This window comes from Phyllostomus hastatus, unplaced genomic scaffold (assembly GCF_019186645.2).
Source record: "Phyllostomus hastatus isolate PE091 unplaced genomic scaffold, TTU_PhHast_1.1 phas_contig_148, whole genome shotgun sequence".
NCBI lineage: Eukaryota > Metazoa > Chordata > Mammalia > Chiroptera > Phyllostomidae > Phyllostomus > Phyllostomus hastatus.
The window spans coordinates 12420715-12542610 of record NW_025333607.1 but is presented as its reverse complement, the minus strand read 5'-3'; the positions used below and the strand labels follow the sequence as shown (position 1 = coordinate 12542610).

At 55.6% G+C, this 121896-nt stretch overlaps 6 protein-coding genes and 1 long non-coding RNA gene across 17 annotated transcripts; 1 reads left to right on the top strand and 6 right to left on the bottom strand.

The window, feature by feature from the left end:
- The first annotated feature begins 798 nt into the window (after positions 1-798).
- Positions 799-31079, top strand: EPHX1 (epoxide hydrolase 1). Of its 3 annotated transcripts, none has more exons than XM_045860699.1 (9): positions 799-995; positions 19047-19231; positions 21063-21243; positions 24513-24740; positions 25328-25457; positions 25972-26180; positions 28513-28621; positions 29936-30061; positions 30615-31079. In XM_045860699.1, exons 2-9 carry the CDS (start codon positions 19052-19054, stop codon positions 30814-30816), a joined length of 1365 nt encoding a protein of 454 aa, XP_045716655.1. In that variant the 5' UTR covers positions 799-995; positions 19047-19051; the 3' UTR covers positions 30817-31079. The 3 variants fall into 3 exon arrangements, with proteins under 3 accessions (XP_045716655.1, XP_045716646.1, XP_045716661.1); XM_045860690.1 differs by lacking the exon at positions 799-995 and adding an exon at positions 1039-1191; XM_045860705.1 differs by lacking the exon at positions 799-995 and adding an exon at positions 16714-16732.
- LOC123832860 lies at positions 1244-16443 on the bottom strand. 4 transcript variants are annotated; one of them, XR_006788134.1, is made up of 4 exons: positions 16281-16443; positions 15297-15544; positions 6986-9815; positions 1244-5384 (listed from the first exon to the last, which is right to left on the bottom strand). It is a non-coding gene; the product is annotated as an uncharacterized LOC123832860 (long non-coding RNA). The 4 variants fall into 4 exon arrangements; XR_006788133.1 differs by having other exon boundaries at positions 1244-9534; positions 9626-9815; XR_006788124.1 differs by having other exon boundaries at positions 1244-9815.
- Positions 31048-58897, bottom strand: TMEM63A (transmembrane protein 63A). 4 transcript variants are annotated; one of them, XM_045860658.1, is made up of 24 exons: positions 58707-58895; positions 55368-55548; positions 53606-53805; positions 51797-51876; positions 51003-51069; positions 50073-50110; positions 47257-47399; positions 46490-46541; positions 46000-46108; positions 45302-45372; positions 44877-44957; positions 44508-44631; positions 44281-44414; positions 43263-43400; positions 42653-42806; positions 40634-40740; positions 40430-40516; positions 39689-39751; positions 37480-37642; positions 36472-36577; positions 34921-35088; positions 34035-34150; positions 33639-33701; positions 31048-32384 (listed from the first exon to the last, which is right to left on the bottom strand). In XM_045860658.1, exons 2-24 carry the CDS (start codon positions 55489-55491, stop codon positions 32217-32219), a joined length of 2556 nt encoding a protein of 851 aa, XP_045716614.1. In that variant the 5' UTR covers positions 55492-55548; positions 58707-58895; the 3' UTR covers positions 31048-32216. The 4 variants fall into 4 exon arrangements, with proteins under 4 accessions (XP_045716614.1, XP_045716619.1, XP_045716624.1 ...); XM_045860663.1 differs by lacking the exon at positions 58707-58895 and adding an exon at positions 55793-55928; XM_045860668.1 differs by lacking the exon at positions 33639-33701 and having other exon boundaries at positions 58707-58897.
- Positions 58898-61282: 2385 nt separating this feature from the next.
- Positions 61283-64435, bottom strand: LOC123804968 (left-right determination factor 1-like). Of its 2 annotated transcripts, XM_045817423.1 has the most exons (5): positions 64186-64435; positions 62581-62609; positions 62363-62478; positions 61967-62209; positions 61283-61646 (listed from the first exon to the last, which is right to left on the bottom strand). In XM_045817423.1, exons 1-5 carry the CDS (start codon positions 64433-64435, stop codon positions 61283-61285), a joined length of 1002 nt encoding a protein of 333 aa, XP_045673379.1. The 2 variants fall into 2 exon arrangements, with proteins under 2 accessions (XP_045673379.1, XP_045673374.1); XM_045817418.1 differs by having other exon boundaries at positions 62363-62609.
- A 15761-nt stretch (positions 64436-80196) lies between these two features.
- PYCR2 (pyrroline-5-carboxylate reductase 2) lies at positions 80197-84040 on the bottom strand. Its single transcript, XM_045861088.1, has 7 exons — positions 83840-84040; positions 83575-83645; positions 82392-82571; positions 82072-82293; positions 81764-81856; positions 81433-81596; positions 80197-80860 (listed from the first exon to the last, which is right to left on the bottom strand). The coding sequence occupies exons 1-7, from the start codon at positions 83904-83906 to the stop codon at positions 80695-80697; spliced, it is 963 nt and encodes a 320-aa protein (XP_045717044.1). The 5' UTR covers positions 83907-84040; the 3' UTR covers positions 80197-80694.
- Positions 84041-84394: 354 nt separating this feature from the next.
- On the bottom strand, positions 84395-87498 carry LOC123804582 (left-right determination factor 1-like). Of its 2 annotated transcripts, XM_045816952.1 has the most exons (5): positions 87249-87498; positions 86846-86874; positions 86628-86743; positions 86206-86448; positions 84395-85453 (listed from the first exon to the last, which is right to left on the bottom strand). In XM_045816952.1, exons 1-5 carry the CDS (start codon positions 87496-87498, stop codon positions 85090-85092), a joined length of 1002 nt encoding a protein of 333 aa, XP_045672908.1. In that variant the 3' UTR covers positions 84395-85089. The 2 variants fall into 2 exon arrangements, with proteins under 2 accessions (XP_045672908.1, XP_045672904.1); XM_045816948.1 differs by having other exon boundaries at positions 86628-86874.
- Positions 87499-106080: 18582 nt separating this feature from the next.
- SDE2 (SDE2 telomere maintenance homolog) lies at positions 106081-117016 on the bottom strand. The gene is made up of 7 exons (XM_045860891.1): positions 116863-117016; positions 113065-113182; positions 111736-111847; positions 111018-111187; positions 110128-110242; positions 108460-108967; positions 106081-106633 (listed from the first exon to the last, which is right to left on the bottom strand). Exons 1-7 carry the CDS (start codon positions 116980-116982, stop codon positions 106412-106414), a joined length of 1365 nt encoding a protein of 454 aa, XP_045716847.1. The 5' UTR covers positions 116983-117016; the 3' UTR covers positions 106081-106411.
- Between the last annotated feature and the right edge of the window lie 4880 nt (positions 117017-121896).

The window sequence follows — 121896 nt, the reverse complement described above, 5'->3', positions numbered from 1 at the left end:
GACATATTAAATACTTCACTGTGTATTTTTTAAGATCAAGGATATTCACTTAGGAAAATTCAATTCTCACAATCAAGATATGAAACATTAATATAATCTATTATTTAATCTACAAACCTTCTTCAAATGTCAGCAATCGTCCCAATAACACTCCTTACAGGGACTTTCTGGTCCAGCGTCAGCCCGAACAGAGCATTGCAATCCGTGTCCGTGCTTCACGCCCCGTCCTTCCTGACACGGACACTTCTTGACCTCGGCATTTTTGAAGGGTACAGGCCAGTTATTTTTCGGAATGCGGTTTAATCTGGGGCTTGTCTGATGTTTCCGCATGATTGATTCCTAGTGTTCGTTTTCAGCACAAAGAATTGCTGTTTCCTTCCCAGCGAATCAGGAATTGATCTAGTTTTTAATCCAGGGTTGTCCCCTTCACACATCATTTTTCATTCTACTTGATGTTCCTGAAAACTCCCCAGAAGCTTGTCCAGAGGAACAGCTCTGGTTCTTAAAATTTTTAAAATACAACGTACTCCAGAGAGCACCTTATACCCATTCTTTTGCTCTGTGCCAATGGCTTTTGGCCCCGAGGAAGCAGCATCTGCCCCACGTTTGCCCTGCTGAGCTGGACTCTGTAACTTAGTTGTTTATCAGCTGCATGTGTGCGCACTGTACTTTGAGATATTTTACGGTGTCTTAGATTTCATATTCTAAGGAGTCAGCTTACAATCTCGCCGCCACTATCTTACATAAAAGCAGCTTTACTGAGATATGATTCGCATGCGCCCAAACTCCCCCTTTCAAAGAAGTGTCCGTTCAGTGGTGGTTTTGCATATGCGGGGTCCTGCAGCCGTCACCACCAGATCGGAGTTGCGGAGGGAAGTCACCGCACGGGATCGCGGAGGAGTCCGCGGACGTGGCGCCACGCCTGCACTTTGAGTCGCCCGCTCCAGGGCAGACGCGGAGCCTTCGAGAGCCTTAGACTGCCCCGGGTCCCTCAGGTAAGGACTGAACCGGGAGGTCCCCGCCGCCCTGGGCCCAGCTAGGACCGCCCCACGGAGGGGGATGAGCCTGGGCGGGGTCAGCGGTGGGGGTCGGGAGACCAGCCGCGGAAGTCTGGGAGCCAGGAGCCGGGAGCGGAGGGACAGTGCGCAGGTCCCCGCAGGAGCCTGGGAGCCGGGGAACCAACTACCGAACGTAAGATCCCGGAGCGCGGGACGCGCAGCTTCGGGGGCGGAGGCGGGGGGGGGGGGCCCTGCGGCCAGGGAGCCCTCGCCAGGGGGGCTCAGCAGGGCGGGATCGGGCGGTGCCAGAGGGTGACCGAGCCTGGTGGCCGCGGGCGGGGGGCTCTGTGGGGCCGCGCCGCCCCGCGGGCTGGGGCTCCAGTAAGACTTGCGGACCCGCCTCCGCACCCACTGGTGTCGGGCGCCGCCTGCGCTCCCCACCCTCAGCTGCGTCCTAGATGCTGGGCCCTCGCGTGCCCGCGCCTGGCACCCAGCCCCCCTTTCGGCTCCAAGGCCAGGCAGCGACTTCCGTGGCCCTGACCCGCTGGACACGGTCCCTCGTCGGGCTGTCCCGGGGAGTAGCGATTCCAGGGTTGCGTCTGAACTCCGCAGTGCCACGCACGTGCTTGCCCCCAAATCCTACCGCCTATCTCGCGTCTTCTAGTTGCGATGAGCTCTCTTGCCATCTCTGCCCGCTGCCGGGTTTTTCCCTCTCCTGCCTCTTGCTCTCCTCTCGGGAGGACCCGCCAGCCCACTCGGCCCTGCCAGCCCAGCCCCCCGCCCTGGCAGGGGGGCACTGACCCCGAAGCTGTGGAACTTGGCTCCGGCCCCTCGTGTGCCCCGCCCCTTCTGAAGCCGCCTCGGGGAGTTGGACGGTGGGGGCTCTAGCAATGCTGAAACCCTAATCGTGACGACTTTTTGCTTCAAGCTGCGTCCCCTCTTCCACCGCCCTCCCCTCCCCTCCAGTGCATAAACTTCAGACTCCCCCAAACCTCTACCTACCCCTGGCGCCAGGATGGACAGACACCCTCTCCCATCCCTGACCCTCCGGCTCCGCCCTGGCAGCTCTGGGGGAGGGCAGGAGGCAAGGAAGCCTAGGTCCTTGGCATCTCAGCTCCCAGGGAGGCGCCTTTGCCCAGATTTATGAGCTGTTATGGGGAGCGGTTGAGGACACTGGGATTTATGCCTGATTCTGGGCCACTGCAGCCTCCTCTGAACTCAGTGTGGTTTAAAACAAACATTTTTTCGAGAAACCCCCCTGACGCTGCCCCAGAAAGTACCATCCTCTTCGGTGCCCTGGTCACTTCCTTTAGGGACTCTGGGCTTGGGGGAACTTGTGGGGAGCTTTCCCTGGCCCCACGGGGCCTGATTCAGCAAAGGGCTCCGGGACAATCAGCATACGGTGTTTCTTCCCCAAATGTCCACACCTGGGAGGGCCACGGCGTAGCCAGGGGAACCTCGAAGCCATCTGCTCCAGTCCCGCCCGTCGGTGTGATCCCACCTGGCGCTCGCTGTACCTCGAGCACCCTGGTTGGACAGACTTACGGGAGTGGATGTCGTTTATGGGACGTGACTGTCCTCGGGTAGAAGGACCTTTAGAGAAAGGGCACCTGGCCACTGGAGGAGGCGGAGCGCCGCTCCCCACCTCCTCCTGCGGCGTCCTGGTGCGTGTCTGACGTCTAAACCCAGCACCAATCGGAGCGCACAGGGAGCCCCCACGTGACCAGGGCCCCCTCCCACCCACACGCCTGCACTTAGAGACTCTCCCCTCCCAGCACCCTGGCCAGCCCGAGGTGGGCAGGCAGGAGCTACCCAGAATCCATTTCTTCAAAACGCACAGACATGGACCATGGCCCAGTTAACAAAATATGGAGGAGCTAAACGTGAGCTGGTGGCCACCGCTGAATAGCCCAGAGCGCACCCACGGCGGCAGGAGCGGGCACAGAGCAGGCGCGTGGTGACCGCGGGGCTCGTGGGACCTCGTGCTCACACCCACCTCTGACAGGGCCCAGACCCCATCGTTAGGGACTCCTCCCTTGGAGAGGTGATACAATGGTGCGGAAGGAGAACTGGCAGAGAAGGCGGACGCGGCTCACGTCCCAGCTCTGCCCTTCACGTCACCCTCCCGGGCTCTCACCCACCCACACAAGGACGAGCTCGGGCTCTCCGATCTGCGGGACTCTCTGCAGCTCTGATGTGTGATGGTTCTGTGCTTGAGAAGCCCAACGGGGTCTTCGGGGAGGGCATTTTGTAGGCGGGGAGCGGTCCGTCGATGGGGCCCGGGTGGGCCTGCAGCGTGTCCAGGTCCACCGCAGGCAGCTGAAATAGAGCCCAGGCCCTGGCCCCAGGGTGCAGGGGGCAAACCTCAGACAGAGAGCCCGGGCCCAGCTGGCCTCCTGGGGTCACTGGTGGGTGGGCTGCCTGTGGGTGTTCTGGGCCTAGGCCCCACGCTTTAGGCTGAGGTGGAGCAGGCACCCCAGTAGTTACCCCAAGAGGGAACCCAGGCTTTGCCAAGTATCCAGCCACCCCTTTCCCTGAGAAGGGGGGAGTGGTGGGTGCCAGGAGGAGCTCCTGGTCACAAGGGTAGAATGGCGCGGTCCTAGCCCCGGTTACACAGTTGACCCTTGAACAACACGGGGTTGAACTGGGCAGGTCCACTTATCCATGAGTCTGTTTCCATAAATATACTGGAAAAATTGGGGGAGACCTGTGACAATTTGAGAAGACTCGCAGACGAACTTTTAGATTTTCTGAATAACATTTTCTTTTCTCTGGCTTACTTTAGTGTAAGAATGCAGTAGATAACACATAAAAAACAAAATATGCGTTCTTCAACCGTTTGTTTCCACAAGGCTTCCGGTCAGCCGTAGGCGTGAGAGGCTAGGAGGAGTCAGAGTTGTGTGTGGATTTTCAGCTGCGCGAGGTGTCGCTGCCCCCGTCCCACCTGGTCCAAGGGTCGGCGGCATACCTAAACACACGGTTGTGCAAACCCAGTTCAAAGGGAAGCGGCCTCCACGACCGTGGAGGTCTGTTTGTCTTTCTGGGGGGCGGGTCATAGTTCATCCTTTCTCGCCCCACCGCGCCACTTTCACTCTCTGGAGTCCCCCCTACAGCCGTCCCCCAGACGGCCCGGCGTGCAGTCTTCATGCCCATCGGTCCCCTGTCTGCCTTCGACCTTTGTTGCCCGGCGGGCAGGCACAGTTCTCACGAGGAGCCCACTTCGTGCACGGTCCGGGCGCCGCAAAGCCTCGCCTGCTGGGCTCTCCGAGGCCCAAGGGCAAGTGCTTGCATGGGGGGAAAAGCATTATCTCTGAGGAGCTCAGAGACTTCCCAGAAGATTCTCTAGCCAACCCAAAGAGGAGGGCCACAGGCCTCACCCCCAGACAGGAACACAGAAGTTTTTCCGAAGTTTTCTTGGCTTTTACGAGGCGGGTGAACTCGAGCAAACTCCTTAGCCTCTCGGAACTTCGTTTTTAAATCTCTCCAGATGGGAAAAACACTCCCTCCTCCTCGGGGTTATGGTGGCGCACACACGAGAAGATGTGTTCAGTGTCATCAGCCTCGTGTCACAGTCCAAGGATTCCTCTGGTTCCCCTCAGGGGAGGCTGTGGTGCCAGACACATGTGACGCCCTGGAAGGTGTTGAGTGTCCCCGCCATGGGCCCGCCTGGCTGGCCTGAGCCCGGCTCCGGCCCACTGTGAGCCTGTGAGGGTGGCAGGGAGCTGATGACCTGGGCAGGAGGCCGAAGTGCCTCTGGGGCATCAGAGAGCCAGGCAGAGGGCTCTCCACCCTGCCCCAAGGGCCAGCACCTCAGGGTGCCCCCGGCATCTCAGCCTGGGACTTGCCTTTCCCTGTGGAATGAGTGACCTTCATTACACAAAGTGATGACTTTTTGGTGCATTCCTCTTCTGTTACAACTGGAAACTCGTGGGCCTTTTGGAAAGTAAGAGAAACAGTTTGGTGCGTGCTTAACCCCGTGAAGTCTCTAGCCGAGATGGATAGATCCTTTCCTGCTTTCTGGTTTTTCTGCCTGTGGACACCGTGGTCCTGGGAGGCAGCCAGAGAGGCAGGCCCACACACCAGGTGGGGGAAGCCCCACCCCCAGCCCGTTGCGTGGTCTGTGCCTCCTGCCCTTGGGCGGGGCTCCTCCCAAGGTCACGGTCATACTCTGTCAAGAGGGCGCATCTTCATTTCAGAGCCGCTCCAGGACCTTTGGTTGAACTCCACAAGCACCTCAGCCTTTCGTGACTTCCTCCTTTTCGCAGCATAGACCTTGCTGCAAGCCGGTCAGCCTCGCCAGGTTACCAGCCACCCAGAACATTCCTCAAAATGCCGGCCCTTGTCTTCAGGGTCGTTCCCGTGAAGCACCGGCCCTTCCACAGTGTCCTAGACAAGAAAGCGGCTCAGGTTACTCAGCCAGGGCCCGCCAAACAGTGATCCTGTTACACACTATTGAGGAAGCTTCCAGATGGGGAGCTCGCTGCTGAGGACTAGCCCACCTGGGCGGAGGGGGGCGGGGCAGTGTGGTTAATGGTGTGAAAGGAATCAAGTAGGCGTATTACATGGCCCGCTCCTATTCTCCCCTGAAACCGGAGTCTCTCTCTACTCAAATAGAGAGTTGGCAAGCGCTGAAATTCTGCAGAAGGTCATGCGTTTTTCTCATAGGTAGTGAACTGTGTTCCACTTGGGTTTTTTTCCTCCGGTAACTTAGAACCAGTGGAAAACTTGCCAGCTCTTATTTTAATTGGCTGAAGGTGCGCTGGAATAGGACTTCCCATGGAACTCCCCGACCAGGGGCACACGGCCGCTTCTGCGTGGGGAGAGCCTGGTCCCTCCTTGTGATACATAACGCAAGGCTGGCAGGTCGTGCAAATGGGCGTGGAGGGGGCCCCAGCTCAGGGGTGTCTCTCTTTATCCCAGGCCATGCTCCCTTCCTCACACTTCTCCTACCAGCCACACTGGGACCCTCTGCCCTGCGCTCTCACGAGGATCACCATGTATCTTCCCATCTTGGGGCAGATGGCACTTCCTCAGGGAAGGTCCCATCAGCTTCAGACTAGGTCCCCTGCCCCCTTTAGTGTGCCATGTGCTGGCCACTGTACCTGAGTTAACTCGTCAAATCCTCCCAGCTCTCTAAGGGAGGTCCTTCATTCTCCCATCTTACAGATGGGGAGACTGATGCCTAGGGGAGGGCAGTGAGTCGCTGCCCTGAGGTTACGTGGCCAGCAAGGGGCAGCGCCACGGTTCAAAGTAGCCGGTTAGTGCCTGACCACCCAGCAGCCTGGCTCCTGACTCCCTGAATGGTCTCATCAGGCCAGCAGGCCCAGATTCCATCCTTTCTGTCAATACAGCATATGGAGGGTCGGGGGGACAGGGCGGAGTCCCTCCGAGGCAGGTGGTGATGTCCCTTCACGCAGGCCCCAGAACAGGGCTCCCCCAAGAAGGCTGCCCCCTCACACTGCTTTTACTTCTTTTACTCCCCTGCCTCTTTGCCTTTAAACCACATTTTCCCTTTGCCCTGGTGCTGGTGCCAGCCAGGGCTCCCAGGGCTGGGCTCCAGGTCCCGCAGGGCGATAAACAAGGCCCCCGTTGGTGCAGAGCCTTCTGCTCAGCCCAGCTCCCCTGCATGCAGCCTCGCCCCACGGCGCATCCCGGATGGGCCACTGGGGTGCGGGGGAAGTGGCTGTGCGTGCAGAGGCTGGCAGAGGGCTGAGCTGCGCAGGTCAGGGAGTGCCCCCACCCAGAGTTCCCCGCCCCCCATCCGTGGTGGGCCAGCCTGCCACCCAGAGTGGGCTCTGCTCCAGTGCGTGGGCCTGAGACTTTGAGGACTCACTTCTGGGAAGCCCCGGGAGCCCCAGGGCCTCAGTGGCTGTCAACAGTGCCAAAGCACTGGTGGCAGAAACGTCCCTTTCTGCGTTGCCCTGGCAGGCTGGCCCCGGGATGGATGGGAGCCATCTGTTTGTCCCTTTGCTGGATGTTCATTTTACCTTCCCCAGCAAGGGCGAGGAGGGGTCCGAGCCGGAGGAAGCACACAGACCCCCTGCGCCCACCTTTCTCTCCGACCAACCCAGCAGTGCCACGGCTTCCCTCCCTCCCTCTGCCCCCAAGCAGGCTCTCCCCAGAAGGAGCTTGAGGTTCTCACACTCATGTGAGTCTGAGTCACAGTCAGGACTGTGGCAGCCGGCAGGGCAGGGGGCGGGATCCTCCACACTGTCCCGAGCGTGACAGGGCTGTCACGCTCGTGTCTCCTCATTTGGAGACACGAGGAAGAGTGGAGTTGGCAGATGGACATACGGGCCTGCAGCTTGGAGGAGGTCTGGGCTAGAGACACACACGGCTGCTGCCTGCACACAGCTAGCAGTGGGAGGAGCCACTTTCACAGAAAGGGGGGCCCCACTTGGTCACAGGTCCTCTGGCAGCTCCTATTGCTCTGGCAGCCTCACCAGCTTTGTTTACCCATTGTCACAGTGCCACCAGGCCTCTGGCCCCCAGATGCCCACATGTTCCTCCATTAACCTTTGTCCCAAGCGTTTCTTGGCCACTAGAAAATCACACAGAAGGCGTCCCGGCCGCAGCCGCTCAGGCGTGTTCTGTGCAGCTTGGGGACTGTGAGGGCGGCTGAGCCACCGCTGAAGTGGAATCACAGGGTCTGTCACCATTGTGGTTTCGCCCATTTTTTAAACATGCGTAATTCTGTTTTTGAGCTGATGGTGCATGCATTTGGTAAAAGTGATTTTTTTTTTTAGCTTATTCTGTGAAAGTCTATTCCCTCCTTGCAGGCGGCCACTGTTGTGAGCGTCTGGGTGAACGGCAGGGAAATCCTGTCCTAGGGACGTGGGGCCTCTGGCGGCCACTAATCCCACACACTTCTCTGCACGCCGCTGTTGTCGCTTTACCATGCGTCCCAGAGACGTGTGCACGTCGGCATATAGATCGGCCCCCGTTTTCACCGGTGCAGCATTCCCTGGAGCACTAGGGCACCGCTTATTTCTGCAGTCCCCAGGTGGTGGGCGTGCGGGTTGTTCCGAATCTTCGGCTTTTACAAAAGAAAAACAAAAGCAGGGAATATTCTTATCCCCATAATATTTTATGTAAATGTAAATTCAGGATTTTAAGGAGAGAAATTCCCAGAACTAGAATTGCGTCGAAGGCCATCTGTATTTTCCATTTATGGGTATTACAGAATTGCTTTTCATCCAAGTCTGAGTACTTGCGGCCAAGTGGGACCACCCTCTTTTCTGTCCTCAGTAAGAAAGTGTTCATTTATCATAAAGTGTCTCAGAGATGGAACATTATTATGACGTTGAAAATGTTCAAGACCAAGCATTTATCCTTGAGAGCTGGTCCACTGAGGGATTTGCTATATTTTCTTTTCCCCCAGACTTTCTCAATTAGCTAGGGTTATGTTAAGCTTTCTAGAATAGAAAACTCAAAATGATAGTGGCTTAAACAATATAGAAGGTTATTTTGCTATCATGCAAAGGGAGTTTGAATAGTCCAGGCCTGGGCTGGTGGCTCCACAGTGAACCCAAGCTCCTTCTGTCTTTCTCCATCATCATTCTAGCAAGGACTTCTATCCTCCAGATCACTTCATGGTCCAAAGTGGCTACCGGAGTCCAGCCATCATGTCTGCATCCCAGAAAGCAGGAAGGGGAAGGGCAGAAGGTGCCTGCTCCCCAGCTGAGTCAGCGTTCTTTCATAGTCTTCCACACACATGCAGGGCCCACATGCTGCTGTGCAGGATGCACACTGGATGACGGCAGAGGTTGCCACCGCCAACTTAACAAATAAAAGCACAGGCTGTGATAAAGGATAAAAGGTGTTTATCTGAGCAAAGGAGGAACGGCAATCCAGGGCACAGATTTATGTAACAGCCTAAATTGGGTTCCAAAGGGAAAAAAGAAAGGGTTTATAAAGGGCGAAGTCCTAAGAGCCGTTCTCATTTTGGTCCTCCACGAAACTGAGGGACGTTGGCTAGGCCAGCTGGGATTGGTTAGGCCCATTATGTAAACGGAGGAGGGTGCTGGTTGTGGAAATGGATTCCTTTCGAGGTGAAGAGTGCAGACAGTCTGGAGACCGTGATGAGGAGGAAGTCAAGTCCATACATGTCCGTGGAGCAGTCGTGGATCCAAGATGTATGCTGTCCAGCCTTGAGCTGAGTTTGGCAATAGGTCAGGGTTGAGTTTACAGTAAGGTCAGAACTCAACAATAGTTCCAGGAACTGGACGTCTAGAGGCTCCGTTTCCTCAGTGACCTCCTGACTCCACTTTAGCGACTCCCTTAGCCATGCTTACTCCACTTTACTTTCTCCATCATCACCATTCACGTCGTCAACATCATTGTATTTTTACTTACAGCTACTTTCCAGCAGCTGGCAAGGAGGTGTCTTGTAACAAAGGCAGCATATTAGGCGAATTTTTGGATAGTCTGTTGAGAAATGGCTGTTTTTCCTAAGTCACACAAAGATAACGCCTGGGCTCTGCCTCAAGAACACGTACAGCTCTTTGTCATCACTTAATCACTTTGTCGTACTGAGCTGCAAGGAAGGCAAAGAAACGTAGTGTTTAGCTTGCTTCTCTAACCAAAAAAATTCCATTACTAAGAGCAAAGAGGAAAACACAGCCGACCGACTGCCGTGCGACCTCAGCCCGTTGGAATGCGTGCTGGAGTGGTCAGCTTTGCAAGGGCAGCCGGGGTCGAGTGTGGACTTGCGCAATCCGCAGTCCGGTTCTTCTTTTCCTCACGCAGCCACGAAATCCTCACATCGCCAAGTCCATTTCCTTGGTTTACTCACTCCCCTTGGCGCGCACAGATGACCTGAATTGCAAACACAATTTCTTAGTTAAAACTCCTGGTTCAGCTCCACCACGATGGAGTGATAATTTATAAAAAACATAAGGTGAGGGGACTCCTTTCAACTAATTCAGAAATAAATCGGAAACGGCTGCCCTCCTCCAAGTTCCCAGCTGTCACCTCTGACACCGGACACAGATACGGCTTCACCTACACCACGCACGCACTCACTCTCTTTCTTCCACACCTTTGCACATGCTCTCTTCGCTCTCTGGATTTGCCCACCATTAAATTCTGCCTGGTAAACTCCTATTCATGCTTAAAAACCCCACTCAGTGACCCTCTCCTCTGGGAAAGCTTTGTGGTGTAACTTCTCCTGCCTTTGCACATGCCATGTGCCCCTTAACAATGGAGCTGCATTCAGAGAAATGAGTTGCTAGGCAATTTCATCATTGCACAAGCATCGCAGAGTGTACTTACACAAACCTAGATGGGATAGCCTACTGCTCCAAGGCGACAGGCATGTGACTGTACAAAACAACAAGACATTAAATCAAGCACAGAAAAGTATGCAATCAGGAAGTGCAGCAAACATTAGGTAAGGTGATGAGACGTACAAGGCTGCTGCTGGTGCCCACGGCACACTGTGTTACAGCAAACTTCTTTTTATAAAGCGTACACTCTAGCCCTGGCTGGCATAGCTCAGTGGATTGAGCACGGGCTGCAAACCAAAGCATCACAGGTTCGATTCCCAGTCAGGGCACATGCCTGGGTTGCAGGCCACGGCCCCCAGCAACCGCACATTGATGTTTCTCTCTCTCTTTCTCCCTCCCTTCCCTCTCTAAAAATAAATAAATAAAATCTTTTAAAAAAAAAAGAGTACACTCTAAAATAACAATAAAAAGTACAGTATAGGGAACACATAAACTAGTAACGTGGTCCTTTATAATCAAGTATTATGTACCATACATAATTGCACATGCCATATTGTTATACTACAGGCGGAGCAGTAGAGCTGTTTACACTGGCATCACTGCTAACACCTCAGCCACGCATTGCACTATGAAGACCCTAGGTGACAGAAACTTTTCAGCTACATGATAACAGTGTGGGATCACTGTTGTTTATGTGGTCCTCGACCGAAACGTCATTCTGCGGCACACGACTGTGCATGTGTTGTATCGATCACTAGAAGGGTAGTATTTGCCCCTCTGTTTGTCCTGCCAGGGCAGGAACTCCTGCAGGTACGAGGCCGTACCCTCCTTCCTGTGTCTGCAGGGACCCCCGGCCACAGTCACGCACAGTGCGTGCCGAACCTCCCTCTGGTCCGAAGCCAGATTCATACTTGCTTTTCCAAGGCACAGATCCAAACCTCTTATTTACTTTGGAAAACAAATGACTCCTTGATACTCTAAAGAGCACATTCAGTTGACAGGAAAAGAGTTCACTTGAGCTTAAATGAATCCTATGTGTTAAAACTTGTAGTTTTGCCCGAAGCATAACAAGTTACCATGTTCGATTGTGAAACTGATGTGCCTTTTAACAGTGCCAGAGAACAAAACACCTACTTCATTTGAATGCCTGTATTTAAAACCGTCCTTTGTCAGAGCCGGAGAGACTAAAGTAAACTAATAAATTGCTTTATTTGCATCATTTGTCACTTTCAAATAGTTTACATTTAGTCAGCCTTTTAAGGGTAATGGCTATCCCAGTTGCTTAACTAGCTTTTCAACTTGAACTCATTCCTGACTTTTTTCCCATGTTTTACAATCGCATGCCCAGAACTTGACCTCACTGTAGAACTGGGGGGATTAAACTGTACATCCTCTCATTTCTTATCTGAGTGGTCATCCTTGCTCATCATGTTTCCCTGCAAGCTTAGCCTCCATAACTCCATGACCACCGTCCTCTGGTTAGTGTGTTTTAAAAAAATAGGCTGTTTTACAACAAAAACCACACTTTCCTTACTAGGCAAGCTAATTATTTTTTCTTTTAGGAAGGGTGTTGTGGTTCCAAGAGGGAAAAAAATACTTTCATTCAGAAAGGCTTCCCTCCCCCAGCACCCACTCCCCTCAGCAAACTATTTTTGTCACTGTTCTGGAAAAGTACACTAAAAAACAAAACAACAATCTAACTGGATAAACTGTGTTTCTGGAACTTTTGGGGTGGATCAACTAGGCTGTAATTTTGGGTGCTACTGTAACAAAGCAGGCACTTGCAGTTTGAACTGTATTACCAATACTTGTGGGTGTCTCATAGTGTCTCCTAAGTGGTGATACACTGAAGTGACTGGAATTGTTTGTTACCCCAGCAGGGGTGGACCACGTGGAAGAGATAAATATAGCTCTCCCTGGAAAGGTGGAGGCCTAGCAAACAAAATTGTGCCCCTCGTGCTGAGAATGTAATTCCTATGGGCAGACAGGAAAGAAGAGCTGAGCCTGCTCCCAGGGACACGTCTGGGAAAGGGCTGGTGGCCAAAGACGTGCATGGCCTATGCTGCCCTTCATCCTCCTGTCAGTCCTTGGTGAGGACACCCCTAAAGGACACAGGTGCCCCGGACCACAGGTGTCTGCGCCGTGCACTTTCTTACCTCCAGCTCACCCACGTACAAAAACTGCGATGGGGCTGTGGGGCGTGGGCTACGTAAGCTCACAGGGACCGAGTCTCTCTGGGGTCTCTTCCGGCACAGAGACATCCGCACAGCAGTAAGGGATTGGGCCGGAGCACCCGCTTTGAACCAGGCAATCTTCATAAACAGCCTGTGAAGTTGGCATTATTATCCCCATTTCACAGGCAAGGTCATAGAGGCTCAGTGACTTGGTGACTTGCCCAAAGACCCCCGACTAGTGAATGGTAGAGCTGGGATTCGAACTACTTGAACAAGGCAGCAAGCCGGATGTTCCTTCAGTGTAAACTCCAAGGTGGTCCAGTTTTAAAGTCAAAGGTAGTCAGACTTGCTGTTTGGGGAGGGGGTATCCCTTGGAATGGGGATTGTATATGTGAGACGGGCTGGCTCCTCAGAAGATAACACCCAGGTGGGCCACCCTGCTTCCCCAGGCTCACAAGGTATTTGCATAATACTTGACATATGGTGGACCGGGAGATAAATAACATGTTCCCAAGTGACCCAACGGTTACATCTGTTTGTGGCTGACTTCTGAATCAGTATGTCTCACTGATCAGAGCCCAGGTGGGTTGTCACAGTTGAATAGCAGCTGAGGCGGTAGGGAGGCCTGTCAACCAGGCCCCCCGGGCTCACAACAGAGCATCCCTGCGGAGACGGCTCAGGGCACCTCCGAGCTGTGTCAGTGCACCTGCCCAAGTCTCACCCGTCAGGTCTCTCTTTTCTAGGCTGCACACAGACCTGTCTGTCCCCTTTCTGTATATTGTAATTACTGGGGAACTTTCAGTCATTATTTCTTCAAATAGGTTCTCAATCCCTTGCTCTCTCTCTCTCTGTCTTCTAGTATCCCTATGATGCAGATGTTGTTATGCTTTATGGTGTTTTAGAGGTCCCTTAAACCATTCTCATTGTAAAAATTATTTTTTCTTTTTTGATGTTTTGATTGGGTAATTTTTTTTCTACTTTGTCTCCCAAATCGCTGGTTTGAGCCTCTGCTTCATCTGATCTGCTGTTGATTTCTTCTAGTGTATTCTTCATTTCAGATATTGTATTCTTTACTTCTGACTGGTTCTTTCTTATAGTTTCTATGTCCCTTTTATGCTTACTACCTCTTTGTTGAAGTGTTTCACTGAGTTCGGTTGTAGTTGAGTCTTGATTGCTGCTGGCCCATCTGTGGGTGGGAGGGTTGACCCCCAGGCTGGCTAATTATGATTGACCCTGACCACAGTGTTCAAGCTGCTCTGCGGAAGCTGACCATACAAAGCAGAATTGTCCCCAGCAGTCTGGTGCCCACCACCAGGTGTGTTGATTCTGGGGCTTTTTGGGAGGGGCTCCAGTGCAGGTCAATGTCAGACACTCACTGTGACCAGCCCTGAGCTACTTGTTAGGAACTGCAAAGCAATCCAGTTTGTGGCTGTCTCTGCTGGGCCTGGGTGTGCGTGGGAGGGGTCGGGAACAAGACAGCATTGTCCACTTTCACCACTCGTATTCAACATAGTAGTGGAAGTCCTAGCCATAGCAATGAGACAAGAAGAAGAAAAAGAAATTGGAAAGGAAGAAGTAAAACTGCCATCATTTGTAGATGACGTGATACTGTATGTAGAGAACCCCAAGGATTCCACCAAGAAACTGCAAGAACTGATCAATGAAATCAGAGTAGCAAGATACAAAATATATATTCAGAAACTGGTTGCATTTTTATACACCAATAATGGACTATGAGAAAGGGAAACTGAGAAAACATTCCATTTACGATTGCACCAAAAAAAAAAAAAAGATAAAATACCCAGGAATAAATTTAGCCAAGGAGGTGAAAGAACTGTACTTGGAAAATTATAACACTCTGAAGAAAAAAATTGAAGATGATACAAATAAATGGAAGTATATACCATGTTCATGGGTAGGAAGAATTAACATTAAAATTACAATATCACCCAAAGCAAGTTATAGATTCAATGCAATTCCTATCAAAATACCTATGGCATTTTTCATGGGACTAGAACAAATAATCCAAAAACTTATATGGAACCACAAAAGATCTTGAATAGCCACAGCAATCTTGAGAAAGAAGAACAAAGTTGAAGGTACAACACTACCTGATATGAAACTACTACAAGGCCATAGTAATCAAAACAGCATGGTACTGGCATAAAAACAGGCACACACAGACAACAATGTGGTGATTGCAGGGAGTACAGGGGAAGGGGGGTAGAAGAGGGTATAAGGGGGGTAAATGGTCATTGGAAAATACAATAGAAATAAACTATTAAAAAACAGACACACAGATCAATGGAACAGAGTAGAGAGCCCAGAAATAAACCCACACCTATGTGGTCAATTAAACTATGGCAAAGGGGACAGAACATATAATGGAATAAAGACAGTATTCAATAAGTAGTGTTTGGAATATTGGACAGATACTTGTAAAAAATGAAATGATCTCCTTACACCACGTGAAAGAATAAACTCAAAATGAATTAAAGACTTAAACATATGACTTGAAACCATTAAACTACTTGAAACCATTAAACCTTTAAAACCATAAGGAAACAGGCAGTAAGATCTTGGACATTTCTCTCAGCAATATTTTTTCTGATTTATCTCCTCCATATATATATCCCACTGTTGGTGGGAATGCAGACTGGTGCAGCCACAATGGAAAACAGTATGAACATTTCTCCAAAAATAAAAAGTGGAACTGCCTTACAACCCAGTGATTCCACTTCTGGGTATATATTCAAAGACACCACGGATGCAGAGTCCATAAGTTCACCTTCCCCAGAGGACCGTAACCAGAAGGGCAGCTTGGGGTATCCAGCCTCCCACGCGGAACCAACTCGGAAATCTGCAGGCAGAGAGAGACTCTGGGGTCCTCTGCTCACCTGTTACCTTGGAGATGGAGTGTTCTCTTTGCCTTTCTTGATGCTGCTGAAGAGCCAGGACTCCTCCCACTTCCTCAGGCCCAAGTGTTCATTCAACAACTCTCGGTGGACTCCTTGCATCTGCCAGAACCAGGCTCGGTGCTCGCTGGGATGCCTTGGAGAGCAAGACAGACTGACAGGCCTTCTTAGGGTTTACAGGGCAGTTCTCCGAGTATGGCCCCCAGCCGAGCAGCAGCAGCACCTGGGCACTGTTAGAAATGCAAATTCCCCGTCCCCACCCCCAGACCCCTTGAATCAGAAACTTGACTTAGCGAGCTCCCCAGGTGATTCTAACACATTCTGAAGTTGAACCACTGATATACAGCATGCGCCCTCACCTGAGGGCTGCCACCGCCCCTCTGCCCCCCAGACGTTTTCCTGCTTTTTTGGTTTCACAACTGGGGGAAGAGGGATACTGTTGGCTTCTAGTGGGCAGAGGCCGGGAATGCTGTTAAACACCCTGCAATACACAGGACAGCCCTCGGAGTAAAGAATTATCTGGTTATACCAGTTGTGCTGAAGTTGAGAAACCGTGCCCTAGAGGTGACAGAAGGCAGGGAGGGCGGTGACTCTTTTCTCCCTTTATTCCAGATTTGTCACAACTGGGGGCGGATGCTTCCTCCCACCCCAGCCTCAGCTGTGAAGTGAAGGGGCTGGACTCAAAGCTGCTGAGTTCCTTTTCAGCTTGAGTGTTCATTGGCTCCAACCAAGCGGCTGGGCTGCCCCCTGGAAGCTGAGAGGGGCCTTGGGGAGGGGAGGGCTATGTCACCTGCCTAGTACCACCCCATCCCCAAACCAGATTGCTGCTACCAGAGTCCAGATGGCCTTGAGTTTCCTAATGAACAGTCCCTTCTCCCCATTGTGGGCGGTGTTGCTTCCACCGGCCCAACCCCAGGGAGCCCACGCTGGGGAGGAGAGAGCCCCGAGCTGGCCCCGCACACTCACCTGCTATGTGCAGGGAGTGGGCCGGCGGAGCGGCGCCCTCTCCTGAGCCTCAAAGCTTCGCTTGTGATACTCTAAGTAAAGCAGCAGCTCTGGCTGGGGGTTCCGGGGCCCTGAGGGCAGCCGCAGCACCCCAGACCCCGCAGACTCCGGACGCTGTGCGGCTCAGTTCTCATTCCCAGCGTGGGGAGTGCGAGGGCGGAGTTAACCGAGCGGCCAAGCTCTGATTGGTCGGACTCCAAGGCCCCTCCTCTTCTCGGGGCTCGCCTACCCGCCACCTCCTTACTCATTGGACGAACCTCTGCTCCAACGGGCCAGGAAGGGGAGGTTCTTGTTTATTACCATTTCATTTTTTTTTTTTTTTTTTTTTTTGGAAAAAGGTGTGCGATCCTGGAAGGAACGCTGGGGCAGAAGGCCGCGGGTACCGTGCAGTCGTGGCTAAAAACGTGGCGGAGGTGACACAGGAGGGGGGAGGGGGCGTGCGACCTGCTTGGTGACAGGGAATGAATGCTTTCGCTACAAATTCTAATCTTCGCAATCGCGGTGTGATTTGGGGCAAAACTCTTGCCTGCCCTGATTCTTGCCCTCAACACATGAAAAGGAAAAGTCAATTCTGATGAAATTTAGTTCCCTCCTGGGTGGCTTTGCATGGACCGTGGTTCATGACACCCCTGGAAACCCCACTGGCCAACAGTCGATGCCTGTCACAGTGGGCTAACGTGGAACACCTTACTTCCTTCGCGTGGATGTAACACTCTGTTAAAGAAAGAGCTGTTACTCGGTGCCACGTTAGCACACTGTAGTAAAGCCTGCTTTGTAACCTGAGACCCGTGGCTCTGAAGCACACCACAAGCCAAGTAGTAACCCAAAGGGGGAGATGGGGCTTAATGGTGGATGATGCACTGAGTGTGGTTTCTAACGGGAATGACGCCCTGGAGTCTAAGAAGTACACCAGTGGCTGGAGAGATGAGGCTGGGAAGCTGTCACAGTCATCTAAGTGTGGGTGACAAGGGCTTTGGTTCAGAGGAGGGCACTGTGCACGGAGGGGGCTGGATCTGAGTGGCATCCGGACTTGGTGATGGGGGGTGTGGGAAAGGAATCAGAAGTGGCTGCAGGGACCGAGTGTGGGGGTCTGGGAGGTCAGCAGGGCCACGGGCAGAAAAAGGGCGTTAGATTTCCACTCTGGTGCAGGCAGGGGGAGGCAGCCAGCCCCAGTGGTTTTCTGTTTCTCTGCCACTGTAGATGGGTGTTTCAAGGAACAGCCTCCAGTGGCCAGTGCTCAGTTTAGAGGGGCAGCTCCCAGCAGGAGCAAACTTCAGGGCCTCGGCAAGCCCCCACCAGGTCCTGGGGGGAACTGAGGGCACGCTAGGCTGGGTTTTATCGCGAGGTCCTCCCCTCCTCAGGCTTCCAGGACAGTCCGCTGGAGCTGGGGGCGGCTGTGCTGAGGCCTTGTCTGAGACAGGGTGCTTTGTCCTCCGATTGTCCGGCAGCACCTCCACTGGCTCTGGCATGGGGACCGTGTCCACGTTCATGCACATTTTCCTGAACTTGAACCTTCAGTGGGTTACTTCCCTGGGACTGTGGGAGAGGAGCCAGGAGACAGCAACCATGGCCCTGTCTTCCTGGTACCAGTGGGCAGGGACTAAGCTCTTCTTTCTCCCCTTCTGAGAAAAAAGACGTGGGAGTCAGACGGATGGGATTAAAAACACTCATACGAAATGTAGCCTGGCTGGGTGACTTGGTTGGTTGGAGCATCATCGCATATACCAAGAGGTCGTGGGTTCAATTCCCTGTCAAGGCACATACTTGGGTTGAGGATTCAATACCTGCCCAGGGTATGTACAGGTGGCAACCAATCAGTGTTTCTCTCTCACATTGATGTTTCTCTCTTCCTTGCTCTCTCCCTTCCTTTCTCTCTAAAACCAATAAAAAACATACCCTCAGCTGAGGATTTTCTAAAAAGAAGAAGAAATGTAACAGGCAAATCTATAAACAGAAAGTAAATCAGTGGTTGCTTAGGGTCCGGGTGGGGGGCATTCAGGGGGTGATAGCTAAAGGGTACAGGGTTTCTCTTTGTGGTGATGAAAATATCCTAAAATTGTGCTTATGTTTGCACAAACCTGTCAATAGACTAAAAAGCACTGGATTGTACACTTTAAGTGGGTGGATTACATGTCATTTGAATTATATCCCAATAAAGCTGTTAAAAACCAGCTGAGATGTTTGGGCTGCCTCACACTCTCCCTCCCACCCCCTGAGTTGAACTTCACCTTGCAGCACTGCGGGACTCCCCCCTCTTGCCCTTTACACACATCCCGCAGACAGGACCCTCTGACAGAGACACAAGGGGCTGGGCCCAGCCCCATTCCCTCCCCTGAGCCCGCCACTCAGAGAAATCACTGCCCCTCCCATGGGGGAGGGAGTCACAGGGTGGAAAGAAGCTTCTGGAGCCAAAGGGCCCTCAGAGAAAAGGCACCTCAGAAGTGCAGCCCCCACACCAAGGGCTGGCTGGGTAAGAGCCAACTCGGGTTCACATTTTCTCAGTGTGAGGAATGAATTTCATAGCTCAGAGGGATTATGTGTGATTCTTGTCTCTTTTTCTGTTGTTTTTCCCATTTTTCTAGACCGTACTAGTATCATTTTCTTTAGGCCAAAAGTACAAAAAATCAGGGGTTGGGTGGGAGAGGTTAGGAGTACAGCAGCTCCGGCCCCAGGGTCAGGGCCTGGCTGGGCGGTGCTGTGGCTGGTGAACTTGTCCCCACCCTGCAGGAGCCATGTGGCTGGAGATTCTCCTCTGCTTCGTGCTGGGCCTTGTCGTCTACTGGTTCGTCTCCTGGGACAAAGAGGAAACGCTGCCATTTGAAGACGGGTGGTGGGGGCCCGGGCCCAGGCCCCCCACCGAGGACGAGAGCATTCGCCCTTTCAAGGTGGAAACATCAGAGGAGGAGATCGATGTAAGACCCCTCTTTCCCGGCAGGGTGGAGCAGCGGGGAGGCAGGGACCCCCTTCCGTGGCTACCCTGAGGTTGGGGGCAGGCCTTAGGCTGGGGCTGGGGAGGGGTTGGAACTGGGAAACGGCCCCTCCTTGGGAGGGCCCAGGTGGGAGAGGGGGTGCCAGCTGGACCCAGTTTTGTGCATCAAAGGTCTCAGAAAGCAGCGGTTTCGCCTCCTCTGTCCCCCATCTGAAACCCGGGGACTGAGCATATAGGAGAAAGTGAGCAGGTTGTCGTCAGGTCCCGGCGGCGATCTTAGTGATCATGGTGCACATCCGCGCAGATTGTGGCGACAGGAAATGCTGAAGCACAGAGAACCTGCAGCAGGGCCGGCCTCGGTTAAGCACCTACTGCGTGTCAGCCATCCGTGGTCCTGTTCAGGCCCTGCAGTAACCCTCCAGGGTCAGGTCTATTGCTCTCACCTCCCAGTTGCAGAAACTGAAGCTCGGAGAGTTAAAGCAGTTCATCCGAGGTGACACAGATCTTAAGGCAGATGTGGCTTCAGATCTGTCAGGCTCCAAAGACTGTGTCTTCCTGCGCACAGGGAGGATGTGACCGGGCTGGCGGGCTGATCTGAGAAGCAGGCTTGAGTAGTGCCAGGAGGGTGGGTGGGGCCTGGGGTGCCCCCACCCACTCTTGCTTTCCTCCCGTGGGTATCAGAACGCCTGCTGTGTGCAGACGCTATGCTGGCTGCTTGGAAGACAGAGCTTCTTCCCTCACGTAGCTCAGAGTTCAGTAGTTGAGAAAAGAAACTTGCACCGAGAAACGGTAACAGGTTAACTAGGATAAATGCCGTAAGAAGTGTCCAGAAAAACGTCCTGAGCGTTCTGGAAAGACGGGACTTCTGAAAAGCAGGCCTGGGCTGCACCCAAGAGAAAGCAGATGCGGCTCCCTGGGCGGGACTTACTAAGGCCTCGCTATTTAGAACACAAGCTGAGCCCTGACGACACTCCTTTAGTGGGTTCTGAGACTCAGAGCCTGATGTCCAAAGTATGTTTGGGGGTGACTCAAATGCTCAGGGGGGCACTCTTCCAAGGAGCCATGAGTTGACCTGACCTTTCTCCAGCTAGGGCTGGTCTCTCTCCGCCGGCCAGACGCCCCTTGGACTCGTGCTGTGGTCTGTGATTTGTGTCCTAACTGAGTTACAATGTATCATTCGATGCCGTGTAGCAGAGTCGGCAAACCACACATCCTGGGGCAAATCCATCCTGCCACCTGTTTTCATACAGTCCCCGTGCTAAGCATAGTTTTTGTATCTTTAAACGGTTGGGAAAAATAAAAAGACTGTTTCATGACGTGACAATCATATGACACTCAGCGTCAGCGTCCACGAGTAAAGGTTCGCTGGGACATGGCCATCGTCCATGTGCCGTGTGTCCGTGGCTGCGACCACACCCCAGGGACAGCGTGCAGTGGCCGCAACTCAAAAAGCCTAAAATATTGGCAGTGTGGCCCCTTCTCATAAGGGTGTGTCATCTCCCGTACACAGACGCGTAGATAAATGAGAGGTATGTATTGTTCACACATTTAGAAACCGGAACATGAGAAGTAAACCAGAAGTCAGACTAAAGAGCATATGCTTTGGGAGCAGCCTCTGTGGTGGAGATCACAGAGGTTCTTCTGGGATGAACTTGACGGCCCGGAGCGACAGGCAGCAGACCAGTGGCCTTCTCCAGCTCCGCCTCTGCTGGAGGGCGTGTCTGGCGGCCTCGGGGTTTGCTCTGTCTTCTGGAGACACACTTTGCTCCCCGTGCTCTGCCCCACCCACCCCTCTGTCCTGCGTGTCGCTCCAGGATTTACACCAAAGGCTCAGGAAGGCCCGCTTGACCCCGCCCCTGGAGAACAGCCGCTTCCACTACGGTTTCAACTCCAACCACCTGAAGAAAGTCCTCTCCTACTGGCAGAACGAATTCGACTGGAGGAAGCAGGTGGAGGTTCTCAACAGGTACCCCCACTTCAAGACGAAGATTGAAGGTATGTTTCCAGAACACCGGCTGGGGGGGCAGGTGTCACGGGAATGGCCTTTCCAGACGCTGGATGTGACTTAGACAAAGCTGGGGAGGCCCAGAACCCGGTCATTGGTCGCTGAGGTGTATTTACAAGCACAGCCTCGCTGGAATGCAGAACTAATGTGAAGTCGCAGCAGACGCAACAGCTGGAGCCCAGGGTCACAGGCTGCCTGCCCAGCCCCCGCTGTCCCGGCTGGCTGGCTGCCGCCCAGCCCAGGGACTGGCAGGCCTCCAGCACGACTCTCCCCCGGCTCCCTAGCCTGGGTGGGTCCAAGAAGGCCTCCCTCAGCACCCTGCGAATGCTGCTGTCCTCCCACCTCATGTTCAGAGCTTTCTGAGGCTCCCCCAGCCCCTGCCCTGACCCCTGTGATCTGGGCTGCCAGAGGTTCAACCTCTGGCCCCCACCCCGGTGTCCTGTCTCCGTGCTCACTGGCTTCCTCGCTTGTCCTGTCTGGTCTGGGGTGGGCTTCTGGCTCTAACCCCAGTGACGCCCCCCCCCCACCGCCCCAGCCACAGATCAGTCCCCACAGGGGCCTCCAGGGATGTCCAGCCTGTCCCCTCACAGGGATGGAGCGAGCTGCCCCAGTTACAGGGAGGTGAGGGGTCAGGGCCAGGTCCTGGCTCTCCAGATGTCCATCCTGTCCCAGCTCGGGCCTCAGGCCGTGACCTCACCCCACAGCCCCTCCTCACAGCCCCTCCCTCACCCCCCCGACCGGGCCCAGTGGTGGAAGCGGCGCTGCCCCTGAGCCCACGGGGCTCCTGGCCCAGCCGCCTGGGCAGGGAGCATGCTGAGGGCGCCGCCGCCTGGCAGAGAAGCCCAGAGAACGTGTCCTCCTCCAAAAGCAAGTGAGGAGGAGGAAGGGGCTCCTAGCATTTTTCTTCATTTTAAAAATTCGAATATTTAAAATTCAAAGAGTACAGGATACACAGTGAAAAGGAGTCTCCCCCTCGGCCCCCCAGCCTCCAGCTTCCTCCCCAGGGCCTGCTTCTGCTTCTCTCACGTCTGCTTCCCGGGAGCGTCCATGCACACGCAAGCACACGCATACACACACGCAAGCACGAGTATATATACACATGTAAGCACGTGGATATACACACAAGCATGTGTATACACACACGCAAGCACGAGTATACATACACACAAGCACGTGTATATGCACGGGTTTTGTGTTTTTTTCTAATTTTGTGCCCAAAGGGTAATGGGACAGAACTTGAACTAAAAATAATCGCACATCAGGCGGTGCACTCCCAAGGAGGTAAGATGATCCACTGAAATAGGCTGTAGAATGGGAGCGAATTTAGCAACACAGAAGGACGCCCAGGACACATTGTTAAGTGAAAAAATATATAAGGTTCCAAAATAGAATGCATGTAGGGTTCTATTTTTGTTCAAAGGAAGTTCTGTTCTGTACGCATTTTTGAAGAGTCTGAACCGTCACAGCGAACAGGAGCCTGAGGAGACAGGACAGTTAAATGCACAGTGCCCTGGATGGGGTGCTGGAGCACAAAAAGGACATTAGGTAAAAACTAAGGAAATGGGAGGGATATTCCATGGTACGTATATGCCAGCCACTACCACGGGCGAGCCCCGAGGGCATCACACCAGTCACAGAGGACAAATTCCGTGGGGTTCCATTTCACAGGAATCTGAAAGCGTCAGGCTGGGAGAGGGGAAATGAAGGGTTGCTGATCAATAGATACAAAGTTTCAGTTCCCAGAAGTCTGCTGTACCACCCTGAGACTAGAGATGAGAACAATAGTACACTTAAAGATTTGTGAAGAGGGTTGGTCTTGGGTCAAGTGTTCTTAATACCATCAAGTTTTAAAAATAAAAACGTAATTATGGACTTTAGTTCTTCACGTGTCAGTCCAAGCTCACCGACTGTGACGAATGTATCGTGCTAACATGACATGACATAACGTGACTAGCAGGAAAGCTAGTCACAGGAAACCTGTTAATAGCAGGAAATAGAGGAACTTTCTGTGCTAGCTTTACTATTTTTCTAGAAATCTAAATTGTTCCAAAGTATTACATTTATTTTTTAAAAAGCTTTGACAGACAATCCATTGTTCTCTTCAGATAGTGGGATCACATGTGATTATTTTTTTCACCTTTTGATTTGTATGGTTTTCTGCCACCAATGCGTATTATTGGTGTAGTGAATTAACAACAGACCAAAATTAGCCAGACTGGGCTGTCAACTCCAGCCCTCAAGGTGGAGGGTTCCAGCTGCGACAGCAGCCCTGTCCGTGCTGACCGTGACCCCCCAGGGCCACCCGGGCCCCTGGCTTGGGCCAGAGCTGCCCTCCAGGTGTCTCCGCCTTGGAGGAGCCTGGGACCCATTCACCTGCCCTGGCTAGGGTGGCACTCCACGTGTCCCATACTCTACCTTAAAAAAAAACTTCTCCACTTACAGAAAAAGTTACATGTGCAATATACATCCATCATAGAAAAATTAGAGTGTACACATAACACAAAAAAGAAAATGAGAAAAAAAGGAAAGGAAAGGAAGCTCCTGAAACTCTCCTACTCAGAGAGAATTTTTTTTTACATTTTTGTAATCTATCCTTCCAGGCTTTAGAATTCATATGCACGCACAGTACAAACATGTGCACACCTGTGACTGTTCACCGAAATTGGGCCAGACAATGGGCAGCTTGCTTTCACCACGCAGTGCTACATCGTACTGCACTGCTGTCCGTCAAACAAATACTCATCCACCCAGCTGGCATTTCAGACAGCTGGACTGTATTCCGGGACACTGCTAAACTATAGTCTATTTAATTCTGTCACCACACATGTGGGGATTCCCCCCGCCCTGATTTTTAAATTATTGAAGAAGTGTTTCTGGAGCCCTGCCATGTGCCAGGAACGGTTCTGGGCTCTAGGAAGACACCAGCAAGTGAGCGGCCGTGGCCGTGGCCTCACGGAGCTCACCTTCTCGCATGAACGGGCCATAGGAAAGCACCTCCCTTGCAGGGTGGCGGCGAAGGCTGAACAAAGGCACCCACGGAGCGGGAGTGCAGTCAGCGCAGCCAGGGTGGCTGGTTATGACTGTCACTACTGTGGTGGACACCATGGCGGCAGGGGGCAGAGGCGGTGGCCCCCCGTGTCTGAGCTCCGGAGGGGCAGAGCCTCCCTGGGTACCCTGAGGCCCACGACCACAGCCCCGCCCCCCAGCTGCAGGGCGCCGTCCCCTCTCCCCGCATCCTGACGACACTCCGTCTCCCCAGGACTGGACATCCACTTCATCCACGTGAAGCCCCCCCAGCTACCCTCCGGCTGCACCCCGAAGCCCTTGCTGATGGTGCATGGCTGGCCCGGCTCCTTCTACGAGTTTTATAAGATCATCCCGCTCCTGACCGACCCCAGGAACCACGGCCTGGGCGACAAGCATGTGTTTGAAGTCATCTGCCCTTCCATTCCTGGCTACGGCTTCTCGGAGGCGGCCTCCAAGAAGGGTAGGGAGGCTGCTGGCGGCTGCGGACCCACCCCGCCCCCTCACCTGGTGCAGCCAGGTGGGCCCACGGGGCGCTCCTTCTGGGAGGCCGAGTCCGGGAGTCAGCAGGGGCAGCTTGCTTCAGAGCCCGCGGAGGCGGGGAAGGGGGACAGAGCAGCGAGGAGGCCGTTTCCCTCACGCAGAGGGCCCCCCCACCGTCCTCGCAGGGCCTGAGGCGGGTGGGGGGCCAGGGGCCGGACAGAGTCGAGGTCACGACTGTCCAGGGCTGGCTCGGGGGCCTGGACGAGAATGCCCCAAGGAGCGCCCCTTTCCAGAGCATGTCCGCCTCTGGGCCCTGGACCGGTGCGGGCCAGCAAGGCCGGCCAAGCCCCACACACACCGTGTGGGCCCGCAGGGGCTCAGCTGGGCTGGCCGGAGCCCCTCTGTCCACTCACTCCCTGACCACCCCATTTGGGCCCCACAGTTCCTTCTCTCTGCCTGAACTGCTCTTGCCTAGCCCGGGCAAGGGGGTGTGAACATTTTCGTAGGGCACGGGAGAACCCAAGGAGCGGCCTCGCCACGGTTCTGCTTTCTCGCCCTCGCAACCAGGCCTGAACTCGGTGGCGGTCGCCAGGATCTTTTACAAGTTGATGCTGCGGCTGGGCTTCCAGGAATTCTACACTCAAGGCGGGGACTGGGGCTCCCTGATCTGCACCAACATGGCCCAGCTGGCGCCCAGGTGAGGGCCCCTTCCAGGTGTGTGTGTGCAGGTGCGTGCACAGCACCCACAAGTAGGACATCGGTAAGGAAGCTCGGTCGTTCACGCTGGGCCCGGCCTGGACTGTGTCCGAGCCTCGGAGCAGCCTCTTGCTGGGAGGCCTGTGAGCCCCCGGGGGTGGGGGGGGGGTGGGGAGGAGGGAGGTTCCCCAGCACTGGGCTCTGCCTGGGGCCCTTTGGCACGGACATCCCCTCCATCTGATGTCCCTCCAAGTTGGTGACTCCAGGCCAGTTAGAGGAGGGGGAGGTGAAGGAATAAACCTTTCTGATGGACCAAACCCTGAGCGACCTGATTGGAACTTTCTAGAAACTATTTCCTCCCCAACCTGCCCCTACCCTTTCACCTCATACGGCCTCCCGAGAGGGGCAGATGCTGAGCAGGCCGGCCCTGGTGGCCTCCTCCTCCTCCCGCGTTTCTTCCCTCCCCACCTCCCCCGGCGGCAGCCGAGTCTGACCCGGCCCCTCCCTGCCCTCAGCCACGTGAAAGGCCTGCACGTGAACATGGCGTTCGTTTTAAGAAATTTCTACACCCTGACCCTCTTCCTGGGAGCGCGTCTCCAGACGTTTTTGGGCTACACCGAGCGCGACGTGGAGCTGATGTTCCCTCTGAAGGAGAAGATGTTCTACAGCCTCATGCGGGAGAGCGGCTACATGCACATCCAGAGCACCAAGCCCGACACCGTGGGTGAGCGCGGGCGCGCGGGGCGGGCGGGCGGCCTCCTCCGCGGGGGCGGGGATGGGGGCGTGGCTTACGTCCATTCCACTGGGGAATGCGCCCACCCAGGGGAGCCCTCTCCGACCCCCCAGGAACGGGGCGACCCCCCAGGAACAGGGCGACAGCCTCTTTTGAGGAACTCAGAGCTCTCGGGCCCTTACGCTGCGTTTTTCCGTAGAAGTGAGCGGTCACTAGATTCCCAACGATTGCATTTGCGGCTTTAAACATTCCTAGTGGCTTTGACCCCCGATCCCTCCGCCCCAGGGATGGAGAGGGGTGGGGCGAGGAGGAAGCCTGGGGCCTTGGTCCCTATGGGACTGTGGAGGTGGAGGAGGGGTGCCCCAGGGCCCCAGGGAGACCCCATAACAGCAAGGGAGAGCCCAGCAACCGTTTCTGCCACCAGGGCCCTGTCGAAGGGTCACTTAAAAAAAAAAAGACAAAAACATTTAAAAACTAAAATCATACAAATGTAAAATGTACACATGTCAAAGAGTTTACTTAACTCATTATTACCATGTATTTTGCCATGTATCATGCGCACTTTTTGCCCAAATTTTTGAGGGGAAAATAAGAGTGCGCGTTATATGTGGGTCGCACCTGAAATACCTTGTATCTGTTCTTGTGTTTAGTAACTATTTGTTACATAAAATTGCTTGTACCATAATATGTTCAAAAATAAATGTTAAATTCCTTTATAATACAAAAAAACAAGTATCTAAATATAAATAAATTAAAAATTGAAGTAAAAAATTAAAATGAAAGATTTTTTCCCCCCTGAAAGTTTGGGCCAAAAACGTAGGTGCACATTATACACAGCAAAATACGGTAATGAAGAAATCAGTAGACTATAAAGTAGAACAGTTCAAAGGCAATTAAGAACACTGAAATGAATGGACTAATAGATGCAAAACATCCAATCCACAGCAGTAATCAATTAAACCTCCAGTTGTTTCTCTGTGAGCAAAATCACTTGCACACCTGTCTGTTTTCTACAGTGTACAGAGCTATCAGGTCGCTCTAAAACAAGGGAAGAGAGGACCCCTACAGAGTCAGGTGACCCTGGGAGGGCCCACGGGGTAACTCCCCGGACCCCACTCGGAAGGCAACCAGGAACAGCTTTGGCCATTTCAGAGTCTCTCACGGCTTCTCAGACAGGCCCATGCTCCACACACTTCAGGCAACCCATGATAAAAAGAGCACTTCAGCCCTGGCTGGAGTAGCTCAGTGGATTGAGCGCAAGCTGCGAACCGAAGGGTCGCCTGTTCAATTCCCAGTCAGGGCACATGCCTGGGTTGCAGGCCAGGTCCCCAGTGGGGGCCACGTGACAGGCAACCACACATTGATGTTTCTCTCCCTCTCTTTCTCCCTACCTTACCCTCTCTCTAGAAATAAATAAATAAAATCTTTTAAAAAAAAGAAAAGAAATAAAATGTCATGTTAAAAGAAAAATAGCACTTCATAACCGGCTTTTCCCTTGGATTATAAAAGTAATCCGTGCTCACTTCCCAAAAAGTGGAAGATGCGAAAAGCACAAACGAGAAATAACAGTCGCCTGCCACCTCTCATCCTGCCCCGCCTCCCTCATCTCCAGCCTTGGAGCGAACTTGCTAACATTTTGGCTGATGGCTTTTGACAAGGGAACCTGCCTGTATAACCAGAAACAGGGCCTGACCTGCCAGCCCTGCAGCGCCCCCCCCACCCCCCCCGCACCCCGCCGGCTGCAGAAAAGGCCTCCCCCAGCCCTCCAGGGCGCCGCCCTGCTGACTTGAAACAGACAGGAAGTGGGATTCTAGAGCAGGAACCTCTTTGAGCTCTGGCTTCTTTTGACTCATGTCACGTTGGAGAAACTCTCCCACGCTGCTGTCCTAGCATTTTTCTTGCCTGCCCAGCAGGTGAGTGGACCGATACTCATTTGTAACTGGTCCCTAATGTTGCACTTTTGGGTTGCTTCTCATTTTTTCACTAATCATAGCCTATAAACCCCCAAACCCCACCTATTAGAAAACATATGTCTCATGTGGATCTCCCAAAACCCAGAGTTGAAGACCATCCTGTTTGATGGAAACTTCCCATAGTGCATGAGGCCGTGGGGAGGCACTACCCCTTCCATCAGACACGAGGATCCCAAGGCAAAGGTTAAGGAAGCGAGGTGCGGGAGCCCCCCCAAGCGTCAGGGCAGAGCTGCGCCCCACCAAGGGCTCCCTGGCTGCGGGACCGCTCTGTGGGGCCTGCGCCACCCCCCAGTCCTCACGGCCAGTGCCCTGGTCCCAGGCCTGAGCCGCTGCGGCTTCTTCCACGCCAGGCTGTGCCCTGAATGACTCTCCAGCGGGACTGGCGGCCTACCTTCTGGAGAAGTTCTCCACCTGGACCAACACAGAGTTCCGAGACCGGGAGGACGGCGGCCTCTTGGGGTGAGACCCTGTGCACCTCTTGCCCTGGCGGCACCTTCCGCACCCACTGCCCTTTATCCATCCTCACCGGGTGGAGGCGCTGAGCCCCCGAGTCGGGGTCCAGCAGAGAGGGGCCTGGGGCAAGCAGCGGCTGCGTGGACTTGGATTTCCTCAAGGACAAAGGCAGGGAAGGCAGGAGGCTGGGGGTGGGCACCAAGGGTCAGGACCCTCTGAGGAGGAGGCAGCCAAAATTTGGGAGCACGGATTTGTAACAGACCCTTCAGCAGGGCTGGAGTCCTCCAGGTCTGTGAACTGTCAGGTGGGTCCAGGTGGCACAAGGCCACGGTGTGGGGGGCAACACTGAAGGGGTGAGTGTCATGGAAACTAGAGGGTCTGGGCGGAGTGGACAACAGGGTGGGGGAGAGTAGTGAGGAAAAGTGGGGGCCCAGGAGACACAGCCAGTGGGCACCAGTGGACAGAGGGGAGGCCACGGAGGGCTCCAGGGGTCTCTGGACGCAGGGTGGGGTGGGGAGCCCAGCACCGGGAGAATGGGGGGCTTTCCAGAGCCCACAGACCCCGTGCGCCAACAGTGAGAGCCAAGGGACCGTTTGCGGCATGGGCAGGGTCTGCCTGCTCAGCAGCCCCAGGCCAGAGAGAAAGGGGGTGTCTCATGCTGAAGGGGATCTCTGCAGGGCCCCATGTCTCCCTCCTGGGGTGACCCAAGTTTGGCAGGAGGCATGTGAGCAGGCTGGGGGGCTGGCGGATGAAACCAGGAACAGCTGGTTCTGCCCTGCTGCTCCCGGGGCCAGACCGGGGCAGGTCCAGGGGCTCCAAGGGCTGCCTGGAGCCCAGGCCTGCCCAGGGCCTGGCAGGGGCTGTCCCATCTGGGATGGTCTGGGGCGGTCTGCACAGAGGACACGGGGCACCGCCTCTGAGCAGGGGGTGCAGCGTCCTGCTCACAGACCTCCTGGAGCCCGGTAGTGAGCCCTCAAGGCCCCTGGGCTCAGCTGACCTCGCCTGCTCCTTCCCACCCGGGGGAGCCCCTGTGGGTGGTGGGGGGAGGGGTGGCGACCACCACCCAGGATGACAGTGAGAACCAGCAGAGCCCGCCTCATACGTGGCCAGCCTTCTGCCTTCATTACCTGCCATCGTGGTGGATGGCAACGCTGGGCCTAGTCTGCCCTGCCTGTGGCGTGGGGACAATACCCTTGACCTTGCAGCGAGGGCTGAGGAAACAAGCCAGGTGGGCACGGAGCCTGGCAAATGCTTGCAGCCAAAGTGGCAGCTCTTGTTCGCTGTACAGCTGGCACTGAGAGGGCCCTCCTGCTTTCCCAGGAAGTTCTCCCTGGACGACCTGCTGACCATCGTCATGATCTACTGGACCACGGGCACCATCACCTCCTCCCAGCGCTTCTACAAGGAGAACATGGGAGGCAACTTCTTGTCTGACAAGCACCATCGGTGAGCCTGCCCCTGGGGAGGGGCCCTCCAAGGCAGGGGGCGGGGGTTGGGGGGTGCACCTGGCCTCGAGCTCGAGGGAGGACATTCGACGACAGAAAAGCACAGCCTGGCCTGCGGGGTGCCCTGGGGGTGCCCTGGGTGTGCAGGGAGAGAGCACAGGCCCCGGGGCGTTTGGGGAAACCCCTCTGCCTTCAGACTCGGCTCCTGGAAGGAACCCGGGCTCCCCAGGGCCAGGAGGCTGGCCCTGCGTGGTACGAGGGTTCTGGGACCTCCCTGTCCATCTTTCCTAAACTCATACGGAGACCCTCGGGACAGCTGAGGGAAAGGGAAACAAAGGTGGGGAGTGAGGCCGTCCCACCCCTGTCTCCAGCCTGGGCAGCCCTTCCAGAAAAGGGGCTTCTTAGTGGGTTGGAAGAGAGGGGGGTGGCTTTATGGCTGTCTGTGGGTGGGTGGGCCAGCTGACCCTCACTCCCAGGCTCCTGAACCCCCTGCTGCGATGGCCAGGCGGCCAGGCCACAGCCTGCCCCCTCAGCGGTATCTCTGTCCCTTCCAGGATGAAGGTCTACGTGCCCACAGGCTTTGCTGCCTTCCCCTGTGAGTTATTGCATGCCCCGGAGAAGTGGGTGAGGGTCAAGTACCCGAAACTCATCTCCTACTCCTACATGGCCCGCGGGGGCCACTTCGCTGCCTTCGAGGAGCCGGAGCTGCTGGCCCAGGACATCTGCAAGTTCGTGGGGCTGGTGGAGCGGCAGTGACGCCCCTCCGTGGCGGGCTCCCTCGTTGACACCGGCCCTTCCTCCCGGAAGCCGTCTCCCGGTGCCACTACCCTCGGAGCAGGGCTGGCGGGGAGCGGCCTCCGTCTCCCCTCGGTGAAGGTGCCCCTTGCCTGAGGAACGGGTCTGCTTCCGTCCCCTACCCATCCGGGACCCCTCCCCCACTCACCACCTCCGCACGCACTCCCCCACATACGTGTTAAGCAACATGGCTTTGATGATAAATAGTTTTACTTTGAAGAGCAGCTGAAACCAAGTGACGTGCTTGTGCCCTGACCCCAAATGGGCAGGGGGGGGTCCCTGTCCGGTGCCCAGGGCAGCAGAGCAGAAGCCAGGGTACTAAGTGATGTCCCAGATCCGACCCTGCCGGGCCCACCTCTGGGGACGGAGGCAGCCCCCCCCAACCCCCACCCGAGAGCCTGCTGGCAACTCTGGCACCCCCTGGAGGCAGCAGGAAGGCAGCATCTCTGCAAGTGCCCAGTTGTCTCGGCCCCGGGATCCTTTGGGGAGGGGAAAGGCAAGGGACTGCCCGTCCTTCCTTTGGGGTCACAGCTCAAGGGCGGTGCACAGCCCTGCACCCGGCCCAGGGACCCCCTCCTCCCGTCCCTGCCACAGTCCTCCCTGGGCTCCAGGGGTTCCCTGAGCACCGCTCTGCCCATCACGCCCCTGGAGGGAGCAGACAGATGGCATCAAGGGCTGGAGGTGCAGCCTCACGCACTGGCCCTGAAGAGACAGGAAAGGCTGGGTCTCGCCGGTCTGGCTGAAGAGGCACTTTGTGAGTCATTGGCATTGTCCCTGACCGCTGCGGGACGGCCTGGCCCAACCACAGGGTTACCGGCAACACGACAGGAAAACGGGGGACCACCGCGGGGTGCGGAGGCATGTGCGCCCCGCAGGGCCTGCTCGGGCCAGCTCTGCTCCCCACAGCTCACTCCCGGGACAGGCCTGGGGCGCACTGCTGAACGCATCAGGGTTGGGGGAGGGGGTGCCGCAGTGACCCTGACCACCTTCTGGACCCCATCTCAGGCCCGGGCCCACCATGGCTCTTTGGTTATCAGTTGGGAGGGTGGTGTCTGCGTGCTCAGAGGGGAGGTCTTCTACTTGTCATGTTCTTCCAGTTACCTGAGCGTCCCCCACGGCCAACAGGCCGGGAGGGGGCCATTCCAGTACATGATCTTGCTAAAAATCACCTGATGGCAACCCTGCCCCAAACCAAGGGCCAGAGTCCTCTCCTGCCTGGTTCCGCCTTTGCAAAGCTGTGGAGCTTTAAAAAGCAAGTCCTGAACGTGGCTGGGGTCAACGTCAAGCGACTTCTCCACCTGTGCCTTCTCACCTCCTGGCTCCCTGAGCCCGGCCCGGCCCAGCCCAGCCGCTGGCCCGCCTCAGGCCTCCTGGTAGGCAGCTGCCACGCTGTCCGCGGGGCTCTGGGCCGGGCTCTGCCGGGGGACGGTCCCGCTGATGTTGTGGACGGCTCCGTACGTCTGCTGCTGCTGTGGGGACAGGGCGGTCCTCTCTGAGGCCAAGCCGTTCAGAATCCGGGGCACGTAGGGCTGTCGGCAAACGAGAGGAGAGTGTTAGCGCTTGGGTGGGGCGGGCCTGAGAGGCTGCACCCCTGTTTGCCCCCGTTCCTCCCCCACGGGCCCCCTCCTTCCAGGAGGCACACAATGCTCCTGAAGGACGCACAAAGAAACAATGTCGACCGAGGATGTCAGGACCCAAAGGGTGCCCACTGCAGAATTTCCTGGCAGCCGGAGCAAAACAGAAAATGCAATCACAATCACACAGTTCTCACGATCGTGGAGAAAGAAGCACACACACCCGTTTCTCAGGAGAAACAAGTGTTCGTAGTCCTGGGTCCCAGGAGAATTGCTCATTTTACGTGGGAAACAAGCCTGTCTACCCAGGACCGGCTCAGAACGCCATGGACGGGACGCTGGGACGCTGAGCCAATCAGTGGCGGTTGCTCCTCTCTCCATCCCCAGGCTCCCGCTGCTGACCCCAGGGGCACAGCCCCGCTCTGCCCCTCCCCAGACCCAGGCTGAGAATAAGGGGCTTCCCTCATCCCTCTGCCCCGCCTCTCCCTACGGCTGGCAGGGCCCAGCCACACGGGCCTCTGGGTAATGAGTCTTCCCGAGAACCTTCTCTGGGGCTGGTCCAAAGACACACACTGATCTAAAGGGGCCCGACACCCGGCAGGCAGCCCCCGGGAGGAACACCGCCGATGCGCGGCTCACTGTCCGCAGCCCCAGCCCTGCCAGGTGGCTCCCTTTCCCTCCCTGGGAGCGGGACCCTGGAGGCCACAGGCAGGGACGGCCAGGGCGGAAAGGACACCTGGTGTGTCTCCAACACAGCACCTGCTCTGAAGCAGGTGTCTCGTTCATTCATGGAATTCCAAGGGGGGGTTGGTTTCGACCCCGCAGAGGGCATCACTGCTGAAACGCTTGTGATAAGAGCCACCGAGCCTTGGGGCCTGGCGATACGGCCTCAGGAGAGGCCCAAGCTCGAGAGGCATTAAATATGCAGGGCGGGAAGGCGAGCAGGGAACCGAAACCAAGGGGGATGGGCGCACCTGCTGGCACCAATGAGCCTCCCTCTTCTGGGCAAGGCACGTGGCTTCACCTGTGCAAGTTACAGCACCCAGAGGGGCCAGGGGCTCCTTCTCCAGTGACATCGATTCAGCACCCTGCCTGACACGCCACCAAGGGACCTCTCTGTTGACACGAGAGGATCCAAGCGTGTGTGCCAGGCCCTGTCCGGCTGGGGCCGCCGCCCGTGCTGGGTGCCGGGGGAGAACCGCAACTCACCGTGTGCGGTGGGGGTGCGTGGGCCTGTGCCTCACTCCCTTTGTCGCCTGCCGGCTCTTCGGTCTGCAGACAACAGCAGAAACTTCCCAATGATAAACAGAACTGATCTTCCCGAACCCACGCCCTCCGAACCAGCAGACTGTTAACACTCAGAACAATAGTACCAGCTGGCACCCGGCTCCCAGCGGCAGCCTGAGAGGGCATGGGGGGGCCGGGGCAGGGAAGGGGGTGGGGAGGGAAGGCACACGTTATACCCAACTACCCACGCCTTTCCTGCAGACAAATAAAACCTGGAAAAGGCTGTTGATAAGTGGCTGGGTGGAGGAGGGGCAGAGAGCAAACCCACACCTCCTCCCAGGCCCCAGCTGGGTGGCGACGGGGGGAGGGGCCCTTTACCTTGTAGTTCAGAGGGCAGAGGTGCTTGAAGCACCCAAAGCAGGTGTAGCCCAGGCAGGCCAGGATGGTGAGCAGCATGACCAGGAAGGTAAACAGGGTGGCAGGGGCTGTCAGACCTGGGGACAATGGGGTGCCAGCCTCAGAGGAGGAGGGGGGCGCGGCTGCCATTCACCCGCACCCCGGGGACAGAGGGGCCCACACCTGGGACAGGAACCATGGGTGACTGCTCCCTCGGGCAGACAACAAAGAAATGCCCCACCCCCCACCCCCCTCCCCATGAGTGGCCCAGGTGGTGTCTTCACAGCCAGGAGCACAGGGCCTGCTGAGCAGCCAGCACTGTGTCCGCTCAGATTTCAGGCACCCGGAGGCCCAGCCAGTGGCTGTTTGCCAGCTTCCTCATTGGGTCAGTTCCTTGCAGCTTCCCATGTCCTCGGTTGGGGGGGTGGGGGCTCCCGCAGCTGGCTGGGGCAGAGTCACACCTCTCTCCTGCCTTTTTCTTTTTCCCAAGAGGGTGGGTTTTCCCTCCTGCAGGTCCCTGTGATGTATGGGGACCTGGACCCGTCCACCCCTGCCAAAGAGCCATCAGAACCAGCTGCCCCATCTCCTCGGGTTCAGCCCCTCCAAAGTTGATACAGTGACCGCCTTCTTCTCCCTCAGGCTGTCTGGGGCAGTCCGCCTGGCCTTCTCCAGAGTTCCACTTGAGCTTGGGCTAGCCCAGGCTCTCAGCATTGCCCCCAGCCAGCCCTCACCCTGGACGCCACCTTCCGATTGGACACTGAGTTGATGCTGTTACAGCAGTGAGGGGTTTGCCCGGCTGGTATAAATACAGGAGGGTGAGGCCCAGGGCTGCCCCCCTCCCCTCCCTTGGGTTGGGAGGGCCCCTCACCCAGGCGCAGGAAGGAGAAGAAGTAGAGCCAGAAGAGGCACAGGATGGGGGCAGCCAAGGCCTGGTTCACGGCCGCGAAGTGGAGCCTCTTCTCCAGCTTGGCTGGGAGGTAGGCGAAGTAGAGGTTGTGCCGGTCCACCATGTGCTTGAGCAGGATGTAGATGAGGCCTGCAGAGATGGGGCCCTGAGCTCTCACTCCATCCCCTGCCCCCTGGGGCAGCTGTGTGTGCCTGGGGCTGGGGCTGGGGCTGCCGTTGGGCCACACGGACCAGGAGGTGGGCGAAGGGCATAGATGCATATCCCGGCTGCGAGTGCTCTGCATCTCTCCCCTCCACTCCCTTCTCCACCCCCTTCCCCCCGCCCCGGCCTCTTTCTGACCCCACGGAGTGGGGGTTCTGTGACGCCGTGCCCAGGGACCACTGGCATTCTCGCGTCATCTCGGGGAAAGTGGCTCTTTCACACTCAGAGGTCTGGCCGCCACTTCTTCCTGGGCCCCTCTCCTGCTGAGCACCCCGACCCCTCCGCGCTCCCGCTTGCCTTCCCTTCTCCCCTGCAAGCGGACCTCCTGCCCTCACGGCAGTCGACGGGTGCCGAGGACCTCAACCCAGGGGCCGTACAAAAGGGTGTTGCCTTTTATGGCAGGTCCTTAAAAATGGTTTTTGTTTTGTTTTGAAAGAGTAACACTATATTTTAAAAACAGTACAAGAGAGCCCTGGCTGGCGTAGCTCAGTGGATTGAGCGAGGGCTACAAACCAAAATGTCGCAGGTTCAATTCCCAGTCAGGGCACACACCTGGGTTGCAGGCCACGGTCCCCAGCAACCGTGCATTGATGTTTCTCTCTCTCTCTCTTTCTCCCTCCCTTCCCTCTCTAAAAAAATAAATAAATAAAAGAAATCTTCTAAAAAAAGAAGATTTCAATAGAAAAAAAAACAGTACAAGAGAGTGGACAGGAAAAACTATAACTTCCTCCTATCCCTGGACCTCAGCTATCCCTGCCAATGGTCTCTTGGGTGTTGTTTCCTTCTAGAACCTTCCTTTTGTCGGCCAGCTCCTGATGTTTTATTTTAGGTGCAAGATCTTGGCCTACAAAACCAAACAGTTCTGAGTTCGAATTCTGACTCTCCTCCTCACTGACACGTACCCAGGGCATCAGCGGTGAGAGGGGGCAGAAACAAGACCGGGCTGGTAGGATCGTGCGAGAATGAGTGTGCTCATCCCCGGGGAGTGCAAGAGTGACCGGCCAGAGCGACAGCACGGTGCATGACAACCTTGACCGTTGCCGCCGGCACTGTCGCAGCGCCGCGGAAGAACCCACCAACAAGGAAGTGGTCAGCTGGCCGACAAGCTCAGACCACGAGCGGCGCTGAGTGAGCCCAGAGTTTGGGAGGCTTGAGAAGTGAAGCTAAACGGGGTGTCATCTGTGGCTCTTTGGTAGCTTGTGGCTCCTGTGGCTACCAGAGGTCCTCTGTTTGGGAGGAGCCATGATGCCCTGTGATGGCTGCCTTGGGGTGCCACCCCCCCCACCCTGGACCAGCAGCAGGGCCACTCACCAAAGGGCGCGATGATGGGGCAGGTGATGCTGTACGCCATGATGACGGTGAACACGCACAGCATCCACGCGTACATGGCTCCGAACTCAAACTCGAAGGCCTGGTTCTGGGGGAGGAGAGGTGGCAAGGCGCTTGTGGGCCTGTTCCGCCCCCAGCCCCCGTCTGGTGGCCCCGGGTGGGGAGGGGAAGCCGGGCGAGGAGGACTTTGGGAATGGGAGACTCACAGCTCCCCTGGCCCCCAAGGGGGTCCTTTCTTTCCCTCCACAGGCCTCCTGGAGCTTTGGTCAGCTCACGCCCAGAACCCCCAAGGGGCAGGGACTCGTGTTTTCTGAGTGCATCCTGTGTCAGTCATGTCTACCCGGCAGGACCACGAGCCCCTGGAAGGCGGAGATGGAGCCCCCAAGGGCAGACTGTGGGATCATCCCCTACGGAGTCTGACGTCGGACCCAGTGTCAGCTCTGCCTCTTCTGGCGTGTGTCCTGGGCCACACACTTAACCTCCCTGCGGCTTAGTCTGTGCGCCTGCCAAGGGCGGTCCCGGGGGCGCCCAGCTCCCCGGGCGCTCCGGCGATTAGATGAAGGAATGCGGCGTGTCCCCAGCTTCCCTCTCACGGTGCCCAAGGAGGAAGAGAGAACCCACACCACCCAACCCAGGGAATAAATGCCACAAGCCCCAGATGCCGTGGACATCTGGGATAGTCTTAGAGATTTATGCAAATGGGTGCCTCCAAATTAGGAATGTGTTGATGTTAGTGGTGTGGGGGGGGGATCTCAGATTGGTGAAAATGCAAAAATCCCACTCTCTCCTCCAGCCAGCGAGTAAGAGGGGAGATTTGTGAAGACCTGCCACCGTCACGCAGGGTCTTCGCTCCTCCGCCCCCCACAGAGGCGGCCCTGCCTGCACAGCACAGCGAGAAGGAGAAGCGCTTCCCTTCTCAGGCTGGGGAAAGGCCTGAGGCCGGGGCGCTCAGAGGGGAGTGGGCGCCAGCCCCGCCCTGCCAGCCCGCACCTGCTTGACGTTCCTACGGTCGGCCGCGGTCTTGGCCACGACCATGCGGAAGGTGTAGAGGATGAGCCCGGGCAGCCGCAGCAGCTCCATGCCGTTGCCCACGAAGGCCGAGGCGATGACGTAGTTCACGAAGAAGGCGCCCTGGTCGGGCAGGAAGACGCACCTGGGGACCCAGGGAAGGGGTGTGAGCCGAGACCCAGGAGAGCCTGGCTCCTGCCCAGGGAGGGAAGGGACCCCGGGCCCCCTAAAGCTCTGCACTCGGCCCTCCATTTGGTACGTGCGTGTGCGGCGCACACACTGAGAGAGAAACGAAGCCCCGGACCCTGCTCTCGGGGAGTCTGCATCTGAGCTGGGGACACAGACAAACACGACTGCCAGGCGCGAGGAGAAGGAAGCAGGCTGGCGACGTCCACCATGTCAGGCAGGGCGGTCAGGGGAGCCTTTCTGACCAGGTGATTTTGTGCAGAACAGGTACAGAGTGAGCTCATCTGGAAACCATGGAGAGGGCATCCCAGCCAGGGAATGACAGATAGTGGCTCTCGGGAGTGTGCCTGGCCTGTCCCTGGGGCAGAGGCAGGGGCTGGAGAGGGCAGGCCAGGAGAGAAGAGCAGCCTGGCTGCGGGCAGAGGGCCACCGCTGTCGTCTGTGAGCAGCGGCACCATGGCGGGGGCGGCGGTGGCAGTGGAGGTGAACATGGTAGCATTCTGGATCTAGACTGTCAAGATTTGCTGATGTGAGGGCATGGGAGGGACAGAGGGGAGAAAAGCAGAACTTGAAGGTTGTTTTGTTTGGGTCTTTTTTTTTTTTTTGCCAGAGCAACCAGGAAAAGAGAGTCACGCGTGGGGGAAATTGTGGGGTCAGCAGATTTGGCGATGAAAGTCAGGGGTTTGGTTTGGGGCCGGTCAAGTCCAAGATGCCCAGCAGAACCCCAAGGGCAGCTGTGGTGGGCAGCGAAGCACCAAGTCCAGAGGTGCAGACTGGGGTTAAAAAGGTGAACAACACCCACACACTCTAACTCAGGAGTACTCGGTGGCAGCAGAGCCGTGGGCCCAGCTGAGGTCCCCCAGAGAAGGGGAGCGGACGAAGGGCTGAGCCCCTGGACAGCGACATTTAGAGCTTGGGGAGACGCACGAGGGCCCGTCCAGGGCGCTGAGATGGGAGGACCAGGAGAGGGGGGGACTGAAGCCGGCGAAGACAGTGTTTCAAGGAGGAAAGCCCGAGAAACGTCTCGATGGTGCTGACAGGTCACGTAACACGAGGACCGGGGGCTGACCGTTGCACCTGGCAACCCGGAAGCCACCGTCGACCCGGACAGGAGCTGGCTGGGCGCGTGTGTGTCCGTCTGAGGCTGCCAGCTCCCCAGTCACCGAGTTCCCAGACAGAACCCGTTGAAAATAACTCTCCCTTGCCTTCCAAACAGTCCTAGCCAGCCTTCCCTGTAAACAGCTCTTTGGAAAAATCCAGCAGGAGCCTGAGAGCCTATTTCAGGAGCTAAAGTTCAGTGCAGGGGGGGCGGAGGCTGCAGCCCAGCTCATTCTCTTAACTAGCTGGGGGACCTAGGGCACGTGCACCCACATCTCCGGGCCTCAGTCTCCTCATCTGTAAAATGGAGATGATGCCATTTACCCCCTAAGTCACTGTAAAGGTAAAATGAGAAAAAGAATAAAGCATTTAGCCGAGTGCCTTCTTAAATAATGAGTACCACTGTTGAGTGGGCGTGGTACAAGCTAAAAGTGCTAACAAGGACACGTGTCAGAAATAGGTCTAACTCCATTCCCCTGGCAAGAATACTCCGCAGTCCAGACAGCCCTTCTGGTCGCGACGTTAATCATTCCTCTCCACTCCTGCTCCGTGGTGCCACAGCCAGCCAGCGGCTCCTGCTCCCCAGCGGCTCTGTTCTCGGTAAGTAAGTCTCAGAGAATGAATGAGCCTGAGACTAACTGAGCCTTGTCCTAAAAGATTAACCACAGTTTTGCACACGTAGCACGAAATGGGCCAGCGCCCACGGTGTGGGAAAAGGTTCTGCGTGGCCTCAGCCAGGCCAGGAACCTGGTGGGGCGGCGGGGGGGGGCGTGCGGAAGCCCAGGCCCCGCAGTCTCAGGGAGGAAGATGTGTTCTGAGGCATGGCCGCCCTCCCACGATGCAGCCCAAGCCCCCATGGGGCATTTACCCTTGACCGTGGCTCCAAAACAACGTGGCTGATACTTACTCCAACCTGATAGAGGCCTCCGAGGAAGTTTTGTCAAAGAGCCACCGGAAGAAAAAATCCAGGCTGGAAGACAAGTGAATCCCGTAAGAATTTATTCCCTATGCTCCATGGGATCACTACACACAGTTTTTCTTTTTTCTGCTCTGAAAACAGGCCGAATCTCAAGATCTACATTTACCCATTAAAATGCCATGTGCTGCAGTGTAATACACCAGGGCCTATTTTAACAGAAACTTCCTTTCTGGAGATAAACAAAGCCAGGATCAGATCCTCCCCCTAAGTGGAAGGTCGTGATAAAATTGGTTCTCAAGCTTTTTAAAGATAGTGTATTTGGCCCTGGCTGGCGTAGCTCAGTAGATTGAGCGCGGGCTGCGAACCAAAGCATCGCAGGTTCAATTCCCAGTCAGGGCACATGCCTGGGTTGCAGGCCACGGCCCCCAGCAACCGCACATTGATGTTTCTCTCTCTCTCTCTCTCTTTCTCCCTCCCTTCCCTCTCTAAAAATAAATAAATAAAATCTTGAAAAAAAAATAAAGCTAGTGTATTTGTAAAGGAAGAAAGCTGGTATCTCCAGGAGGACCAGCGGGCCCGCCCGACTGCCCTCCAGGCCACGTGGGTGATACAGGCTTGAACGAGGGCCGGGATTTGCATCCGCTGCCACACTGTTTCCGTTCTCCTGGGGCGGTGCTCTTCGGATGTGCCCCTGCTTCTGAATCGAGAGCAGGAGGTGGCGACACGTACCTGGTGAGGCCGAGGGAGGGCAGAATCAGCACCATGAAGATCAAGAATATGTAGACCTTGGTCATCATGATTCGGTTTTCCCCTGACCTGCAGGAAGTTGGAGGTGAGCACTCGCAGGGGACTCACGGGGTCCCAGGTGGCCCCTGTGTGCCCGCTGCCCTAGGGCACCAGGTGGGGGGGGAGGGGCAGAGCGCCAGCACTCACTTGGTCCAGTGAGACTCCAGCAGCGTCGAGTAGTAGACGATGGATGGCAGCAGGGCCGAGAAGGACCATAGGAGGAGGGTGGGGAAGAACTGGCTGATGACCGGGTCCTGGAAGACAAGGCCCACAGCAGAGAGTTGGGGGTTTGGAGACCGTGACCGACTGGCGTGGCGGCTCAGTGAGCTCCCCGAGTTGGGGTTTGGTCATCCTTCGCCCCCAGGACTAGCGCCGTGCCTGGTCCACACTGCTGGCTGAACAGACAATAGCACCTCACGTTTGTACGGTAGAGTGCTTTAGCGTGAGGCAGCAACTTCACACGGAACTGAAGTCCCCCTGTCTCACTCACCAGAGAGCTAGCCTTGTCGGTTCCCTGCAGAAAACCGGAGATTGTGCCAAGGAAGATGGACCGCTGAAGGCGCCTTCCCCAGCTGGCCTGCCCACCCACCTCCCAGTGGCCCAGTCGGGGCTTACCAGGACTTCCTGTCTGCTCCCAAACCCGTCTATGCCCCTTGTACTCATCATTGTCACGACACGATTCGATGACCTTACTACTTTCCCTGATTCAATGAGCACGGAAACAGAGAGGAAGATTCTTCGAACATTAAGTCAGACACTTTGGGAAGACTTGCTTGATACAGGCCAATTTCTTTAAAATGCTGTTGAACTGGATGAGGATAAATAAACTGTAAAAGGCCAAGAGGAATGAAATCTAGGGGGGTTCTATCTTCAGAATGGCTTTGCAATATCTTTAAATCCTTGCTTTTCTGTCAGAAACCAAAACCGAAATCACAAACAACAAAACAAGGGTAAAACTTTGTCAGTTTCTGTAAAACTGACAAAGGGAAACTCCAGTCAGCAGACCCATCCTCAAAAGCACAGGCCTTGACCGCACATCGAGACACTGGCAAGGAAATGAACACTTTCCTGCTTTAAGTCTAGACAAGACTGCTTAACGAACACTATGTATTTTTTTTATGATATACTGAGTCAGGTGAGAGAGCTCCAACCACACATTATGTCACTCGATCACCATCACCACGGCCCTGGGAGTGTAATATGGCAAACACTTCGACTCGTTTCTAGACGAAAACCAGGGTCAGAATTCATCAGCCAGGGAATGGCAGACCGAGGACCAGGGACCTCAGGCCTCCAGCCCAGCATGCTTCCCCAGACTGTGAAGAACCAAATACCAAGTGGGACCAGAGAAAAAATATATATTCAGGGTGATATTTCACCAAAGCCAGCATCTCTGAAAGTAGATGCAATTTAGAAAATATTTAGCTGTTCTCACATCGAGTCATCTAAAACTTATAAAAACCACTCACGGCCTACCTCGAGTCAATGACTTTACGACAAGAGTATTAGAAACTGGACTATAGAAGGAGCGACGAATTCTCGGTGCTGCCGCCCCAATCCAAGAAGCCCTGCTCACTCTTTCCTGCCCACTCCCCACGGCACCCACCGCACGCCCGCAGCGCAGGCTGTGGCCCGCTGCTCGGAGATAGTTCACACTCTGTTCTTCTCATGAGCCCCCATGTCCACCCCCGAGTCCCCCCAGTTTTTCACGGGCACCGGACATGCTGTCAGACCCAACATACTTCATCCAACTCAAATGAAGCCCGCCGATGGGTATTTAGGTTAATTCCACGTGTATAATTATATATTCATTGCATATGTATGAATATATTAAATGTAATTATATATCTATCATATGTGCTTTATACATAATGAATACCTAGGTGTGTGCATATATATATGTGTAAATGTCTAAATTACTAGAAGACATTGTAGTAAGTGTGGCCGTGTCTGCTTAGGGCTTCAAAGCAAAGACACAATCTATGTGTCAATTACACCTCGATTAAAATACTTGTTTGTTTGTTTGAGGAACAGCACAGACACAAGCTGAGGGACATGACGTCATGGCTCGCTGTCCCCCCATCCCTTGGCCCCTGCCCCTCCCCCACCCACCGTGCCCTGTCGCACCAGCCCTCCTGGGACGGGCCCTGCGGAACGGTCACTCACATTCAGTGCATGGATGGGTCTGGTGACATTGAACTTGTCCATGGTGGAAAGGATGATGGAGGGTGTGGTCAGGAAAAACAGCACCACGGAGAGCGTGAAGTTGATGCCCAGCCACTGAGACCACCAGCGGACGCCCTGGACGGAGAGGTTCTTCCTACAGAGGGGAGGGCGCGGGCTCCGGAGGCTGCTCTCCCAGATCCGGCCGCCAGCCGTGCCAAGAGACCCCCTAGCTTAGTGGGGGTCAGAAGGTCCCAGTGAGATAAGCCAAGAGACCAGTCTGGGGGCTCTGGCTTAGGACTCATTTCGACCCAGGAGTACAGATAAGTTCTCTGCTCCGACCTTCAGCTACAGGAAGGTCAAAGTTCAGGGCCCGATGAGCTCAGAGGGAAAACAGGTTATTCACTACTGTTGAACTGATAATATTTTAGATCTATAGGGAGAAGTAATAGTATTGAAATTATTTTCAACTTTTTTTTTATCCTTTCAATGTGTCCCCCAGGCTAACGAGGCAAGTGACACCAGACCTGGGGCTGCAGCGCCACCCCCTAGCCATGAAGCACACGTGGCTACTGAACACTGACATGTGGCCCTTCCGGGCCGGGGGGCTCACCAGCAGATGTCCTCGGGGTAGGTGGCGAAGGCGACCGTCCACTTGGAGATGCAGAGCTCTCTGCTGTAGGAGGACGGCTGCGGCTCCCCTCTGCAGCCAAGGCCCTGGCACTTGCAGGCGTTGAAGTCCTTCAGGATGCTGCGGGGAAAGCAGAGAGGGCCGGGGCTCAGACCCCCACGTGCGTGCGTACGCACACAGGACCAGGAAAGCCTGCAAGCCCCACGGCGCCCGGCCTTTGCTTTATTATTATTATTATTATTATTAATCACAATCAATGCTATGACACGGACAATCTGCTTGGTACACTAGGGGGAGGATTTTGTTTAATCCTCAGAACAACCCTGCAAGCCAAGCATTGTTATTCCCATTTCACAGACCAGGACACTGAGGCTCTCCAAGGAGGGCTCTGCACCCCAGCTGTCTGGCTCCAGCTGCCATGCTGTCTGCACTGCCCTGTACGCTGTGCCCCCTCCCCAGGGGACCCCACTGCCAGTAGCTTCACCCTTCAATTCGCTCACTTACCCCCCAGGCCCCAGGGTTGTCATCAGACCACGTTACACGAGGTGTGTTCACGTTCTGATCCAGGACTTCCCTCCCTAGGACTCCCACGTCCACCCCTCCAGCTGCAAGGGTCCTCGTCTGCCCTCTCTGACCCCTGTAAAGTACCCAGCACTCCTCTGCTGCGATCTCAGAACATTCGTCCTCTTTCCGCTGGCCTCCTCCTGGCCCCAGCCCCACTTCAGGGTCTGCGGGGCACACCCAAGAGACCCTCCCCTGGGTCCAGGATGCCCAAGGCGAGGTAGGCTTTTGCTTGGCCACCTCTTTCCCATATCCCTCTCCCGGCCCCAACCCTCTGCTGCTCCCAAGGATCGGTGACACCGAGACCCCGGGCATGAGTGTGCTTTATGAGCCAGACCCCAGGCAGAGGTGCAACCCCCTTCCCAGGGCCAGGCTCCCCACAGTAGTGAACGGCATGGAGGGTGCAGGGGTCAGCCCAGGAGGGGCCCGGGACACTCACTAGGTGGCCATGGACTTCTCCTGGAAGGTGACGAAGGCCATCCCCAGGGGCTGGTACTGGACCCTGCACTCCTCCTCCGAGATCCTCTCCGACAGCCTGTCCTTCCTGCACTCGTAGTAAGAGATAGCGTCCTCCTACGAGAGGGCACATCCCGGTGATGACGTGGCCCTGTGCCAGGGCAGGGGGACCCCAGCACCCGCGGGCCTGGCCTGGGTGCGGGCCCTCACCCACTCACAGCCCTGCACTTCGCAGCAGCAGAACTGGCCGCAGGGCTTGGGGTTGACGAGCGTCCGCTGGCCTGTCTTCACCTGCAGGTTTGTGTAATAGGTCAGGCTCTTCTCGGTCTTTTTTCTGCATTTGGGGGGGAAGGGCACAACCCTCAGACTCTCGGTCCTGTGGCACGAACCCCACATCCTCCATTCAGCCACCAGTCACCGCCAGAACTGGGACAGGAAAAGGGCAGGGCCCCCCACTCCCTTCCTGGCGGGGGGATCTGAAGGGTCAAGGAAAAAGGGTGGGCATCTCAGAGGAAGAGGGTCAGACAGGTGCAGGCCAGCTGAACCCGTGCACACCCGCCCACGTGCCACCGCCCTTACCTCTCCTTGCACAGGTACATCAGCTTGGCCACGTTGTAGCACAGCTGGACCTCCACCACCTCGCACGTGGGATACGCATCCCTGTGTCCAGGACGAGCCAGAGGCAGAAGACGGCATTGGAGGAGAGAACCCCCAGGCAGCAGAGAACCACCCCCCCTTCCAAGATTAGCAGAGCGATCTCGCCGTGCAGAGCAATCGCACCATGCATTCCTGCATCAGTCAGAGAAGACCTTTTCTCTGTCTCTTTTAGCGCCAGCAGAGCCAGCGCAGAGTGGCCGCTGGGCAGTGCTCGTGGGGCAGGATCTCGGATCTCACCCAGGGGCCAAAGTGGAGGACGTAAAGCACTCACCCAAGGTGCCTGCCCAGTGGGACTGTGTGGTCCCACCTGGAGGGGCTCCCTCCCCTTCCGGCCCGGCCCTGCTCACCGGAAGTGGCTCTCCACGGCCTCCTTCGTGGCATGTCTGGGGAGTCCTGTGATGAACAGGGTCCGCCTCACCTGCCGGAGAAACACACCAGGGAAGGAAGTCAGCAGCACAAGGCAGTCCCAGGGGTCCGGCCCTGCTTCTGCGGCCCGGCAGAGCCCTGGGGCGTGGCATCTACACGGTGCCTTCCTCCAGTTGCACCAAGAACATTTCCAAAGCGATTCTACGAGCCTCCTTTGCGTGACTGGGGACTGGGAGAGCACCCAGAGAGAGGAAGTGACTCAAACAGGGTCACACAGCAGGTGTGGGGGAGAGGGGGCCCAGGCCTGGAACCAAGCAGCAGAAACTGCCTCCTCCGTCAGGCGGTGGGTTGCAACGAGGTTAGGGGGCTGCTCTCAATCTGAACGTCTCGGAAGCCACTTAGAATCAGTAACGACAAGCCCCGTATCCCACAGATCTAAGGGCTAGTTGACAGAATGAGGGGAAACTATCTAAATCCTCAAACAACCTACCAGAAAAAAACCTTTTAAAAAGATAATGCCAAGTTTGGGTGCAAATACGCAAGCCAGGTTCAACAGAGGACCCCCCCAGAAGCTCACTGCTGTCACGCACCTGGGGAATAAGGTGCGGGGGGAGGGCATTCCTCTCCGGCCCCCACCTGGGGCCCTCCCCAGCACCTGCCCCGCCGCAGCCTCACCCACCAGGTTCTCCTCCTTGTACGTGATGGACTGGGTGTGGTGCCGCATGAAGCCCACGGTGAGGAAGAGGTAGATGACGGCGAAGACGGTGTGCAGCCAGAACAGGTTGTTGCTGGGGGGTGGGGGAGGGAACACCACGTGCCATCAGGGGCGGCTCCCAGGCGGGGGGCTGGGACCTGGTTACCCTCGCGGCACTGAGCTGAGGGCAAAGGGCTTCCTCACAGAGGCTGCGCGGCCAGCGCCCTCTCAGAGGGCCTTGCCCTGACGGAGACACTCGGGTCCCTGGGCCCTCCCGCTTTCCCAGAAGCCCCTCCAGACGGCGGCTGCTTCTGGTGTGTCCGCCCCTGCAGCCCAGCCACACGTGTGCTGCAAAGGGGCCTTTGGACATCTGCCTGCCCCCTTCAGGCTACCTCTGGCCCTCGGGGGCTCCAGAATCTGCCTTCTCCTTGGCCTGGCCCATCAGCACCCTCCCACCCTTCTCCCCGCCACTCACTCGGTGGGCAGATTTGCGATCGTCGTCCTCCCGAAGCTGTAGGGGTCTTTGTCTGCGGAGAAGCACAGAGGCTTAGCTCCTGGGGCACAGTGGGGAACGCGAGGGGGACAAAACCAGCCTCCCCGGACCAGCAGGGCCACAGACAGGGACCTGTCAGAGGACAGTGACGTCCGCCCCGTGTTCCTGAGCTACCCCAGCCGAGGCCTCTGCCTCACCCCAAAATGCTCCCTGACAACTTCTCAACCTGCCACGGGCACCAAGTCAAAATTTGGATTCGTCTTGCTTTGAGATTTGTGTGGCATTTCTCGAGAAACCTGGAAAGACACTAAGCTGTTCCCAAAACCCAGGTTGATAATCAATCACTGGGTGTAATCACTGTGGCATTTTGGAAGGCGGAACCCTCCGGTTGCTTGGAAATAATAATTCTTGGCTCTAATTTTGACCTTGAGCACCAGAAATGTCTTCTGGGTCTACCGATAGTGGTCTCCTGACTTGGGCAGGGGCAAGAAAATATAAAACACTCTTGGAAGCCTGTGGTTCTATACATCTGGGTTTTTTCCCCCTCCTACTTAGAGCTACAAATTGATATTAGGGGCGCCAGGGGTGGGATGGGTTCCTCTCTGGGTTTTTAATCAGATGGAAAAGTCCAGAAAGTCTCCCTGAGACCCTCTCACGTCTGAGCGTGAGACCCACCACACTGAGCCCCTTCCCCGCGGCCTGCTGGTCAGCCAGGGCCCAGCGCCAGGGGGACGGCGAGGACGGCTCACCGAGCAAGTCACCGGAGAGGTTGACAGGCAGGATGACGCAGAGGGACAAGAAGCTGACCACCGCCAGCAGGAAGATGATGTGTCTCTGGAAGGACAGATAGTGGATGGCGTCCTCCCCGCACCACTCCAGGATCTGGTCGTCGCTGGGCAAGACACACACACACGGAACCTGAGTGAGTGGTCATCACAGGCCGGGCCCTCGGGGCCTTGCTTTAACACTCACGGCCATCCCGCCAGGCAGGTTCTGAGTGTATCTCTTTTCTCACATGCGAGTGCACAGAGGCATGGGAGAGATTTACGATCACACGGCTTCTAACAGAGGAGCCGTGACGAGAACTTCAGAGCGTGACCCCTGGGCCCCACACCCCGCTCCTGGGCCGAGGAACCCACGACCACCCATCTGTGGCTCTGGAAACATCAGTGCCCTCTCGTGGGGCTGAGAGGGGCAGATGCAATGACCCTGCACCCTTTCCTGTTTCTAGGAACAAAGCCACCAGCAGGAGGGCTGCCGGGAAGCCCCTTTTGAAGCTCTTAGCCCGAGCCTTCCTCTTCAGCCCTCAGCCAAGCCCGGAGAGAGAGGCGGAGACACTGAGGCTCAGCTCATCCTGCCTCCCGGCTCCTCCCCGTGTCCCTGCCATGACCCCAGAGATGGGAGGTGACTGCTCTGCCCTTTCCCACCCTCGGTGCTGTATTTTGGAGGGTCTCAGTCATTTGGGGACCCTGAAAATTCGGGATTCTGACGGCCAGACTTCCGCAGAAGGGGTGTCTCCTGAGGTGTCCTGCTTCCAGAAGGCCAGGAAAGCACCTGCTCTTGGAAGAGCTCAGGGAGGCAGAAGAAGGCAGATCCGACAGGTGTGGACCATGGGCGTGGCAGTCAGCCAGGCCACAGAGGAATCCAGCCCGGCCACCTCTGGGAGCAGGTCACAGGCCTCACCTAAAGCAGGGAAGGGACTACCCGCCAGCTACCCAGGGACTCAGCTGGGGTGCTGTGCTGGCACTCGGCACTCACTCAGGGGTGTGCTTGCTCAGGTTACTCCTTTTCACTATTTACTGCAGGACAAAGCTTTGCAACTAACTACACTGTCTTCCCTTCTAAATAAACTACCAATACGCACACATTCTGCCACCATCCGTGCTTACTACACAGACGTTGGTGAAGATTAAAGCCAACAGATGAGCAGTGTCCGGTGCGGTTTTCCCTGAGACGCCCTTCTGGCTTCCCTATCTTGTTGGGGAAAGGCAGTTCGGACGGAAACTGGGAGGCCTCTTTCAATGTCGTTGCCATATTGGCTGTGAGAAGCTGTTAAAATTTAATTGCAACTTTAAAAAAGCCAAAGGGTACTCCCTTCTGGGGCTGGAATGGAAGAGAAAAACACTGGGGTTGAAATGCAAACCATGTCCGATATAGCATTGAAATGACAGAGCGTAATACACAGCTGCACCCACGAGACAGCCCCACTCCATGAGAAATGAGTGTCCCCACGGAGAGGACAGCTGGGGACACGGAACAATGAACACAGGGGCACGGAGAGGGGAGCGACTTCAGTGCCAGTCTGTTGAGCCTCTGTCAGTGACCACAAACACGATGAGTCCAGGTTTCTGGTTTTGCCCCAGGGGGTCCAGGCTGAATGAGAGTGGGGCCCTCGGCCCGGAGAGGGGGCGTGGCCTGAGCCCCAACCAGCAGTGGCAACGGAGAGCGGCTGACCCAAGGGAGGGTGGCGGGCGACTTCAAATTTCTTCCTATTGATTCTCGTCTGTATGTGCCAGACTTTTTGCAAAATGCATGTAATAACTTCCAGGACCAGCAGGAGGGGGGAGGGAGACAGGGGGGCATGTGTCCTAGTGACCCCATTTTGTGGTGGGCATCTCCGCCTCTCCCACCCTGTCCCCTCCCCCTCCCTGAAACGCCTTCTTCCTGCTCCAGACCAGTGTTCACTGGCTGCTTCTACAGAGACTCCACCTCCTGCCAGTTCCCCTGGGAAAACGGCCCCCAAACTCGACCATTTATACAGCATGTATTCATTCATCTCAGCCAGGCAGACTGGGTGTCCTCCTCTGCATCTTTTTACAGTTGGGGAAACTGAGGCCCAGAGAAAGGGACTTGCCGATGTGCTGAAACAACCACACCTCCTGACGTGACTTCCATGATCACAGCTGACCACGGCGTAACGGGCGCCGTTTCTCATCTTAGGGCTCCGTCAGATAATGTGAGTCTGAGCACACGGCTCCTTGCATTCGATGGAACAGGCAACAGGTTGCCCCAGACCCCACCTGGGCTTCCTCCACCGCCTTGGCGGTGACTGATCAGCTCACACCACCAAGTACCTCTTTCAGGGTGTCTCTCCGCAGGCCCCAACGTAGGGAAAAAATGAAAACGTTTAACCCAGTGGGCTGAATGTATATCAAGCAATCATGAGTTCTCCGCTCTTCCCTGGAGACCCGGAAGACTGTCTAGAAGAGCTTCCGTTCAAGGATTTCCACGTGAAATATGAAGTAGATCTAATTCCTGCCCGAAGCAAGGCATGAACTTTATTTAAGTAGCTGGTGCGGGGGCCGCCGGGGCCACCTGTGTTCTCAGCCCCCACCTACTGCTTTGAACCTGAACTGAAAAAGTGCCTATGAGACCCTATCTCAAGGTTTGGGCAACCTGGCTCTTTCCTCCACATTGACCACACGTGCACGCACGCATGCACGCACGCACGCACACAGGCACACACGCACGCACGCAGGCACGAGCACACACACAGGCACGCGCACGCACACAGGCACGCGCGCGCACAGGGACGCACGCACGCTGCTGCCCACGTGGTACTCACTGCAGGCGGAAGATCGCCGTCAGCCAGGGGCAGCATCCCTGCGAACAAAGCGATCGGAGATTAGCTTCGAGCGCGGGTGTCTTTGGGAGCAGATATAATCATCGTCTTTGACGTGCACAGCCATCTCATTCCCCCTTGTCTAAAAGCAGCACTTTTGCCCCCGGTTCGGCAAGCCCCAAACAGGACCGAGTCTGCACGCTCCCAACCCTTCCCGAGGTGCACTCCATGTCTGGAATTCTTGCAACAGCCTCTCAGACTTGACAACCTGTGGAATTACACGGGCTCCAGGGTCAAACCATGAAACCTGAAGCGACCGTCGCTGCAAACTCAGGGAAGCTCTGGAGAAACTGGTGTGGGGTTCTGTCTGTTTGCAAAGGAGCGAATGGGATGTAGCTCAGGGAGCCCTGTAATGGGGTTCAGAGAGGGAGGCCAGTGTCTGCAGATCTTACTGTCCACTGAACTCCCTAAAGCTGGACTCTTACCCAGCTTCATGCGTCTTTATTTGAAGACAAATATTTGCTCATCATTCACTTGATGATTACTAAGCTCTTACTAACAGGTGTCAGGTGATGCGATGGCGCTGGGGAAGACAGGGTTCCCACCCACATTGGGCTTAGGAACTAGCAGGCAAGTCGATAACTCATTGTTACAGGTGGGGATTCCAAAGCCCTCTGTCTGAGGGTCAGTCAAGTCTTAGGATCCCGGGTTACCGCCCAGCTGCCACATCCCCTGTGGCAGTTACCAAATCCAGGTGACTTTGTCAGTGCAGAGAAGAGCTCTGACCTACACTTGCCACTCAAGATCCAGGACACTGAGGTAGCACCCGAACAGCAACCCCACTGCGGTCTCCCCACTGATTGGTTACTGCTGGCCCCTCCTCGCCACTCCCTGCCCTGCCGCTGTGGCCACAGCTGTCCCTAAGATACTCACCAGCTCACTCTCAAAGTCCTGCTGCCCTGCGGAGGAAGATGATGACAATCTCCGGAAACTGGACTCACTAGAAATGCAAAAGGAAAAAAAAATTAGATAATTCCTTTTTAAAAATCTTAAAAACTTATGTCCAGTATCTTGCTGCCTCGTAGAGCTCAGGACCAACGCTACTAGCCCTCAGTGGCTGGGACCTAATGTAACTCGCCCTGTGGAAATACAGACGAGGGCAGTGACCGCTCCGAGGTGTGGAAAACATGAAACTCTATTATATGCCATTATAACATGGGGCCGGGTCACCCTGGACCCTCAACACCACGACTGGTTTACCTAAATTGACTTCAAAATGTTGCCTATTTACAAGGTATTTCTTAATGCAGCAGATAAAACTGTCATCCTCCTCTTCAGTTGCTTTTCAAAGCCCTAATTATCTAAAGGAACAAGATTTCCTCCTCAGCCTGAAGCCAGCAAGGGTCATGGCCACAGCCAGGCCAAAGCCCCAGTAGAGAGCTGGGCATGTGGGCCTTGGTTTTCTTGTCAGCACAACAAAGGTCACGTGGAGGGCCTCATCGGTCTCCAGAGCAGGCAGACATACTCAGTGAACGTGATGTAATACCAGCATCATGCGTGGGTCCTGTCTGGTGGGCTCCGTAAGCCCCCAGCCCACGCCAGTCTCCCTCCCTCCCTCCCTCCCTCCCTCTCTCTCTCTCTCTCTCTCTCTCTCTCTCTCTCTCACACACACACACACACACACACACGCATTTAACTCATATGCTCCAAGGTGACATCTTTTTTACCTGCCTGCTTCTGACACCAGGGCAATGCGCCCATAATCCCAGAATCTTCTTCTTATGAAGGAAAACACCAATATTAAAAACTAAAAGTCAAAAAGAAACCAAGTATAAGTATATTGAACGGCTTCTAATGAGAAGAGACCGCTTCTTAGCGGCCAAGCCCACCTGCCTAGGGTCAGGGGGTGGGGCTAGAAGACCCCTGGAGGTTTTCCACACCCAAGAGCACACTGAGCTGCCCCCAGCCAGACAGCTCAAAGGCCCCCCACCCCAGGCCTTGTCACTTGTTCCCAAGTCACAGAGGCTGTCAGCGCTGACACTGAGTTTGCCTGGCGCCCTCCTAGTCAAGCACATTGGCATCCACAGCCTTGACCTTCCTCAGCCCCGATCTGTCTTCAGCTGCCCCCAAGCAGAAAGGCCTGGCCTCACAGCAGCCCTGGGGAGCAGCTTTACTTGACTCCTTCATTTTATGTAGAATTTCATTTGTAATGACAGAACCAAGGTAGCAGCGCACTCAGGCAGAGCCAGAGTTGGTGATGCATTTTCAAAGGCTGGTGAGTCATGTTGTAGGATGAAGCAAAGGCTGTGCAGCCAGGGCCCGCCCTCTCTGTCTGACTGCTGCTGTCTCCGGCCACGTGGTGTGGACACTTCCCATGATTCCAGGTTTCCCAGCTGCCCACTAACCCTGGCTCTCCTGTGACCCACCCCCATATCTTCCTGCAATACAAATCCACCCCAGCAGCACACTCTGCTGGAGAACAGCTCTCTCTTCTCAACCCACCCGACCCAGCCCCCCAGGGTCCCTGCCCAACCTCCCTCCCCAGCTTTGCACCTGGGCCCCAATTCTCGCCCCTCCCTGAAGCCGCCACATTGCCACACCAGGCCCCCCTGCTGCATGAACCCCCACACCCTCAAATCCACCACCACCCTCCTGCCCACTCTCCCCTCTCAGCTAGGACTGGTCTGTGTGACAAATGGAGTTGAGCTCCAAGATGAGGGTGATTTGGCACTTAAGGAGCCCTTTTCCATAGCAACTGAGCGGCATGCGGGTAGCCACACCAGCCCACAGAGGACCAGCAGCGGAGCCAGACTCGAATGCACACATTTAGACCTTAATCCTGGGGACCAAACTGGAAAGGGGGGCTGAGCCCCCCACCCTCATCCACTGGACTGCTTTTATGCCAGCAAACGTGTTTGATACCTGCCTCTTTCCCTTGGGAACCGGGACGCCCATGGTACCCTAACTCCTCCTCCCCCAAACCCCGGCCTGGCCTCTGGCCCAAAGCTGGTCCCAGGGTGTCGGCTCCCTATGCCCGCTTCTCACCCCAGGCATTCACAGGGGTGTCAGGGGGTGGCAGCAAGAGGCACCAACCACCCCGTCGGCATTTGTGAACGGAAGGAGCCCCGTGGCCCCGGGAAATCTCTCCTGGCCAGTGTGGGGCCAGTACAGGGGAGAGAAACGGCACGTTTCAAACTGGGGGGAACTCTGGGAACAAGAACAGACTGACAGCGCGGTAAGGGAGATCATAATCAAAGAACTGCGTCCTGTGGTCCTTCCACACCTTGCCTCATGTGATCTTCTCCGAACTCCCTGAAGCAAGAACCACTAGCTCCATCTCACAAAGCAGGAACCCGAGGCAAACCCTATGCGCCACACCCACAGTCACAGAGCGTAAGCAGCAGAGCTGGGAGGTAAACCCAGGTGCATCTGGCTCCTCACCTGAGTTTCCCAGAAGGCCCTGGGCGGGGCCTTAAATAAGCAAATAACTCCAGGGGCAGGGGGGTGGGCAAGGGCCATGAGTCACAGGGTCTTACCAGGAAGCAGCTGACATCTAGGAGCAGAACAACGGGGATGCCACCGAATTTGACCCCCTGGAGCACGGTGCTGTTTTTGGCTGAGTTGTAGCAGTAGGAGTCATTGGGCTGCTCCCCGATGCCCAGTCGACCACGGACGGACACCGGCTTGGACTGCCACAGCTCCAGGAACGGGGAGTCAGTCATCACGCCTGTCACCCCTAAAGAACAGGACCAGGCAGGTGGTCAGAGCTCACTCTGCCCAAGTTTCCCCAGCCGGCGCGAGCACAGGGGCCGGTGGGGCACGGGGAGCCGGCAGCAAGGGGTCGGGGAGGGGCAGACACCAGACCGGAGTCAGCTACAGAAAATAGCTGCATTGTGGGAGCAGGTCCAGGGGTCAGAGGGACGGGGCAGATGGCTCATATAAGACTCAGCTGGCAGCCTGCTGGAGTTGGGGGTGGGGGGGGGTGAACAGGAAGATAGGGAAGGGGAGCTGCTGTGGAGGTGTCCATGGGCCTCCAGCCTCCAGGACCACTGCAGGCAAGGAAATTCCCACGGGAGCCACTGGGAGAGCTAGCGTGCGGGCAGGGGAGAGGGTGGAGGGGGACGAGTAAGGAGGCAGGGACATCTAAGCATGCAACAACTGCCAATCCAACGGGAGCCACCCACTGTTCAGCGAGGTCAGAGGCAGGCCCATTCCGTACACTTGGAAACTGAGGCCCAGAGGCTCAACAGCCCGCCCCAAGCTTAAGGAACTGGTCCTGGCAGAATTGAGTCTCAGACCCAGACCCCTGACTCACAGAGGCCAGATCTGTTGCTACCCTGCCACCCACCCCCCCACACACACACACGCCCTCTCCAGCTGGCAGACGAACGTGGGAGTTCAGTGAGAGATTGAAGGCCTGGCCAGGGGTGGCCAGAGGGGAGATGTGGGAGCAGAGAAGACAGAGAGGGAGGCATCCCAAGGGAGAGAACAGGGTAGAGCCCCGGGGCCTCCACGGGGACCCCTGAGTCACCCAGAGAGCTTCCGCAGCCCCGCCCTCTGACCCCTGCATTCCCGAGGTCCCTCTGGTCTAAATGGAAAGCTTGAAATGTCCAAAACAAACACTGCCCCGGGCAGGCTGCTGACCTCTTCTCTCCTGGCGCCTGGCACCCTTGGGGAAGCTAGTGAAAAGCTCCAGTGTTTGTCTCCCGAGGCCGGAGGCCCCAGAGCTAGTGCCCGGGTTCTGGCCCCTTTTCACTCCGTCTGTGGCTGAAGAGCCAGGGCAAATGCTCGGCAGCCCCTCCTCCGGCTCCCACCTCCCCAAGTCCGCTCAAACCAGCTCCCTGGGGGATTTCTGCCAGGTCTGGTTTTTTACCTGCTGCAGGGACAAGAAGGAAAGGTACAGAGAATCCCAACAGAAGTTTGGACTCCTGGGAGTGCCAGGGGGTTGTGTGCTGGGTGGGGGGTGGTTCCCAGTTCTGACCCCCCGGGACTGCCGGGCTGGGGACAACCTCACACACACCACAGTGCACGCAGGGGGTAGGGGAGGCAGGCAGGTCCAAGTCGTGGGAGGGTTCCCCAGAAGACCACGTCACTCTCTCACCCCTCTAAGAGCTGGAGGGTGTGGCGCCAGAGCCTTGGAGTTGGTGACTCTGAACAGAGTCACCAAAGTGACCTCTGGGAGGCAGATGCTCTTGGCTTCTCCCCTTTAAACCCCACCCAATGGCCCCACCCCAACGGAACACCCCAGCTGGAGGCCGGGAGGCCAAGGCCTGCCTCCCCCACCGTCCTCACACTTACCAGACACCAGGGGACGGAAGGACTGTGGGCGGGTCCCTTGGAGAGGCCCCCGGCTGGAGCTGTCTTTGGCGAAAGCAGCGGCGGCCCCAGCCACCTCCCAAGCCGCCTTGGGCCCGCCGCTCATTTCCTGCCGGGCCTCCCTGACCACAGGGTCATGGGGTACCAGCCTTCCCAGACTGCCCTGGGGGAACACAGACAACCAGGGTCACTCGGAAGCTGCCTCCTCCAGTTCAGGAGTTCTAACCTGACACCCTCCGGCACACGGCCCCCCGCTCACTCCCCCCACAGTGTCTCCGGACTCAAACACTCATGTGGACCCTTGGGTTCCTCCCGATGGGCACCCTGCTGCCCTGGTCTCTCGCCCAACTCCCAGAACTGGTTCTGAGTGCATGCTGCCCTGTGCCACCCCGCTCCGCCCTCCTCACCCGGCACCACCGGGGGCTCCAGCCTCTCCCCTCTTCCCCCACGGCTCGAGGCCCGGCTGGGTCCAGGGCGGTGGTCTCCCCCACAGTCCCAAGCCCTGGAAGCAGTGGGACTGAGCTGAGGACCTCATATGGCAAAGGTGGCTGCTGCCGGGGACAGCACAGAACAAACAAAGAAGGCTTGAACAGTGACATGGTAAGAAAAAAAACATCCTCATGAAATGCTCACAGAGGCAACATTGTCCCTTGAAGGAGGAGGTGGCAGCTGTGGCGGGGCTGGGGGGCGGGACAACCCTCACCTAGGCTGTGCCACTCGGAGCTTTGGGCAAGCAGAGCCCCACGGGAGGAAGGCATTGCGGTTCCTCTTCCTCCTCTGGCCCCAGTCACACCTCTCAGCCCCTTTCCTCTTGCCAAACAGGATCCCTCAGCGAGGTGCACAAAGTTTGGTAAGAATTCAGGGAGGTCAGCCAGCCAATCCACCAGCCACCCACAGAGCCTGTCCCTGCTACCCCATCGAGGGCAGGTGCCCAGGGGCCAGCACAGCTCTGGAGGCCCGCAGGCTCTCCGAGACCCTTCACACAGCTCAGCCGCAGCCTGTCCCTGACCACTACACACGACAAGCCCAGATTCTGATGAACCAGCACGGTCCTTCCAGGGCCGGCCTCTCTACATCTTCCAGAAAAGGCACCTCTGAGAGGACAGTTCTGCCAGGCGGGGGGTGGGGGTGGGGAGGGACCCAGCTGGTAGTGATCAGGACGGAGCTGGCTCAGCAGGTGAAACACTGATAGTTTGGGCAGGGTCCAAACGAGCAAGTACGCCCTGTGGTCACAGGAGCCCTGCCTGGCCACCACCTTCGCAATATCCAGTCATCTGATATTTGTTTGATACGCATTTGCGAATACCTAGCACTTCTCCATGCCTTCCGGAGAGGTCTGTATTCATCACCTCATTCCTAGCCAAGACCCTGAGCAATAGGAGAGCCAAGATTTCCCGCCGGGCCGGGGGAGCGGCAGGTGGCTCTGTCCCCCGACTCAGAGTTCCGCCCGTGCACACCACAGGATCTGACCGTGACCAGTGGGACAGTGGGACAGAGGGCTGAGCCCCACAGCCGGTCTCAAACTTGCTGAAGAGGTCCACCACCAATGCGGACGCACTGCCCGCTGGAGCTGGCAGCAAGGACGGGCCCTCGCACACACTTGAAGATCTCCGTGTCTTCCAGAAGTGCCGGCAGAGCGCGGCAGGAAGTGTGTGTGCGCAGCGGGCTCTCACGAGGAGGCTGCGTGCGAACTCGAGGTATTTCTAATGTCGCCGAGTCTCCCGATTTTGTTACAACGCCCCCAGGACTCCAAGCAGCCCTGGCCCCTCTGCCACAGGAGCTCAGCCTGATCTTCGTGATGCGGAAGAAGGCTGCAAAGTAAACCCAGACTTCTGCTTGAAGGGCCGGCAAACAGGACCCAGGAACCTGCACAACTGTTGACCTGCACACACATGTCAGCCCTGGAGTGTCAATAACCAGCACCAAGTCCAGAGTGACGAGGGGCCGTGTGACCAGCATTTACCAGAACAGGATCTGGAGTTAGGGTCCCCGGCCCGTGTCACCCAGACAAGTGGCTTAACCACTCTGTGCCTTGGCTTCCTTCTCCATAAAGTGGGGACAATAATGCTTCCCTCACAGGGCTGCCGGGAGGCCCACACCCGGCAGGATGCCCATGAAGGACACAGCCCAGGGCTCAGCCCTGGGAACGCTCGGAAGCCAGTTTGCTTTTAAGTCATCCTCCAGCAAATGGGGGAACAGCGGGATCCCTTCTGATGTTTTCCGATAGAGCCCAGTGAGCAGCCAAGAGAGACCTTTGTCCCAACACTAAACAAACACGAGGGTGGGGGGAGGGGGAAGTGGCCTCTGCTTCTGTTCACACTGACCTCAAGGCAGAAGCAACTTCAGGGCTCCCACAGGTGTCCAGGGAAGGGAGGAGAGAGAAAGGCAAGAGAGAGTGGGACTGGCGCAGGGAGAAGGGAGAAACTGTCAGGGACGACCTGCAGTCTTTCCTCCACCCCGGTGGGTGTCTACAACCCGGCAGGAGCCAGAGAGGCCCGGGATGTGTGTACCTCCCACAGCCCCCTTGTGTCCACCAGGCTGGAGACTGGTGAGCACAACCACTGGCTTAGCCTCAGACCCTAACGCTGCAGGGGCTGGGACACAGCCGCACAAGGAACTTCAGGGTAGAAGGCAGTTCCGAGGTGAGCGCGCCAAACGCGATGTGGACTCCTGCCCTTGGGGACAGTGCCTGGGACTGAAATACGGAGGCCACCCCAGGGTCTCAGGGAACCAGCCGGTCGTTATCAGGTCCTGAAACCTCCGTGGCTTCGGTTCCTTAGCAGAGTTCTCCTCACTGTCCCTGTCCCTCCCCCAAACTCCCAGCCTTCCTCCTCGGGACTCCACCAGGGCTCTAGGGAGTGGTTACTGAGGGACAGACCCGGTGGTTTCAACCTCTCCAGCGGCAGGGGCCTCGGGCGCCTGAACCTCTTCCCCCAGGTCTGCCTCGCTTATAGTTCGGGAAGAGAAAGCCCGAGGCGGCGCGACCCGCGGTTGGGAAGTCGGCTTCCAGTTGACAAATCCCCAAAGACAGGGGAGGGACTAGGGGAGGGATGGGCGTAAAGGCGAAAAGCTGGAGCCGGGGAGAGAAGTCCGGAGGAGCGCCAGGGACAATGGGGGCGCCGGGGCTGCGCCGCCCGGGGACTGACCCTCTGCTCCCTCCCACCCACCCGCCCACCTCGCTGAGTGGGGGCTGCGGGGACCCGAGGCTGCGCCCCGAAACCTGACCCTTGACGTGGCACCCCGGCGCAGAGCCCAGGTTCCGCACGTCCGGGAGAGGCGAAAGGAGACATTCCCCGTGCTCAACGACCCTTCCCACTTTACCTGCGGGGGTAAAGCAAGTGGCGAGCCCCGAGGAAGTTGTCTGGCTCCACCTGGTCCCGCGGAGCAGCGCCAGGAGAACTTGAAAGTTACTAAGCGAAAGGCCCGCGCCTCCTGCACATGCGCAGAGCGGCGGCCACTGCTTGCCAAATTTGCAGCAGCCGCGCGCGCTGGCGTCCACCCTGATGCCTCCACTCGCGCCAGCGCCGCGCGCCCCTTGGCAGCCCTCGTCCCTGGCCCCCGCCTGCTCACTTCCAGGGGCCGAGGAGGACGTCGCCAGGGCTAATTCCCCTCATCAGCCCCCCTGGCGCGTCCCCATACCCCGCGCGCGTGGGAGAGATCTGGGCCACGCACAGGTGGTCGCGGCCCGGGGATGTGGAGGGAGAGCACCCGCAAACATTCATGGTCGATCCTGTTTTGCACTGTGTTTCCTCGACGGCTCCTAGGGCGCCCCGGGGAGTGGGAGGACGCAGAGCTCCGCAGGGCTCAGCACCTCTGCTTCCGGCAGTCCGCGGGCACCTGGCGCCGCTGCGAGAGGCGGCGGCTCCCCAGCGCGCCGGAAGGGCCCCGGGTGGGACTCCCCGGTGTGTGGCCCCAAACCGAAGCCGCAGGCTACTGCCCAGGCCCGGGCTAAGTACCAGGGTGCTTCCTCCGAACTGGTCTGAAGGCAGGTGTGCACGGACAAGGCCGCAGGACCGGGCTCAGGGAGGACACGCGCCTGGTGAAGTGGAAGAGCCCCGCCTGCCTGCGGGCCTGCCTGCTCGCCTGCCTGCTGTGCAAAGGGCCCTCCCTCGCAGGCTTGGTTTCCGCATCTGCAAAACCCAGGACTTGCTCCAAAGCTGACCCCCAGGTCCTTCCTAGCCCTGAAAATCAGTAATCCTGCCAGCTCTTCGCGCACACATGGGCAGCCTCTCGGGTTCCCAGCCCTCTCTCCCACTTCCGAGCTCTCGTCTCCTCCCGTGATGAGAAAGGTCTTCTCCTGACCTCCCGCCCACGACCCTAGCACCAGCCTGGGGCGCTCTGGGAGGGGGGGTAGTCTCCTCCTGCTTCCCTGACACTCCTTTTCCATCCCACCTGGATTCCTCCTCCTCTCCCTCCCACAGACCCCAGCTACTAGTCAGTGCCCACCATGTGCCCTTGGCCCCTGGGCTCAGCCCCTGTCCCTCTGCACCTGTCCCTGGCCACCTCTCCTCTCCCACTGGGAAGGGCCCCGCACCTGACCTCTAGGAGGTTCCCGGTTTGGTCCCTGGACTTCCCCCAGCTCCCCAGACTGAGCTGCCCACTCTCTCCCCACCTGCACACCCGCCACCTGCCGGTCCTCAGGCTTTTCCTGCCTCAATGGCACCACCAAGGAAGAGCAAGGTTCTAACCCCAGTAAATGACAAGGATGAAGCCACCGACAAAAAGAAAAAGTTAGGATCTTTGATTTGAGAGAGGGAAGGGATTTCTAAATCTGATTTTTCATGGGTGACGTTTATTTCAAAGTCCACAGAAATCCAAAGTGGATCAGAATGTGGGTTCAGATTCCCTTAGCCCCTGTTATGTAGCATACAAGCGTGAAGTGCTTGTAGCAACATTATTTCCTCGAAGCCCCAGTAAATGTATGGGAGTGGGTGGGGTGTACTTGACAGAGGAGGAAATGGAGTTTGGAGGGTATAGCATTAACGGCCAATAAGAGCTGAGCAGGCAAGCAAGGAATCCAAGACCTCACACCCCAGGCCTGCCTCCTACATCAAAGTCACAGCTTAAAAGCCCCTGTAATCTTGACATTCGAAAATGTTACATGTACACCTGCTCCCTTTACCTTTACCCCAAAATCTAACGGAGTGACTCACGTTACTGTAGCACTGATGAGTTGGATCAGATTTTCTTATTTGGTAGCAAGTGGCATTAAAATCAAGCCCACTCACCGTGTCCAGAAAAGTAAAAATGTTGACAACAACGACAAAAAGATTTCGGCTGCAATTCTAACAGGACAGGCACCCCAGAATCCGAATGCATTTCAGTCTTAGCTTCCTGATTTCCTTAACCGAGACCTTGACCATGCCTTTTTTAACAGCTCTTCCCTCAGTCTTCTAATCAGGTTGACCCCCTCCCCAGAGAACCTGCCGTTTCCTCACAATTGGCAGGCTTCTGTGTAAAATACAGAAATACAGAATAAACTGGGTTTTACGTGTTTCTTGCAAAACGCCCTTCATATCTGAGCTGGGAGCGCACAGTTCATACTTGACCAGAGTGGCAGCTGGGTCTCCAGCCTGGAACTGTGGTAGGGCAGGGGAACAGTGACAGATTGGCATTTCTGTGCTCAGATGACAAGGTCTACACAGGTAAGTGCTTTGGATCGAGTGCAGGGAATGGTGTGAAGGGTCGAGAACACTGGACAGGGGCCACATAGCGACCAGGGAGTCTCGTTCCTGGGAGGCAAGTATTACAGGTGAGCTGATGGGTCCGGGGAGGCAAGGTGGGAGCTCAGCAGAGAGCACAGAGCTTTTGCCCATCAGCAACCCCCATCTCTCCTGGCACCTAGAAGACTTCTGACACACACAGGAGCCCAGTCCCACGGCGGCCCTGCCCGGTGCCTACGGCTCCAGCTTCCGGGGCACGGGCGCCCCGTCCGAGGCGCAGCTGCACCTCTGCACCCTCATGTTGGGCAGGCTGACCACCTGGGGCCGGCGCCGGCCTCCTTCCTCCATGCTGACGATCACGGGCAGCGAGGCCGTCTCTGAGGCGATGCACTCTCTTGGCCCCAGAAGCGGCCACTTGGAGGTCAGGGTCTCCGGGGGCTGCCGGCAGGTGCCCACACACTCGTAGGCCAGGAAGCCCGGGGGCTCCAGGACCCAGTTCTCAGCCCACTTCATCCCCTGCAGGTCGATGTACGTCTCCTGGCGGCAGCAGCGGGTGCCCTGGCTCACGGGCGCCTCGGGGTCGCAGTTGCCCTGAGCTCTGTGGGGGCAAGGAGCGGTGGAGTCAGAGGTCAGGTGGGAGAGCCGAGGTCGGGGGACCCAGGGGGAACCTTGGGGGGAGTGTGGGAGGAAGAGATATGGCCCATCCCTCATGACATTAAAAAAGCTGGGTATGTGTGATAAGGATAGATAAGTGAAAATAACCAGAATATAAATAACAATGTGATATTACTCCTAAGGTTCAAAGGAGAGGTTTTATATGCTCATCCTTTCCCATAGCACTCTGAGAAAAGATGCCCACTTCAATTTAAGTGTAATTCATTCCCTAGCCAGGCTCGCCCTTTGCCCCACAGCGCCTACCCGAACTCTCCGAGGTCCAGGGTGCGCAGCTCCAGCTGCGGCTCGCCCTGCCAGGTGCCCGATGGGCCCTGGGAGGCGAAGCGGACCAGCTTGTAGGTGCTGGAGGCCAGCCCGCCCGGGTGCTCCCTCTGCACCAACACCTGCAGCAGCAGGGGCTCCCGGGGCCGGCTCAGCTGCTGCCAGAAGTTCACGGCTTCGGTCACATCGAAGGTTTTCCAGCCGCTCTCACGGATGGACACGGCTCTGTGGTGCCAGGCGGGGACAGAGGCTTGAGCTGAGGGCTGGAGATTGGGGGAATCTCTCCAGCCCCTTCCCAGCCCCCTCCGGGGGCTAGAACAGTGCCCCCTCGCCTCCCTCCTACTCTCCCCACACACATCCTAGCCAGGGCTTCCCCACCTGGAGTCGATGAGGAACGTGCGGTTGGAGCCATCATCCCGGACCTGCAGCCACTGGATGGTGACCTGGGCTCGGTCGCTGCGCGGAGAGAGCAGCGCATGCATGTGGAGCGCGGACTCGGGGACCGGCTCCTGGAAGAGGTGCAGCACCGCCTGCACCAGCTCGCTGTTGGGGGGCAGCCGCTGCTCCATGCTGAACACCAGCAGGAGTGTGGAGGCCTCGGACACCAGGAACCTGCCAGCCACCTCTGGAGACAAGGGCAGGGTCAGCGGGGCCTCTCCAGGCACCAGGGGACCTCTGAGGGTGGCAGGGCCCAGAGCCTGGGAACAGGATTTCCCCAGTAATCCGCTGGGGGGTGGGGGCAGGGGCCTGGGGAACCGGTGGGCCAGGAGACAAAGCACCCCCGGACTGAAAAACTCCGGCGTCAGCCCCAGTCTCCTGAAAGTCATTTGTGCTCCGAACTTGCTTACTAGCGGCCCCCACCTCAGTGGGCAGGGGCAGCTTTGGGCCCCTGAGTGGAGTGTACAGGTGACAGGGAGCCCTCCACAGGCAGAGGCGGCTACATGAGGGTGGGAGGGAAGAGTGGGTAGCAGACACCCCGCCAACGGGAGTCTGTGGTCACCGCAGAACCTGGCTCTTTCTGAGGGGCAGAGGGAGCCCTGAGCGTACTGTCATTTTCTCTCCTGTGAAACGTCCCCCAAAAAAGCAAGAGGAGCCAGAGGCCTACAAATAAACAGTTTGGGTGGGGGGGCTCCTGAGCCCAGAGGTAAACGGCAGGGACACATACACCACCCTGGTCAGAGGTGCCAACACCTGAGACTCCGGGTTGGCAGCCCAACCGAGGTGTCTGTGACCCGACTGGCCTCCTCATCTCTCTCCCCAGGCACCCAGCCCGGCGGCGGCAGTGTGTGCGGGATGCCTGTGGGCCTGGCTCTGGACACCGAAGCGATGAGCCCCAGCCTCAGGGAGGGGCCAGGCTGCAGTGGGGGTGAGACCTGGGACACGGGAGTGAGACCTGCAGGCGGTTCTCAGACGATAATCTCTAAAATAATGAGACCCCCCTTTACCTCCCACGGAATGCCCACAGCTCGGGGAAGTGGTCAGGGCTAAGTTACGCTCAGTTCCAAGGAAGCAAACAGAATCAGAGGTGTTTGGTGACACATCTGAGGTTGAACAGCAACGTTCAAAGCTGAGAACTGAGCCTGGAGCTCCTGTCTCTTTAAGGCAACTCTGTCTGCTCAGGTTCCCTGCCAACCTGTTTTCTCTTCTCCACGTTCCCCCCTTCCAGTTCGCTGCACCGTGGACAGCTATTTCTCTTTCTTTCTTTCTTTCCTTCCTTCTTTCTTTCTTTCTTTCTTTCTTTCTTTCTTTCTTTCTTTCTTTCCTTCCTTCTTTCTTTCTCTCTCTCTCTCTCCTTTCTCTTTTCTTTCTTTCTCTTTTCTTTCTTTCTTTCAAGAGAAAGAGAAACGTCGCTTTGTTGTTCCACTTATTTATGCATCATTGATGGATTCTTTTATGTGCCCTGACCAGGGATTGAACCCTCAACCTTGGCATTTTACGGTGAGGCTCTAACCAACTGAGCTATTCAACTAGGGCCTTGGATAACTGTTCCTGCCTTGGCTTTGCCAGTGGGTCCAGCCTGGCACAGCTCCTCCCAGCCTGAGGGGTGGAGCCCTCAGTGCAGACAGAGCCCAGCCATCCGCACGGTTCATGGTCCCTGCTCACTGCACTGTGGACCCTGGACCCCCAAATGGGCCCATCCAGTCTTGCCCCCTACCCTCCACCCCCCAAGGCCCAGGGTGCAGCAGGGAAGGAGGCCTCACCTCGGAAGTTCTGGCTGAACCTCTTCCCTCGGGAGGGGGCTCCATGGCTGCGCCTCAGCAGGGCCACGTACTGGGCCCTCACGTGGGCAGGGGTGACCAGCTCCTCCACGTCGCTCTCATCCAGGACGGGCACCTCTTGGAGGTGCAGCTGCTGCAGCAGGCTGCTCAGGATCCGCTCCTCGGTCACGGCCTCCCCAGGGCCCACCAGGGGCAGCACCCAGAGCGCCCAGCAGAGCCACAGGGACCTCATGGTGCCACTCAGGAGGAGGAGCAGAGCGGTGTGTCCCCTGAGGAGGGTCTGGGAGGGTCCCAGGTGGGTGTGCTGAGAGCCAGGCTGGGCCAGCTTTATAGCAGCCCTGGGCTGGGCCTGGGTCTGGGTGAGGAGGGGGGAGGTCACACCCCTCGCCTCCTGGGAGCTCCGCAGCCAGACAGGTCCCTGAGCCCCCGAGGAGGGGCTGTCTGGGAAGGGCACACAGGCTGTCTGTGCCTGGGCTCGGGTGCCTACCAGACAAATTAAAAAGCTTCTTTCCTAAGCCCTGGTAGTGTAGCTCAGTGGATTGAGCACAGGCTGCGAACCAAAGTGTCACAGGTTTGATTCCCAGTCAGGGCACATAACTGGGTTGCAGGCCACGGCCCCCAGCAACTGCACATTGATGTTTCTCTCTCTCTTTCTCCCTCCCTTCCCTCTAAATAAACAAACAAACAAACAAACAAACAAATAAATAAATAAGCTTCTTTCCTGCCAGAGGGGTAGGGATCCCCTTCTCTCTTATGTGCCCAGTCCCCCAGGGACAGCAGACTGGACTCCCTCTGTGTGGCCCCTGAGTCCTGCCCCTTGCTGCAGTGTAAACTGCCCACTCAACCCCAGGGCCCTCTGCAGGCCAGCCCGCCTGCGGGGCTGAGCACCTGGACCCCATGCTCAGAGGGCTCCTGGGGCAGCTGAGGTGCTGGGCTGATCCCAGTTAGGAAACCCAGTGCTTCCCATTATGTGTGGGGGGAGGCGGGGGGGGGGGGCGGCGGTGCAGAGGGTAGAGGAGGAGGACATCTCAAGGGTCCTGGGAACATTTAGCACCAATGGGGTTCTGTCCAGTAAGGACTTACATTATGGATTTAGAGTTCAGAGTTGAAAGGATCATCCAGCCCATCCCCTTCTCCAATTTTTGAGCCAAGAAAACCGAGGCTCAGAGAAGCAACAACACCCCCAAGATCACACAGTTAACGATGGACGTCTGCACAAAGTCAAGGTCTTCAGATTCCCAGCCCAGAGTTCTGTCCACATTCTTTCCATCCAGAGCGCTGCCCGACCCCCTGGAGCTGGCCCCGTGCCCCAGCCCAGGGTGGGGGCCGGGGGCCCACCCCCCCAGTTCCCGGAGGCTTCCTGGCCTGGATGTGGATTTGAGGCTGGCTGAAGAATGTCCCTGGGAAACTAGATAATTGGACATTCTGCCAGGAAGAGGGCTGACAAATAACACACAGGCCACTGTTTGGGAAATCCTTCTAGGAACAAATTCTCCCTTCGTTGTTTATCTGAAATTCTAATTTCACTGGAAGTCCTGTATTTTTATTTACTAACACTGGCCACCCCAGCCAGCGGCGGAAGGGGAGAGCGATGTGGATTGGGAGACCCTTCACAATGGGCTGATTAGAGCTGCAGGGCAGCCCCCGAGCTTTGTCATGCAGAAGGAGGAGCGGCTTCCCCCCCCCACTCCCGGTTCCACCCCCTCCCTGCGTCTGGCCCAGCTCCACCGGTCTGGGCGGCTGGAGGCGGTACACGGGGCCCGGAGTGGGGTCTCCGATCCGGACGAAGAAAAGGGAGGAAGAGCCATCGGGCCCTTCACTGAGGGACTGTTTGGACCCGGCCGGGTGCCCAGAGCCGAGGGGACTGTGGAGGGCAGCGGGCCAGCCAGCCCGGGGTGTGGGCGCCAAACCTGGCACCCCGATGGTCCCGGAAAGAGGGGTGAGAGGGGTGAGGCAGGAGAGCCGGTGTGCAGTGGGCCACGTGTCCACTCTCCCCCTCCTGCCCCTACCAGGCTGGGATTTGACCCCAACCAGAGTCCGGGCTGCCAGGCGAGGACCACCGGAAACAGAGAGGTCAGAGGTCATCCTGCAGCTGCCACAGGCTGGGATGAATAAGATCAGAGCCTGGGTTCAGAACCAGAGAAAGCTGTGAGGTCGACGAAGGCTGGAGGCCAGGGGCAGGTTCACATCTACACTGGAGTCCAGCGCCCGGGGCTCTCCAGGGTGACATGTCCCCTTCCCAGCCAGGGGCAGACACTCCTATGGGTGCTCCAGAGACACCCCAAGGCCCAGCCCCACACCCGTCAGCCTCCCTGACCCCAGACCTGGGGTCCCACATGGCTCCTTGGAGTCTCCAGACGCGCCCCTAGGAGGGCCCTCCCCGACCTCCCAGAGCAGCCTGGCCTCACATACAGGCTGGCCCTGGCCTGGGGCTCCCTCGAGCCAGTGAGGGCACAGGACAGGGACCCGTGTCTCAGTTTGTCCCACTCCCTCCCGGCAGGCGAGAGTCCTGGGCTGGTCCTTGCTGCGTCATTCTAGCTGCGTGGCCTCTCGTGCGTTTCCGACCATCTGCAACATGGGACTCCTCCTATGACATGGGGAAAATGTGCTTTTTGCTGGGAACTTGTCAGGATTCATGGAGACATCAGCAGAGGCCTGGCACACAGTAGGTGCTCAATAAACACGAATCTTGCACACGGTGAGCAACTTTGACAATGCTTACCTTTTAAAAATGTAAGTTAACAATGTTTCTGAATTCTGTTTGTCATTAGTTCAAAAGTCAAAAGGTACGAAAGGGTGTAAATACTTGAGAGAACGCCACTGCCCCCCCCCACCCCCCAGAAGTCTGCGCTTCACGGAGAAACGCGGACGTGCTTGCTCGCCCTGCCAGTCTTGCTGCTCTGGCAACACGACCTACTGCATCTTCAGAATGATCACTTTGATTTAAAGTTCGGTCTTTTTTAAACCATATTTTATTGATGCTGCCATTACGGTTGTCCCGATTGCCCCCCCACCCTTTGCCCCCCTTAAAGTCTGGTCTTCGGTGGCGCCGTGTTGGTGGGGCCATGCTTCCCTTTGTCGCTGGTGCAGGTGGCGGTCCGTCGGCGATACCCGTGCAAATGAAGACCTCCCGACCCGCCCCCCCCCCGCCCGTGTCCGCCTGCGCACACAGAGGCCAGTCTCTTGGCCCGAATCTCCACACGCTGCGCTTCCTGCGCGCTTCCCCTCCGTCAGGTGAGCACACAGTCACTGGTGAGGAGCAGGTGAAGAGGCAGCTGACACCAAAGGCAGCTCGAGAGCAGTGCGGGCCCCCCAGGGAAAGGGGGGCCCTCTGCAAAGCTGAGTTCGGAGCCCAGGGCCCCCCCCAACCCTGCTCAGGTGGTGCCACGGTGGTCTTCCTCCCCTCCCCTCCCCTCCCCTCCCACCGTCCCCCTCCCCTCCGTCCTCAGAGGGAGACACTGTGGACCTTTGACAAAGGAGGCTCAGGGCAGGTCAGACCCTTGCCCAAGGTCACCAGTTGATAATGAGAGCGCGGAGGGGGGCCGACCCGGCCAGTTACCTTGGACAAGTTCATCACCTGCTCGCGCCTTATCTTCCCAGGCGGGGTGTTAATCCCACGCTCAGGAGCTCCGCGTGAGGGTAGACACAGTTCCGGCACAGAGTAAACACCCGCTCAACATCCCCCTCGCTGGAGGCCAAGGCTGCCTTCCTGGCCCGTCTCAGACCCGGGGTGACAGAAGGCCCCGTCCCCTACCTCCTTAGCCCGGGGAGCCCCAGGGGAGGGCCGGCCCTGCTGATACCAGACCCCAGGCTGCTCTGGGAGGTCGGGGAGGGCCCACCCAGGGGTGTACCTGGAGACTCCAAGGAGCCACATGGACCCCAGGCCTTGGGGCAGGGGGCTCATGGGTGTGGGGCTGGGCCTTGGGGCGTCTCTGGAGCACCCCCAGGAGTGTCTGCCCCTGGCTGCAGAGGGGCCACGTGCCACTCCGAAGACCCCCGACACTGGGCCCTAACCCAGAAGCGAACCTGCTCTGGGGCTCCAGCCACAACCCACCTCAGAGTCCTCTTTCATCCTGAGCCCAGGCCCTGTTTCGGCCGGTCCCCACCCGTGGAGTCCGGGAGGTGACCTCCGACCTCACGTTTCCCTGTGGGCCTCTCCTGCGGCCAGGACTCCGGTGAGGGTCCAATCCGTGCTGATGAGGCAGGGTCTCCACCCGCCTGTCCCAGCCCCTGTGACCCATCTCCCCACAGTGTCCTCAGCTCCAGGCCCAAGGCTGGGCCCTCGTAGGGGGGCATTGACCTTCACCGCCTCCTCCTCGCTCCGTTGCCCCCCTCAAGGACAGCAGTTCTGGCCTCTGGATGGCTTCTCCACCTCCGACCTTCAGGCCCAACCCAGCCCTGCTGAAGGCCCCAGAAAGCCAGGCTGCTGGCTCCGCATGACAAAGGGCAGGGCTGCCCCCCCCCCACTGCCTAGTTAGTCCAATAAAGACCCCAATCCACATCCCCCTTCTCCTGGCTGATTGCCCACTTATTTTATTTGCCCAGCAAAGCTCTTGCACCCGGAGGAAGGAATCCACATTCAGGACAGGGGCCCTGTTTGCAGAGGGATAACAGTCTGGGGGATTTGCCGAGTCTGCCTCTGTTGATGCCCTTCCTTAAATCAATCTCCTGCATTCATGGCGTCTGCCCTCCCCAGACCCCAGGCCCAGCCTGTGCAAACAGCCTGAGGTCACAGGAAGAACCTGCTCCGAGTTCCTCCTCAAGGAGCCTGTCCCCGTCTCACGTCTCACGGCTTCTTGTGCCATTCACTCACGGATGACTCCGCCCTGCCCACTCCACTGGGTGCCAGGACCACGGGCCCAACTGCCCGTCCACCCCTACCTGTTCCCGCCACAGTGAGTAGTTTGCCCAGCCAGGCCTCCACCCTCAGGGGGTCCCTCTTGAGTCTTATCCCACATAGGGGCCTCCCCCGGCGGGCAGCACTAGGGGCGTGGCCTCTCTCAGCCTTGGAACAGCAGGTCCCTGCTGAAACCAGCCCCAGAGAGCACCTGGCTGGCCCTGATGGGAGGCTGGGGACAGGGCAGGGCCTGGGGACGGAGTCAGCCCAAGAGAACCCTGGGGTAGGAGCCCGGAGCCCTGGATTTGGCTTAGTCACCAGCTCATAACAATGACACCTCTGTGCACCGGGCCTGAGGGACAGAGGCCCTCTGATTCCAAAACTAAATGTCTATCCCCATCCTTTTAAACACACACACACACACACACACACACACACACACACACACATTACCTCGCAGGTTCTGCGTGTCAGGACCCGGACCCAGGCCCAGCCTAGCCGGGTCCTCTGCGTGGGTCTCACAGGCTACGGTCAAGGTGCCAGCTGGGGCTGGGGTCCCATCTGGAGGTTGGACTGGGGAAGGACCACTCCTGAGCTCCCTCAGGCTGTTGGCAGAATTGCAGGACCACAGGTCCCTCGCAGGGCCCTGGCGTCTGGCTGCCCTCGGCTCCTGGAGCTGCCTGCAGGTCCTGGACACCTGGGTGTCCCCACTGTGGCTGCGACTTCAAGTGCCCCCTCCCTTTTGGAGCAAGAAAGCTGCAGTGCGCACAGAGAAAGGGTCACACTCCTGTGCGGAGAGCTTCCCCACCCCTAGCACCTCCCTGGACCCCACGGCAGAGCCTGCGCAGGTGGCGGCGCCACTGAGGCAGGAAAAGCCTGAGGACTGGCAGGTGCGGGGGGTGCAGGTGGGGAGAGAGTGGGCAGCTCAGTCTGGGGAGCTGGGGGAAGTCCAGGGGCCACACTGGGAACCTCCTGGAGGTCAGGTGCGGGGCCCTACCCAGTGGGAGAGGAGAGGTGGCCAGGGACAGGTGTAGAGGGACAGGGGCTGAGTCCAGGGGCCAAGGGTACATGGTGGGCAGTGACTAGTAGCTGGGGTCCGTGGGAGGGAGAGAAGGAGGAATCCAGGTGGGACGGAAAAGGAGTGTCCGGGAAGCAGGAGGAGACTCCTCACCCTCCCAGAGCGCCCCAGGCTTGTGCCAGGGTCGTGGGCGGGAGGTCAGGAGAAGACCTTTCTCATCACGGGAGGAGACGAGAGCTCGGATGTGGGAGAGAGGGCTGGGAACCCATGAGGCTGCCCATGTGTGCAGGAAGAGCCGGCAGGATCACCCATTTTCAGGGCCAGGAAGGACCTGGAGGACGTTTGGTCCGGCCCATTTCACAGATGGGAAAATGGGGCCTGTGGAAGTAGCCCTGGTTGATGGCACAGCCCTGGTTGATGGCACAGCCAGGCTGGGGTCCGACATCTGGGTCACAGGATCCCCCACATCTCCAGCACGGGGCCCACTGGCCCCCTCGCGCCCCTCAAGCTCCATCAGTGGGCCTGTGAGACTTTCCTCCAGAACAAAAATCAAATTAAAAAGCTATTTCCGGCTCAGCTGGGAGGCTCTCCTGCCGGTCTCTGTAATTAAAATGAAACAGCATGTCGAGTGCAGGAGGGGGCTGGTCCCTGAGGCTGCAGTGGGACCAGCCTCTCGTTTCCCTGCCCAGGGCCCCTGAAATCTGACGGAGGGCATGGGGGCAGGTCAGAGGCCCCGCCCCCAATCGGGGCACCAGGCCGCTGTGCCCGGAGGAGGGGCACCTCCAGCGCCTGTTTGTGGGTCTGTGTTGGCAGATGCCAGGCCCGGGGGCTGGCCTTCACAGGGAACCTGCAAGGGAGAGTGGACACAGCCCCGGGCAGCGAGCTGTGTGGCCTCAGGCAGCCCAGGGCCCTCTCTGGACAACGAAGGGTTTGACCCCAGCAACCACGTTCACAGTTGGTGTTCTCGTTAAGGAGCTTCTGAGATGTGTCGGTTCAGTGTCAGCAGTAAAACAACAGCCTCCTCTGGGGTGCATGCGAGTGTGTATTCATGCAAGGGCGTGTGCGAGTGTGCACACGATTCCTTCCCTGACCACAAGCCGGCCAGGCAGCACCTGGGACCTGGGGCTCAGGGTCGGCACCATGGCCGCAGAGCAGGCTCGCCGTGGTCCCAGGAAGTGGTTGTGTTTGGGTTTCATGGGAAGGCCGGCCCTCCTGCTAGGCCCCCGAGAGCCCCCAAGAAAGCATCCCAACAACAGGGCCTGGCCTTCCCCAGCTGACCGACCAGGGTCCCCTGGCTCTGGAGGGAGCAGCTACAGTAGATTCCAGAGGTGGACAGCATGCGGGGAGGGAAGGAACAAGCCAGCCCCTTCAGAGACGCGCAGGCTGAGAGGAGGTCACAGTGGTGCCCACATGTGGGCCAGGGTCCTGCGTCCTGTGTCAGCTGGTCAGTGGCGCCAGGGCCAACTTTGTGCAGGGTGTGGTGGGCGGAGCCTGAAGCAGACGCTGTGCACTGATGGGGAGGGCGCACCTGGAGGCTCTGCTTCCCCGAGGCCCCAATTCCCAGTGGTCGCCCCCGCAGGGAAGAGGCCCTGCAGCAGCAGCCCCCACCCCGCAGCTCCGGGCAGGGGACCCACTCTCTCTGAAGAAGGCACCACAGCCCCAGCTGGCAACGGCCAGAGACGCCCCGCACGGACACGTGGGCCTTCCTCTGCAGCGGGTCTGCCTGGAGCCCCCGATGCCCCTCCCAGGACTGCCCCTGTTCTCGGCAGCTGACCCTGGTCCTCCTTCCCTGGGCCCTGAAATCCTCATCGTCCCCAGACTCCACAAGCTGAACCGTGAGCTCCGGAAGTCACATGGCGAACGAAGCGCCAGCCCCCACTCCCTCGGAATGTGGCTGCATTGGGGACAGGGCCTTTAAGGGGGAAACAAGTTACAATGATGTCTTCACAGACGGCCCCTGAAGCAATATGACTGTGTCCTGGTAAGAAGAAGAGACCAGGTCACAGGCACAGGGACGGCCGTGTGAAGACTCAGGAGAAGGCGGTCGGCCTTCTACAAGCCAAGGAGAGAGGCCTGGGAAGACAGCAACGCTGTGGACACCTTGACCTTGGGCCTCCAGCCTCCAGAAGCGTGAGAAACTCAACGGCTGTTGCTTCAGCGGCCTGGACTGCTCTTCGCACGCCCGGCTCTAATTCCACTCAGCTCTAACCCACGGCCCCGGGCTGCGAATGCAACCATGGACCCCCGGTGTCTTCTGAGGCCCAGCCTCTGTCCCCACCTGCTCTCAGGGGTCTCCACCCCACCCCCCTTTGCCCCAAGTGGAACGCCAGACGACAGAATGGGGCGAGCACAGGCTCTGGCCGCCACCCTGCGCAAAGCCGTGAACCTCTGTGTCCTTGTTAGCAAAGACGGGGCCAGAACACGCCCTAGACGGCGTTATCCGTGAGGGTCTGGGGGCGCGTGCACAGGGCCCAGCTCTGGGCCGGAGCTGTACTTGGCGCTCAGCAAATAGCAGCTGTTGCCTTCATTATTTCTCACGAGGCTGACCCCCTCTGGTCTATCCCGGGTCCGTGAGTGGAGTCCCCGGGCGGGGACCTTGGCCCGGCCCCCACACCTGCTCCCCTCACCTGCCCCACAGGTGGGTCTGTTTGCTTCATTAGCTCCTCCGTCCCCAGGGGCACTTCCTAAGCGACAGCCACCAGGGTCTGCTGAGCCCCCGAGTGGGGGGCTGGGGCGAGAGGCGCTTTGGCATACCTGCCTCAGCTTATCCATGTAAACAAATTGGTGTTTCCACAATCAGTTACGACATGAGGGGGTGTGTTGCAGAGGGGGAGGGGTCCCTAAGCCCTGTGGATTGCCCTCTTCAACTGGCCGCTCTCACCCTTTAACCACATGGCGGCAAGACTCAAATGACTGTTCCACAAGGCTTCCAGAGTTTTCTTTCTTAAGCAAAAATAGGCCTGAGCCCTCCCTGCTGACAACCCTCCTGGAGCGGCCCTGGCCGGGTGGTTCAGTTGGTTGGAGCGTTGTCCCCTGGACCAAAACGCTGTGGGGCTCAATCCCTGGTCAAAAAAACAAAACAACAACAACAAAAACACACCTCCCAAGGCTGCACCTGCCTTCCCGTGGGCCCAGTCCTGTGCCTCCATGGTCCAGCCTCACCTGGGCCTTTTTTCCTGCCTGTTGCCCCTTCACCTCCCCCTGCCCCCAGCAGACACCCCCTCCTCACCCCTGCCACAGGAAAGACGTTACCAACTTTGGGCGCGGGGCCCCACCACCGTCGCCCGAGTGTCACTCCTGAGCCCGCCCTGGCCTTTGCCACCTCTATCTCCAACGCCCCCCTCAACGCTCCAGCCCTGTCTTCCCCGTCACCTCCTTCCCAAGGCTCCTGGAAGGCCTTTCTCTGCTCCCCGAGGCACGGCCCCCACCAGAGCCCTTAGCAGCTCGTAGGGTGGGGTGTGCAGCAGCCTCATTCCTACCGACCTCCTCACCGGGTCAGGATCCCCTCCGGGGAGGGAGAGGCCAGGTCCGGCTTTGTTTGAGGCTCCCGTATCTAGTACACGGCGGTGCCCCCTGTTTGCGGGATGAGTGAATGAATGAACGAATGCATGCACGTGAGCCGGAGCGAGCCAGCTGCTCCTCGCACCTCATTTCATTTCAACCTCACATGGCTGAACAAGTACAAGGTCACAGGGAGGGCGGGTTCTCTCTGCCTTCCCTGCCCCTCGGGCCTCCACGGTCCCCTGGGGCTTCTCCTTACCCGGGACCCCACTTCCCAGGACTGGCGTTGAGCATCTTAGGACATTGCCGCCCCACCGTGGAGGGTCCGGACACATGAATACATTGCATTTCGGGCTCCCATAATAAGATCAAAATAAGTACAGTTTGATTGACAATCATGCAGATATTCTTCCTGGCCTTTCCCCTGTCTGGGCTACCTGCCCAGGTGCTCAGGGACGGTGGCTGCTGGCCAGGAGCAGCGCCACTCAGTTCCGCACGCGCTTGTCCAGTGCGCGGGGTCCTGCCAGGCAGCGGCTCCCACCATGGCTGCGGGTGGGGAGAACCTCTGATTCTGAGACTTTGGCGGGAGATGAGGATCTGCTCCACTCAGAGAGGCGGAAAAGACGAGAAGGCATTTCCAGCGGAGGAAATGGGGTGAGTGAAACAGCGGGGAGGCCTCCGGGTGAGGGGAGGCCTGGGGCCCAGACGGAGGGAGCATTTTGGAGAGTTCAGGGTAACGAGATTGGAAACAGAACTCAATCAATGCTAGTTTCCTCTCCATTTCTCTGAACTTAAAAAAAAACAGGTGAGCCCGGCTGGCGTAGCTCAGTGGATTGAGTGCGGGCTGCGAACCAAAGCGTCACAGGTTCGATTCCCAGTCAGGGCACATGCCTGGGTTGCAGGCCACGGCCCCCAGCAACCGCACATTGATGTTTCTCTCTCTCTCCCTCTTTCTCCCTCCCTTCCCTCTCTAAAAATAAATAAATAAAATCTTAAAAAAAAAAAAAAGAGTCATGAATTGGACCACAAAGGATTTATTTAAAAAAAAAAAAAAAAAAGACTGGCAGTCAGTCGGTTTGAGAACCAAGCCTGGGAACCTGCCGCGGAGCTGGCCGTGCCTGGGAAGCAGGGGCCGTGTGCCTACCGAGACCCGAGCCCGGGCGCCACCTGTCTCTGGGGCCTGTCCCCCGAGCTGACACCTCTGAGCCTCGAGTCCCTAAGCAACCATCCAACCCACAGCAGCCTCAGTTTTCTGAGCTCACCGCCTGCCAGACACCAGCCCCGCCCTTAATCCCACTCAATCCTCGCAGCAGCCCTTCCAGGTGGGGACCGCTGTCGCCCTCACACTGCAGATAAGTTCCCGGAGAGTGGTAGCTAGCCCAAGGTCAGAGGACGGTGAGTGATCCCATTCTCAAGGTCTCTGGAGCCAGGCTGGTGCGTACTGATTCAGAGGACCTTCGAGAAGCCTGAACACAGCGGGAGGCTGATAAGGCGCATCTTCCTCAGCCTCGACGCCCAGAGGAGGGGCCCGGGTGTGTGCACCGCCAGAACGACTGTTGTTCTGCCTTTCCCACCTGGGGTGACAGTGACGATGATGGCAAGGGTCAGAGAGGGCAAGGGCAGTTCCAAGAGAGAAGATTCAAGCGCTCCCATCTCGAACAAATACAAAGATGCTTTGTTTTGTGAATGCACGAAATCACCCGCCACAGCTGGCACGCGGGACACCAAGCAGGACAGGGTCTCTCTGATGGGGTATCTCCCCAGGACAGGACAGGGCACCCTGGATTTCGTGGTCGCCGGCAGGAGACGTGGGTGTTCACTGCTTAGCGTCTGGCGCCATCTAGTGGCGAAGGGAGACTTCGCTCTGCGGCTGGACCACCGGGACTGCAGGGCTTCCAGGACTAGCTTGCCTTAGGAGGCTCCTGCGTTTAGGGCACGTTTAGGAGCCACCCGCCGTCCATGAGAGTTCGTGTGTGAAACGAGTGGGAGGGAAATCGGGGAGAGGAGTTGGAATCGAAGGCTGGGATCCTGGTTCCAGCTCCCCTTGTTGCCTTAGATAACTTCCTTGGGTTCTCCGCGTGCCAGATGGGGCTGCTCACCCTGCCCAGCCCCCAACCCCCCACCTGCCTTCCCGGATCGCTGTGAGAATCCTACGGGATGTGATGAGGACCGCATCTCGTCAGCTCCAAGAGTCAGCGCTACTGAAGAGCAAATTATAGTGTTCACGAGAAAACGAGCAGCAGAGTAACTCCCAGGATGCTAAGGGCCAATGAAGACGGGCGGGGAGTCGGGCTGGAGGGGCGAGAAGGGTCAGGGGAGGCCATGAAAGGCAGGGCCTCCAGCAGATGCAGACACACCCGTTTAGGACAAAAGGAGCCTGGCAGGGAGATGCAGGCAACGCTGTTGGAAAAGGAAGTCCAAAAACACTCATTTCCTGTTCCTTCCTCTTAATTAAAAAGGCAGGAAAAGGTGATGGCTTTGTTTGCTGCTATAAATAAACAAATAAATAAATGTTTCCTTCTCTGAGTGGGTTTCCCAGTGTGGGGGATGAGGAGGCCGGGCCAGCCCCCACTCGGGGACCTGGCTCTCCTTCCCAGGCACCTGCCACTTCCCCCAGCCCCCCACCCAGCCTCCCCTGAACGCCCGCTGGAAGACGGCTCTTGGTTTCAGGCAGCCGGACCTCTCCCCTTCCTGGTTGCACTCCTCACTGGCCCAAGCCTTGGTGTTTCCTCCAGTAAAACACGGAAATAATAAATGCATTATAATTATTCAATTAAAGATGAAGCGAGGCCCTGGCTGGAGTGGTTCAGTGGACTGAGTGCTGGCCTATGAACCACAGGGTCTCTGGTTCAATTCCCAGTCAGGGCACGTCCCTGGGTCATGGGCCAAGTCCCCAGTAGGGGGCAGCTCATGAGAGGCAACCACACATGGATGTTTCTCTCCCTCTTCCTCCCTCCCTTCCCCTCTCTCCAAAAATAAATAAAATCTTTTTTTAAAAAAAATGAAGTAAGATTGTGTGTCTTGCACACAAAATACGGTGCCTGGCACTTGAAAAGAAAATGCGTTTGTTCATTGAGGAAGTATCCACGTTTTAAGTTACACGTGAGAAGCTGCTTGACGGGGGACACCAGCTGGGCTGCCCACCTGAGGAAAGAGGAAACCCTGCCGCGCATGGGCTGCGGAACGGAGAAGGACCGTGTCAGGGCCACACTGCCCCCTGCTGAGGCGCCACCAGGCTGTGGGGTCAGGCTCGCCGGTGTCCCTCCAGGCATCGCTTAGTAACGGTCGCCTAGGGACACGGATGAAGCATGCCGTGTCCCCAGGGAAATCGTGCCTGTTGATGGCAATCGGCAATCTAAAGTGAAATAAAGAAAAAATCATGGGAGAAGTCACCACAGTCCCACCTCCCCAGAGTGACTGTTGTCACGGCTGGGACAGAGGTTTGGGGCCTGAGAGGAGCCACTTAGGAAAGAGGGACTGAGGCCTGCTGCAGGCCCAGACGCCCCAGAGGTCCTGAGGGGACAGTTGCTGGGAGGGGCCAGGGGTGGGAGGTTGGCTAGCCCCCTCCTTCCCCTCTGATCCCCACCCCAGCCACCTTTGCCTCTGCCTTCCTGTGTCTCCCATGCCTCCTGGTGTCCACATCTGTCCTCGGCCCCTGCACCTCTCAGAACAAGGACATGACTGACCAGGGCACCTGGAGGCCTCGCAGGACACTTGGCACAGAGAGAGCGTTCAACACGTGTTTATTGAAAGCGCAGCGCTGACCTTGAACACCAGCTCTCACTCCTCAATGCTTACAGGGGGCACTCGGGTGCTTCCTGTGGCTCAGGCCCCCGGTGAGACGGAGGCAAAGCTCTGGAGCCTCTGCTGGGAGCCGGACACACTGGGGCCCCGGGCCTCCTCGGGGGGTGCCAGCCTCCAGCCCACTGCCCGCAGCTCCAGCCCCGAGACGGGCCAGCCCGGTGCCAAGGCAACACTGGGAAGGCGGGCCAGGGTCTGAGGAAAAGACGGCCTGAACTGTTTTCCACAGGGTGACCCCTCTCCCTCTCCCTGGAGAACAGCCTCCCCCAGGCAGATCTGGCCCTCGCCATACCTGGCCGAAGCCCAGCTGTGAAGACAGTGGGTCCTCGGTGGATGAGGGCTCACCTGAGCCAGGTCCCCGCCCCAAGCATGAGCCAAGGCCTGGCAGTTGGTAGGGTCTCAGTAAATGGGTGTTGGTGGCTGTAGGCCCGGAAGGGTAGTGGCCTTACAGCAGGGCAGAGGACAGGGGGTGAGGGGACCGTCTCCCGTCCCCTTGGACAGCTCACCGGCAGGCCTAGAACCGAGAGGACGGGATTTGACATCAGACGTGGATTTAAATCCTGATACGCCTTCCTAATGCCAATGAGCAACTTATTTCATTTGTTAAAGCTTTATGACGTGTAATTCACATGTCATAACATGCACCTACTTTGTGCAATTCCATTGCTGTCTGCGTACAGAGCTGTATGACCATCACGAGGCTCTCGCCCTGGCCAGGCAGCTCAGATGGTGAGAGCGCCGCCCCGATACGCCACGGCTGTGGGTTTGACCCCCCGTCAGGGCACGTGTGTGAATCAACCAGTGATGCATAAACAAGTGGAACTACACACTGATGTTCTCTCTCTTTCTAAAGTCAATTTTTTGTATAAGATCTCTTCTTTTCCTTTTTTTTAAGATTTTATTTATTTTTAGAGAGGGAAGGGAGAGAGAGAGAGAGAGAGAAACATCAATGTGTGGTTGCTGAGGGCCATGGCCTGCAACCCAGGTATGTGCTCTGACTGGGAATCGAACCTGCGATGCTTTGGTTCGCAGCCCACACTCAATCCACTGAGCTCCACCAGCCAGGGCTAAAGTCAATTTTTTTCATTAAAATGCATCCCCACGACCTCACTTTAAATCACGTCCCCCCTCCACGCAGAAACCCCGTGCTCTTTCCCTTCCCACCCCAGCCCGAGGCAGCCCCCACCAGGCCCGCAGACTGCCCGGGCAGTGCATGGAAACGGAGCCGCATACTTTGAGGATGTGGTGACTGCTGTCTTCCATTAAACACATGTTTGGGGCTCATCACAGAGCAGGTACCAGCACTTCCTTCCTTTTTAAAAAAATTTTTAAAACTTAAATTGTTGTTCGAGTATAGTTTTCTGCCTTTTACTCCCATCCCAGCCCACCCCCCACCAGACTGCCTTCCTTTTCACTGCTGTGTAATATTTCACCACGTGGCTGTAACTGTGTTTATCCATCCACCCGTCCACGGGTTGTTCCTACTTCCCGGCTGTTGTGAATGATGCTGCCGCGAACATTCCTGTGAAAGATGTGCGTGGACACATGCTTTTACTTCCCCTAGGAGTGAAACACCTAGGAGTGAAACTTCCGGGTCATACAGAACTCACCTTGACCTTTTGAGGGACTGCCGGACTTTTTCCGAAGTGGCCGCACTATTTTACACCCCTACCGGCAACACACAAGGGTTCCGATTTCTCCACATCCTCACCAACATTTATCATGTTTTGTTTTTTTTTTCAGCTAAAGAGTGGATGTGAAAAGCTGTCTCATTTGGTTTAGGGTTGCATTTCCCTGATGACTAATGACGTGGAGCATCTTTTCACACGCTCACTTGCCCTTTGTGTATCTTCTTTGGTGCAATATTTATTCGAATCTTTTTAGGCAACTTATTTAACCTCTTTGAGCTTCACATTGGTCTTAGATTATACCTAGCTCCTAAGGCCATAAAATCTCATGCAAGGGACCTGCCAAGGGCCCGCCATAGAGCGGGGACTTCATCATGACAGCCTTTAACCCCATTGTCACGTCGGCCCCAGAGCAAGGAGCCTTCCCTGTGGGCTCTCTGGCCTGGAGTCGGAGCCAGCGGCGCCAGGACCCGGGGGGGGAAGAGAAGGCTCTGCTCCCTCCCCAGTGGGAGGGTGAAGGGTGAGGGGTGTCCGTGCTCTAGACGCTCTGCTGAGCAGCCCCACGGGCCCTCATTCCACATTCACCCGCACCTTTACGTGAAGCGTGACCTCCATATGCACGGGGATTGACACCTGAGGTCAGAGACATGCAGTGACTGCTCCGAGGCGGCCTCGCTGGCAGCGGTAGAAACTAGGGTTTGAACTGAGAGCTGGCGTGAAGCGATGGCACAGCCAGTGCGCCCCTGGGGCAAGCGCCAGGCACACGGGCCTGTGGGCAAACCGCAGGCCCAGCCCGGGTGGCCGGCGCACCCAGCCCCGGCTCCCGAGAGGCAGCCGAGGCAGTGGCGAAGAGCCCGGACGGACTCGCCGCTGACCGCAGGTAACTGGGGTGAGTCACTGGCCCCCTCCAGGCCCCGGCATCCTCCACGGAGTGAGCAAGAAAACAGTGGCTCCCGCAGAGGGCAGTCGGAGGAGCCGGCGCTCACAGGCCGCTTGGCTCTTCTCTGCCATGGGCTCTGGCCCATCCTGGAACACAGTCCCCTGACCCTGACCCTGACCCTGACCCTGGGGGCCAGGCTGGAGCAGCGTCATTCCCGCATTCAAGGCCTGGCCCCTATTTCCCTCTCATCCCTACTCTGTGCCCGGGCACCCGGTCAGGGCCTCGAGTTCTCTAGAACGACTTATGGTGAAGCATAAGAAAAGCCGGGTAATAAAAAATAAAATTTTATTAAAGCAGCTAAACCTAGCAAAAGCAACAAACTCTCACTGGTGTGTCTGTGAAGCAAAGTGAAACACGGCCCAGTCGCCTTTCGTGCGCATGGACTGTGGCCATTCTAAGTCACTCGCTCTCGGTTCCAAGGGAAGTGCCCTCGTCGTTTTGGTCCCCTCATGCCCTTGACGCGGCATCAGCGGACCCTGCTGTGGGCTGCGGTCGGAGAACCAGCATTGAAGGTCCCCCCAGACCGCCCCCCACTCTGCCCGAGATGGGGCTGACAGCGGGCGGTGGGCAGGGCTCCCTGTGGCTTCCAGTGTCAACCGCCTCTTCCGAGCGTCCTCTAACCTGGGACAGAGGGACAACTAGGGCTGCCTGGCCCCAACAGACTGAAGGAGGGTTTATAACCGGGGTCTGACAACTGCCTGAGCCTGCTCTCGCTCTGCGCGGCCCCGCAGGTGAGGGCTCTGGTCCCAGTGGCCAGCGGGCTGCCTTAGTCCTCCTTGCCTTCTGAGGCCGAGTTTCTGGTGAGGAGCTTCCTTGAGTTGCAGTGGGTTAGTGTGGACACGGTGGGGGACTCCAGCTTCACTCTGTCCAGGAGGGTCTTCTTGAGCGCAGCTGGGGAGACCTTTTCTTGGTCAGCCATGGACTGCAGCTCTCTGGAGACAAAGCGCCAATGGGGCTTAAGGGGGAAGGCACTAAACCTTGGGGTGGAACTTCTCAAGGCTTCCCCGCCCACATAACCCCAACCCTTGTGGACTTGACGCCACCCAAAATGAGAAGGCCAACCGAGCACTGCCCCCACCTCCCCGGAAGTGCTCTTTCACTAAGCATGGATCACTGCACAGACACAGAGCACCAGCCAGTATCCGTGATCACACCGATGGGGGCTGGGGGAGAGGGAGTGTGGAAAGCCGCAGGGTTTAAAGTCATAGACTTGAAGTTGAATCCTGCCTCCACCCCTTCTTAGCTGTTTGACCTTGGGAAAACTGTCTGAGTCTCAACATCCTCACCTACGAATCAAAGCTAATCCCAACGATCAGAACTGTGGCGAGAATGAATCGAGGGAAAGCCTGCAAGCCATCAGCCAGTAGGTCCTGATTATGAACACAGCAGAGACTCCAACACTGCTCATGAGACCAAAGATGGCTGGTTCTGCCAGACAGGGCCCAGCCCAGAGTGGGGTCCCCCGGGAAGTGGGGGCCTGGGTGGAAGAGAGAGAGAGACCCACCGTGTACGGATGCAGGAGGCCTCGACGGCATTGATGAGCAGGGAGCGGAAGCCCCCGCTCTCTAGGAAGTGCAGGGCGTGGATGGTGGCGCCCCCGGGGGAGCAGACGTTGTCCTTGAGCTGGCTTGGGTGCTGCTCTGAGTCCAGCAGCATCTTGGCAGCCCCCTGGAGCAGAAGGGGAATATGAGAGAAACACACTGCAGGTGCACCCTGGGAAAGGCTCCCCCAGTCCTCCTCCCAGCTTCCCAAGCAAGCCCTGCCCCCAGCTCATTGACCTGCAAGATCCCCCAGCCCACACCCTGGTCCAGAACATGCAGAGGGAAGATACTGACCAGCAAGGCCTGGGCCCCCAGCCGTACTGCCAGGCGCCGCGGCAGGCCCATCTTCACCCCGCCGTCGGCCAGCGCGTCCAGGGCCATGAACGCCTGCAGAGACGCTCACTGAGTCTTGGGGCAGCAGACACCCAAGGGCACCCTGAGGGCCTGCTTTTCCTGGTGACTGGAGCTAGTGCCAAGCAACAGCTTCCGCCACCAGCTGGCTGCACCCAAGAGGTAGGCGGCACCCACAGTCCAGCCTGCCTGCCATCCCATCTTGTTCCCCTGGGTCCCCAGATGGCTGAGTAAGTATATGAGGGCCTCACGTAGGCAGGCCCACTGCCGCTGAGCCCGGTGACGGCGTCGATCAGGTCCTCCTCCACCTCGGTGCAGAAGCCCACGCTGGCCATGAGCTGCTCCAGCAGCTGCCCGTCCTCCACCAGGGCGTGGGTGCCTGTGGCGTACACCGTGGCCCCCTCCCGTACCACCACAGGGGTGTTGGTCATGCAGCGGATCACCTTGGGGGCCGGCTGGAATGCCAGCAGCTTCTGGAGCAAGGAGGAGGGCGGGTGAGTGGCCGAGGCATAGCTCTCACTAGCACCCACCCCCCCAACACACACCGAGGCGCCGGAGCTGAGACAGGCACCTTCTCCACAGAGCTGATGGTGACACCGGCTGCACAGGACACCACGATGTGCCTGGCCTGGACGTCAGCCCCGATCTCGTCCAGGATGAAGGGGATGATGTGCGGCTTCACGGCCAGGAACAGGACGTCGCTGTGCCTCACCACCTCCTTGTTGCTCCGGGTCAGGTTCACCCCCAACTTCTGCAGGAGGGAACGGCCCAGCTCATGGCCCCACCGGGCGCAGACCCTCCCACGGAGCAGCTGGACCCCTGCCAAGCCTACTAGGCCCGCTGCAGCCTGAGATTCCCTGCCTTGTCCCCTCAGGGTCTGCCCCTACCCTACTGGCACAAAGTGATCCAGTGTTGCTACTGGGCAAGTGAGCTCCAGTGTGAGCATGGACAAGCTTCTCCATGGCAACCAGGAAATGGCTGTCCCACACCCCCACCAATTCTCTAGTCCCCAAGGCACCCCTCTGCCAGGTAAGAAGTCTCCACGGCTGGAAAGTGACAAAGGGAAAGGTGAAATGTTAGCACCCAACGGTTGGAAGCAGAGCTGGGTCGGGCCCTCTCCCAACCATGGACACTTGTTTTCAGACAGTGTGGTCTCCACGTGGTCCAGGGATGGTCAGAGGACACTCGTCCCCATGGGGCTCCCAGCTGAGAAGCAGGGCCCTGCAGGGCTGGGAACGCCAGCCATCCCAGGCACAGACGCCACCCGGCATCTGCCTCATCAGACAGCCCCTCCCACACAGCGCAGGTTTGGGTGAAGACGTGGGATATTCAATGTTCCTTTTTAGAGAGAGGGACAGCTACCTCGCCAGGCTTTCCCTGCACACTCATTCATGCTTCCAAGTAACTCAGCAAAGAGCATACTGTGGCCTCCATTTTATAAACGAGGAAACTGAGGCTCAGAGTACCTTAAGGACACACAGACAGTTCACAAAGACTAAGGAGTGTTTCCTGGGTACCTACTATGTGCCAGGCGCTTTCCACACATACTACCTCCATTACTCTAACCACCCCAGAGCCTGGATTTGAACCCCAGCGGGTTGGTCTGGGCGGTCTGGCCACACTGAGCTGTCCCAGGGAAGGTGGGGGATCCTGATGCTCAGGATGGTGAAGAGGGTCAGCTGGCTGATGACCGCCCAAGCAAGCCTTCCTCCTGGGCCCCCACCGTCTGCCCCACACCCCTCTGTCCCACCTACCCTGAGCGCGCACACCGTGGGCAGGTCCATTTCCGGGGAGCTGGCTATTATCTTGTGAGCCGACAGGACGCCTACGGCAGAGAGGGCTTTTCATCGGGGGATCCTGGCCCACCCCGTCCCCACGCTTTCCCTGGGAAAGCGGAATCGAAGCCCGCCATGCGCACCGTGCCGACCTCCCTCTCCCCCTCGATCCCTTACACTGACATAAGGCTCTTGCTGCTTAACAGGCCGCCGGCGCATCGGTCTCCCGCCGCCACTTGCTCACCTGCGGCCGTGAAGCCCCGCGCCAGGGCGCTGGCCAGCTGGCCCGCGCCAATGAAGCCCACGCTCATGGTCCTGGGCTCGGCGACCACCCGGCAGCCGCAGGAACCCGCTCCACGCGGCCCAGGAGGTACCGCAGGGGAAAGGCGGTGTGAGCGACGCGGAAGTCGGATCTCGGGTGTTTCTTACAGCTTCCGACTCGGATCCGCCCACCCCTCCGCACTCACACGCAGACCTCTCCGCGCGGCCCACGTGGCCCCGCCCCGCCCAGGCAGCCAATCGGCGGCCGAGAGCTCGGGGCGGACCAATCCGAGGCCGGGCCGGGGCTGTGCGCCCGCCTCCTATGTAAAGGATATTTAAATACAGGAATTATTAAATACTAGAAATTAAATACAGAGACAGAGTGAGACCACTTTTATTCCAGCAGATTATCTACACTCAGTTGGGGTGGGGTTTTCTTTGCTAAATAATAATAAAAAACTAAATACATGGTAGCTAAATATGGGTATTAACTGGTGACCCGTTCTCTAAAGCAGGAGTAGCTAAATATGCCCGGGAAGTGTTCGGCCTCGGGGGCCGGGAGAGGGTGAGGTTAGGGCTGTCGGATTCCTAGCGCAACTACCTCTTAGAGCTGAGACCCAGCTCCTCTTTTTCACAAGGACAGCATGGTGGCTCAGAGACTTCTTCGTTTGCATGAGGTCACAGCTTGTCACCCTGGTAGATTGGGGAACCAGCTGTGCTGATTCCCTGGCCCCTGGCCCTGGCCTCAAGCCATGCCTCCTCCCTCAGCACCCTCTCAGGGTCCGAACTGAGTCAACAGGTGGGAGACGGGGCTTCATTTCTGGACACCCTCCCTATTGAGAGGAAACAGAGGGGTTTGGGGGCTTTGTTTTCATTCATTATGTAGTAGAGTAAATGAGTTTGATCTCCCCAGCCCTTAGGATGGGGCATGTTGTCCCCGACTCAGCTGAGAATTTGCCAGCGCACAGAAGCTCCCAGCACACAATCTATCCATGTTCAGCTACACCAGCTAACAAGCACACCAGGATTTCAACTCAGCAACCCCGAGGGGCATTAGTCACTCATGTAAGTGCTTAGGGTGATGGACAGAAGGGCAAGAAATGGAGAAACCCTCAGGAAGGTAAAATACGGGCCCTAACTGGGGCAGGGGAAACTTGCTAAGTGGAAAACTACAACCTACACTAAGACCTGCTCTGGTGCACATGTGGAGGCCTCCATGGCCCTGCCCAGCACCTATGGCTCCAGCTTCCGGGGCACGGGCGCCCCGTCCGAGGCGCAGCTGCACCTCTGCACCCTCATGTTGGGCAGGCTGACCACCTGGGGCCGGCGCCGGCCTCCTTCCTCCATGCTGACGATCACGGGCAGCGAGGCCGTCTCTGAGGCGATGCACTCTCTTGGCCCCAGAAGCGGCCACTTGGAGGTCAGGGTCTCCGGGGGCTGCCGGCAGGTGCCCACACACTCGTAGGCCAGGAAGCCCGGGGGCTCCAGGACCCAGTTCTCAGCCCACTTCATCCCCTGCAGGTCGATGTACGTCTCCTGGCGGCAGCAGCGGGTGCCCTGGCTCACGAGCGCCTCGGGGTCGCAGTTGCCCTGAGCTCTGTGGGGGCAAGGAGCGGTGGAGTCAGAGGTCAGCTGGGAGAGCCGAGGTCGGGGGACCCAGGGAGGACCTTGGGGGGAGTGTGGGAGGAAGAGATATGGCCCATCCCTCATGACATTAGAAAAGGTGGGTATGTGTGATAAATGGTGAATGAATAAACATCCAAAACATAAATCAGCTGCTGTTTACTAAAGTTTCCTCATATGCCAGCCACTGGAGCAGGTACTTCACATATGTTATCTCAGATGGCACCTGCATTTATCCTGACATGAACCTTGCTGAGGGTCCAGCATGACCCCTGTGACACACGAGGACACTGAGACCCAGAGACGTGAAGTGACATGCCAGAGGCCCTGCAGCCAGTAGGAGGCAGAGCTACATGGAACCCAGGCTGTATGATGCCAAAGGCCTGTTACGTGTCCCTGGAGAAAGAATTCACGGATGCCAGATGAAAGCTGTTTGACTTAGTAACAGCTCACGCTAATATTTTTCAAAGAATTAATTATGGTAAAGGGTAAAATGAAAATAGATAATTAGAACAATGTATGTGTCGATGACAACACAAAAACCCGTTGAAAATACCCGAAGGTGTTTTTCAATAAAATGTTTGAATAATGCAGATTTCCCCCACTAGAAACTGACATGCAGTGGGGAATGGGTTGCATCCTGGGCTGCCTGCACCCACCCACCCAGCTAGTCCTGGGGGTCTAGGGCCTGGACCATGTAGCCCGCTCCTGCCCGCTGGGACCTACCCGAACTCCCCGAGGTCCAGGGTGTGCAGCTCCAGCTGCGGCTCTCCCTGCCGGGTGCCCGATGGGCCCTGGGAGGCGAAGCGGACCAGCTTGTGGGCACTGGAGGCCAGCCCGCCCGGGTGCTCCCTCTGCACCAACACCTGCAGCAGCAGGGGCTCCCGGGGCCGGCTCAGCTGCTGCCAGAAGTTCACGGCTTCGGTCACGTCGAAGGTTTTCCAGCCGCTCTCGCGGATGGACACGGCTCTGTGATGCCAGGCGGGGACAGAGGCTTGAGCTGAGGGGTGGAGATTGGGGGAATCTCTCCAGCCCCTTCCCAGCCCCCTCCCATTTTCCTCCGAAGAATGGGCCAGCCCCTTCCCGCCCCTCCCCCTACTCTGTGTCCCACTCTTTCCTCACACACGTCCTAGCCAGGGCTTCCCCACCTGGAGTCGATGAGGAACGTGCGGTTGGAGCCATCATCCCGGACCTGCAGCCACTGGACGGTGACCCGGGCTCGGTCGCTGCGCGGAGAGAGCAGCGCATGCGTGCGGAGCGCGGCCTCGGGGACTGGCTCCTGGAAGAGGCGCAGCACCGCCTGCACCAGCTCGCTGTTGGGGGGCAGCCGCTGCTCCATGCTGAACACCAGCAGGAGTGTGGAGGCCTCGGACACCAGGAACCTGCCGGCCACCTCTGGGCACAAGCGCAGGGTCAGCGGGGCCTCTCCAGGCACCGGGAGACCTCTGAGGGTAATAGGACCACTGAGGTGGTGGCCAGGTGGAGAGAGAACCAAGCCTGGTTACCTAGAAAGCCCCCTGGGGCCTGTCTATAGCCTTTTGTAACAATCCCCAGGAGCAGGAAGGGCAGCCCTTGGGCCCTGAGCTAACAAGGTCAGCTGAGATGTTGAACATCAGAATCCTCACCTTGGGCACTTGGGTCTGTCTCTGGGTACCCAGGGGGTGAGTCCCAGCCCCAGAGAGGGGCCCCAGCAGCCTTCCCAAATGGGCATATCCAGTTGTAGCCCCCTCCCCCCAAGGCCCTGGGTGCAGCAGGGAGGGAGGCCTCACCTCGGAAGTTCTGGCTGAACCTCTTCCCTCGGGAGGGGGCTCCATGGCTGCGCCTCAGCAGGGCCACGTACTGGGCCTTCACGTGGGCAGGGGTGACCAGCTCCTCCACGTCGCTCTTGTCCAGGATGGGCACCTCTTGGAGGTGCAGCTGCTGCAGCAGGCTGCTCAGGATCCGCTCCTCGGTCACGGCCACCCCGGGGCCCGCCAGGGGCAGCGCCCAGAGCACCCAGCAGAGCCACAGGGACCTCATGGTGCCACTCAGGAGGAGGAGCAGAGCGGTGTGTCCCCTGAGGAGGGTCTGGGAGGGTCCCAGGTGGGTGTGCTGAGAGCCAGGCTGGGCCAGCTTTATAGCAGCCCTGGGCTGGGCCTGGGTCTGGGTGAGGAGGGGGAAGGTCACACCCCTCGCCTCCTGGGAGCTCCGCAGCCAGACAGGTCCCTGAGCCCCGAGGAGGGGCTGTCTGGGAAGCGCACGAAGGCTGCCTGAATGCCACACGGCGGGGGCCTCTGGCCGCTGCTGTCTGGCAGCTCAGTAATAGTCTTAGTGCCTATTGAATTTCCCTGGCTCTATCCCAGTCCTGGTCTAAGAAAGAGCAAGACTGTTCTGTGAAAAAGTGCCGCTAGCCAGAGCCCGCGGTGGAGGTCCCTTTCCTGGGGGCCAGCCTGGGTTTGCTCGCAGAGAAGGAAGCCGGGAAAGCGGTCTGCATTCTCGTGGTCCTGGGCCAGGCCCTGCTCAGGGCATTCCACAGAAGCCCCTTGCATCAGCTTTCTCCAGTCCCTGCAAGCCCCCCTCCCCTCCACAGTCCCTCGGGGTCGGGGGACCTGGTCCTCCCTTGTGACAGAAGGAAGCTCAATGCTGTCCGGACAGAAATCTGGCAGCTGGGCTCTTTGGAAGTGCCTGGGAAGAGATTTCTGCAGCGTCTTGGCAGAGTGAGAGCGGGGCATCCTCCTGGGGAGTGTGCCGTGCAGGGAGCCTGGCCGCCGGCTGCTGGCCCTCCGTCCAAGCCCATGCCGTGCCCAGATGGGGCTCCAGGGACAGGAACCTGGAAGGCAGAGGCCAGAGCTGCCCAGAGTCCTGTCCTGTCCAAAGCCACAGGTTCTGGGCACACTGTGGAGGGTGGGAGCCCCCTGGGCCTCCTCAAACTCACATTGTAGACAGGCTGGGCCCACGGGTGCTGCTTGCTGGCCGTCTGACCTGCTAGCAAGCTCCTGCACCACTCGGTGCTTCAGTCGCCCTTCGGGAGGAGGGGTGATGGTAGTGGGCTCCACCACAGGGCTGGCAGGAAGATGAAGCGCCGTAGCAGCGCCTGGTGCGTAGTGAGCCCGTACAAAGGCTCACCGCCATCTGCACAGTTGCTTTTCCCGACACGGCGACGACCGGCAGAGCTCCCTGGGTGCCAGGGGCCGCTCTGCGCTCTGCACGTGGGCTCACAGCAGCCCCAGGAGGCAGGCTCGGCACCCACCTGAAGCGAAGTCCCAACGGCACGTGGTGAAGGGACCTGCCCGCGCCCACCCAGCGAGGGGAGGGCTGGGGAGGCCCCTCTGGTCCCAGCGGCCCCTCCCAGCCCAGGAGGTTCGAGGGTGTGCAGGAGGCAGTCCCCCCCAAAGCCCGTGTCCTGTCACGTGGGAGGTGAGCAAGGATGGTCAAGGCGGACGAGGAGGACTGCGGGTGAGGGCGAAGGGGCCCAGTGGGCAGGGAGCACCCCCCTCCCCCTCCCAAGAGGGGTGCTGCGTCGCTGGCAGGTCTCTTGTGGCACCGTCCTGCCACTGTGCTCCTGACAGGTTCTCTCTCCCAGGCTGAGGGAGAGAACCTTCTGGTGCACAAGGGCGGGATTTCCCCTGGATGAGAGCCCAGGACATCGTGCATAAACTGCCACCGTCTGCATGGGTGGGTGTACTTTGAGGGGCTTCAGTAATAAGGTGGGGGGCTTAGAATTTGGGGAAGGGGAGGAATGATAACAACACTGGTAATACTCGCAATGGCTAACAGTGCTTATGGGCTGTGCACCGTTCTGAGTGTTTTACATACTTTAACTCTTTAGCCTCACAAGTTGCCGTTTTTGTTCCCATTTCACAGATGAAGAAACTGAGGCATAAAACTCGACCTGATTGCCCAAGGTTCTACAGCTAGCAAGTGCCAGAGCTAGGGTTGCTTGAAGGGAAGGAAACAAGGATTCTGCCAAATATGGACCCAGGACAAGGTAGGAGGAAATACCGAGATTTTGACAGTTGAACCCAAGAGAGGAATCTCAGGGGGTGGCAGGACCGGACCGCCGCCATCGCTTCCGGGCTCCCCTTTCCTTTCCACTCCTCTCCCTCTTCCGTTTCCACGGAATCGGTGTCATTCACAAGGAGGATTCAAATCCCGTCTTGGGGCTCCTATCTCAGACTTTGAGCATTCTGAAACTATAAGGCGCCACCTCTGTGTTGGGCCCAAACAGGCCCTCCTGCTCTCTCTGTGACAAGTGTAACCCTCTTCAAAAGATTCGTGTCGCTCTCCTTTGCAAGTGACGATTAGCGGGGACAGGGCTTGATGCAAACATTTGGGCCTCACGTCAGGCCAAAAGGTGCAGAAGCGTCCCATTTACAGGCGGCCCAGGGCCTGTGGCCCTCGGTCCCTTGAAGCTCTCTTCCGGGCTGGTGTTCCATAAATATGCAAAGTCCGCCAGCCTGGGCGCTGGGGAGGAGGAAGCCTTGTAGCTTATCACCGGCCAGGGTGGTGCCAAGGATATGACACCCAGGCATGCTAGGGGCCCTTTGACAGTCCCCAAACACCTAGACCCCCGGAGTTCACTGGGGCTGGCTTCAGCAGGGACCTGCTATCACAAGGGCGAGAGGGGCCAGGCCCCTGGGGCTGCTGCTCCCTGACCGACACAGGCTCCTCCCACCAAGGAGCTGCCTCGGGGCGGGCGGAGGACCATGGGAGTCCCCAGCAGTCGGGAGCCCCTTCTGCACAGGGAGTAACTGACCAGTTAACTGAAACTTCATTTTCCAGCGCACAAAGTCAAGTGGAATCCCTCCTCTGCTGGATTCTCTGCCACCCTCACCCCCAGACGTCTCTTGGGTGCTCCTGAGCTGGCCTGCTAGCACAGAGACCCCTAGAGCTGAGGGTTCAGTGGGCACTAGAGCGACCCAGTCACCCCCAGTGTCGCTGACCGAGGACCGGTCCTGCCCACCCAGGTGGGTTTCAGGAGTTCCAAGGGGTTACCAAGAGCCTGGGGAAGTGGTCCACCACTGGGAAACGGAGAACCCTTCTCTATCTCGGGGACCTCCCTTAAGGGGGTGTCCATCCAGCAAGGCGCCATACCCTTCTCCTCCTCTTCCCTGTTACTTTGGAGAATCAGAGGGAGATGATTCTACAGCAAGTCCCTGAACAGGTCATTTTGGGTCCCAGGCATTTTGCTGTAATGCTGAGGAGGGAAAGAAAGAAAAAATCACTCCCTGGCTATGGCCATGGTCCGTGTTGAGTTGGCACAATCTCCCCGCGTCTGCATGGGTCTCCCCAGGGACTCCGGGCCCCTCCCACATCCCAAAGACGTGCAGGTGAGCCAGCGTGTGTGCACTGTCCCAGTCCGAGTGACGTGGGGTGAGGGGGAGGGGCCCTGAGACGGGTGGGCCCCCACCTGGCACCCCGAACTTCGAGGAGAAGCTCAGGCCTCCAGCGACCCGGAATTGGAATCAGCGGGTTGGAAACTAATGATCTTACTGGTTTTGACTCATCTTTCTTAAATATATCATATAGCGCACATTTATCTCAATGTTTAACATTAGAAGTGTTTTGGCTCTCCTATTAAAAGTTGGGTGATGTTTTTGTGACCAGAAATATGCCAGAGGGATTTAACATTTCTGTCAATTAGCCTTTTGTAACATTGGTTTCATTGCACGTCATTATGTCATTTCCCTTGACATCGAAGTTGCCAAGGACTTTCTGTACAAAGGGTTCTGATCCTTCATAGAATCGGAGCTGAAATGGACTCTCCAGGCCATTCTCCTGCCCCCAGGTTTTAGAGCTAAGAAACCTAGGCCCCGGGAGGTGACGAGGTCCCCAGGCTCACACAGGTGATGCCTGCGTGGTCGTGTCTTCCGATTCCCAGCCCCAAGTTCCTTCCGCACCCTCAAGCCGTTCCCAGTGCACAGCGTTGCCGGACCCCCTGAAGCTGGTGGGAGGTGACCATCAGCTCTGGGTGGGTGGGGGACCCGGTCACCCCAGGGTCGGGGGCAGGGCTGGGCCGGGAGGCGAGAGCTGCAGGCAGACAGAGGATCAACTTCCAGACTCCTGTGGCCGCCTGGACACAGGCTCCTGGCCCCGAATGTGGATTCCAGGCGGCCTGAGGTTCTGCTCGGGGGAAATAAAATAATTGGGCAATTAGCTAGTGGCCAAGAGAAGACCGGAGTGTGGATTGGGAGGGTTTTTACGGGGACCTGGTGGTCGGGAGGAGGGCAGCTGCCCTTTGTCATGCAGAGGAAGGGCCCAGGCCTCCCCTCTGAGGGTGGGTCTGGGCCGGGAGTCTGGTGGGTCAGTCGTGGGGTCAGGGGGGCCCTGAAAAGCAGAACTGTAAACAGCCTCTTCTGACATGGGGGAGGGAAGACTGTATGAAGCTGTCTGGCCCCGCCCTCTCCCTCCCGAGGCTTTCCAAGGCGGGTGCAACCCACACTGTTCACAAGCCCACGGTGGGAGGGATGTTTGAATTCGCTGAGCACGTTTTCGCAGAGACGCTGTGTTGTGGATGGCCCGCGTGTCCCGTGCGGATGCTGGAGGGGAGTGCAAGCACAGGGCCCGGCAGAAGCGAGGCCTGCTTGAGGGTGGTTGGGAGGGTGCCACTATGGGCGTCAGGATTTGTAGTTTTAACTTGAACATGTCATCTAAAATGTCCTACAGGGTGCTTGAGTGTGTTGCTGTTACGTTACAGAATCACGTGCTCGTGGTTTTGTAATAAAAGAGTTGGTAATAAAAGAGGGGCGTTATCTGTGCCGGACCCCACTACTTCTCTCCCGCACACACACCTGGGACTGAGGACACTTAAAAACCGGTCTCCTCCAGCCCGGCCCGCCTCGGCCTTGAGGTTGCCCAGCCTTCCAGCCGGCTCTGTCCCCTCAGCACAGGATGCCATGGCTCCTGCCGTGGTGCCCCTTGACCTGGGGTCACTCCACACAGCTGGGCCGTCACGGAGCCACAGGGTCAGCTGCCCCTGAGCTTCGGGGTAGGACCCCCATTCCTCGCCTCCCCTCAGCCCGACAGCTTTTCCAGGACCCCCGCCATGGCACCTCCCACCTTCCACCAGGTCTGGATTTGTCCCCGGAGGTGGCGGTTTCTGCCTGGAACCACTGAGGAATCCTGGCCCCCAGCCCAGGCCGCCCGAGTGGGCTTTACAGGGGGCTCAGTGAGAACCTGGATGTTGATGCTTCTCACCTGAGGCTTGGGAAGGGGGGCTCGGGGGAGAGTGCCCAGCAGACCGTGAAGACAAAACGACCCGTCACACCACAAAGGTTGTACTTCCGTCACCCAAGCGGGGCCAGATGATTCCTCCCTCGGCTTCCTGATTGGCTGTGAAGAGAGGAAAGAAAATGAACAGAAAAAAAAATGGAAAAGAAATTTTTCCTGAGCTCTTTTCCCTGACAATTTGAGAGTAAGAACAGCTGAACAGAAAGGCTTTTTCTCTCTCTGAATACTCCGAATATATTCATATTACATGCAAAGTCAGTTTACTATCTAACCCTCCTAAGTGAACAACATTTTCCTCTAAATTTGTATTTCTTCTCTACCACCCTCTCCTGCAAAATCCCATTTCTGTCTCTCCCGAGAACATCAACACTCCTGAATGTTTTCACTTTAGAGCACCATGACACAGAAGGCAGGAGACCAAGGCACTTATTCTGAATCGTGCCTCTCTGTCCGATGGCCCCTCACCTGTCACTTCCCAGGCGACAGGGAGCCAGGACTCTGGTTGGAGGCTCTCCCAGGCTCCACCGGCCCTCCACCCCCGCACCCTGTTTCATTCATCACAGCCCCCACCCCCCCACCCCCACCGTGCGCCCATCTGGCCTCCCGCAGAGCAGCCCCTAGACTGGCCCATTCATTCTCCGAGGCCTAAAAGCCCTTCTGCCCTCACCTTTGCAGTGTTCTCATCCGGTCAGTGTCAGACAAACCTCCCTTCCTTCGTGCAAGTTCTCCCCTCATGTTCGGACCGCCCCGTCTGTCCCTGCCCAGTGCATCGCTGTGAGCCCTGGGCACCCGTGGTCCCACGGGACAACAGCTGGATGACACTCCCTGTGGCCTTCTGGATACACAGGCTTGTGGCAGTCGTCCAGCCGGGCACCAGCTCAGCCAAGGATGGACACCCTCCTGTCTGAGTCTGTACTCATGCCTAGCACGGAGCTTAGACAACATTTGGTGGGGGGTAGGGGAGAGGGAGAAAGAGAGAGAGAGGGAGAGAAATGGATGGCCTCTTTTTGCTAAACATTTTGAAATCTGGACTAAGAGACATGAGATCACAATCACAGTCCGCGTTATGGTACGGCCAGCATTCATTCAGGAAGCTAGTGGGAAACACACACAACTTCAGGGTTGAAAACCACATACAGTTGGCAGAGGGACAGACAGTGACCCGTGTGTCCTACACGGCTGCCGAACCCCTGGTCCGCTTTCCCAGAGCAATGCTGCGACTTGTACGCACTTCAGGACGGTCCGAACCTACTCTAGAGCAGCCACCCGATAACATCGGTACATGCAGCGATTTTCAACCTTTTTTATCTCGTGGAACACATAAACTCATTCCAGAAAGTCTGTGGCATACTAAAAAACATATTTTACCCCAATCTGACAAACACAAAAGGTGTTGTTTTCATTCATTCACGCCGAAGAGCTATTGGTGGGCTGGCTGCTGTCCTTCGTGTAGCTGACAGTCTAAGGGAAAAGAGGCGGGCGCCCCCGACTCCACAGTCAGGTAGGTAGTGCGTGGTTTTAAAATTCTTGCAGCACGCTGGTTGAAAATCGCTGGCAACAGGTTCTCCTGCTTTCTCTGTGCCACAGGAAGGCACGGCTGGAGCGCTCAGAGCCAGAGCTGGGCACCAGTGCTCCCAGCCTCGCTCGACTTTCTGACCTTAGGGCTTCGGGATCGCCCTGTTCTAGACAGGAAATTCTCAAGGCCCGGATCACATCGTGTTTTGGAGGCTGTGGCCACGGAGTGGGGGGCCGGGGGATCGACACCGAGGTCACTGCCCCGTTCTCCTCCAACCTCCAGCAGGTGAGAGCCAGCCGGGAAGAAGGATTTGCACGTCCTGAGAGGTAATTGGAAAGGCGGGCCGGGCCGAGTAAACAAAATACATAATAATGAGCCTGGAGTCATTTGAAAATCAGTAGGATTAGGCCTCTCCTGCTGGGACGGATCCTTTTCGCAGAAACTTAAGCATTTTATCAAACGCTCAGCTGTGGCAGAGAGGAAACGAGCTTTTGCCTTCCACCGCTGGTGTTTCACCCCCTCTCTGCGAGAGCGTCAGGGAACGTGACACTCCAGCCACCGGGCAGCCCCATCACCTCCTGCAAACACTTTTCGCTTCCTCTGCGAGGCAACTCGAGGCCGGCCCGGGAGCATTTGGCCGGCCTCCCGGCCTCCAGGCTCTCGGCGAGGCTCCTGGTGCGAGCTGCCGAGTCTCCGGAAGAGCCCCTGCGTGGGGGTGCGTGTGGGGGTGTGTTCAAAGACACATCTGACCGTATTCAGCAGTGACACCCCCGTGAATGTAATTTCTTAGAAAAGACATTTCTATCGTACAAAGTCAAATGGCAAAGAAGGTTTACGAAGAAAAGCAGTAGTCCCCGCACGCCGCCCCTTCCGGCTCTCCCTGCAGCCCTCACTGCTGGCCCTTCCTCCACCACGGACTGGACGGTCTGCTCGGCCACTCCTCTTCCATCCTCCACTCGCACTCTCAGTAAACACATGGGTCCTTCCAGTTCTTTTTGCCGCTTTGGCAAATGAAAACAATGTACTAAAACCTTTATTTCTTACTCCTCGAGCTTGAGACAGTGTTCACTGAGGAGATTAGTAACAAACACACACACACAAAAAAACTTCAGAGCTGCCACAATCACGTACCTTCCCCCCACCCCACCCCACCCCACCCCGTCTCCCAGCGTCTGCAGGCTGCACCCTGCCCTTTGCTCTGTCAGAACTGGTAACCTGAACATTCTGCCTCATCCTTTGTTTATAAGTTGATCTTAAATGCTGAAAAACCAATAAATGACATTTATGTCACCACGAGTATATATTTATTGTAGAGCCAAAAAGGATGCTAAGATGACTTTAAAAAAAAAAAAACCAACTCTGGGTCCAAACTAGACCCACAAAAAAGTGTTTCTGGCATCAAACACAAATGGACTCACTTTTCTTATATAGTCTATCAATTATTCCCAATACCTCACTTTTTTAAAGATTTTATTTTATTCATTTTTAGAGAGAGGGGAAGGAAGGGAGAGAGGGAGATAAACATCAAGGTGTGGTTGCCTCTCACTTGCCCCCTACTAGGGAATTGGTCAGCAACCCAGGCATGTGCCCTGACCAGGAATCCAACCGGCGACCCTTTGGTTTGCAGGTCAGCACTCAGTCCACTGAGCCACACCAGCCAAAGCCTCATTTTAATTTGCTTCATATTTAGATCATGATTTTCTTGTTCAGCCTTTCATTTTTCTTAGAGTTGCTGATGACTTTTCTTCTTGTTGACAAAAGAATAATGTGCCTTCATCATATCTTTGAAATTATTCAGCCTTTTTTTCATCTATTTCAGAGGATCCAATTTTTTTTCCTAGCGGTATCTTCCCTTCTCCCAGAGGCCTCTGCTCTCTAACTTAAACTTAGATAAGGCTCTTCTCAAGGCCTGCTACACAGCTGTCATTGGTATCTCCCCTCACTGCTAATTTTGGGTCAAATCCACTGTTTTCTACATCCCTTCTTTTCTCCTTCATTTTGCTGGAATGCGTCTTCAAGTAACTTTCTCAAAAAGGAAGCTTGAACGTCTACTAATGTCTTCACTCCTTCTTTTGACTTGATTGGCTGGGTGTAGAATTCTAGCTTCAAAAAGGACTTTCTCTCAGAATGCTTACGGCCTTGCTCCCCTGACTTCCAGTGATCAGGGCAGGGAGGATTGTTAATGAAAAGTTAGATGTCATTCTAATTCTCTATAATAATAATTTTTTTTTCTCTTAAAGCTTTTGGATCTTCAATGCTGCAACGCAAATTTTTGAGCATTCCTTTTTGGGAACTGTATATGGGTATTTCTCTATTGGTATTCTATTAGTATATTGTTATATTGTATATATATATGTTAATATATATTTAAAAGATTTTATTTATTTTTAGAGAGGGAAGGGAGGAGGGGAGAGAGAGAGACAGAGAGAAACATCAATGTGCGGTTGCTGGGGGTTATGGCCTGCAACCCAGGCATGTACCCTGGCTGGGAATCGAACCTGCGACACTTGAGTTCACAGCCCGCCCTCAATCCACTGAGCCACGCCAGCCAGGGCTATGTTAATATATATTTATATAAGGAGATATGAGATATATATCTATCGCTAAGATAGATACTGAGAACTGGGTGGGAGAATGTGCATTTTGCAGTTTTATCAGAATCTGCCAAATCGCTCTTCAAGAACTCTCTGACCATTTACAGACCCAACCGTGTCTGGGAAAACTAGTGTCCTCACATCCGCGCCCTTAGTTAAGCTCCTACATTTTGCTACTTTAATATGGGGCGGGAGGGGGAGGGAATCGTACTGCCTTTCTTTCACATTCCTCTGGTGAACACTGAGACTGAATGGCTTTTCCAGCGTTTCTGAGCCACGTACATTTCCTCCTCCAGTTTTTTTGTTCCGTGCTTTATCATTTCCTCATTGATTTACAGCAACGTTTTCTACATTCTGGATACAGATCTTCTCCTGACCATGTGCACGGCAAATACATTCTCCCGGACCATGGCAGGGATGCCCCCTTTCTATGGTTTCGCTTCAGGTTTGTAGTGCTTTGTGCTTTCTTGAAGTCAGATTTATTCATCTTTTCTTTGTTGCATTTTATTTAAGAATGCCTTCTTTACTCCTAGATCTGTGTGAGCCCTTTTCATATGCAGTTCTTTAATATATCACACACTTCAAATATATAAATGTATATATACATTTGACATACTCTATATATACATATGTGTGTGTGTGTGTGTGTGTATCACACACCCTGACTTTACGTTCTAAAACATTCATGACTTTTCAGTCTAGCCCTTATGTTGCTGTCTTTTAAATCAATTTTGTATTTTAGAACAGTTTTATATTTACAGGAAAATTGCAAAGACAGCACAGAGAGTTCCCATAGACCCCATACAATTTCCCCGATTATTAACATCTTACATTAGCATGATACTTTTGTCGTAATCACTGAACCAGTGTTAATGTATTATTATTAAGTTAAACGTGTACTTTATTCAGATCACCTCAGTTCTCTCACCTAATGCCCACTGTTTGTTCTGGGACGCCACTCAGGATGCTGCATTGCATGTCATCGTCTCGGTCCCCCTTGGCTGTGGCAGCTGGGTTTGGGGTCTCATAAATCACAGGGAACCCGGGAGCAGATGCGATGGCCGGAAACTCTGGGGAGATGTTTCGGTCAGAGGAGCCAAGGCCCCGGGCATCACCGGCACACGGGCAGGGCCATTCCCGGGGCGGGAGACAGAGCAGGAAGAGGACACTCGTGCAGCCCAACGGAGAGGTCTGCCAACATCTCTCCAGAGAGAGAGAGAGAGAGAGGGAGAGAGAGAGAAGTTGCTGCGCGATAAACTATCTCCAGACTTAGTGGTGAAAACTCCACGTCTGCTCGCACTCACTACCTCGTGGTGCCTGAGGGTCCAGATCCAGGAGCAGCTCAGCTGGGCGGTTCTGACTCAGGCTCCCTGGTGTGGCTGCAGCCAGCCAAAGGTGTAACTGGACTCGCGGGATCCACACCCAGGCTGGTTGCTCATGCAGCTGTGGGCTGGAGGCCTCAGCCCCGTGCCAAGTGGACCTTCCAGAAGGTTCAAGAGGCAGCTAGAGAGCCTCAGCTTTTTATTTTTTATGGACTGATTTTTTTTTAAGAGAAAGAAAGTGGCGGGGGGAGAGAAACATTGATTTGTTGCTCTACTTATTCATGCATTCATTGGTTGATTCTTCTATGTGCCCTGAGCAGGGATCGAACCCACGACCTTGGCGTTTCAGGGCGACACTTACACAGTCAGGGCCTAGCCTCCACTTCCCCTCAAGGCAGGAAGTCAGGGCTCGAACTCAAAATCTGAGCATTGTCTAACTGGAAGTAATGTGTGACGCCAACCACAGCAAACGTTTCAGAGACTAACTGGCTTGATTTTAAGATTGGATTCTTGGCTCGTCACTGACTTTTTGGCATTAATTTTCATTTTTAAATATAATGCGGAGAGTACTCGCTGGCTGAGTGTTTGGAAGCTTCCCTATTACAGTGGCCTTGCTGACCGCAGCCGAGTGCAGCCCTACAGGGAGCGCAGGGCCCCGGTGGGAACCAGCAAAGACAGAAAGGGAGGAAGTGTCCCAAAGGACACGGTCGCTTCTCGGACACCCTCTTCCTTCCACTACCCAGTGTCACATCACCACAGGTGCTCCTTCACTCGTGCAAGGTGGGAGGAAGGGGTGGAGCGACCGGGAGTCCAGCCTCGGCCCAGCGGAGACCACTCCGGGCAGACCCCCGGCCACCTTTGCCCCGCAGCCTCCCGCCTCCCGGAGGCTGCCGCCCTGTCAAAAGGGCAGCGTCCCCTTCGGAAAAGACGTTTGTGAGGAGACGGGGAAAGCCGGTGCTGGAGCCCCAAGTGGGGTCACCGTTCCTCAGAAGGAGAGGCTGGGAGCGGACCAGGGACCCCCTGGTTCTGTGACCCCAGGCCCAGCACCCACAGCTCACGTCTCCCCGGGGCTCCCTGCTGTCACACACTTGCAGTTTCTACCCTCGAACCCGTGGGGGCCTTTGGGACGGGAGACTGACACCAGAAACACAAACTACTTGCGTCCACAGTCGGGCAGCCTGATCATCAGAGACCCCAGGGATTTGAACCCAGGCCCCTGGCTGGTCTAGGCCACACCCTCAGCACCTCCATCTCATGGTGAATAGTCTCTCGGTCCCATAGAGGGCACTGCTGGACAGCCAGCTGACCCCCACCCCGAGTTCCTTTGTCCAGGTGGCACTCACGGAGCACCCATCCACCCGCAGACACAGCAGAGCCATGGAGACACGGGCAGGGTGCCACTCCTGGGGCGCTCACCTCCGTACGCGGGCAGGGCGGTGCGTGTGGCCCAGTCCAGCTGGCACTGTGCTAACAGGGACTCTCATCAGCCCCCCGAGAGCAATCGATTTCAGATTTTCCTTCCTCTGGGGTGTGGGAGCTTCCACGCCAGCTGGACAGTTGCGGCCCTGCCACCGCGGGGTGCAAGGAGGCCCCGCACGGTGACTCGGGGGTGTCAGTCCTGCACTCCTGGCCGCGCCACCACAGCCTTGACTGCAAAGCAAGGTCAGCCTCGCCGCCCCAAAGGACACTGGCCAGACGGCCTGTAGGCCCCAGTTAATGCAACCAGGCCGGGCAGCAGTGTCAACGAACCGGAGCTCAGGGCCCCTACGGAAATGTGACGGGGTCTAAAGGAAATGAGGAGGTGAGTCAGGGAACGAGTGGCTGAGACCCAAGTCCGGGGTGCGGGCTTCTGCCCACGGCAGGGAGCCCTGTCTCTCCGGGCGGCCCCCCACCCCAGCCCCTGCTCCCGGGGGGTGTCACATGCTGGTCAAGCCCGTGGGGCGCTGGCCGAGTGAGTGCTCCTTCTCGACTGAATGCGGGTCACATAATTCATTTATAAAAACATCACATTGTACATTGCGATAGAGTCCCTGTTCCATATGTATGTTACAGTCAATAGCAGGTTTATTCCGAGAGCTGCTAGTGAAAAGGCAAGCCGAGGTAGGAGGAGATATTTGCAATACACAAAAAATATGCTCGTGTATCACTCAGACTGTTGCCTGCGCTCAGAATAAGTAAGAGCTTCTCTTTTTAGTGTCTCTTCATCTTTCTCAAACTATGTCTATTTATGTGTTTCTACAGATATATGTAGCTTGGAAATAAATTGCTTTTTTGTATTTACCAAATACATTTTCCCCCATTCCGAACTTTTCAATACAGATGAGTGGAATTTTCCTATTTCTCTGGAAAATTTTTCCAAATAATTTTTTTATATTCCCTTTGGCTTCTTTTTTTTCCTGTGGTTAACAGATTGGATATATCTCTTTCTAAAGCTCTTTATTTCCCCCCGATATTCTTAGAGTCTCCACCTCCCTACATCGCACAGAACTGCTGGGAAGGGCGGGGAGACCGATGCCGTCAGCACCACCTTCTGCAGCTGTGTGGAGGGGAAAGCTTCGGTCCAGCTGAGCGCTCGGGAGGCTGTGGGCGGCAGAAAGGAAGGGAGAAAACCAGCTTCCTGACCATCTCGCTCAGGCCCTTCCGAGGCCACGCGCCCTGTTCTAAAATGAAGACTGTTGTAAATGAGCATTTAGGGCAAGTGACAGGCCAGGCCACACCCCCCAGACAGCCCGACAGCATGCACCCCTCAGCGCGTGGTCGTAGCTGAGCCCTCCCGGCAGTGACCCAGACACGGCCGGCCTGTGTCTCGTGAAGCCCGTCCCAGACAGAGGAGACAGACGATAAATAAGCCATCCAGAGGCCAGATAACGGGAGGAAGGAAGTAAACGGGACAGTGAAGGAGAGAGTGAGTGGGGAGACCCCAGGGTGGAGGCGACAGTCTGGGGTGAGAATGAACCAGCTGGAAAGGGAGCGGGGAAGGCGGCGCCCGGCGGAGGGAGCCTCGCGTGGGGGGCTGAGAAAGGGCCTGGAGTGGCCTGGATCAGGGAGCCGTCGGTGTGGGTGGTGCACAGAGGGCGAGGGGCAGGGGCCGGAGGAGGGGGTCCTGGGTGGCAGAGGGGCTCTGGCTCGGGGAGCCGTGAAAAGGGGTGTCGGACAGAAAAAAGACGTGACCTGATTTGCATTGGAAAAGGCAGGCCTAGTGGGGAAACAAAAAGGGGGGCCCACACACAAGGAGAATTATTCAGCCTTCAGACAGACAGATGGACATTCTGACACACACTGCTGCCGCATGGTGAGTCTTAAAGACACAGTGCCGAAGTTAAAGAAGCGGGTGTCAAGAGGACAAGTAGTGTGAGGTTTGACCAGAGTGGTCAAAGTTACAGACAGGAAGTGGAGTGGTGGGTGCTGGGGGCAGGGAGGAGACAGGGAGTTAGTGGTCCACAGGGGCAGAGCTTCAGCCTGGGAAAGGGAGAAGGTTCTGGAGGTGGACGGTGGTCATGGGCACACACCCACGTGGACGTACGTAACGCCACCACACGGACAGGTAAAAATGGTTCCAGTAGTACACTTTATATGATTTTGCCACAATAAACAGTGTTTCCAAGACAACCGTGCCTGCTGTGTGGGGGGCGGACAGCGGGCTGGGGCCCAGAGGGGAAGCAGGGGACCGTCAAAGGCCACAACACTCCATGGCCTGTCCAGGGGCTGTGGCCATGGGCAGATCTGCCACCCAGGTCACTAGGACTGGGCGATGGCATGGGCTGGGAGGAAGCAGAGGAAGAAGAGGTCGCCGTGTTTGTGACCTAATAACAAATGATAATCCCAGGATACAAAATGGGGTAACTAGAAAGCACTCCAAGGAAAGCTGTGCTAGCGTGGCACTGAGAATCTTTGAATTTTCAGAACTGTCGTGCATCCTTTTGTATTCAGAGCGATAGATAGCACTTTTTCAACAAGGTTTAAACGCCCACGTGTACAGCCACTAGGAGTCTCCAGGCCCAGGTGGTGTCAGGCTGCCGACGCCCAGCATCAGGCCCCGTCTCGGGGAGACCCGGATCCCTCCAGCAGGAAACAATAGGGAAGGATCAGAAAAGAGTTGTCAGTTGAGAAGCACTCATTTACCGGGATATTCAGCCAGCCTGTAAATGATTTATTCATGTCCGGTAGATGGAAAGCCAGAGTGAAATGTGAGAATTCAAGAGTCAGAAAAGACAGAACCCGGTCAAATTCAGACCTAACCATCTGTCTGCCACTTACTGTGTTTGGGGGGGGGTAGGTGGGGGAGGCCCTCGAGGGACATCACTCAGCTCTTAGGGGCCCAGTGACCCCCTCCCACCCTCTGAGTAGTTGCCCAGCCTGCTTGGCTTCTGCGCCTTCGTTAGTGCCCAGCGCCCTCTACTGGCAGCAGGCGGAGTCTTTCTCCCTCCCAGAAACTGGTAGTTTTTTTGATGGTTGGCAGGAGAGCAGCTAAAGAATCTCTTTCTATAGAATTGCCATTCGAGCCTTCACTTCAATAGCTCTCAGATTTTTTTAAAAGCAAGATTTTTTTAAAGATCTTCTTTATTTTAGACAGAGGGAAGGGAAAGAGAAAGAGCAGGAGAGAAACATCAGTGTGTGGTTGCCGCTTACGCATCCCCTACTGGAGACCTGGCCTGCAACCCAGGCGTGTGCCCTGACTGGGAATTGAACCAGCAACCCTTTGGTTCACAGGCCAGTGCTCAATCCACTGAGCCACAGCAGCCGGGGCTCAGATTTTATTTTGGTAAAATATTCAGTTCTAATCATTTTCCCCAACAACCATGTCTACAAGCAAAAGTTTTAAGTAGGTCTACACATCCCAGGGGACATGCTGTGTGAGCTGCTGAGGGGTGGTGAATAAACCCGGAATTCTGTTTTCTAAAATGCATCGTATTAGTACAGTGGTCCATGTCTCCATTCAATAAGTATTTGTCGAGCACCTTTTCAGCACCAGGCACTAAGAAAGGAGACAACAATCTACGCCCAGATGTAGATTATCCTCCAGTGGGGAGAGGCACATTTCATAAGCAAAGAAAATAAACAGTATGGAAATTGGTAGTATGGAAAAAGATAGCCTTGCCCTGCCTGGTGTGGCTCAGTGGATTGAGCTCCAGACTGCAAACCAAAGGGTTGCCGGTTCGATTCCCAGTCAGGGCACATGCCTGGGTTGCAGGCCAGGTCCCCAGTTGGGAGCACAGGAGTAGTGCCGTGGAGTCTGACGGGCAGCACCTCCCTAACCTTTACCAGAACCTGCCCAGAACTGTTAATACCAGGGGTTCAGTTCCTGGACTTTCTGGGGGGGCACTTTCAACCTTGAGAGCCCCCCAACAGGCTGCGGTTCAATGTGGAAATCCGAGCACATCGATTTAACTCTCTTGCCAACGTCCATTGAAGTGACCAAAGAAACGTAAGGAGGAGGCTCTGTGTTAGCACCGGAAACCAGGGATGGAGCAAGGCTGCCACCTCAGAGGGGTCAGTAAGGGAAGCGGACCCCCAGCAGAAGCCCAGTAACACCCCTGCACGCAGACCGCAAGGGCTGGACCGGCTGCGGTCACACGTGAGGACGACGAGACGGCCGGTCCGTGTTCAGTGTGAGCCTCCTCACTTCCCGCCTTTCGTGTCACAAGAAAGGGGCCGCTTCAGCGTCACAGTCTTTCCACTTTGACAGTCAAAGTGCGTTTGCCCGTGGGGAGCTGAGCGTCGCGGGGCACGGCTGGGGCTGGCGAGCTGCAGGGGCTAACGGTGCCAGTTAGGAAGGGGGCACCAGCCCGGCCAGCAGCTCACTGCCTCGACAGAGAAGCGCCTTGGGCGCACACCTCCCGCCAGTGAAAACCACCTCTGATTACGCAAGGTAAACCTGCTCTCCATCTAATCATTCCCCTTCCCCTCCAAGTGTGCTTCTTAAGATGCGCACAGATAGCCCCGTCACCTGGAGAAAACTGTTCTCAAGTACCCAAACTAGAACACTAATCCTGGGCAACAGAGAAGCATCCTGTGGCAGCCATGAACACACACCCTTCAGATCCCCTACCATGGGGACCACAGTTGACTGACAGTCCCACCCGTGGCCCCTCTGGGGCCACTCAGTGCTCACCCGGGCCATACTTTCCAGCCAATGAGCACGGTAGGGGTCCTAAGGCAGGCCCACTCCCGTGAGCTGCCGGACTCCAATGGATGACAGGTCCGGGGACCTTCCATCCACCTTGTTGAAACTTCCCTGTGACTCCACTGCAGCCTGAGAGTCTCCCTGCACAGTCCTCTCTTCCCTGTCCTCCCGTGGGTGTCCATGGGTGTCCATCCTGCTCGTGCAGACTCCTCCCATCCTCTGCACTGGCCCTAATGAATCCTTGTACATCTAATCCCATCCTGGAAGGCCTAAACTCACGCACATGCGGACACACTTAAGGAATAACTGTAAAGGACCTAATGTGAAGAATCACAGGAAATGTGTGTGTCCCTACAAAAGAAAAACAGAAGATAGCCCTAGCTGGCCCCAGCCAGCCCCGAGAGCGTTCAGAAGGCGTACCGCCCAGGTACTCTTCATTTAAAAAGAAATCTCCCTAAGAATACCAGCAGAAGACAAAAAATAAAAACAACGGAAGGATTGGCCAGACCATGCTACAGAATGATAGTTGGACCAAAAAAAAAACAAAAAACAAACAAAAACAACAAAAGAGGGGAGGAGAGTTGGCATACAATTAAAAATAAATGGAAACCATGAAAAACAGAGAGCAGCGTCTCCATACGGCTGTTTCTATCATCATGAAACAAGGCAAGCGTCCAAAATATTACTGAAAGATTAATAATAATAATTTAAGGCCCTGGCTGGCGTAGCTCAGTGGATTGAGCGTGGGCTGCGAACCAAAGTGTCGAAGGTTCAATTCCCAGTCAGGGTACATGCCTGGGTTGCGGGCCATGACCCCCAGCAACCGCACATTGATGTTTCTCTCGCTCCCTCCCTTCCCTCTCTAAAAATAAATAAAATCTTTAAAAAATAATAATAATAATAATTTAGCCCTGGCTGGCGTAGCTCAGTGGATTGAGCACAGGCTGGGAACCAAAGTGTCCCAGGTTTGATTCCCAGTCAGGGCACATGCCTGGGTTGCAGGCCATGACCCCCAGCAACCGCACACTGATGTTTCTCTCTCCCTATCTCCCTCCTTTCCCTCTCTAAAAATAAATAAATAAAATCTTTAAAAAAATAAAAATAAAAAAATAGCCCTGGCCAGGTGGCTCCGTTGGTTGAGTGTCGCCCATATACACCAAAAAGTTGCGGGTTCTAGGCACGGTCTGGACACATGCCTGGGTTGCAGGTCCAATCCCTGGTCAGTATGTATATAGGTGGCCACTGACCGATGTTTCTCACATCAATGCTTCTCTCCTTCCCTTCCTCTCTCTCTGAAATCAATCTAAAAAATATAAATATGTGTGTGTGTATGTGTGTATCTGCATCTCGGGTGAAGATAAAATAAATACACTTCTTTTTTGAAACAGCTCTTTCCCGCAGACATCTAGGATCAAACGCCACGTCCGTGCCGCCATGACAGATTAAGCCCAATTTGAGCCTGTGTATTTTACTCACTCTTACAAAGTCCCACCTGCTGCAACCCACAGCTGGCAAATTGCGGCATCCCAGAAAATGTTTTTCTTTCTCTAAGACTTTAAGCCCTGTGATCTCCTTGAATAGCCATGCAATTTCTGAAATGACTACCTGCTGCCCCACTCTGCCCGAGACCTTCCACCGACTGGCTCTTTTCCGTGTGAGAACCACACCTGCACGCACACGGACACCCTGCTGGTGCCGTGACGGGAACCACCAGTCTCCCTCCCCCTCGGAGTCACCACCGCGGCTCTACACGCGTCCCCGAGTCTGCAGCCTGGGTCAACTGCATAAATTCCTTGAAAATGCAACTTACCTAATGACACAAGGTGAAACGAAAAATCTCAACAGCTTTAAGTTTATTAAATTAAGTTTGTTATTAAAAAACGTTCCCACAAAAACATCAGGCCTGGGTGGTTTCACACGTGAATTCCGTAAATGTAATAATGGGAAAGAGCGTAGTCAGAACTGGGTTATTAAAAAGTCAGCTTCGGGAGCATTTGCGTTCTTGCTCCCTGGCCTAGATCTTCAGTTTGACTCAAACTCACAAAAATTCTCCAAAAAAAGGAAAAAGATCAGCTTGACTATCAGCAGGAATAACGGCCAAGAGTCAACATCACGCAGGCTGTGAAGGCCGGACTGGAAGGAACTGGGAGACCAGCTCGGATGGAGTTCATTTCTTCCGCCCCTTCGACGGCTTGGCAAACAGAGCCGGGTCGATCTGCTCCCGCGCCAGGCCCCGCACGGAGAAGAGCCGCGCCGCCCGCTCCTGGAGGGTGCCCCCACACTTCAGCCCCAGGGCCGACAGCGCGCCCTTGAGCTTCTCCAGGCCCAGCGACTCCATCTCTGCGGCAGAGGTGAAGGCCAGCAGATCCAGAGATTCCTGTTCAACGGCCTGAGAAGGGGACAAAAGAAAAAAGAAGGAAAAAAAAAATGTATTTAAAACAGGCTTCTTTTTCTTTCTCTGAATAAGGCTTTAACTGCCAGCTACATTCTATTTCTCAAGGAATTTTCCGCTATTTTGCCTTCTCTCACTATTGCATTTTAATAATCATCTAAATGCTTTTCCACAGACATTCTGAAGACGCACAATAACCCTTCAGAACAGGAACAGAAGTTACAGGAGTCCTACATTTAAGAGCCTTAATATTACACAAACGGTTCCAGGACATTCTTTTCTGGCTTCCCCAATGAGAACTAAAACAGCGCCACACCTGACCACCCCCACACCGCGGCCACAGGGAAGAGCAGCCCCCAATAAAGCTCCACGTTAACGAGGTTCCCGGGCCTGTGACTCTAGAATCCCACGCTCCTCACGTTTTCTATTCTGACTGAGTAACTACGGCCGGTTGTCCACGTCCCCACTCAGAGACACAGCGAGTGCAAATGCTGTCCACCAGGCCTGCAGCCGTCCCCCCAACCCGGAGCCCCCCCGACTGGGGGACAGACTAACACCGTCGCTGACGGACGGACGGCCTGCGACCGGCAGGCGAACACATGCACATTCGAGGGTTTTTAGGGTGCACTTTCACACAGTAACTTATTATTTTTAAGACATTGAGGAGAGCTAGGGACAGACTTTTTATCTTCCTGTTTAATTTTTTTTCAAAGCCACTTTCTTAGATTTCTGGAGAGAACCTTGCTTGGCTTCACTATTTGCGGCCAAATCCCAGACCACCACTCAAGACTCTTTGGAGAGTCACTCCCGGTTGCTCTGAACACCAGAGCTACGGCTGCAAGGCCAACAACAAAATGTTCCGCGGTTGAAGGCTCCGGGGCTGAAAGCCCAATCAGGTTTTACTTCATCTTCCTTTATTCATTTTCCTTAAGACTCTGGTCAGGATAAAGCCCCTAATGTATACAAGGAACGTAAAAGTGACACGTCACAACTCCAGGGAGGACGTGACGGTCGACTGCCCACCCCTGACACAGAAAACCCCATCGCCCTCCCGAGAAGAGGCCACCTGTGCGTCTCTGCCTCTTTCCTGGGGGCCGGGAAGGTGCTGGTCAAACAAGTAACAGGCTTCGCGTCCATTAAAGGACGCCAAGTCGTTCAAGTTTTATCTGCTGTGAAAAGTAAATCATTAAAACATCCAAGATTTTTTTCCTGGAAGTCAGTCCATTGAAGGCAGCAAATAACCGACTATTAGAGGGAGAATGCGCCCAGTGAAAATAAATGTTTACAAGGCTAAGTGTGGGACGTAAAGGCTCACTGGTAAATTAAAGTCGAGCTGCTCCTCTTCTACAGTGACCATCGTCACAGCCAGCGGATGGGCACGTTCAAATACTGTCCCAGGAAAGAGCAACACTGAGTAACCAGTCTCACGACATGAAAACGAGCACATTTCACCAGGTCTAAAGCACCACCTACCTTAATATGCCTTACTGTTGTCTGTATTACTAAGAAGGGATAAATAATACAATTACGCTCTAATGTGATACACATCCAAATTCAGAGATTAAAAACTGAAAACACACCTTAGAATTCATGAAAGGACACCACCTAGTGGCAAAAATATGTAAATTCTGGAGCTAAAAAAAAGTCGAAGGATTTTGAGGGGTCAAGGCGAGCTTACCCATCCTCGATCTGCTCTCCACTGCTGACTGGTAAACGAGCTTCCTTCCCACTAAGCAGCTGATGGGGGAAGCACATTCTCATGACTTACTGTGGAGACTAAACTGATTTCGCCACGTTAGACGGCGGCCCCCAAAACGACGTACCGTGCTCCCCGACTGGCGTTCCTCCAGCTGGGCCAGGGGCACGTGCCCCCTCTCCTCTGCGGGTGCGGCCTGGGCAGCGGGCTCCCCCTGGGCTGCGTCCTCCGTCTCTCTCTCTGCACGCAGTCCAGTCCCAGCTGCCTGCTCGTCCGCGGGTCCTCCGCTGTCTGCCCCCGCTTCCCCCTGGGTTTTCTCCGTTTGTGTCTCCGCCTTCCCTTCTGCACGCAGCTCCGCAGGCGCCGATCCCGGCTGAGCATGCCTGCCCTCTGCAGCTCCACTCCTCAGGGCAGCCGAGGGGCCCTGCGGCTTTCCCAGCGAGCTGCAGCCTGCACCCAGTACTCCTGCCTTCTGAGAACTGCTGCTGGGAAACTCAGCGGCCGTCGCAACGCCGCCACTGCCATTTTCTGGAACCGGAAAGCTCATTCCTGAAGTGCCAGGTGCCTCTTCACTGTCATCATCTGAGCTCCCGGAGCCGGATCCCTCGGCCGCCTCCAGGCCATCGGTGCCCAACCTGCCAGACACGACAGGACGGGTCAGTGCTGTTCACAGCTTCTCCTTACAGAGGGGCTGCGATCTGGTCAGGAATCAGACTCTGACCGCATGAAAGTATCAGCTGGCTTGAGACAGAGAGCAGGTAAGTTTCAGAAAAAGATACCCCAGAAGCATAAAGAGAAGAAAAAAAATTCAGCACCGGAACCAACCACTCCAAGGACCCAAGAGGATCTCCTTTTTTAAGTTGTGACTCTCATAGAACGACACAGGTTTTATTTAAAGCCTTTCCCCCTACACTGCATGGATTTCCACTGTTAGGTAACATTCAACTGGAAATGGATAAACAGCTGCGGTACAGCCCCACTGTGCAGCAGTAGTACTTGCAACAAAAGGAATGAATTACTGACACACGTAATCCCGCCGACGGAGCCCAAAAGCACTCTGTAAGTGGAAGAAGCCAGACACAGAGGCTACGGGCCACTCCGGAACAGACAAACCACAGGAACAAACACTGTACCTGCAATCAGTGGTTGCCGGGGGAGGGAACTAACTGCAAAGGGGCACGTGGGAAACGTTTAGGGTGATCTTTGGCTAATAATTATCTTTCTATCCTCAAAGGGGAAGCCCACGAGGAAGCAAGACCCATGTGGACTTATCCAGAACGTGGCCCGAGGGAGCCAGGCTGGTGACCAGAGGGCCAGCGGGAAGGGCGGGAGAGCTACCAGAAGAACAGGTAAGATCAGGTGCTGCTGTGCTTCAGGCCCCCGAGTGCCCAGGCGGTGCGGAGGGCCTGGCAAAGTGGCCGCAGACCTCAGTCATGACTGGGAAAACCCCAGAAAAAGCAGAACCGCCTGGAAGGTACAGCCCCGGTATCTCCACCGGGGATTTCTGAAAGTTAACTCTTTTGACACCAAGTAGTGACTCAAGGATAAAGCAGTTTTTGTGATCTTTCACGGTAAGGACAAATACTGTGCTTCAGGCTCTGCTAACGGCACCCGCAGCGGAAACCGTTACCGGCGTGTGCAGGGTGGCAGTCCTGGCTCCGAAGGCCGAAGCTCCCAGGAAAGTCCTGGGCGCCCGTCAGGCATCACCGAGAGACGCGTTTGTGCCGCCGAGGCAAGAAGGACACACCCTGCCAGTCCCCAAGGACCCATTTGGAACGAAAAGGGACACACTTACCAAAAGCACGTCCTTTTGGCGGCGCTGCATCCTCTGTCTGTCTCTGATTTGTTGGGCCGCTTCCGAGTCTCGCCGAGTTCTGCCGATACCACCTTGCTGGAGGCGGCCTGCATACCTAGCCAGAGATTTCAACAACTCACACCTACTGTCAGGACTAAGTCTAATTAGAGAAATTATAAGTAATCCGGATTGCAAAACAGCTGCAATCTAAAGCTCTAAATTCAAATTTCTGAAGGTATCAAAATTTAATACGGCTAAAATGAGATGACTCTCAAATCTACAGATTTGAAGTTAGAAGCACTCTGGCTCCGGAGCCAGAACGGTAGGCACCGGTGTCCGGTTTGTAAACCTCGGGGCTGCCGGTTCAAACCCAGCCCTCCCCAAGCACAGGGCTTCATCTCCCCGTGCTCGTTACTCGCTCCCTTGTGGCGCTGTAACCTTTGTGATGGAAAAGAGTCCTTCTCATTCAGCTGTACCTGCAACAGACCCAGCATAACGCTCCGGACTCTAATGAACGTTCGTGACAACCACTCTTATTTAAAACCGTTGAGAAAACCGACCTAACACTGAAAGCGCATGTGCTGAGGGCCAGGCACCCCCGAACGACTTAGCCCACCCCCATAAAGCACACACAGTGGTCTTAACTGGGGCCCACGGGACTCAGGCGGCAAGGACACCAAACGCTGTGTGGGTCTGTGGTCTTTCTTCCCTAGGCTGCGAGACGTACTGTGCTCGACAGGGAGGGGAGAGGTCTGCACCTTTCAGCAGATTCTCAGAGGTCAGTGATGCAAAGAAGCGGAAGAACTGCTCTCTGCGTGCAGTGCGGAAGGGTCTGGAACAGCCGGCTTCGGGGGTGCCGGCCAGCCGCAGCAAGGAGCTCCGATTCTCACCTTTGAGGACGGAGTCCTCCAGGCGCTCCGCCATCTCGTGGCACTGCTGCAGGTAGCCGGGGTTGGCGAAGCAGTGCCTGGGCTCTGCGAGCTTCCGCTGCAGCCGCTCCAGGCGCTTCTGCTCCTTCTCGGCTTCTCGCTCAGCCTGTTGTTTCACCCACTCGGCCATTCTGGGGACGGGAGAGAGACGTGCAACTGAAGGGACATTCATATCCATACACACACTCCCCCAACAAACTAATGCACTCTTTTTTTAAACAAAGATTTTATTTATTTCTAGAGAGAGGGCAAGGGAGAAAAAGAGGGAGAGAAACATGAACGTGTGAGAGATACATCGATCATCTGCCTCTTGCACGCCCCCAACTGGGAACCTAGCCTGCAACCCAGGCGTGAGCCGAGACTGGGAGTGAACCAGCGACCTTTGGGTGCGCAGGCTGGCACTCGATCCACTGAGGCACACCAGCAGCCAGGACTGTGCTCTTGCTTACACTGTGATGTTCCCTCAGGAGCGGTGCCACGCTTACTACCAGCATATTGTAATGGAGTTAACTAAGACCCGAAAATAATTATATTATGGAAAAGGTAATATCTGATAACCACATATTAGAGCACAAATATTTCAAGTTTACATTTCTGATATGCATGGCGTATATATAATCACCACTGATAGAAAAGTTTGTTTCTTTAAAAAAAAAAACACAAACAAATGGCATCTTACGCTTTCTCGTGGTTGACATCTCGTAGTCTCCTCCCACTGAGGTCTCGGCAAGCCTCTCGGTTGGTTGTCTTCTCAATCTGAGCACCGAGTGCTCTGAGCATGGACCCGAAACCTGAGCAAACACAGGTGGAGAAGGCAGGTCCGAAAGGGCTCAAGGACGGCCAAATGCCGAACTCGTGACAACAGTAATCCGTCACAAGGTTAAAGGTGATCTCTGCTTTCTTTTTGTTTTTTTCCCCCCAAGGTTTTATTTATTTTTAGAGAGAGGAGAAGGGAGGGAGAAAGAGAGGGAGATAGACATTTACTGATTGCCTCTCACACACCTCCCAACCAGAGACCTGGCCCGCAACCCAGGCATGTGCTCAGGCCAGGAACCGAACTGGCAACCTTTTGGTCCACGAGAGGACGCCCAACCCACTGAGCCACACCAGTCAGAGCTCTTTCTCTTTTCTTTTTTAAATGAAGGAAATGAACACAAGATTGGAACCCAGGGCGCAAGGGTAAAAGTACTGATCGCCTTGCTTCAACCCCATGCCTCTCGCGCTCTCTCTTGTATTTCTGAACTATTGTACCTGCTCCACTGAGCTACTCTAGAGGGCTTTACGTGAGGCCAGAAGGCACAAGATTCCCAAGTTAAGAGCTTTAAAAAGTATATGGTGAGATTTTAGTCAGTTTAAAAGGAAAGGCAATTTTAAGCTGCCTGATAGGACAAACTTCATTCTCACTGACATAACTGCAGACAGCAGGAGGATTATAATCTGAGATATCAGTTCTCAGAAAACCAACCCAATCACTGTAGATTTTGAGAAAGCTTAGGGACTGCATTTTAGTGCATCAGGAGAAAGACTATGAACTGTTCATGTTCGGTCTTTGCTAGTCTAGTTTCTTCTCCTTCCTTAGATGTGTCCACATAACCAACACCTTAACCTACCCCAACAGACAAACGCAGTTGTATTTCACAGCGACTTTGGACCTCCCTTGGAAATACAATGAGACCAAATGCTGATCAAGTAGATGTGATTGTTTTTACACACTTTCCTTGGCAGATTGGACAGAATGCTGATGACCATCTCTCTTCATCTAATCTTCCCCAAAGCTTTAGCGCCTAGGATGCCTCAGGGCTACCCAGCTGGAGGAGGTGGGAACAGTGGCAGAGAGTATCTTCCTCAAAGAGAACAAAAGAGAAGATCTTCAAAACCAGGTAAGAAGAAAGAGGATTCTGCAAGGGAAAACCAGAAGGCTGGGGTACCAGAGACCCAGGAGTTTTTTACATCCAGCTCGAGACTGCAGGAGGGCCACAGCTGGGCAAGCGGTGGCTTCCAGACCCACCTCCTTTCCCACCGCGCAGTCTGGGCTCCAAGCTGTACACGGCCCCATGCTGCACTGCGGCCCCGGAGTCGACGGGCGCTCCGTTGCACTTCACAAAGAAGCATTCCTCGGGGACGTCCTGGGGACAAATGGGGTTTTTTAAATGCTGTTTATGAGACATTACGAGTTCCTCGCAGGAAGGGTCTTAGCTTATTACCCTTGTATTACTCCAGGGACAGGCAGGTAGTGTGTGTTCAATGAATATTTGTCTAACTGAAAATGAAAACTATTAAAAGAAAAAAAGTCATTTCACTTGACGTGTTCTGGGTGCAGTATTTTCTGATACCTAATCAGGAGATACATATATACACACACACACCAGAACTTTTTGTCTTCTGGATGAAAATAAAAACTGCTTCTTTCTTCTCCTCCAGCAGCAGGTCAGAAGGCTGTAGAGGGCACGGACCCAGTGACTCTGGAGGTCCTAGGCACGCTGCCTGACTTTTCCAAAAAGGTAAATTCAAGACTGGCCCCAAGTTTAAATGTGAAAATCCACACCCTGAAAAGTGTAAGTAGAAGGACAAGAAGAGGGGAGGGAAGGAGACACAGATACGGTTCTAAACCCACCTACACACGCGCTAACCGTTTCGGGACAAGACCCTGGCTCTTCGGCGAGCACTGCCGAGGCCCAGGTGCCCCCAAACCCGCTCTGTGTGTTTCAAAAATCCTCAGATCAAGCGGTGAAAAGAAATTGTAAAAACGGTAAGTCTTTCTGAACAAATTTCTGATGCTGTAAAATTAAGACAATACAGGAGAATTCTCCAAAGTTACATGGGACCTAGGAGGTGTATGATTAAATTTATAGTATCAAGAACGAAGAGATCTCAACACCAATAGAAGGACAAATACATTACTGGTCTCTTCCTGAAGTGGAAACTATGAACATTCTGAACCACATCACACAGCTGTTTCACTGGGAGCCATTCATTCCTTCAACAGATATTAAGTGCCTACTACTTGCCAGGTACTTTTCAAGTGTTAAGATACTACAGTGAATAATATGGTGGACACAGATCCTGACTCACGGAGCTTACATTCTAATGGGGCAAGACAGGTAATGAACAAATTATATGAGGGCTGTCCAGAAGGTATCCTGCCGTGTGCTATGAAAAATAAGACATTTATTGACGATACAAGAACCATGGTACACCGGCCACTGACGCCTCCGTCCCCTTCAAAGTAGGCACCTTGGGCCCCCACACAGCCCTCCCAATCGCCATCAGTTGCCCCCTCATAGTTTCCTGACTCTCACTGATGGTCTGAAATCTCCTCCCTTTCAAAGATTATTTTAGTTTTGGGAGAAGACAGAAGTCATAGGGCACTGAATCTGGGCTGTAGGGGGGCTGAGTCACCTGGGTGATTCGATGTTTCACCAAAATGCTGTTTAAGTGGATTAAATCACCTGCAGTTTTCCCAGGCAAACGGGAGGGCAGGAGACGGGAGGGAGGGAACTCAGGCTATGTGCACCGACATGGTTTACATGAAGGACCGCTTCTGTCTGCCAAACGCTGCCTGCTTTAAAGGGCTGCTGTAAAGATTCAATAAGATACATAATACACCTCGTATTTGTTTAAAGTGTATAACTTAAAAGCTACTTTAGTTTCTTTTACTATTTTATATTCCGCATGGCTATGGTATTTCCAAAGTTCTAAATAATTTCAGAAGACATTATAAGGCAAGAAGATCACGGTTCATTTCCAAACAGAACTGCCCACTGAACCAGACAACTGAGCAACAAAATCGCACTTTCTACTTGTTAAGATTCTTTTTAATCAACAACCTAACAGAAAAGAACAAAGAAAAATTAGCATCAATGTAACCATTTTGTGTTTTTAAAAATGTTTTTAACCATTTGTGCCCTACAAAGTACTTCAAATGGGTAGTCCATCAAAGTCAAGTTTACTAACCCATCCAGGGGACGGGGCCTGCACAGCAGGAGGAATTAGGAAGTGTCTCAACAACAACAAAGACAAGAGATATTAAAGGACTAGGGGAAGGGTGGAGTTAGGTGAAATTTAAATGCAAGGGTTTCTGAAGGACTCAAAACAAAGCCCGGCTGTTGTAAAAGGGGAAACTGACCCAGGCTCATTTCTTTGGAAACCACAAAGTTAAGATAAATGTGGAATGTTGTGTCAAAAACCCCTTATCTGAAGCCCCAGCACCTGGGCTGGAAATCCAGCGTGCCGCCCTTCATCAAAGTGGCAGATTCTCAGGCAAGAGTGGGATGCTTCACACTTAGCAATACAATTTCAAACAATGAAGTTTCTTACACTCTGTGATTTTGGAGATCAAGGTCACCCAGTGAATAAGAGAGACTTTCAAGGGAGTCATTACTCCCATATCAAGGGATATTTCACCACTACCCCCATATCCTTGGGAGAAATTGTTTCCTGCTAACCTTGCAGGTGGCTTATCTGAGTCTGTTATCCCAGTCAGATAAACAGCAGGGAGCTACCACTAACTTTACCAGGTGTCAGAATAGTTATGCTTTAAAAAGCATGGGTGTGAACCTGAGCTATTTTTATTTGTTCTAGTATCTAATCAAGCACCCTTTAATAAGTTTTGTGTTCATTTTTGTTGTGGTCATGTTTCTTAAGTACCTGGCTGAATCATTCATTTATATTTCTTTTTTTTTAATAAAAAATTATTTTCCTCCATATTCCTCATAATTAAGATCCTATTTTTTTTCTGGTTTCTTGGATCAATTGTCAGTAAGTTTGGAAACTGTACTCATGAGTTAAGAATTATTTTCAGAGATATTAAAATCCAATTATCTTGGAAAAGATTTCCCCATTTAGAGGGTCAAAAACAGTTCTGAGAGTTTTCAGACTGGCTTGCAGTGTGGGAAAAAATGGGGAAGCTGAAAAACCACATTATTTGCAAGCACGCACTGCTTCTACATGGACCCAGCCCAAGTACAGATTTGGCTGGGACTGCGGTGGAAACATGGATTAAGCTTATAAATAACAAGCAGAGGAAACAGCCTAAGGAAGCAAAGACGAGGCAGTTATAAAGAAAAATACACTTGATCGCGTGCCAACATTAAAATCAGATTCAGGGAGACCGCTCAATTCTTTAGATAACTGAACGGGTTTATTATCTAATATTTTAGTCCGTACAAGTTGGCTTGCTTGACAGTTAAGGAAACTACACACGTAACTTTGCAAGTCCATGACAGGTTTTCAAAAATATGCATGGACAAATGACACCATCAAATGATTCGTGAAAACGTCCAAATGACAGGCCCTAAGAACCAGTGCCCTCAACAGGTCACGTGTGTGTGTTTGGCCGCCCCGACCAGTGAATGACCAGATGAATTCACTCCCCTCGTTTACCACCCTTTCGCCTGGGTTTGGATATCACATACTTCTCTAGGCTAAATGGAATGTTTGATCAGTGGACAAAATGCACGTTACATAACCAAAGAATGAATGTAAGGAAATGTAAGGAAATGAGCCTTGAAAGTCATCTGGTCCAGCTGCCTCATTTACAGGTGAGAAAAAAAACAATACCAAAGTGTTAACTGTTACGCCAGACTGAAGGCTGGACTAGGCATCTGGGAGTGGAGTTTTCCCCCTTTCTGTGAGATGACAAAACAACCATCACCCCAAAACAAAGGAAGGCCTCAGCATCAGTTTGAAGCACCTTGAAACTCATGAGCCCTCAGCCTGAAAAACCGAAAACCTCCAAGAACAGTCCCTCTCCGCACCCAATTCTGTCCCCTTCTTTCCCCTTCCTTCCCAGAACCGCGAATCTCACCTGATCTTGGAAATGGCGGTGGATAAGATCTCGGACGGAGCAGGGGACCAAGGAAGTCCGCACCGCCCGGCACCCGAGGCCGGGACCGTGAACCCACACCAGAGCCGCCGCCTCCGCCATTTCACCAAGTCCCGGAAACTGAGATTCTCGGTGTCTAAGCGCCACGACTAGACTGGCGCCTCTTGATTGCGTCATCGCCCCGCCCCCGGGTCTCCCGTTTGCCCTGCCCCTCCCCTGAGGCCGGCCACGTGATCGGGGCCGCGGAGGCGTGCTGGCAGCGGGAGGGGAACCGGAAGAGCCTGCAGAAGGCCGATAAGACCGCGGAGCACCAGGGCGAGGCGTTGCTAGGGGAAGTTGCTAGGGCGGGGCTCCAGGGACCCTCTATAAAAGCCTGGCGCTGGGTTAGGTTTCCAGCTTTCTGGCTGTCAGCGATAAGGCTGTAGCTAAGCACCTCCCCCCGCCCCCCGTGCCGCAGGCTTTGGCCCTTTTCCTTACATCTGTGCAGTTATTTTTGGGTCGCGAGGAATCGTGGCCTGAGAAGGCACTGCTCCCTGGGGGTGTGCGGGGAGAGGCTGCAGGCCCGGAAACGGTTTTGGGGGGGCTGCTTCCTCAGCCCTGGGGACCTCCCCCAACCCGAGGGGCGAGGAAAACGACCTCAAGAGGTCTCTAAAGAACGGTCCCCGGGTGGTTTTTTCCCTCCCTGTTTACCACGCATCCTCTTCCTTTGCAGAAACTGCCAACCTCCCGCTTTCTGCCAGACACGCTCAGTTTATTCTTATTTCCGCCTGTTCGCGCTCTGCGTTATCTCCACTTCAGCTCTGTTTTCAAAATATTTCACTGTAAGTGGGCCCTTGTGAAAGGCAGTGGCAGGAGTGACGCGCGCACAGTAATGCTGCTCCACAAAACCCTGCCGTAACTTTTATTCGGCGCCATGGAAACACTCGTGCAGATTTGCACCGCCTAACTTTAAGGCTCTGGGAATCTGGAGCCCCTTAATATTTAATATGCTGAGGTTATGGTGTTTCTAAAATCCTGCACAATTTAAAAACCACTAGTGTGAAGATAGGAGGGTTATTAGGAGAGAGCTGCGTCTGCTCAACACAAATGTATTGGCCCACAGAAACGAATTCTCTGCTGTTAGGATACTTGGCAAAATGAGACTCGGTGCCAAAGGGAAAGCAACAAAAAATTCAGAAATCATTTAATTGTGGCCGTATGCACAGAATAGAATTCAGAGGCCTGTGAAATTAGAGATTCTAACTGTTGTCTTTATTTCACTTACACAGGGGGGAATACGAGAGAGAAAAAGCTTCATTGTTTCTTACCAACAGGGTATCTAGTCCTTCCAAAGCCTGAAATCTGAATGAAGTCACTCACTTTTTATCTCTTTGGTACCTTTAAATTCCTACTTAAAAACTTCCAACTATTGAATAGGCATTTGTCATTTAAAATATGAAATAACTATGGTTATTAACTTTTCAAAGACACAAATTTCCCAAGTAATCTATGTAATCTGTTGCTAACCCTTCACAAGGAGCACATAGCACCGTGCTGTACACAAACTAGACATGAAATAAATATTAGATACTTCATGAATTACTAAGGTCTAATTATTTTCGTTATGCATCTGAGGAAATTAATTTTGCACCAGTGTAACACCTTGTGCCCTAAGGATGCAGAATTCAACTTAGACTGGTCATTATTAAATTCATGTAAATAGTGAAGAAAGCGAGGTCCTGAAAATGAGGGTTATGGTCAAGAACACCGTGCACATCAGTGGAAAAACATCTAGAAAGACAGCTGATTATCTGGGTGGCTGAGAGTTTGTGGTGGTGCCCAGTAGACAGATGGTGTTATGTGGCCAGGCTGGTCCGTGGTTATGGAAAAATCGAGACAACTGCTGTCACCTTCCCCACTTCATAGTGTTAGGTAGGGAAGGGACAGGAAGTCACAGACGTGTAGGAGTGTGACAGCTAAGTGGGGAGTGGGTGGGGGCCAGTTCCTGTACTATCAAAATAGTGTGGCGATGCTCCTAGGTTTATTTCCGACAAACTACACTGGCTTTGTTCTTGCCCATTTTCTCCAAGAGATTGAGTCTAACCGTCCATTTGCCTTTTGAGAACTGGTTCAGCTGCCACAAGGATGCGAGGAGAGCATCCTGAGGCAACGCGGAGTAATTGTTCACCGCCAGGAAATGACAGCACCAGTGTTTGTGTGGCAACCCATGACAGGGACTCCATTGAGCCTAAATGTCACGCTGGTCTGCAAGGACAGGAAGCAGAGCTCTGCACGGGGGCAATTTCCATAAATGACAGCAAAGCTTCTAAACTAATGAATGCAGACTACATCCATGTGTGACGAGCAAGTTGCACTGCTGTGTTTTCAGCCATGTTCAAGCTCAGAGATGAAAAGAGGTTGTTAATGTCGTCTTTATGGCAAAAGGCAACAGTACAGGCTGGCTTCTCCTGTGCCACTAATACAAAATGGCTAGAAACTCCAAATTGGCAAGTGTAGCCATATAGATAGCTCCAGCCCCCAGAGACGATGAGGCCAGCACCCAGGATGGAAGAACATCTTCTGGGTAGGAGCTGTGTAGTCCACACTGGGTAGTGGATGGTGTGAGAGGTAGAGCCTAAAGCAAGGACCTGAGATGTTTGGCTGCCAGAGAAGGCACAACTCCACCCCCTTCCTTTATTGGACAATAGAAAATAAGACCCACCAAGGATGAGGTAGAGTTGAGATATAGAAGAAGTTTGTGTTTAGCACTGATGCTAGGAAGAAGCCTAGAAGGGAGAAAGGGAAGACTAGGGTAAGGGTCCAGAACAGAGATAAAAAAGCTGGACCCGAGGTCAATACTGAATGAGCCCACTTCTTCATCATATCAGCAAGAAGAAAGGATGTCTATTCAGCTTGGACTTAAATCAAGAAATTCTACCACTTCCGATTGCCCCATATACTACCTTGTTTGCATAATCATGACAACACTAGTGTTGGGAACACTAGTTCCCAAGGCTGATTGGTTGCCATCAGTCTTACATCACCATTCGAGAAAGTTGCGGCATTGAAAAGTGGTCATTTCTGTCTCGCTAGTCACTGCACTAGAAGTGTAAAGCAAAACTGGCATAGCACCTATCTTCCAGAAGTTTACAATCTCAGCACTGGAATTTTTTCAACATTGAAATTTGATTCTCCCTAGTCAATAGAAATCCATAATTCTTTTTTTTTAGAGATTTTATTTATTTTTTAGAGAGGGAAGGGAAGGAGAGAGAGAGAAACATCAATGTGCGGTTGCTGGGGGTCATGGCCTGCAACCCAGGCATGTGCCCTGACTGGGAATCGAACCTGCAATGCCTGGTTCGCAGCCCGGGCTCAATCCACTGAGCTATACCAGCCAGGGTGAAATCCATAATTCTTTATAAATTGTGAATAGCCAAGCCTTCCACAAGGGAATTTTCCTGCAGAAGAAGTGACAGGTCTTTGGGGTTATTTTTTTTTTCTTTAATTACTTGACATTAGAATCTGTCCACAGTACTAGCCGGGGTTTTCCAGAGAAACAGAGCCAATAGAATATATCCAGAGTGGGGCAACAGTAGGTTTACAGCTGTGAGTACGTGAAACACGGTTTATTTTTGTGTTATTATTTACTAATTATTGTATTCTTCTTTAATATTTTTATTGCTGTTCAAGTACAGTTGTCTCTAGTTTCATTTTCTATATGAACAACCGTAAACCTACTTTTGCCCCACCCTGTATGTTATATATTATATTATCTTTAGTATATATGTGTATGGAGACAGAGAAATTTGTTATAAGGAATTGGCTCATTCTTCGCACAATTATGGGGTCTGACACATCCCAAAATCTGCAGGGTGAGTTGAGAGGCTGAAGAGCCAGGAGAACCAATGTTATAGTTCTAGTCTGAAGGCCAGCAAGTTCAAGTTTAGGAATCTTCCCTAGCTGGGGGGAGGGTTAACATTTTCATTCTATGCAGGTCTTCAACTGATTGAACGAGGCCCACCCACACTAGGGAGGGCAATCTGCTTTACTCAATCTACCAGTTCAAATGCCAATCTCATCCAGACACACTGTCACAGGAACACCCAGAATAATGTTTGATCAAATATCTGAGCACTTCCTTGCCCAGTCAAGTTGACACACAAAACTAACCCTCACACCCACTAACTGGGGTTATCTTTGTTAAGGAAAGGACCTTCACTATTTTGTTTACTTTCGCATTGACAACCAAAGAGGAACTGTCACGTGGTGACTGGAGAGTGACTGAATAAAAGTCAGTGCTGCTTACTCCCCAGAGGTTTCACCGTATGGACCCAGGAAACTCACCTCACTGCCCTACACACCTGCGGCTGTGGGGGGGAGGGTGGCTGAGGTGTTGCACCTGTGGCTTGGGGGCTGAGGTGCTATAGTGCAGCTGCTGCCAGAATTCAGCTTTTCACCTCCTGGTGTGGTCAACGTTCACAGCGTAAAATTCTTTCAGATTGTTTTTTTGAATGAAAGTTCTGTGCCTTATCAATTAAAACACCAAGAGTCATCAGGCAGGTGAATTCAGATTCTGGTTTGAACAAATTAACTTTATTTTAACAAACTCAGCTGTCCGGTTAACTCACCTACCTGGAACATATTTTTGAAAAATACGAAGACGCCCCAAAGTCCTTACCCAGCTAACGTGTGTGCATTGTGTCCCTATAGAACCCTGGGACCTTCTTGTTTTACAAAGGATTCTAACAAGGCTGGTGGTCTGCTTAACCACCTGCAGAGAACTGGAAGATTAGTAAGAAAGGAATTACTGAATTACAGGAAGTGGAGAGGCAAGAAGAACAGAGGGCAAACAGGGGCTGCAGGAGGCTGGTGCGGGGACAGGAATGAGAAGTAATCGTCGCAGCCGGAGTGATGGGATAAAAACGCAGTACAAAGTGAACACAGCCGCTGGGGGAGATTTTCTCTCGGGTCAGACACACCACAGAAGCTGGAGAGCACAGCAGAGCGAGAGCATCGATGGAATCCTGAGACTCCTGA

Coding starts and splice junctions, on each gene's coding strand:
- SDE2 (XM_045860891.1), bottom strand. CDS start 116,982: ATGGCGGAGGCGGCGGCTCTGGTGTGGGTTCACGGTCCCGGCCTCGGG. Junction 113,183..116,862: donor ACCGCCATTTCCAAGATCAG/GTGAGATTCGCG, acceptor ATTTGTCCCCAG/GACGTCCCCGAGGAATGCTT. Junction 111,188..111,735: donor GATGTCAACCACGAGAAAGC/GTAAGATGCCAT, acceptor TCCCGTCCCCAG/AATGGCCGAGTGGGTGAAAC.
- LOC123804968 (XM_045817418.1), bottom strand. CDS start 64,435: ATGAGGTCCCTGTGGCTCTGCTGGGCGCTCTGGGTGCTGCCCCTGGTG. Junction 62,610..64,185: donor GTTCAGCCAGAACTTCCGAG/GTGAGGCCTCCT, acceptor CCTTGTCTCCAG/AGGTGGCTGGCAGGTTCCTG. Junction 62,210..62,362: donor ACGTTCCTCATCGACTCCAG/GTGGGGAAGCCC, acceptor CTGGCACCACAG/AGCCGTGTCCATCCGTGAGA.
- TMEM63A (XM_045860658.1), bottom strand. CDS start 55,491: ATGAGCGGCGGGCCCAAGGCGGCTTGGGAGGTGGCTGGGGCCGCCGCT. Junction 53,806..55,367: donor CTTCCGTCCCCTGGTGTCTG/GTAAGTGTGAGG, acceptor CCTGTTCTTTAG/GGGTGACAGGCGTGATGACT. Junction 46,109..46,489: donor ATCGCAAATCTGCCCACCGA/GTGAGTGGCGGG, acceptor CCCACCCCCCAG/CAACAACCTGTTCTGGCTGC.
- EPHX1 (XM_045860699.1), top strand. CDS start 19,052: ATGTGGCTGGAGATTCTCCTCTGCTTCGTGCTGGGCCTTGTCGTCTAC. Junction 21,244..24,512: donor CTTCAAGACGAAGATTGAAG/GTATGTTTCCAG, acceptor CCGTCTCCCCAG/GACTGGACATCCACTTCATC. Junction 30,062..30,614: donor TTGTCTGACAAGCACCATCG/GTGAGCCTGCCC, acceptor TGTCCCTTCCAG/GATGAAGGTCTACGTGCCCA.
- PYCR2 (XM_045861088.1), bottom strand. CDS start 83,906: ATGAGCGTGGGCTTCATTGGCGCGGGCCAGCTGGCCAGCGCCCTGGCG. Junction 83,646..83,839: donor GCGGGGCTTCACGGCCGCAG/GTGAGCAAGTGG, acceptor TCTCTGCCGTAG/GCGTCCTGTCGGCTCACAAG. Junction 82,294..82,391: donor CCATCAGCTCTGTGGAGAAG/GTGCCTGTCTCA, acceptor TCCTTGCTCCAG/AAGCTGCTGGCATTCCAGCC.
- LOC123804582 (XM_045816948.1), bottom strand. CDS start 87,498: ATGAGGTCCCTGTGGCTCTGCTGGGTGCTCTGGGCGCTGCCCCTGGCG. Junction 86,875..87,248: donor GTTCAGCCAGAACTTCCGAG/GTGAGGCCTCCC, acceptor GCTTGTGCCCAG/AGGTGGCCGGCAGGTTCCTG. Junction 85,454..86,205: donor CTGGACCTCGGGGAGTTCGG/GTAGGTCCCAGC, acceptor TTGCCCCCACAG/AGCTCAGGGCAACTGCGACC.